The sequence below is a fragment of the Eulemur rufifrons genome, chromosome 4, assembly GCF_041146395.1.
Source record: "Eulemur rufifrons isolate Redbay chromosome 4, OSU_ERuf_1, whole genome shotgun sequence".
Taxonomy (NCBI): domain Eukaryota; kingdom Metazoa; phylum Chordata; class Mammalia; order Primates; family Lemuridae; genus Eulemur; species Eulemur rufifrons.
In genome coordinates this window covers 36,322,363-36,466,541 of record NC_090986.1, presented here as the reverse complement: position 1 = coordinate 36,466,541, position 144,179 = coordinate 36,322,363, and positions in this window count along the sequence as shown.

Sequence of the window (144,179 nt, the reverse complement as noted above, 5' to 3'; positions counted from 1 at the left end):
AGTGAAATACATAATAATGAACATTAAAATCAAAAGAATAACTTTAGCAATATGTTGGGCATAGTTGAAGAGCTCATTGGCAAATAGAAAAATAGGAAGACATTAATTCATGCTTTTTATGGCTGAGTAGTACTCCATGGTGTACATGTACCACATTTTGTTAATCCACTCCTAAATTGATGGGCACTTGGGTTAAGATCTTTGCAGCTGTGAATTGTGCTGCAGTAAACATTTGAGTGCAAGTGTCTTTTTGATAAAATGACTTCATTTCCTTTGAGTAGATACCCAGTGGTGGGTACGTCTACTTTTAGTTCTTTGAGAAATCTCCATACTGTTTTCCATAGAGGTTGTACTACTTTGCAGTCCCATCAACAGTGTATAAGCATTCCTTTCTCTCTGCATCCATGCCAGCCTTTTGCAGAAATTCATATGGAACTGGAAATCATTGTCCTAACTGAAGTATCTCAAGATGGAAAAACAAACCCCACATGTACTCTCTAATAAATTGGAGCTAACTGAGGGTCTCACATGTACACAGAGGGAAATAAAAGTCATTGGGAATCAAGCAGGATGGAGGGGGGGAGGAGGAGAGAGGCAAAAACCTACCTAATGGGTACAATGAACACTACTCAGTTGATGGGCACATTTATAGCTAGGATTCAAGCATCACAAAAGCTGTCAATGAAACAAAGCAAATTTTGCCCCCTTAAAATTTTGAAATAAAAAAATCAGATAAAAAAATTAAAAAATAAATTAACCAAAAAAGATAGAAAATTAAAACGACGATGAAAAAGAAAAGAAAAGAAAAATACAAACTGAAATAAGAAAGGAAAAGTGTTAAGAATGCAAAACAAGATATAAGATATACATGTAACATAATTGAAAGTTCTACTTTATTGAGGAGGAAAGAGAGAATGGAGATGAATCATTTTCTGAGAATGCTCCCTATTTGTGTTCCATAGTTAATATTATACCAATTTCTCTCCTCTGAGGGCTCAGGTTAGGAATTCTGTGGGTGCTGAATCAAAGCATTAGCCACTGCTTGAGGCCCCAACTGTAGCCTTTCCTTAGGATAAATCTGAAAAACATGATCATCCACCTAATGCTCCTCCCCTCCACAATCTGCCTGCTTTTGTTTACTCTCTCGTGTCAAGTAGTTTTATTTTTATATTTAGTTCAAAGTTTATATAAGAGTTTGCATTGTTATATAAGTCTGTGGTAGGAGCTTAACTGGGTATACTCAAATTGTAACTCAGGCGTACAAGTGAATTCAGTAACTATTCGAAAAATGTTCCCTTGGATGAACATTTTTGAGGATGTATTATGTCAGGCAATATGTGAACTGTTTGGGCTAAGAAAAAGATCCAACAAGACTCCAGTCATTGAAGTAGAGAAGGCTCAGGGAAGTCTTCTTGAGTTTTCTTGAGATGGATGCTGTAGCACCAGTAAAAATGAATTAATGTGGAAAAGAGAAGCACAATGCAGACACCTAATGTTAAATAGGACATGGGATAGTAACAGAGTGGTATTTACAGAAGGCCACAAGCAGTGTGGCAATACCAGGTTGAAAATTATGAAGTCATAAATGATAGAAGATAAAGTGAATCTTTGAAGCTCTCCTGTGCCATTGCAAGCAGGATGTACTTCTATTGTGGAGTATGGAGAGCCATATAAGGGATTTAACCAATACTATCATTACATTTGCAATTTGCCTTTCTCATGCTGTTTGAAACGTGAAAGATGGATGAATTTTAAATGGGTAAAACTAATCTTGGGAAGAATAATAGAATATTTCAATAATCTCAATAATAAATAATACAGGTTTGGATTAGTAGAAAAAGGACATTAACAGTTAATATAGAAAAATAGAATAAAAGGAGCCAAATAATACTTAGAACATAGAAAAAGAAAAACTGAGAGTGGTTTTAGAAGGTGTAAGTGGTTGTCCTGATAAAGAGTAGTTGAAGGAACATGAACAATTTTGTTAAATACAAAGTTGGGGACTTAGAGGACTGGATAAATAATTGGAACTTTGCCAATGATTATTGTGTTTAAGGATTTTGTAGGAATAGATGATTTCTTTCATTCAGGTGTTTTTGTGGGAGCAGATGAGCGAAAGTGAAAATACTTGCAACAGTAACTGTCTGTTGAGAAGTCATGAACGTAACATGGTAATCACAACAATGAAACATAAACACATGGGCAGCGTTTAGAGGGAGAAAGATAATCGAAAGCTTTCTTTGGGGGACCAAAAATACTGAGGGAGAGGAGGAAGAGAGTTGCTACCCCCTTTTTAATGTGTTCACCTTTAAATATTTGCAGAGATGTCTATAGACAAAATAGCATTGGTTTGTTGAAAGAGAACTTTTCTATTTATTGCATTGGATGTAGTAATAATTCATGAAAATAAGGTATATAGTAACTAAAATGATTAATCTATGTCATGTTAATAAAGAAATTTTTATCTTGAGTACTAGAATCAGAAAATATGCAAACCTAAAAATACCCCATGCAGTACTTGGCTAGATTATAACTTTTGCAAAAGGTCCAAAGGCCAAAAGGGATGTAGAAAAATATGCAATGCATGCATAAGGGAGAAAAATTAATGATCCAAATCTTGGAAGTATAAGATATGAATAAAGCCTAAAGAAATGATAATTAGGTAGCTTGAGAGAAGACTGCTGGCAGGTGACCTAATAACTTGTATTCTGTATAAGAAGGGTCATTATATTTTAAAAAATGAATCCTTATTGAAGAGAGAGCCAAAGAAACTGTATTTAATTACGGCAAGATAGATGTGGGTTTCACTGAATGAAACCATTTGAACATTCAGAATAATTACTAATAAAATGAGTCAGTGAAAGTCTTTTCTTTCTTTAAAGATTTAATATACTGATTTGGGATAGGTGATATGTAAGACTACCTTTAAAATAATATGAAATGTTGAGGAAAATTAAAACTATGTAGTTTTTAAAGTGATTATATAAACTTAATTTACTACTTAAGTTTTCATGGAATTAATGGTGTATTTCACAAACAACTCTAATCTCCAAGGCGTGACAATTATGATAATGAAACTATTTATTAGTAAGCTAATAACAGTTTATGAGTTAATTGAAATATATATACATCTCAATTGTAAAATATAATTCAACAATATTTTTAGGGTAAAATTAGAGATACCTTTTTAATCCAATAGGCTCTGGGAATTTTTGTCTTAGAAATAAAATCATAGGAATGTAAAAATATCTACTTAAGATATTTTTGCATATATAGGTTGTTTATTGTAGCGCTATTTACAGTGGCAAAAACTTGCAAAGTGAATACTTATCAATAGAACTTATGAAATTATTATATATAGCATTCAATAAACATTAACTCAGTTAAAAATGATAAATTCAAAATGTATCAGGAAAATGAGCAGAAGTTATTGTTGAGTGAAAAAATACAGAACAAATGCAAAAACATGTATGCACAATAGCTATGCGTTAGTAAAAATAACACTAGGTGTGCATATAAATATGTGCACATATATGTTTGCAAATAATTACATGAGAATGAAGAATACAATAGAGGTTGTTACATGTCAACATGAGTTGGCATAATGAATAATGAGGAAAAAAATGAGCAGTGAGAAGGCAGGCCAACAAAATAAAAACAAAAATAATATTATGATTACTCAATAAAGGGCTCATTACTACCATTACACATTATATAAATTTATGTATATTTTAAATACAAAATCTAAAGCAATTTTAATTATTTATAATTGAGGTAATATACTCTCCACCTCAAATTTATACATTGGTCATGGGATTATGAAAAGGAACATTCCTCAAGATTATTATGGGAATATGGACCCAGGAGCCAGGGGACACTGAGAAGAGAGAAAAAAGGAGAGTATCCTATCGTCATGGTGCACTGGTATTAATATTATGCAACAAATTTAGATGTGAAAAAATGCCCCCATCTTTATTAAAATTAAATAAATATGGCAAATATAATTAAATAAAACATGACTGAAAGTATTTGTTCTTTTGACAAATTTAATATTAGTCTTTAGTAGCTAGTTGATGGAGTTTTCCCACTCAGGGGTTAGACAAGAATCTAAGAAATTGAGACAATGCCTGAAAACTAAAGATGATCACTTTTAATTGTCAGTGCTGTGATGTCTCTGTGACCAAGCGTACATATTAAAACTGGGTGACGTTAGTCGTATGACACAATTAAAGTACCAGAATCGTCCCCCTAACTGCAGTTGATCGTCTCTATGTGCACTGTATCTTTGCCATTTTCCCCTTTTCCTTGACCTTATTGTATTGCTACTAGGAAGCCAGTTACAGAATTTAATCTCCTTGGGGCATTGATATACTTACTGGTCTGGGGAGTTTACCAAATAGCACTTCCCTACTTTAGCAAGGAGCTGGTTTAACCTGACAAAAACAACAAAGACCGTAAATGAAACTGATTTTGAGGGACTTCTGATTTCCAAGCCTTAAGAGAACCTTTCCCTGAAGCATGGAACACCCAAGGCTGGAATGGATGTAAATGGAAAATTCAAAAATAAAACTATTATATAAACAAATCATCTTGCTTAACATGTCCCCCCTAATAATCAATTTTTGGTTTGTACTTCGTCAAAATGTGACCCTCCATACTAGAAGAGTTTGAAAATATCTCTCAATTAACTTGGGTCCCAGAATACTTAAAAAAGCCACTCATGGAGCAAATAAAATTAATGATAGCTAACACTAATATTCTATGTCCAAACTTGGTAGCGTGATAGCTTTTCCTCACTGAATGATATTCCACTGTGGGGATTTATCAGCTAGTTGATATGTTCATCTATTCAAGAACATGTAGGTTGCTTCCAGTTTTTGGTGATTATGCATAAATCTGCTAAAGATTCTCTTGTAGGGATTTTATGGGCATAAGTTTTCAAATTATGTCAATAAATACCTGGAAGCATGCTTTCTGGATTGTATGGTAAGACTATAATTAGCACTGTAAGAAACTGCCAAACTGTCTTACAAAGTGAGGGATTTTGTGTTGTACCAGCAATTAATGCGTTTTTCTGTTACTCTGAATCTGCTCCAGCTATTGGCATTGTTAGGTTTTTTATTTTTTTTATTTATTTGCTTGTTTAATTTTAGTAATTCTAACAGCTGTGTGTGAGTATATCATTGTTGTTTTAATTTGCTATTCTCCAAAGAAAAATTATATTGAGTATCTTTTCATATGTGTATTTCTATCTGTATAACTTCTTTGGTAAAGTGTATTTTAGAATTTTTGCCAAATTTTTAAGTGCTTCTTTTAATATTGTTAAGTGTTATTCTTATATTTTGGATAATGGTAGTGTATCAGATTTATGTTTTGCAAATATTTTCTTCCTTGGACTCTCTTAATAGTACTTTTGCCGAGCAGAAGTTTTTAATTTAATGAAACCTAGCTTATAATTTTTTTCCTTTATGGATCATGCTTCTGGTGACTATTGTTAAACTGATAATCACCTGGATTTTCTCCAGTGTTTTTATATAGATGTTTTATAGTTTTATGTTTTAAAATAATCTATGATCCATTCTTAGTTAATTTTGTAAAAGATATAAAGCTTATTTCTAGATTTTATTTTCATACTCAACAATTATAGCACCATTTGTTGAAAAGACAAGTTAGATTGTCTAGATTGAATTACCTTTGCTCCTTTGTTAAAGATCAGTTGACTAGATCAGTATGAGTATATTTCTGGACTATTTTATTCCATTGATCTATATGTCTTTTTTCATCGATACCACACTCTCTTAATTATTGTACCTTTTTAGAAATTCTTGAAACTGGGTAGTGTGAGTCCTTCAACTTATTTCTCTTAATTCTTTTAGTTTATCTAGTGTCTTGTCTAAAATAAGTGCTATTGAGTCAAGAGTATTTTAATGGTATCCTCTCTGAATATTTGAGAATGGCTTTACGTCCAAATATAATGTGGCCATGAAGATATTCTGACTGTGGGCAAGTCCAGAAATATCCTATGTAATCTTTTGATAAAAAAATTATGTCTATTAGCTGATCCCATGTCTCATAGTGACAAATATAAACTATGTGGTGACAGTAAAAAAAAAAAAAAAAAACAGTTTTCATACCTTTAGCTAAAATTTGGATGATGCTGGAACACTCATTTTTCATTATCATCTCTCTTGGAGCCATTAACATAATATTAAAGACAATCTTTTATTTATTTAAATAACGCTAAAATCTTAGCAATTAATTTATAAAATGTAAATGTACAACATAATTTGCTGAATATTTTAAATAAAACTATTCATAATTCTAGTATTCAATATCATGTAATTGTCAAAGAAAAGAATTGGTATCACTTTTCACTCATGCTATAACTATATATGTGTGTGTTTGTGTGCATATATCCACCCACATATACATAATTTATACATTATTTAAATTTCCAAAATTTTTCTCAGTCATCATATTCAATGTTTATAAATGTCACACTGATTGAGTGTCTCTGGAACCACGAAGTGGAAGATGTTGAGAAGCAAGACAATTGATGGGTGATGCTACTGGAAAACAGTACTTTTTTATGCAAGAATTTTTTTTTTACCTTTTTTTTTAAATTCAGGATATTATGGGGATACAAACATTTTGGTTACATGAAATGCATTTGCCTCACCTGTGCCAGGGCCACAAGTATGTCCCTCCCCCATGCAGTGGAGAATAGAACAAGAGAGTTTAAGCGTTACACCTGTTCAATATCATTTGCTTACAAAGTTTGAGGAATAGCTAAATGGACACATGAGCTTGAAGAAGAGTTTAATTTTTTTATGTTATATATTTTTAAAAGGGTAATTTTTAAAACAGATAGTTAGAAAAAAATTAGATTTAAATCCAGTTTCTACAATTTCTATTAGGATCCTGAGCAATAACTTTATTTTATGAACCATGTTTTCATATTTTTTAAAAAGGGATTTTGATACAGTGAATATTCTTTTCATTTCTGCTTCTGGCAGAAAAACTAGAAGCACAATCAGTGATATATAATTCATTTTTCTAGGCTCTTTCAACTAAATCACACTGTTCTGAATTTAACATTGCTCTTCTTTGACAATGACTAATATGATGATTATTGATTGGTACGAGCTGATTCTCAGTTAACTCTTGAAAAAGTATGCATATCTGTTTCATAATGACAGATAATAGAACAACTTTGTGATATATAAACAATGAATCATTGGAAGAAAGTAGTCACTAGAAATTTAAATATTTATAGATAATAAAAATGAATCCAAAACTTTGTGTTAAGCAATAAAGAGCACATTTATTTCATAAATGTCAATTTTTTTAATAATTAATATATTTTTGGTAAGGAGTGTTATGATGATAAAAGATTGTAAAGTGAGCAATTTTTGAAAATATATCTGATGTCAGTTTGTTTACTGCATTAGTCAAGTGCAAATACTTATACTCAAAAAAAAAAAGAGAATTGGTATAATTACTGAGGGCTAAACAGTGGCATGTTAACTAATGAAAAATATGGTTTTAAGAAATACAGTAACTATTTCAAAACACACATAAAGATATACATTTTTATTTACCCAATATGATTTTGTATAAGTGACATATGGTCATTCTAACTTAATTGAAGAAAGTTTGAAAAATATATTCATTAAGGACATACTATGCAACAGGTATTGTAAAATGCACTTCATATTCTATCACAATCTTACAATAACATTAGGAAAATTCACATCTTATAAAAGAAGAAAATGAAACTCAGTAAGATATAATAATTAGCCAATGATTTAACATCTAAATGGACCACAAATTCATTTGCCTCTCTATTTTGCTGTTTCCAATAAAATTTAAATTCATTTGTCCTCGTATTAAATTTCATACAATAACATTTTTCAAACTAGAATGCTTTCTTTTGAAAAGTAAGCATTTATCATAATAGTAGAAACTATATACATGTAAGTATATCTTTTAGGTGAGCAAAATTCCAATTTTTATACAAGTCAGAATATACTTCATAACTTTTAAAGGTAGAAGAAAAAGATGTAAATGTATAGGGTTCACAAATGTGAAGTTTCATCATTGAAAGGAATGTCTTATATTTTTGTATATTTCATTTACATCCACATTCTGTCATAATTATCATTTTATGAAGATTTATATATCTATATAGAAACAGAGAGCACATATACATATAGCATATTTGTAGTGTATATATTTATATACACATACCTGAAACATTGACAAATATTATTAATGGAATATTTTCAGTGTTACTTAAAAATAATAGGTCTTTTCTCCTTTTTGAAATGGAGAAAAGATTGTACCTATTGAAAACCCTTATAAACTCTGAATTAAATATAAATAAAATTGATGTTCAAAGGCATAGAGAGCAAACAAACACAGGTAGGAACTGGAGGGGTTATGTCACTTAAAATGAGGACAGAAAACTATGTGAGCAACTCATTTAACTGATATATTAACTCAGGCCACACCCTAATTCATGTGGAATATAGGGCATAGAGTAAGAGAGAAAAAGTTTAGTCTTACTGCACTGAGAAATCAGAAGTTGGATTTAGAGCTGGCAAAGCAGCTGAGAATCAAAAGGGAGATTCCAGAAAGGAGGAAGCCACTCAGAGCCAAAGATTTATCAAACTCAACTCAAATTATTGACTTACTTTTAAACCATACATTTATAGAGTAGGTCTCCAATGAACACAGCAGAAATTAACACACTGAAGGCAAAAAGTGATAAGTAGAAATTTAGTCTACCCAATGTGGGAGAGACAGAGTTTGGAATTCAAGTCTTCCCAAGTTAGAGAACTTCAGTGAACACTTTGGACATATTTTTAAAACCCTAGAAAATCCAACATTAAGAGTTAGAAACTTACCACAAAAATTAAAGGTATACCCTAGATCTAAGAGTAAAATAAAAATAGATCTATATACTAAAGGACAAAGCCTAACAGTAAGACTTCACAGCATCAAGATGGCACACTAAAAATTTAATAACCTGCCTAAACGAGCAACAGTTTGTAATAGAAAATAATGAATCTAGAATGTTTAGCTATATACCATAAACATATGCAGCATTAGAGCTATATATGATTTTAATTAAGTCCTATTTGTTTATTTTTGTTGTTGCTATATTTGCCTTTAGGCTCTTAGTCATAAATTCTTTGCCAAGGCAAATGTCTAAGAGTTTTTCCTACATTTTCCTCTAGAATTTTCATGGTTTCATGATGTACATTTAAGTTTTTAATCTATCTTTAATTAATTTTTGTATATGGTGAGAGACAGGGATCCTGTTTCATTCTCTGCATGTGGCTCTCCAGTTTTCCCAGCACCACTTATTGAATACGGCTTCCTTTCTCCAGTGTATGTTGTTGTTGGCTTTGTCAAAGATCAGCTGGTTGTAGGTAGATGGTCTTTCTGGGTTCTTTATTCTGTTCCATTGGTCTATGTTTCCACTTTTATGCTGGCATCATGCTGTTTTTGGTTACTATAGCCTTGTAGAATAATTTGAAGTCTGGCAATGTGATTCCTCCAGATTTGTTCTTTTTACTTAAGATTGCTTTGGCTATTCAAGCTCTTTTTTGATGCTAAACAAAGTTTAGGATTATGTTTTCTAGATCTGTGAAATATGATGCTGGCATTTGGATGGGGATTACATTGAATCTATAAATCACTTTGGGCAGTATAGACATTTTAATGATGTTGATTCTATCAATCCATGAGCAGGGGATGTTTTTCCATTTATTTGTGTCATTTATGATTTATTTTATCAGTGTTTTGCAGTTCTTGTAGAGATCTTTAACCTCCTTTAGTAAGTGTATTCCTGTGTATTTTATTTTCTTTGTAGCTATTCTGAATGGTATTGAGTCCTTGATTTGACTTTCCACTTGACTGTTATCAGTATTTATATGGAAAAATGTTACTGACTTGTGTACACTGATTTTTTAACCTGAGACTTTGCTGTATTTATTTATCAATTCCAAGGGTCTTTTGCTGGAGTCTTTAGGGTTTTCTAAATACAAGATCATATTATCAGCAAATAGGGATAGTGTGACCTCTCCTTTCCTGATTTGGATGTCCTTGATTTTGTTCTCTTGTATCCTTCCTTAATAAGTCATTTATAAAATATTTATTGAACATTAAGTATGTTCCAAATTCTAGTCTGAAGATATAGCATACACCACAACGTATCAGATATCTGCTCTTATAAACTGTGGAAGTATTTTCATTAGATGTGTTTTGTAATGTGAATCCATTTACCAAAAGAAATCATGTTTATATTCATTTAACATAGATATTCTACTATGAAGGAATGCATAACTAGGTAGTGACTTGCTGTATATTTACTACAATCATCAAATTGCTTCTTAAGATTAAGCAACTAGAATGAAATTTGAATATTTGTTAATAAAAACAAAAGTATTTCCATCAGTAATTTTTCCTATTACAATTGAGTCAAAAGAAATTGAAATCAATCAGAAGGCATTTTCATTGGTCTCAGTTCTAATATCCTTTATACTTTTTAAACCACGTATATTTATGCTAGTAAATCAAAATAAAAATGTTGAGCAATTAATTACAAAATAATTCACAATGAAGTGAAGATAATTAAAAAAACTATTACTGTATTTTCAGTATATATTTATTACATAACATTAAACATCACATTTTCAGCATATCCTTGACAAATTAAAGTATTCCTGGAAAAAGTAGATACTGGGATTTAAAGATGATTGTATTTATGACTGCACAAACTGTTTATGTTAATATAATTTTGAACTATTTGAGTTTTCTCTTTAATATAATAATGTCAAAAAGAAGTGACATTCATTGAATGTAAAGGGATATAGATAATTACCTATAGAAGGTTGTATTAATTCATAAATCACAAATTTCTGGATTCTAACTCAGGATCACAAAAGTTCTGTTATGGGGTGAGGGGAGAGAGAGAGAGAGAATATATACAGAGAGAGAGAAGGAGGAGGAAGATGAGGAAGAGGGGAAGGAGGAAGAGGAGAAGGAAGAGACCAGGTATAAGACTAACTTCCTATTCTTGGGTTTTAGAGCTCTTTTCTTCCCCATATTCTTTATACAACACTTACTAGATACATTGATCATATGCTTGGCATTACTTCTAATATTGTAAATTGTCCTTGTCACAGTCCTAGGAGGAAACAAAGTAATACAAAATGACTTATTAATTTTATGAGAATTACATTGATTTTTTAAAAATGCTCATAGTATAGGAAATCCAGAGGGAACATTCAGTATGGCTGTGTTAGATAGAGTAGGAGACTAGGAGATAGGGCTGAGGCTGGATACAGAGGCTTGAAGACCATGTGCATATGTTAAAGTAAACAACCCTCAGGCAGAAGCTAACTGGAGGGGCTGATAACCTCAGGCAAGAACCAGCTTCAAATGGTTTGTCAACTATCTGTGTTACCTTACATGAACTTTGGCTAATTGTAATATAATTTACAATGCAGTTTTAAAATTTCTCTGCTCTTGAAATCACCATGACAGTTCTGAGACAACCATATAATGCATAAAAATGGGAGGGAAGCCAATTCTAGGAATGACTGCTCAAATTCTTAGTAAAAGCCAACCCCTTAGTCTTGAATATTCCTCCCCTCCATCTTTAAGACTTCAAAAGACCAAACACCACTTCCTCCCTATGTAGCTGCTCCATTCAAGCCTGCGCACTTTTTGTGAGTGTACTGTCACTTTCAATTAAAAAACAAAACAAAACAAAAACTGAGGCTTGCTTGGCTTACATGGTGTGTCCTGAAATTCTTTTCTCCCCATGATCAACAAGAACCTAGAAAAATCTCCACTCAGAGGCATCTAACAATTGAACTAAAAAGAGTTGGGGACCTATGAAAACAGAGTTGCAACCAGAGAGATTGATTAGAAGACACTGGAAACAAGGCTGCCTCATAGAAGCTGTGACCTTTAGTTGATAGGTGAAGCTCATGGTGTGCTCACAGAGAGTTAACTGGAGGAATAAATAACTGGCATCATTTTCCTCTCTTCCTCTGTATCTGTTGTTCACCAGTGGCTGAATCCCACCCATCTAGAAACCCAAAGGCCAAAAACCCATTGATACATTCAGCTGGAGTCAGGCTACCAGGGCACAGAGCAGGACAGTGAAGGATGAAGGATGCCTTTAAAGAGGTAAACCCACAATATTTATCCTACAGAAGACACTGGGGGAAAAAAAAAAAGACACGTAAAAAAAGAAAAGTTTTCTTTTGTAAACCTAGTGGAAGTAAGAGCTGTTTTTCACTGTTCACAGTTATAGCCACCAAACTTATAGCATAATGCCTAGTAAATTGGAGAAACACGATGCGTATTTTTAGATGAATATATGTATGAATAAGGGAGCAGTGGCAACTATTCTTAAATTATTTAAAACTGGAATATAGAGTACTCTTGTTCTACTTTGCTCTGGAGAATTAAAATTATGACTACAGAATTATACATAGAAGGAGGCTAAAAAAAAAAGAAATACATTTATAAAAAACTAGAAATTGTCTGCTAAATAATAAAATGCCCTATTAGTGCTGAGCTTTCTGCCAATGGACTCATTCAGGAGAGATATGATCTTTTAGAAAGAATAGAGTACAATGAATGCAGGCACTGAATTGGTGCTTGGACTGGCTGAACACTATTATCTCTAACACTTCTAAGATCCCTCAATTATGGGGCCCACAGGAGAAATTTATTTCAGTCTTGGTATCAGGAGAGCTGTGCTTTTCTTGAGGAAATGTTTGTTGTTAGCCCCTGAGGGAGATTCTAAATCTCTGTAAGGATCTTTGCTTTGACAGTTAGAAATCTTAGAATCAAATTTGTGGTCCATTTTAGAAAATGTGTAGAATATTTTATGACTGTTGGATTTGCATATTAACACTACCTCTGGATTTATCTTATTTTTCTTTTATGTACCATAAATTTAATCTAATTTTTAATCTTTCTGGTTATTTTTTAACTTATTTATATGTCTTTGGGGGAAAGCCAGGATATAAACAAAGTCTAGAATTCTGTTGTTTTAAAATTCTTAATATATTCAAACAGGAAAAAGTAGGTAGCCGACAATTTATTTAAACTCTCTTACAAAACATATACAAGAAGGACGTTTTTGCATTGTAAACTTTACCCTTTAGCAGATAGAGCGGCTTGTGCAGGAGGGGCTGATGGACAAGCATCCTATAAAATTAACCTCTTAAAAAGACGAATTTTAGCTAACTTCTCTCGTTAGGTTTGAAATCATTAAAATATCTCTGATATTTGAAATAGTCTCAGCAGGGATTTAAGGACATAAAAATGCCAATGAATTCCTATGAGTAATTAATTTGGGTGGAGGAAAGTTATGAAATGAATAATCAGATTCAATGCCAGGGTCAAATGTAGTGTCCGGGTTGTGTTCGTATCATGTGGATGCAGTGGGAAACCTATCCAGAATCAATACCTCTAGCACTAGAAACATTCACTGAAATTAAAAACTTAGGGTGAGTGTGAAAATTAAGAACAAAAGAAAGATATTTGGAGTTCAAATATAAAATGGTGTGGTTTGAGCACATCTAAGCAAGCATAAGATGAGTCTTCCCTTGATTTTCCCTCACCCACTCTAAGGCACAGAGGCAGACACCAGGATACATTCACCACGAGTAGGTGAAAAAAAGCCACTGTCACTTTTCAAAGGGAACAATGTTTGGCAGGAAACACTAAATTATTTCTCTGTTTGATATTTATAACTAGCACAGATTTTGCAAACACTGTCTTGAAAGTAATTATAATTCAAAAAAAAGTTTGTGTGTGTATATGTGTGCATTGCTGGTTAAAATAATAGGAAATGTTAAGAATATTTATACCGATTCTGGAGGGGAGGATGTCTTTCCCTAACCCATTGCAAAGTTAATGGCTGTAAGCCCTCTATAACAAAAGACAGATTAAGAGAAAAGCATATACATTTATTTAATGTAAATGTATTGTGACACAAGAGACATCAGAAGGAAAGGAAGATTCAAATAAACAGGAAACTGTATATTTTTATGCCTAGGTTTGATAAAAAGTAGACAGTCATGTGGAAGTATGATTGGACAGTGATGTATGATCTAGTGATAAACTGAGGGAACATAGCAAGGTCTGTCTGTTTAGATTCTATTCTGTGCACCTTTATCTTCAGAAATAAGGACGAATCTTTCTTTTGTATATAGGGAGTGCACCATTTGAAGGAGGATCCTATGATCTGTGTCAGGGAAGACGGTGAGAGAAAGTCAGAAAATGACCTTCCTAGATTTTATGACCTGGTTCAGGGGAGAAGGGGTGACGGGAAGTTGAGAGTGACCTTCCCTCTTCTACAGTTTTCTAAAATGCCAAGTTGCCATATTTGGGAGTAGTATGTCCTAAACTCCATCACTGATCGAGCTAAACTTTACATACATATTTTGTTTCTAATAAAACAATTTTCATGTGTATTGTCATTATTTGGTCCTCATAAAAATCAAGTGAAATAAAAACAAAATACTTTTATCTCACCAAAAAATCAAGCTTAGTGGGTTTATATGATCTAAGGATATTATATGGCATTAAATCAAATTAGAGTTGCAAATCAAATCCAGGAATTTATCTAACAGTTTTTGCACTAAAAAATAATTTGGACTTATTTTGTACAAATATAGACTGTTAATAGAGACATTTAATACTATATTGTAGAATAATGTAAACTAAGAGACATCATGCTCCTTTTATGGGAAAATATAAATTTATATAAATAAACATGTAAAAATAAAAATATTTCCCTGAAAAATCTATGGTAAAACAAAGAAGCTAAACAAATATCGATTTAATATCTATTTATGGCTTAAGCATTATTCGTTTGATGTCTGACATTTCTAAGAATTGTACTCGATTGAAAGTGTGAGCTATTCAAACTCTTTAACCTCAAACAGGATATTAAGCTTCCCAAACCACTATGGGAATAAATATGGAATTCTCTTTCAGTTTCATTTCCATTAAAGGAAAACCCTCATAATTCTTATTGCCATGAATTTGCTTTATCTCATTTGCATAAGATAGTTCATCTGCTTGTTAGGCTCTACCAAAGAAAAAGACTCTGATGAATGGACATTACTACTGTGAGTCTTCTTGTAAGTAGCCATAAATAAACCAAAATAGTATCATCAAATTTAGATATGAAATTCCAAATGTGCAAAATACTGTTAAGGTGAAATATTTTGATGAGATTGATTAAATATTTGAAATAGTAAGAAACATTATCTTTAAACATCCTAAAAAAAGTGAGTACTGAAAAGTAAACACTGAAAATTTTGGAAACATCTATGTTCTAATCACATGTAGTTGGGTAAATTATTGTTTTAAATCCAAAATATTTGTGAACAAACCCTTGAGAACTCTATTTTGGAAAATGCAAGTAGTTGTTTGCATTCTTATGTTATTTTACTAATTCACAGGTTGACTATCTTTGAAGATAATTTAGGATATTAATTTTAGGGGGTTTTAATTTGATATCTAGATAGTAAATTTATTTGAAACATTTGCCAGCACACACTCATTATTTATACAAAGAAAAAAGATTTCCAGGTATTCGGCTATCACAATATTTTAATGTATCTTCAAAAAGAGAGAATATCACTAAAACTTTGAAAGTCATACATTGTAAATGTATGGAGTTTAGCTGAATAGGGATAACTTGTTATAATGATATTAAATTGGTAATATATTAAACCTGGTTTTATTATATTCTAGCATAAATGAACCTCTAGCCTATCTCCTTTCTTTCAAATAAGAGAATAAAGTAAAAAATTATAAACAGAGAGAGATAATCCACTGAGACATATTACGGGGGTAGAACTTATTGAAATGGTCCCACATAGCTAAACATAATACAGGAAACACTATTTACTCAGAAATTCATTATCCTTGAATGTGGATATTTTCAGGAATACAAGATAGAACAACTTAGGAAGGAATGCAGAGGGAAGGTAGGAGGCGGATTGATTAGGCTGAGCATATACTCTCATTCTGATCTGCTATTGGCCAAGAAGCTTTAATGAGACAAATTTCATCTTCTAGCATGGAACATGAATGGCACACTTCTTTGTACAGATCACTTCAGATTGTATGTAATTGAAGTTTAAGATTTAGGGCCATTAGAGTTTTTCAGAATGAGATAATCAAAATAAATTTTTTAAAGTTTTAAAAAGATAACTCAAAAAAAAAAAAAAACTTTTAAAAGCTATCCTACAAAAATTGACTGTGTCCTTTAAAAATATCAGAAGTTTCCCCAATAACAAATGCTGGCGTGGATGTGGAGAGACTGGAACACTCTTTACACTGTTGGTGGAACTGCAAATGAGTGCAACCCCTGTGGAATGTAATTTGGAGATACCTGAAAGAGATAAAAATAGAAATACCATTTGACCCAGCAGTCCCACTACTAGGCATCTATCCAAAGGAAAAAAAGACATTCTATAATAAAGACATCTGCACTCGAATGTTTATAGCAGCACAATTTAAAATTGCAAAGATATGGAAACAACCCAAGTGCCCATCAATACATGAGTGGATTAATAAAATGTGGTATATGTAGACCATGGAGTTCTACTCAGCCACAAAAACAATGGTGATCTAGCACCTCTTGTATTATCCTGGATAGAGATTGAACCCACCTTTCCAAGTGAGGTATCACAAGGATGGAAAAACATGTACCGCATGTACTCGCCATCAAACTGGTGCTAATTGATCAACACTAATGTACTCACATGGTAGTAATACTCACTGGGTGCCGGTCAGATGGGGGAGTGGGGGGATGGGGGTAGAGTGGTCTGTTGGGTAAATCCACAGCTAATGGAGACAGGGCGCACTGTATGTGGGAAGGACATGCTTGTGGTCCTGGCTTGAGTGAGGCAAATGCATTTCATGTAACCAAAATGTTTGTACCTCCATAATATCCTAAATTAAAAAAAAAATAAAAATAAAAATAAAGAAGTTTCCTGTTTAAAAAAAAAAAAAATATCAGAAGTATTCTATTTAAAATTTTTTTCTTTTTTCCTTTAAATAATGAAACTTGATATTCAAACCAAATTGTATTTGAATATTTTGATTAGGTTTTAATTAATAATTCATCATTTATTAAAATGATATCTATCATAAGTTTTTATTTTTTTCACCAGCTCATAACTAACTCAGTTACAGATTAAGTCTCACCCAATGAGTCTCATCTTTCATCAAGGATCTTAGCAATTTTGGACCTGAGGAAATTTGTTCAAATTCTCCAGTAATGAAAGAAAGAACAAACTAGGTTCAGTCACCTAGTTTTCCATTGATAGAAAGAGAACTTTTATAAAAGGTTTTGATTACATGGCTTAAAACAGAAACAGTTTGCTGAAAAAAAAAAAAATTCTAAATATACAAATATTTTTTCTGAAAGAATCTATTTAAACCGTATTTACCTGTAAGCATGTTTCATTTTGCAAGGAAAGATTGATTATTATTCTGACATCTTTTCATCTCAGTTAAATGTTTAAAAATTGAGGACCATGCCTATCAATCAATGAATATTTTAGGTCACTGTTACAGCCTGAGGTTTTTATTCCCAGTTTCTTGAATGCAAGAATAGAGTTCAACAGTGCATTTAATTGGAATTTAGATAGCCTAACATTCTGTCTCCCATCAGAGTGGTTTGAATTCCTGACAAATGGTCTGATGTATTAAAATGGTCATCGATACAGGAAGTGCTAGTTTAAGTAAAAGCTACTGAAAGTGAAGAATTTCAAATTACTAAAAGATCCTCTTCACATTTGAGAAATCCATGCCTTTGAAATGTTTAAAACCACTAGCCCTACAAGAGGTACGGTGCACCAGTGAGAGAACAGTTTAGCAAGGTTATGTTAAGAACTACATAAATTTTTTATTGAAGTGAAAATCACATTCATGTGTTCATTACAGCCAAAAAGGGAAAACACGTAAAACATATAAAAACATGTCAAAAAAATTTTAAATAATCGCTAATATAAACACTAAAGAGTGATTTATTAAATTGCTGAGAACAGAGCCTGAATTCTTCAATTTGTTAATAGTAAAATTGTTAAAATTCTATGAAGAATTTGTAGTGAAAACAGAAACATTTCTTTTCATCATATGACACTCACCTAAATACACACTTTCAGGCTTACATGTTTGTGAACTAGCATAAGCAATGTTGGAAGGATGAATTCAGCATGAATAGCAAGATGGAAGCAGACAGTGGCATACTGATTAGGAAGACTCTATAAGAGTGGCCTTAGATATGAGAACAGTCTAAAATGGCAACTTTTCCTATATTAGCACTAGTCTGCAATCATCAACCAAAAATGTGTAGTTTCAATCAAACGACTATTTTATACTAGCACGGCATTTAGACAGAAATTCTAATTTGTTCCTAATTTTCTAAGGTGTTAAGCAGGTTTCCATTAAAAGATCTGTTCATGGACAATAGTATTTTCATGTAATAAGTTGGGATAGGTTAAGATTCTAGCTCTGAGCCATCCTCCACCATATTGTTTAAGTTTCCTTACACTGTTCCATTCTTAAAGAAAGGGCAGAAAACATAAGTAATAATGGAGGAGGACACCTGTATGATTCCATTCATGTAAAGTATCTAAAGTTATAAAAATTATAGAAACAGAAAGTAGAAAGATGATTACTCAGGGATGGGTGGAGGGGGAAGCATTAGTATGTAGTGGTTATGAGGTTTTGGTGTTGCAAGAAGAAAAATAATCTATAGATTTATCGCACAAAGTGTGAAATAATCACTATCGTACTGTATACTGAAAAATAGCTAAGGTGGCAAATTTAATATTATGTGTTTTTTATCAAGTAAAAACACGAACTAAGAGCCTGTGTCAAATGGTTCTGAGAGATCAAGCAAAACTCTAACACCAAAAATTGAGCACTGGTTTTACCAACATTGGCACATCAATAATTTTGTAAAGAGCTATAGTTTTGGTAGCACTGTGAAAAGCAGATTGGTGTTGTCTCAAGCAAGAGTGGGAAAAGAATTGTAGCTAATGAGATTACATAATTATCTTATTTGAACTGTTTTGTTCAAGGAAGAGCAAGTAAATATAGTTGTACCTGGATAGATATTTATAAATTATCTATGTCTCTCGTTAGTAAAAACTAAGTTCATGACGTTGCAGAGAGAAAAGTGTTGTTTAATTGGTGTCCTTTTATAGATAAACAAGTTAGCAGCTAGTGTACATATGGAAGGACTTGATTTCAGTGGGAGCATAAATAATTTCTATGTTAAGAGCTGGGAATATATGTGTAGATGTAGTGGTGTGTATCTTTGGATGGTTCCATACCGGCTGCTGTTTATTTCAACTTAAATTTCCCTCCTGCTTTCCTGGCAAATGAAAAAAAAAAAAAAAAATGAGGTAATGATGATGAGGAAACAATACCATCTAACTCAGAAAAACAAAATTATCCCGGGTATTCTCAGTGGAATTTCATTTACTAATCACTGATCACCATCTATCTAATACTGACAAATATTTTGCTTTATTTTTTTTTTTTAGCTGAGCATACTATTACCCTGGACAAAATTATGGCTTTGTTGCAAGGAGGAAAAGAAGAATGGAATTTTTGTAGGAAAATGGCAATGTCTTTTATACTCAATGAGTATCTCAATATAACCTTTCATAGAAATTTGCAAGCTGGAATTAAAACTCCATAGACAAGAAATTTGCCAACGGGGAAAAAAATAATAAAAAGAAGCCAACAAAAAGAAGTTTATAGTGTCTAAATATTAAAGCATTAGCAAGTAATAACAATTAAATGGAAAATGCTTCAGATATAACACATTTGTCAATAGAACAAAATGTAGTCCAGAAAAATTCATACTTATAATGTAAACAAGATGACCTTGACATTACCTTCAGTTTGACTAAACTTCAGAAAGACTTTTTTTCTCACCCTAAGCCCCTATCCCCCCTTTTCTTAGAACATTTATTTTAGAAAACTGGCAATTGAAATGCTTTCTCTGCTTCATTGAAATGTTAATTACATTTAACCTCTTGTCACATTTACAACTGAGGAATTCCTTTCTCAAGGACCTGGGAGGTATCCCTTTAAAATGTAATCTTTAAGAAAGATAGAGCCCAAATCTTCCAGTCTCTATGGGAGGGTAGGAGTCTAACTTCAATAAATGCCAATTAGCAACCATACTGACCTAAGTAAATTGGCCAATCCTCCCCCAATGTCCTTCAGTTATTTTCCACTAGGTCACCTCAGTGCTTAAGAACTCTCCTGCCTTGTATTCTCCCCACAGGAGTTGGATTCAATCACTCTCCCTACTGATATAAACTTGACCCCTATTGAAATAGTCTTGAATAAAGTCTCCCTTGCCTGTTTAACTTGTCCAGTGCAGTTTTTCTTTGAAAAATGAAATTGTATGTGATGGAAGTGATGGTACAAAGCTGTAGGGAAATGATTCTTTATTCATAAAATTGTATGAGAAGACTGGGTATCCAGTTGGGGAAAATATTTCTGCTCACACCATTTGCAAAAATAAAAACCAGTAAGTTAATAACATAAGTGTTAAAAAATCAGTAAAATTATTATAAAGATATAAGCTAATGCATTTATTTTATTCATGAAAATACTTTTTACATAGTTTGTTTGGGAGGCTACTATAAGTGCTAGAAACTGAAAAACAAGACAGATATTATCCCTGCTCTCATTAAAAATAAAAATTAATCTGACTAAAGAAAACTAAATCAAATATTCAATACTTTATACTTCAAAAGATGTTATACAAATAGGAAAAATGTAACTAAAAACTGGAAGGAAATATATCATACACACACACACACACACACACACACAGGAATATATTGTCTCTCTCTATAGAACAAAGCAAAAGAAAAAAATCCCCAAAGAAAGTTGGGCAAAACATGTGAATGGATGGTATGTAGAAATGCAACTTGGTTACAAAATGTATCGAGGGGAAGTTTATGCCTTTTAAACAAAAATGCAAACAAGCAAAAGCAAAGAAAATATATATCATTCAAATAATGACAAGTGGCATTACATTTAAAAGTTGGAAAAAAGCTTAAAAATGAATATATGACGTGAACAAAAGTTATTACAGCAATATTTCTCACATGTTCTCACTCATATGTGGGAGATAAATATTAAAAACAGTCCATCTGATGGAGAGAGACAGTAGAATGATGGTTACCAGAGGCTGGGAAGGTTAGCAGGCAGTGAGGGATAAAGTGGAGATAGTTAATGGGTGCAAAAATATAGTTAGATAGAATAAACAATATTTGATAGCATAACAAAATGACTATAATCAACAAGTTAGGGTATACTTTAAAATAACTAAGAGTGGATTGGAATGTTCCTAACACAAAGAAAAGATAAATGCTTGAGGTGATGGATGCCCAATTTCCCTGATTTGATTAATTCACATTATATTCTGTATCTAAACATTCTGTGCACCCTATAAACACATACAAATATTATGTACCCATAATAATTAAAATATATATATGAAAAATGAAAACCCCATGGTATTACAAAGACAATTCTTAGTTTATAACTCAAATAAATGAACTAAGCAAAGAATGCATGTGCAAGGAAACATTGCAGCTTTGTTTGTGGTAAGGAAAAGAGAAAAAAAAAAAAGAGCAGAAAAAACATAATTGGGTGACTGATAACAGAAACTGCAATATACCGCAATATATAGTAAAGAATGGAATGATATACTGTAATGTTGCAAAACAGCAAATAGGACAAATTGAACAGCAGACACAGATTTAGAGTAGAATTCCACATATGAACATACATATGCATAAAACACCACTATGTATTTTCATGGAGACCTATAAAAATTGAATAACGAGGTACAAAGATAGAAATATACTGAAATGAAATGCATAAAATTTTATTTGGGCCTGGGGAACTGTTCAAGGAGGACTTTGGCCTTATATTCGGTGTTTAAATTTGTACAATGAAATGTATTTTGGCATTATTTTAGGACTAAAATAACTGCCTGAAATAGAAAATAATTTCTAAATATCCTAGAAATAATAATCTTTCAAAATATGATATCATTTTCAAATTTATGGTCTCCAAGTAGAGTATTAGAAAATATCTGAGGGTTCCCAGAGCAAAGTATATTTTCATGTAAATTCATACTAACATAAAATGTTGAAGATGTTTGCTAAAATCCTTTGACCATAGGAATATTTATTTACCTTAAAGTTTCCATGTATTTGGTTTAGGGACTCTTTAACTCTGTAGCTTTGAAATTCCTGATTTTAATACCTGATTTTACCTAGATCATTCCATCAGTGTAGTAGAGTAATGTATTAACTATTTTCATGAGAAAACAGGATAAATGAAATCATCAGTTCTGCTTAATATTGTTATCATGTGCTTTAAATATATATAACTATGTAAAAAGTTTGGAAAAATGCCTGAGACATTGCAGTCATTCGATAATTGTTAGCTGTTATTATTATTCCCTAGAAAAAGGTAACATAGAAGAACAAAATGTTTCTGTACTAACTCAAAAGCAAATTCATTTTGATAAAATCATAAAGGTTATTTTTAGGTTTTATATAAAACAAAAACAGGCATGGTTTGAAAAAATTTATATATATATATAAAGTGTGTGTGTGTGTATATATATATATATATATATATACACGCACACATATACACTTTTACTTTTCTCTTGACGTATAATCTCAATATGCCCAAAAACAACATCTCTTCCTCTGACAATTCACCCCTTACAACCCCACATGGAGTAGATAAAATATGCTTCAATGATTGATACACACTAAAGATGAGGAATGTTACTTCATTAGTTAATTTTCTGGATTACTCTTTACTTTTTAAGCATTTAATTATAGAAAAAACAATTCTAAAAAAGGTGGTTCAAATCTATTGATTTATAATTAATTAATTATTGATAATTAATTATTTTAAAATTAAAGTCTTTGCTATTATTAATTAATACTTATTAGTAGTAGTATTAATTAATTTATAATTAAAATAGTATTATTTTTCAGTTAGACAACCCTAAGAATGCAAAATTCTTTCTTGTGGTGTTTCAAACAATAAAAACAACACTGTTGTGTTAATGTAGTCATAGTATGTCCACTTGAAAATTTCACAATATTATTCCAAAGAACCATGAAAACTTCCTCTATAAATTAAATTTAATCACGATATTTTGATATTCTTCATTGACCAAAATTTGCAATGATAAATAAATTTCTATTCAGCCATAGGCTGAAAATAATATAAAACAAATATTCTTACAGGCAATATACTATCTAAAGTAAAGGTAATTTCTAATTTACTAAACTATTTTTCTTACAAATGATAGTAATTACAAACATTAATTAAAGTTTATATGTAGAAAATTCAAAAAGGAGTTGATTGTTTAATATTAGCTTGATTTCTAATTGTCTTCTGTCACTGTCCAAAACTATAAAATAAGTTGCTAATGTACAATGTAGCAAGTTGTAGAGGATCTATGAATTTCAAAAGTATAATAATAGTTTTACAGAATATGAATTGAATATACTTTTTGCAGTTATAAGCTGATAGCTGTCTGAATGGCATTTGATACTGTCTTTCAAAATATGTTCACTTTACATATAATTTAGTCACATTGTTTAAATTTTGCACAGCAAATTGCATGACATGCATAATTCTTTCTTGTCATTGTTTATAAAATGTATAAAATACATCCAATTCATTTAAGCTCTCTACTAAATCTAGGCTCATTGTCTTAAATTTATTCCTTATTTGAGTTTTATATTCTAAGTGCCTCAGTAACAATTTAGCACTTATAAAATAGAAAGACTTTGCACTTTTAGGGAACTGACAAATCATTGTGGGAAATTATGTTCCATCTGTCACTTCAACAAATTTGAAGTGTTTCTCTTTTTCAATATTTTAATGCTATATAATTTAATTTAGAATGATTTCTTTAGATGACTCTTGAGTTCTCAGTAACTATGGAATCCATTCTAGAAGAAAAAAGTAAAAACACTTAAAATGATTTTCCTTTCATTAAATAGAGATGCCTTTCACCATCTTGAGAAATACGTTTTTAATCATTTAAATGGAAAATAAATCAACAGATGGGCAATTCAGTTTATTGGAAAGGACTTGGGATTTAGAAGCAGGAGACATGAGTTCAAATACTGAATCTTTGATTTAATAGTTCTATAACTTTGAGCAAATACTATATACTGAATTTCTTTTCTTCATTTGTAAAATAAAGTTTGAGTTAACTTTATTTTATAGTTATTCATCAATTATTTATCGAGCTCCAGCTATGTGCCACTAAGTTTCTGGGTGCTGCAGACATAGCATTGAAAAAAATAAAACGCTTGTTCTTAAAAATCTAAAGTCATTTGGTGGGATAGGGGTGAAAAAGGACAAAATGGTCAAAATTAAAGAGTAAGTGAACACAATGGGTTAGACTCTATCTTTGTCTCTTTAGATAATGATACTTCTTTTAAAAATAATAACAGAAAAATTATATGGAAAACATTGGATGAGTGAGTAGTCCAATTTTTCTGTTTATTAAGATAAATTATAAGAAAAATGCATGTGAATATATTTTTATAAATTCTAAAACAGTAGATAAATACTGGGTTTTATATTAAAGATACATAGTTACATTATACATTTCAGTTAAGGAAATATATTAATTAATAAAGGTCTAAGAACTTTTTCCCATAGCTTATTTAGTTTAATCACAGGTGGGATCTTATTAAAAGTAGTTCATTTCCCATTTTTACTGCCTTAAATTTGAGACTTGCAAAGTATTATTTCTTCAGCTAAGGACATATAAGATATAACACATTCAGGCAAATTTTGGGAATATAAAATAAAACATGGAAAGGTGGAAGATTGAAAAAGACAAAATACTAAATTAAGAAAAGCAAGGAACTCATAAGAAGCTATATACAAATGGATAATTAAATGGAAAAGAAAAAATGCCATATCTAAAATGAAACTAAGAGGCAGATGAACACAACATGTTACAGAGAGAAACAGGGTAGAGGGAAATGGGGTTGGAAAGCTTAGTAGGTCATTTTGTCTATGCATACATATGCCTCTAACACTTACTATGTTATGTATGTAAAGTTGGGTTTTTGAGCCACCAATGGCATTGCTAGTAAAGAAGTAGTAGTATCTTACTTACTAGGAAACTAGTTTCTTATTTCATTATATCTTCTTATTCTTACAGATTGTAACATTTGTATATATGACTAAGGCTCATTTAATTTTTGAAAATTGTGGGTAAGTTGAAAAATATTTGTGACTTTAATAGCTATAAACTTATTTCATATAAATTATATCTGATTTATACGAATTTTTTTCAAAAGAGATTAGAATATATAAATTATATGGTAAGTGAAACTTTTTCATTTGCACTTCACTGTGTTTTTATTTTTCTTTTTTCTGTGGCCCTCCCAAATGCTATTTCTGTATATTTTGTCTTCCTAGCTCTTGTTGAACAATTTTTAATAATCCAGGCTTGTTTATCTTTTTGCAACTAACTTATAATGGCATTTAAAAAAGGGAAAGAAAAGGAAATAATATAATTTTATTTCTACCTTAAAATGTTATGTCAAATCACTAAAATAGTGCCCTATTCCAAATAAGGATGCAGATTTTCTTTTTAAGCCAAGAAAATAGTTAATAGAAGCCTACAGCACATTTCCTGCTTTATTTTCTAGACTAGAATTAGGTTATTTGATCACTTCAAGCTGGAAACAAAATCAAGAAACTGAGCATCTGGCAGAAGAGATGGCATTTTCCATGACAGGTTCAGATAAGTTGTGATTTATCCCCTCAGGCAGAGCACTGGCACCATATTTCTTATGCATTAAAGAGTGAACAGACATTGTGGAGAACACAAACACACAGAGTGTCAGCTGCATGTTCTTTGAAGCTTATCAATTTATGACTTTATTAATTTTATCTATATGTACTGCAATTGTGGCTGGTCTCATAGTTTTCTCTGATTATCTTTTTTCCTCCTTTCTTTTCAATAACATAGCGTTTTGTTTTACTGGACATTTCCAAGATGCCTTTGTAAGCAGATATGATTTTATATATATAAATACATATTTTTATATATATAAAATATATTTATGTCTCTATCAATGACATATAAAGTGAAGGATTCTTTGATAATTCTCTAAAACTTCCCCTAAAAGTTAAGAGGAGTGCCCTTATTTATCAGCTTTTTTCCCTGCTTCCTGAAATGTGCCTATGAGACCACCTAGCAGCTATCTTGGCCTATAAGGTTACTGGGAATATTAGAATAGAAAGAAGGAAACTGGGTTCTAACACCATGGAGATACTACAACATACTAGGCTACCTATCTCCTGATTACTTTGACATAAAAATTTTTGTATGCTTTTTAATAGCATACTAATATTTTATGACTTTATATCTAAATACAATCCAATTGATATAAACATATGATTAGTCTTTTTGTTTTTCTTTTCTTTTCTTTTTCTTATGACTTTTGGATTGGTAAAGTTGCCATTAATTCTATTTTTCTCATTATTAATAAAAATATTTAAAGCTACTCTTCCATTGTTTTATCAATTGTCATCATATTTTTCAAAGACATATTTATTTTATATTGTGTGAGAACTATAATGATGCATCAAATGATGCTGTCAACAAAGTGGAAAGGCTACCCATAAAGTGGAAGAAGATATTTCCAAATCATATATCTGTTATGGGATTGATATTCAGAGTATATAAAGAACTCCTAAAACTCAACAATGACAAAACCAATTTCAGAATTGGCAAAGAAATACTGATACACACATATAGATACATATTCACACACCCACATATATATATATAGACACATATATATATATTCTATAGGTGTGTTAGCGAACAGAAAGATTTGTATGAAAAAATCATAAAAAATGCAGCATGAAATAGAGGGTTAGCATTTGGCTTGGGTGCTGCAAAGGCAATATATGTAACCAAAATGTTTGTATCCCCATAATATTCTGAAATTAAATTAAAAAAAGGCTTAGAAATATGAAAGAGAAAATAGAAAAAAATAATATTTATTTTTACACTGGCTTCCAAAAGTTGATAACAGACAGACTGAAAAAGAATTTCATGAGAACGTTTTACATTTGACCATTGCTCTGGGCTTTACTCATACTCCGAACACCTGGCCCGTTACTCACTCTAGCAGCTCCTTGGCTTCAGAAGGGCAGAGTTGAAAAGAAGATATATGCATTCATCAGGTCACTAGCGTCTTAGAATCCGAGGTAGAATTATTAAGGTTCTTTTGTTTTATCCTTATCTGCTGATTAACTGGTTCACTATGTCTTTAATTTTCATGAATATATTTTTGTTATATTTCATAAAACTTGAAAATTTTATAAAGCTTTATTAAGACTGCATATATTTTTTCATATCATATGATATCTTTATGGATTCCATTTGTTTTATATTTCTGTTATTTTCTATCATTTCTATTTTGTGTCTCTTTAATAATTTAGTCAATTAAATGTGAATATTAAGTTGAAATCTCTTTCACATTGCTCTGTTTTCATTATATTTGAGTACTAATTATTTATTTTATTTAAGATGATGATTCTTCCTTAATTTGCCATTGTGCTTTGTGATTGTTAATGTCTTTTTTGTTGTTGTTGTTCAACTTCATCATGTATGCTTGTGGATACAAAAGTGCCCCCATGCAAGAGTTTTGTAGAAGTTTTTGCCAAGAATCTATGGCTACACACTAATTGGGCCACATTTTATTTAAATTTTTATGTTATATTTCCTCATACCAAAGATGAAATGTAATGTCAGAAATCAAACATGTACTTTGCAATGGTTTGAGATTACTATTTTCTGAGCAAGAGTTTTTCATTTACCTTGACACTTGGAAGACAGCAAATCTCATGGCTGCAGTCCTGAGCCAGTGTTCTTTTATCTCCACCTTATTTACAAATGGGAATATGTCAGCAGCCAGGGGTGATGCACAGTGTATGTTAGCTGCAACTCTATAACACACATTAATAAATTCCATAAATCTTAGGTCAAGGAATATTTGAAATTCTAATATTTAACTTCAGTCACCTATATCTTGTGTCTAACAATCCTGTTGCCCAGAAAGCCCCAGATTTTCTTACTAATGTAACAAAGGCACAGAGTTCTTTCATACATTTTGACACAGAAATTTCCATTTCTTTGTTTTGTGCTTGACATATATGTTATTTCAGGATATTTTTTCACCAATTCTGTGTATTTGTAGTAGAAAAGGAACACTTCTACATAAGCTCAGTTTGCCATTATTTCCAGAAATCCCTGTAATACCTTCTACAATGCATGTAGGTGCACAATATTTTAGTAGAACAAAATAGAATACCCTTCATTCTGCCTGAGACATTAATGAAACACCTTATAAGTTATGTGCTAAATAATAAACAGATGTTTACCAAATGACTTTATGGGGTTAGCTCATACCAGGCAGAAGGGAGATAATGTGAAATAGCTTAATTAAAAAAAAGTCATTTACCATAATGCAAATAGTTAAACAAATTTTGAAAGATATGGATGGATCTGAGGGCATTTTATGAATATAAACTATCCTATGCCATTCAAGAGTGATTTCTTATTCTTCAAATGTGCTCTGTATTACTGTATCTCTAAACACTTTTATATTTGGAATGAATTATTTCCAGTAATTCCTGTTATATCCTATATATGCATCACAAACTCTACCTCCAGGATTAAACTTTTCATAATTGTTCATCCTCTCTTCTTAGTGTCCTTGCTCTTTCTGTTATGTTTTGTTTTATCTTGTTTAATATTTCTGGAGGAGTATTTTTTACTTTTTATTTTCTCCCACTAGAACAGCACTGCTATTGTTCACTCTATTTAATATTCAGAAAATCTAAGATAAAGAAAGATAAAGGGGATTATAAATCCCCTTCCTTTTACTAATAAGAAAAAATATGTACTTTTTCTTTACAAATATTTGCAGTAATTTAGTCACAGAACAAAATTTAGAACCAACTGTCCTTAACTTCTGCTTATATCTACTCTAGTACCTCTACTTGAGGGCAGAAGGCGTATCTGATTCGTATTTTTCTTGGACATGTTCCTAGCATGAGGAGTCCCAAACAGAGCCAGAGTTTATTAAAGGTTTGTTAAATTTAATTGACACAACTCTTTCCTAATCTACCTCAATGTCTAAAGAATTGCATTTTTCAGGCTGGCACATTTTCCTTTCTTAAAAAATCAGCAGCTATTGCCATTCCTCTCGGAAGACATGAATAATGACTTCAATTTTATGATTATAAATAGTAGAACACTAGTGACCAAGACACTAATACAGAGTAGAAATCTGAGGAAAGTCAGCATCTAAGAGATCTGTGTTTCTCCATCTTCTATGTTAACATTCTCTAAAAGAGAAAGGAAAAGTGCTTTGCTTCTTTCCGGTCACTAGCACCATAGCGGAACCAATAAATGCCTGGTGTACTATCGATCACTGTCTCTTATTTACAAAAATGCTGTAGGTTTTTTAGGTTAAAATCCTTCATAAGAACATTCAATGCAAATATATCTATTCTATTAATATCATTATTATTGTTACTACTATTAATGCCTTAATAGTAATATAGTGACTCATTGTTTGGTAAGACCAAAAATAAACAAATATGTAACAGCCTTAGAACTCTGGCCTTGAACAGTCTCTAAATCTTGCATCCAAATTAGCAGCTGATGCTTTCTTAACTGTGTAAAATAACATTCATTCAGGCAGTCTGTTTAAATAGTTTCATGGTGTGTCATTTAGCAAGGTGATTCAAAAAGAAAATCACACTATTATCTTCAATTATCCTTAGAAAGGATTAATGGATTGTTCTTGTACATGTCATAATATAACACCTAAAATTGTGCTGTTTATTATTAACACCACAAAGATGACCTTGCTTGGGCTAAATTGTGGAAAAATTCAATCAGCTATTATCAAAATTAATTTTAAAGACCCTTATGTGTTCAGGTCCTATATAACTGAAATTGAAATATGCATGATCTAATGTCAGTTGTTAGGGTTTAAACAAATGACAATATTGATTTCTCCATAAAACTTAAATTGGAAGAAAATAATACATGGAATAACTTAAGGAGTTATCCATAGGACATTAAAAATTAATGTACAATGAAGATCTCATTTTTATGAATTAAAGATTATCAATTATAATATTCCAGGTACTATTTTCATTCATAAAATCAAAACTTAAGATTTGTATAAATAAAAGGGAATTTACTGTCACAAAATAAATCATAAATTATTTATTAAGATGCACCCATTCATATGTTAGTTCTCTTCTCCCCCTTGCTTTTGAGAGAAGATACTAATTGTGAAGATAGGCAAAGATTCTTCAGGCATGTGATCTATACAACTTCATTCACATGGTCCATGCTTCTCAAATACTTATGAAATCAGCATACAGAATGGTATGGAATTAAGTAGATATTCATTAAGAAATATGTAATACTTCTATCATGAACTTATTTTTGAAAGGTTCATTTTATAACTAAAAAATTTAAATACTAAGGGGGCAGAATTTACAAGGCAATTTCAATCTTCTCTATTACAATATTTCATAATTTTGGTAAGATAACTTCCCCTAAAGTACTATCTGAACACTTTTATGTTTTCTGAACTTCGTAAACTAGTTACTTTGTTGGGTTACATCCAACAAAGCCAAGTTACAAAACAAATATTATCTATAAGGAAACAAGAACTCCATTATGATCATTAAAAATGTATTTTTAATTAATTTATATGTTTAGTCACAGGGTTAGTGCTTGAAATGAGAAAGAGAGTGTGAAACAGCAAGGCTTAAAAGAATGTAGTGATTTTAAAGAATTACTGAGAAGTCAGTGAAAGTACCAAAGATATATTAAAGACATTATGGCCTTGATATTTTATGTCAGATTTGATCATTCTTAGCTATAGAAAACAAATTTCATGGATTTCTCAATTTAACTTAACTTAGGTCCTTTAAAAAGAATCATAGAACTAGTGCTATATGTCTAGTAGATACAGAGATTAACTTAATCCAATCAGTATACTTTAGCCCCCCCCAAAGTACAAACTGTAGATTAATTTGGGATTCACAGGCTGGCCTCCATACCTTATTAGCTGTGTGATCTTGAGCAAATGGAAAAACTCTCTCTAGTCCTATTTCCTAATCTATTCAGTGGGTATGATAATAATATTTACTTCATAAGGTTATTATGATAATTCCAGGAGCTTATCCATGTAAGACACTTAAAACAATGCTTGGCTTATCTTGAACACTCAGTAAGTATTAACTGTTTTCATAAATGTTTTGTTCATACCTAAGAAGCTCTAAAGCCAGCAGTTAAGAGTGATGTTCTATTACTTCACCAAAATAATGTTCTTGAAATTGACAATATTTTTACATCTATATCTCTTATTCCTTCTCACTAACATCACTTTATTACCCTATTACATCACCTCTTGAATACCATTGGGTTTAACCATATGAAATTTCCAACATTTGAACATTTCTCATCCTCAGAAACAGTAGTTTAAAATGTTTCAATCTATGAATGGCCCTCATCCTTCACTCTTCTTTTTAACTTCCTGCTTCCCTGTTCAATCTACCTATTGTACTGCTGCCAAATTGATATTCTTAAAGTATAATTTTCGCCCTGCCTGACAAACAGCTCTTAAAGATGCCCAGATATCCACTAATATTTAAAAAAAAATTTGAATATTGAACAAGATTTTCTATGATTTATCACAAAGATAAATTTTCAAATCTATCTAAAACTATTATTGCCATTAAAATTTATGCTCCTCTTGCTGTGGGCAACACACTGTTAATGATACCGGAATGCCCCTTCACTTTTTCCTGTGACTAGTGGATTCTTGGGAGATTTTATTTGTCTCAAGGACCCAGTAGTAGGAATTATAGTGCATTAATCCAATTCAAAGGAGGTCACTTTGTTTTTTTAAAGAAGATTTGAGTGAACACTATTTTATTTCATGAAATACTTTTCAGTCAATTCTGTGTTTTCCTTCCTCCCATTGACCGCACTTTCTCTAAGAGTTAGAGATGAACATGCTAAAATTTTTTCCACCAAGATTTCTCAAAGTATTGTCATCAAGAATATACTTGGGACCATTTAGCCCCTCACTAATTCCCAATAATTATATCACCTCAATAGATAACACAGTTATTAAATTGACACAAATCCTAAACACGAAATGTCTAAATAGAGTACGTATTTGTCCTGTAACAAAAGGCATCTAAAATTTTACCCAGCAGACTAACACATACAGTAGGAAATGGATATTGGAAAACCATGACATTACCTAAATAAGTAAAAAGACAGAAGAATCATTTAAGGCAGCCAGATATCATCTCCTTATATTGCGTTCCTTCTATTCTTCAACACTGATTCTATTACTGTCAATATTTTAGTCTTGCTAATGCTCTCCGGTCTCTGAATATGCCAATATTTTTTTCCAATTTTAGGGCTTTTGCTTTTAACTGTCCTCTATATAAAATCTTCCTGTGACTTATATGAATTTTACACTTTTTTAGGGTCAATGAAGGGAGAGTTTCTTCTGAAATTTTCCCTAGGCAGTGGAACATAGCATGAGATGGGCATAATTTTTTTCCTGTTTTCCTGGTACAGTACTGGTTTCCATATGTGGCCCTTTTATATTAAAAAAATCCCTATTTTTGATGATAAATTAAATAATGACGATAAATAGAATAATATTGAAGTAGCAGCAATATTTGTTATTCATGGGAGTTTGTATACATTTTAACTTCCCATAATCTCATGATTCTTAAGAGAATAATGAAATGACATGATTTTTACATTATTGGTGAGCAATTTTTCACTTGCATCATAATAAATCTCTCCTTGAAATTATTACAGATTTTTGTTTTATAATTTCAACTCAAAAATCCCACACTATATATTATTACTGTATATTTGAAATTATTAAAAACATTTTTAAAAACTTTTAACTAATTTATGGAATACTATCCCTTCTATACCTTTTTCCAAATTTATTCTATTATAAATCTAATGTGGGATATGGGCAATAGAAAATATTGTTAAATAAAATAGTAAATGGAAACATTTGTTTCAGTGAGTTTTTTTTATTTTTACTTTGCATAATCACTAAGCAGTAATAAACATGGAGATTGTAGGGACACAAAAATATTAGAAATTCAACTCTAATTGTTTTGTTATATTAAAAATATCTAATAAATGAGACATACTGTTGTTTACCCAATGGCTCAATAACTTTGGGTGATAATCATTATATAAAGCATACAACTGAAGCCAAATAGCTATTCAATCTCTGTGCTGAAACCCTGGCTTTATGAAATGAATGCTAGGTCTTTTTACGTTCCCAGCATCCATTCCTCACTTTTCTGGAAATAGCATCATGAAAATGCTTTGGAAAATAAATACTTCTCTCATGAGACGTGATCTTGCTAGGACAACAATTAATTGCCCCCTTCTTCTGTTTGACCCATATTACATCAATCATATGATTTCTCATTGAATTTTGAATATTGAGCAGTGACACAAATGTAAGAAATGGATGGCTGTGCACGCTCTAAAGAAATTCTCCATTAGTGCTTGTTAGATTTTACTGATGGCCTGATTCTTGACACTTCTGATATAATGTTCTACCAGTTATACTTAAATTCTCTCAATTAATTCACTACTTTCTCATTTTCAGAGTGTAATTCTGTAGCTTGTCATTGAAGAATCCAAATTGATATATCACAAGACAGAGATGTGTACCATCTGCCAATACATATTGATAGGTGATTTAACACATTTCCCTTGTTCCCTAAGTAGTTTATTTATTTAGAAAATGATCCAGAGAGGCTATTTAATATGGTAGTTAAGAGTACAGCCTCAAGACAGACTGAGATAGGGAACTGTCAGCCCTGCTTGATAAGACCTAACCAAGGTATCTCATAAAATAGGAGGTTGTGGAGAAACTGGCCCAAACCAGCTAGAACAAAGATGGCCATAAAAATGACCTTGGGCTATCCTCACTGCTCATTATACCTTTCTTATAATGTATTCAGTTACTAAAAGAAACTACAACCAGTGCCATGACAGTTTACAAATGCCATGGCAACTCCTAGAAGTTCGCCTGTATGGTTTAGAAAGGGGAGGGGCCCTCAGTTCTGGGAGCTCCCAACCCCTTCCCCAGAAATCTTTTAAATGATCTTCCTTCCACTTAACATAAAATAGAATAGAAAGTATAAAATAAGGCCCCAGAAACTCACAAAGTGCTACTCTCTTGCTCTGAGAGATAGTCGCTATCCTATCTATGGGGTATCCTCCATTTTTTCTTTTCTTACTGTAATAAACTTTCTTTTCCCTAACTCTGTCAGCTCATTCTTGACTTCTTTTCTGTGTGAAGCCAAGAACCACTTGGCCTTCAGGCCAGATCCCAGTTTTGGAGTCCACCTTCCTCTATCAAGACTGTCTGATTTTGAATCACAGATTAACAGTGTACCAGCTATATGATTTTAGCCTCACTGCCACAATCTCATTTTCCTCAAATTTCAAATGAGGATAATAATATTATTTACTTTCTAAGGATGTTGTGAAGAATGTGTGTGTTCATAGATTTGAAGTTCTTCAAGAGGGACCTGAACAATTACATGTGGCTGAAAACTGATTTTTTTTTATTATATAGGATAGAAGAATCTAATGTATTGGTAAAGGTGGTTATGTGACCTATTTTGGTAAGGTCAGACATATAAATATATACTCCCTACATAAAATAAAATACATTTTAATCACTCAAAGAAACAAAGACAAGGATCTAGCTCTTGAATTTGTTCTTAACCTGCAACATTAATGTTCAATGACACTAGTTTTCCATTGTCAAATGTAAACAAACTTGTGAAAAAATCTAGAAAATATTAATAACAAGGATCATAATTTCCCCATTGTGTTCTTTAAAAAGAATGTGACAATTATGTGAGTAGAAGAGTGCATTCCTTTTGAAACACATATATTTTTTCTTCTTATAATTTTCAACAGTGCATCTGGGAAAAGAATATTTCATTTACTTCTTAAAATTTTATAATTCTTTTTTCATTTGGGACCAAGGTGCATAACACATTTGCATGATTCCTAATCATACTTTTTATAAGAAATAAAAATTCTTCACTTAATGAAAAAAAATGCCAAGATAATAACATTATAGAAGTTTAATGTTAACCAGTACACTTTAACCTGCTAAATTAGAATTCTTTGTTCTTCATGTGTTTGCATGGAAAGTAGATGAACTCTAGCTGAAAGAATTATGTGTTAAAACTTATTACAAGGATAATGTAAGTGGCAATTCAAAACCAAACTTTCTGTAATGTTGGTAGAGTAAAATAAAAGGTCTTTAACATCATTTATTCTGTTCTTTTTGTGTCAACATAATTTTATTTTGTAAGCTTGAGAAACTGACATTGTTGTTTATCTAGTCAAAATTACACTACATTTAGGACGCAAATCTATGATGTTTAACTTAGCTGTAGTAGTAGCAGTATTTATTCAAGAGCAGTTAGAGAGAAAGTTCTGTTTCTTGTTATGGAGAATTACCTTGTTTTGACCAAACTGCCTACTTCCTTCTGGAAATAACTATATATGTTGGACCACATATATATGTGTTTGGACTATATGTGTGTGTGTGTGTGTGTGTGTATAAAATATAAATAATTGTGTTTGTGTGTCTGTGTGTATAACAGTATAAATGTGTATGTATGTATATACATAAATGTTTGAAGCTATTGGAGAAACACAAGGCAAGGTCCAATATGAGAATGAAAACTACAAGGAGACAAGCACTAAATCTGGAGCTACTTTTTACCTTCAAGCAAATCCAAGTGGTGGACAAGAATCTGAGAATCTTATCACAACATTTTGCAGTTTCACTCTGCGAAAGAGACAAAAATTAGAGTGCTTGTTAAAATACGAAGAGTTCCATAGAGTACTTAAGGCTTTTTGGTGCAATCTGCAGGCTAAAACCTAGAAGTAAGGTAACAAAAGTTAAGTTTCAGGAAATCGTCATTTCAGCCACAATAAAAGAGCTGGTATCAGAAAAACAATTGCACACCAAATTATTATGAAGCATGGATAAAATATGTGAAACAACTCTTTGAGAGATTGAGAGGAAAACCATGACATTATGATTTAAGAGTCATAAAGATTCTCTCTGAAAATCCCAGAGAGAAGAGTGGAGCACTGCACCACGGTGACCCACATTATTCTACCCCACACTTTGCATAAGGCTTTTGCCAGTGTGTAGCTTAGTGAATAGAGACCAAACAGAAAGTGGTAACTGTGAATTGCAGTAATCTCACAGGGGGTTTTAGATAGTCGGAGTTCAGAGCTGCCAAAGAAATGAAGACTTGAAGGGGAAGAGAAAACTCCATAGCAGTATGATTGAAATTTTGAATGCAATTTCACTTTCAAGACTTTCCAGCTCCTATGTTAAGGATATGTAAGACAAGACTCCAGGAAAGCAAGCTAATAAAAACATCCTGAGCAAAGTTTCCAGCAGTTTTATCATTATGAGAAGGCAGAGTATGAAATTCAGGGATGAACAAGTTGCAGGATCCCTGGTAATACTAGAAACTTTCTTTGATGTAAGAACTTAAGAGAATCTCTACAAGAAAAGAGGTTTCCAGAGGTAGGAAAAACTCAATACCAATCAGTCTGAACAAGGCATAAAAACCCTGCTCAACTGAAATAAGATTTTCCAAAAGTCTATCATCTTACTAGAATCTGAGCATAAATAATATTTCATACACAATCTCCAATAGTCGATCAAAGATCCCTAGGAATGCCAAGAAACAGGACCAAAAAAAAAAAAAAAAAGAGATAATCAAAACAACAACAACAACAAAAAATGACAATAAACAGAAAGAACCAAGATGATCCAGATGCTGGTAATCAGAGGGTCTTTAAAATATCTGAATAACATATCCAAGAAAATATAGGGAAAGATGGCGAAGTTCCATGGAGGTTGTACTAGTTTGCAGTCCCACCAAGAGTACATAAGTGCTCCTTTCTCTCAGCATCCGTGCCAGCATCTGTTGTTTTGGTATTTTTTGATAAAAGCCATTCTCACTGGAGTTAGATCATATCTTATTGGTTTTGATTTGCATTTCCCTGATAATTAGAGATGTTGAGCATTTTTTCTTATGCTTATTGGCCATTAGTATATCTTCTTTTGAAAAGCTTCTGTTCATATTTTTTGCCCATTTTTTTAAATTTCAGGATATCATGGGGGTACAAACATTTTGGTTATACGTTATGACTTTGGCTCACCCAAGCCAGGATTAGAGGCGTGCCCCTCCCCCATACAATGCTCACCACATCCATTAGTTGTGAGTTTGCACACCCCCATCCCCTCAACCCCCAGTGAATATTACCATGTGAGCACCTTAGTGTTGATCAGTTAGTGCCAATTTGATGGTGAGTATATGTGGTACTTATTCTTCCATTCTTGTGGTACCTCACTTCAGAGGATGGGCTCAAACTCTATTCAGGATGATATAAGAGGTGCTTTTTAATGGGGTTGTTTGATGTTTTGTGCTGATTCACTTGCGTTCTTTGTAGATTCTGGTTATTAGCCCTTTATTGGATGTATAGCATACAAATATTTTCTTCCATTCTTTAGGCTGTCTATTCGCTCTATTGATTGTCTCCTTGGCTGTGCAGAAGCTTTTTAATTTAATCAGGTGCCATTTATTTATTTTTGTTGTTTTGTGATTGTCTTTGTGGTCTTCCTCATAAATTCTTTGCCTAGGCCAATAGCTATGAGTTTTTCTGACCTCTTCTAGAATTATTATAGTTTCATGCCTTAGGTTTAAGTCTGTTATCCACTGTGAGTTAATTTTTGTGAGTGGTGAGAGATGCAGATCCTATTTCAGTCTTCTACATGTGGCTATCCAATTTTCTCAGCACCATTTATTAAACAGTGATTGTTTTCCACAGTGTATGTTTTTAACCTGCTTTGTCAAAAATCAGAAGACAACATATAATGGCTTCATATTTGGGTTCTCTCTTCTGATCCATTGGTATAGGTCTCTGTTCTCATGCCAGTACCAAGCTGTTTTGGTTACTATAACCTTGTAGAATGGCTTGAAGTCTCATAAAGTGATGCCTCCCGATTTGTTCTTTTTACTAAAGGTTGCTTTGGCTATTGAGGGTCTTTTCTGGTTCCATACAAAGTGTAGAATATTTTTTCTAGATCTGCAAAAAACAACATTGGTACTTTAGTGAGGATTGCATTGAATCTGTAAATCACTTTGGGCAGTAAAGACATTTTAACAATGTACTTAACTTAGTACTTAAGGAAATCAGACATTTAGTAAGGACTAAATACCAAGTTTGACAGTTGATAACTCTGACATTTCACTTTGACATTTCTTGTTTTATTTTCATTGTGAAGGTACGTCCTCAATCTTGCAAATGCGCATTTTGGCTTGTGATTATCTTTAAAATTTTTTAGAGTAATTTTTGTAAAACCATGGATAAGTCAATAATTTGTGTTATTTTCAAATATGAATTCCCTTGTGGAATCAATGCAGCACAGACAGCTCAAAATTTCAACAAAGTGTTTGGAAAGAATGTGGCTAATGAATGCACAGTATGTCGATGGTTTGGGAAGTTTCATTCTGGTGATTTTAATCTTGAAAATGAGCCACCTGGGTGACCTGAGACCAAGGTGGATAATGATGAGCTCAAAGCTGTAGTGGAAGCAAATCCATCTGAACCTACGTGCAAATTATCAACAAGGTTTGACCTTACTATTCCAATAATATTGGACCATTTGAAATAAATGGGCAAGGTAAAGAAGCTGGATACATGGGTTCCAAAAGAGAACTCATCTTGAAGCTTGCCTTTCTTTGCTGTCACAGCATAAAGGTGAACTATTTCTACACTGCATTGTTACATGTGATGAAGAATTATTTTATTTATTTATTTATTTATTTATTCATTTATTTATTCAGCATATTATCGGGGTACAAATGCTTAGGTTACATTGCCTTTGCCTCACCCAAGTCAAAGCTTCAAGCATGTTCATCCCCGAGATGGTGCACACCACACCTATTAGGTGTGAATATACCCATCCTCTCCTGGCCCTTCCTACCTGCCTGACATTCCATGTCTCAAAGTGCTAAAAGTAGGACTACCATTTGATCCAGTAATCCCATTATTGGGTATCTATCCAAAGGAAAAAAAAAAAGACATTCTATAAAGAAGGCATCTGCAGTAGAATGTTTATAACAGAAAAATGGATTCTCTTTGATAATCACAAGCATTTGGCATAATGGTTTGTCAATGATGAAGTGCTGAAACACAGTCCCAAACCAAATATTCATCAAAAAAAGCTAATAGTGTCTCTTTTTTTGGTCCAGCACTGGTATTAGCCACTACAGCTTAATGAAACCTGGTCAATCAATTATAGCAGATGTCTTCTGCAACCAATTGGCAAAAATGATGAGGATGCTTGTGCTTAAGCAGACAAGCTTGGTCAATAGAGACAGAGACAGGTCAATCCTCTTGAAGACAATACTCAACCACATGCCACACAAACAACACTGCTTCAAACTACACAAGCTGGACTTGGAAACTCTGTCATTCACCATGTTCACCATACCTTGCACCAACTGACTACCACTTCTTCCAGGCTTTAGACCACTTCTTAGAAAGAAAAATATTCAATTCTCAACAAGCTGTAGAAAATGCCTCTTACAATTTCATCACCATAGCACTCCAGGCTTCTTTGCTACTGGCATAAACAAGCTACTCTTAAGATGGCAAAACCGTGCCGATAGTTTAGATGCACACTTTGATTAATTGTACTGCTTCTCATTTGAGATATAATAAACTACACTTTTGATTCAAAATCAGACATTTCATATTTAATGACCTAATAATAGATCATCGTTTCCCAGAGGCATCATAAATAGAATACAAACAAAATACTACTAAATTTATGTAACTGCAAAACTTGATAGCTAAGAAGCAGATATTTGATATTAGCCATCACAATGGAAATTCATAGTTCACTTATTTCCCAGACAAGAACTCATTCACAGTCCCAGAGTTCAATGTTTGTAGGATAAATTTCACCTTAAGGAAAGACTCTGCAACTCCACCTAAAGTCCTGCATTAGTTACTTTTGCAATTCCTTTCAAAGAGACTGCCAATGCTCTTCCAAGGGTGATATTATAACATATACTTGGAAAAGGAGATGTACTGACTTTTTAAGGACTCCAACTGTTAGATAAGAAATCTGAGCTAACACTGAATGCCTAGTGATGCAAAACGTCATTAAGACCCAAATAAGAGTGTGAACTTATGAATATCAGAAGATAAATGAAGCTTTCAGAGGGTGTGTAAAGGTATTTGTGTTAATTGTGCTGGTCAATTAATAAATAGTTGGACAGATATTGTTTCCAGCAGATAGAATGCTAGCATCTGTTCCTGATCTACAGAAAAAGGCTAGTGTAGTAGGAAGACCAGGTGAAAACCCTTAAGACTATTAACTGATTAATTACATCATGGTAGTAAATGAAAATCAGTGGTGCACTATGGAAAAAATTGCAGAGGTAAATGTTATCAACAAACATGTGAAGTTTGCAAAGTTTATTGTCCTCTCTCACCCTGTTAAATTTATTTGTCTGGCCTCTGTAAATCTAGCTGTGTTGTAGCAGATAACTGCATACTATTATGAGCTCAATCATGTTGCAGTCTCAAATTCAGCTTCTGTGAATGGTGTAGTACATTTACTGGAGCAATTCAACAAATCTCTGCACTTGATATATTGGTATTCATTTGGCCAATATTTTCATTTCTATACTCATCATTAAGGAAGATCAAAATGAATTGACTTTTATATGAGAGAGAGAACAGTATATTTTTATTCACTTAAATCAGGACTATCAGCTCTCCCGCTCTCTGTCCTCATACAGTTCACAGGAATCATGTTCATATTATCATTGTGCAGATCTGTACAATGGTGAACTAAAATTATCCCATCATGTTAATTGGATATCATGTTAATTAGCTAATATTAACTGGCAATGACGAAGTTGTCATTAGGCAAGACACCTTAATGGAAATACCTTAGTGGTTCACCTTAGTGAACCAGAAATTGGGAAATAAACCCATGGAAATTTAGGAGGTCTGTAATTTGGTGAAGTTTTAGGAACCAGTCATCATCAGCATATCATGATGTTCCAGAAGCAATATTATACACATTGCTGAACCTTGCGTATCATACCACGAAGAAAGATGCACAGCAATTGTTAAGCTTCTTTGCCTTTAAGATGCATAACATATTTATCTTGTATATACTAATATGATCTATTATTGAGTTATTTAGATGTTTAAAATTTGATGGAGGCCCAAAGCATAAAATGTCTCTATATCAGGTCCAGGCTACAGTATAAGCCACTTTGCTCTTTGAGCCTTCTGATCCAATGGATTTGATTCAACTAAAAGTTTTTGGTAGACAAAGTATCCTGTGATATTTTCAGCAATCTCCAGCAGGAGATTTGAAGTTCAGAAATTGTATTTGTTATCTATTGTTACATAAAAATTACCTCACATCTTTGTAGTTTGAACAAACACTTATTATGTCATAGCTTTTGTGGGTCAGAATTCTAGCTATAGATTTGCTGGGTACCTATACTTGCAGATCTCTCACAGGGCTCCAAGGCTGGGGTCTCATCTGAAAGCTCAACTCAAAGAAGGTTCATTCCCATTGCTGTTGCCAGCATTCAGTTCCTTCTGGGCTTTTGGAATGAAGACCTCAGTTCCTAATTAGTTGTTAGACAGGGGCCTACCTTGGCCTGTGGGTCACTTGATAGGGCAGCTGTCAGCATGGAAGATAACTTCCCTCTTCAACACATGAGAGCATACAAGTGAAAGAGAGCACACAAGATGGAGGTCAACCTCTCATTGTCACCTAGTTTCAAATATTATCTCCCATGACTCACTACACTGTATTTACTAGAAATGAGTGACAAGATCTAACCCATATTCAAGTGGGTTAGGATTAGTCAATGGGATTCCCAGGGAACATAAATCATTCATGGACATCTTAGAAGCTTCCTGCTACATATGTCTTAGCATTTTGAAGCAAAGTCATCATGACCTCTGCAGTAGAGAAATAATCTCTGCGAAAAAAATAAATACTGTGTTCCAACAGGGCCTTAATACAGTTTGATAAAGCAATAATGGAAGATTAAGTGATCATGCATCCTGTGCTGCCTATTAGGTAGTATATTTTATCTGATTTACTGAGTCACAAGGCAAAGTAAGGACATTAATGACCAAAATGAGGAAGACCCAAAAGATGATGTCTCTGCCATTAGGACCATCTGAACATTAGAATTACCTATTAGCACAGCATCCTGCACAACATTATCTATGACCAAACATCTCATTTCACAGAAAGGAGGTGTAATAATGAGATTATAGATATCTGATTTTCTTGTACCTTTCAATGTAGCCAATAACACAGAAATAGCAATCCTGATATAAATTTGATCACACTTTTGAAGACTCTGCTAAGAAACTCTTCACTGGGGTGGCATTACCTTGCAAGATGCAGCATGCATCTGAAATCAAACATTATAAAAGTCATTGTGTTACTTAGGGCTCATATACACAGGTCCTGGAATTAAGTTGTGGAATTGGTAATGTCTATTCTCAGTATAGCATTTGATGTTTTTTTATTTCTAAGTCTTATGATCCTAGGCTATGCTGTTAGAAATATTCATTTCTGAGGGTGGTAAGTCACCAGAAGAGCTACTAGAAATTTGAAGAGTGCTAATTTTTATGAAAGTTAGTATTTGGTGTCATAATCTAGGATTTGGGACATAGATAGACATATAGTTGCCATCCAATATTTATTCTGCTCTTTTTTCTTACTCACAGAAATATCATATTATTGTCATTTGGGGCAGGGGATGTATTCGAGTTAAAAAGACTAAATTTCCTAGATTCCTGGAGATAGGTATGGCCATGTTTCTCAGAATAGCCAGTGAGAAATAAGCACAAGTCCACTGGGTATTTCTAGATGGTTTGACTTTGGTGACAGAATATTCACTTCCTTGTTTCTTGCCTATTAATTCTTCTGATACAAAACACAAATAAGAACTTAGAGATATATCAGATGTCTCTAGGCCTTGAGGCAACTGAAGATAAAGACCTACACGGAGGATAGGAGAGAAAGGGAGACAGAGGAAGGAGGAAAGGAAGGAAAGAGCAAAAGAAAGAAAGAAGGGAGGGAGAAAAGCAGAAAAGGCAGGAAGGAAGGCAGGAAGGAAGGAAGGAAGGGAGGGAGAGAGAGGCAGATAAGATAGTAATGGCATCATGGTACAGACTCCAAAACTTTCAATGGACTTCTCATTGTATGATGAAAATAAGCCTTCCTTGACTAGGCCACTGCAGTTTCATTTGTGTGTGTAATTCCTAAATAATTCAGAGCACAATTGCTCTACTACGTAATCATCATGCTAGAAGTTAGTCATGAATATGGTGATGAAAGCTAACTACTGTTTCAAAGATGCACTAGGAAATATACAAGAGTTTTAGACAGATGTCATGGTGGCTTTTCTTATGTTGCAAAATACAATGTAGTTACTTGGGATATATTGTTGAGTTCAGAACTATAATTTTGGAGAAAATGCATTGCCACAAACTAAATGTTCCAATTAAATGATTAGATTTATATGATTATATTATAAATGAGTGTTGGATATCTTTGACAATAGTTCACATGTGGTATTTTAAAAATTCTGTGTAGAAATATTTCTGTAGGAATTCAAAGTTGTTTCTAAAATGGGGAAAACAGTAACAAATAATTTAAAAAAGTTTAATACTCTTTTACAAAATAGCTGAGATTATATTATCTGAGGCAGTTGATCCAGGGTTTACAGTAAAGTAGTCTTTGGAAACTTTGTTACATGTTTATTACTTTGAAAAACTTAAGATATTCATGAAAAAAGATGTCTAGGCACTTAAAAACAAACCTTGAACATCATTGCTTACTACTATTATTGAAACAATGTGTACATATGCATGTATATATCTGTGTGTGTGTACTATTGGAAGAAAGAAATATTGGGTCTAAGTGTGAATTTATCAAATACTGCAAGTAAGTCCCCAAAGGCCAAGCTTATTGGAAAAGATTTGAAGCATTTAGCTTGTATAAATTTAAAATAAATAAGCCAATATTTAAAATTAACACATTTTGGATTGAAACATGAAGGTTTCCACGTTTTCTTAAATAATTTGAAGATCTGGTATACATTTCTACATGGCAACAATCAGCTATATATGATTAGTGACTTCTTTCACACATAACATGATATCTACAATTACTCACAATTCTCAGTACTTATACTTTATGTATGCATTTATTTGCAAATGCTTTTTCACACTGCAATTAAGGACTTCAATATATATAAGTGCTGGTTGCTCTGCACTGCAGGTTACCTAATTCTTTTATATTTGTAGACTCATATTCATCAGGACATCTGTTTTAGTTCAGTGTTTTGTTCCCTGGAGAGGACAGACCACAGCGTGATAGATGTCCGCATTAATCAGAATACATCTTTGTCAAAGAGGAAAATATTCTCTCTGTTTGTATATTTGTTTATGTGTGTGTGGTTTTAGACTGGAGGAAATGTTACAGTAATCATCCACTAGAGTTTCGCAGAATGTGCAAATGGAATAGAAAATGCTTGAACACGGATATCAAAGGACAAATCTGTAATTCAGAATTGGTGAAGAATCTTGGATAGGTTTCAGAATGATTTTTTTTATATTCTGATTATGTTTATTTTAATTATAGCTGAGTAGAAAAATAGTTGATATGATAGTTGCTCTCAGGGAATTATTCTACCTGTTATTGCTCATACTTGGTTAGAGTAGAATAAGAGCAGGAAAACCACCATGGAGAGGGAAAGACAGAGAAAGAAAGAATAATCAGCTGGTATAAATGACATATTTTGCTTAGAGTCATAGATATATAAAAATAATTGTAAAAGCTTTAGGTATGAAACACTGTATAAAATCTCTGTGTACACGATGAAGAATGCAGATTGTGGTGGCACTATTAATTAGAGTCAGTTTAGTACGCCAGTGGTGCTATTAGCTCAACTAGACGATCTGATAAACTGTCCCTTACACGTAGTTCTCAGGAGTTTAAAAGTTTCTGAAATGTACAAAAGGTCAGGCAGATAAAGTTATACATCATATTATGCTCTCATTTTTTTCAACAAATTTATTGAGGCATAACTTGAAGATTATAAAATTTCTTTTTTAAACAATATATTTATATAAGTTTTAGTAAATATGTACTTGGGTAATCATCATCAAAATCCAGGCTTAGAAAAATTCTGTCATCCCACAAAATTTCCATATATCTGTCTATATGCCTATTTGCAGTCAATACGCTGCTCATTTCTTGCTCCAGGGAATTGCTGAACTTCTTTCTATCTCTTTAGTTTTGTCTTTTCTAGAATTTTAAAACTAAATGCCTTCATACATATATTTTGAGATATCATCCATCTTTAGTCATTCATTTCCTTTTATTGTTAAATAATATTTCATTGTATGGATATACATTTTAAAAAACCTATTCACCATTTGATGGACATTTTCATTGTTTCAACTTTTGGGATATCATGAATAATGCAATAATACAAGTGCACTCATATATAAATGTTTGTGTGGACCAATGTTTTTATTCTTTTTGTGTAGGTACTTAGTACTCCGATTTCTGGGATTTATATTTAGCTTTTTCCAAAAATGCCAAACATTTTTCCTACAGTGGCTGTGTCATTTTACATTTTTACCATGATGAAGGAGGGTAATAGATTTTTCCATGTCCTCCCTAACACTTGATATTATCAGACTTGTTTTCAACATAGACATTCTGGTAGGTATGTAGTGTTACTTCATTTGCATTTTTATAAAATCAAGGATGTTGAACATATTTTAGTCTGCCTATTTACCATATGTATGTCATTTTTTGGTGAAGCATCTACTCCAAATTTTGATCATTTTTTAAAAATCAGTTCTTTATACTATTATTGAATTTTAGATTTTTCATACATTTGTATTAAAAGTAATTTATTGGATGTTTGATTTGCAAATATTACTTCCATGTCTGTGGGTAGTCTTTTAATATTTATAGTGTTGTCATTCAAAGGGAAAAAACTTTTGATGTTGATTCAATTTATCATTTTTTTAATTGAACTTGCTTTTTTTTAATATCAAAGAAATCTTTGCATAACCCAAGAGCACATAGATTTCCACTTTTTATTTTTAGAAATTTTATCATTTTAAATCTTACATGTAGATCTATTATCCATTTCAACATGACTTTTGTGTATAGTGTGATATTTTATACTTTTTTTCTTCATCAAGATTTTCTCTCAACAATGCCAATTGAAAATCTTTCTAAGTGAACTTTTACAGTTCTATATTACAAATGTTTTGTAAATTTTCACAATATTCTACAGGATGGGTGTAACACAAATTTATTTAATTATTCTATTTGAGGCATGATCCTTAGATTTTGCTCTTACTGATAATACTGGAGAAGAATTCCCTATTCTAATTTGGTAAGATAGATTTCTAAAAGTGGATATGCTGCCAATATTTTTTTCAAAAAAACAGTGTACTATTTCACTCCTAGCACACTTCTATGAGATAATCCATCTAAGTCATCAATAGGTGTTATTGACCTCTTTAATTTTTATCAGGTGAATAAATAAAAGAGTTTATCGTATTTGGCAACCCTTGTTTTTCCATGATTACTGGTGAGTGGGAGGATTTTATCATGTTAAAATATATTAGGGAAAAAAGTTAAGTGAAAAATATGTTAAAATTTAAAATATATACTTCATTTTTATCTCATGCATAATTTATTTTTCCTATAATTTTGAGAAGAAGATATGACTGACAACATAAGTAAGTTAAATATATTTTTTCTTTTCCTCAAAATTTTTATCAAACTCAAAATTTGACTTACTGGGTTTATTAATTCATGAATTTCTAGATCATCAACCATAATATACCAAAAAGTTAACTCAGCATATTTTTATTGTTTTTATTTCAAAAATTGGAGAGTCTTGTTACTAGGTCATTCAATTTGGTGGAATATTTTAAAATATTTTTCCACACCATACCCTAATATAAGAAGAAAGTAATGAAAACCTGCAGTTTTGTTTAAAAAAATAATAGCTATCAAGGAATCCAGAAATTTTTCAAAATTTAAACAGGTAAAAACTGAACTGCAAATATATACTACTTTGTAGATTTTTTTCTTAAGAAAATGGAAATGTTATTATTAATAGTAACTTAATTATATTTTGTTATTCAGTATCATTTTCTTTTGCTGAGTTGCAGATATATATATTTTTGAATCTTTTCAAATATTTTCTTCTTTGTCAATTTTTTTATTAGTTAAAAATGATTATACCTTTTAAATTTTCAAATTTTGTGTTTGCATTAATCTATTCACTTGATATGTTTATAGTAATAAGAAATCATTAGTAAAGCTTATTAATTATTCTTTATAAAATGAATCATATCCACTAACTGTAACAGAAACTGTTTCTTTTTGATAAATTATAATACAACAAGATATTAATAGGACAAGGTGAGTGAGATATTGCTTTGCTTTGACTGGTTACCTAATTTCTGCTGGTGAGCAATTGACCTTTTCTAGTGATATTTCTTAGTATTAAGAAGAGTAAGTAAAAGTTGTTGCTATATTCTTTTTCATCCTTGTGGTGTGTTAAATGTAAGATAACAAATAGCACAGGGATTATAAACTGAAACAAAACAGAAATCTGTGGATTACAATTTAGTCTGTTTGATCATATAGCTTCAGGCCCAGATTGACAAATGGTTAGTAACTGCACTTAATCAAAACAATTCTAGTTTTGCCTGTTTGGTGAATCTTTCAGTTCTCCCAATTAGTTCATACCAAACAAAGGCAGGGTGAATCATTGCTCATTTGGTATTGAAATATCAAAGAGATTTCCATGCATTTACTTAAAATAGTTTCCATTAATGTTAATAGATAAGAGTGTTATGTAAAGAAGAGAATCATCTGAGCCAATGATATAATTCTATGTGCACATAAGGATGAGATAAAATTAAATGCACACATGCATCAATTTATATATTATTTTTATAAACAATTATTGAGTGAAAATGAAAATTGGAAGATGTTTTGATAATTAATATCACATTCTGACCTTATATTACACCATGTTTTCTATTAATAAGATCAAAGTTCTTTGTAATTTAATACAAAACCTTTGCATGACCCAAGTTTTGCAATTAAGTTTGTAGGAAATATAGAGAACAAATGAAAATGAATATTTCTTGACAATGATACTTACAATTTATATCAAATAACTTACCAAAAGCCAAAGTCCTGAAAAAATACACAACTGTCAAAAATAGTATGATCCACAGAATGAATTTATTAACGTCTTAATGAACTAAAATTGTAAAAAATTCATTTCCAAAATTGTTACTATCCTAATTTGACAGTTTTTATTAAAATAAGAAATGCTTGAGATTTATCATAATATTTTTAGCCAAGTGAGAGTTTGAAATTAGTAATACATGAGTTATGATGTCAAGTGATATCTTACTCAAAATATACACAATTTAACCAATGGATCACTTTATTAGTGAGTCTCTAATTGTAAAATTTAATATAGTATGTAATTTATTTGAAATTACATTCTAAATCTTAGCAATTTGTTTTGCTATAGATTAAATGTTATGCAAATGTATTTGGTTTCTAGGTTTTTATTTAACAAGGGCATCTTTGTGAATGATTTATTTACTCCTTCCCCATAAAATAAATAGCTTTGGAAATATTAACCATTATGAAAGCTGATAAATTATGTACTTAAGACAAAATACATCATTTGTAATCAATTAAAATCAATGAATGATTTACTTTATTCTACATTAGAATGACTCCAAAAGAATGTTAATAAAATGCAATGAAATAAGAAATCTACTAAATTCTAAAAATAACTTTACCTTCATAATCAGCATTCAGGTTTATTAAGTTTATTTCTGGACTCACAGTAAATAATAAACAGCTTAGAAGTGGTTTAAAACTTAATAGTAGTGCTTTACTCCCTTCTCTTCAAACATGGATAAAATAAAAGGAACTTACTTTCTTAGAGAATTGGCAATAAACAATTTTTTTTTTGTAGGTGATTGCATGTGTTAATCAATGTAACTTCTTTCACAATAATGCAGGGATTAATTTAAAATTTTATTCTCCAGGTCATGCTTTCATTTTCTTTTAATCTCCCTCTGAACTCCACTCTATTTTTATGCCACAAATCATATTATGGCTGAGATATCTGTTTGTAGTGCTACTCAAGAAGCCCCAGACTTTAAGCTCATCCTTTAGTTCCCAGATTCTAATCCTTTTCTGATTCCATTTCTCACCACCCTCAGCCATTGAAACTGTTCCACAGTGCCCTCTTCAACATAATCTTCAGTAAAATCACCAGAGTCCATAACCTCTTTATCGAATGTTTCCTTCATTCTCTTGTGCTGACTGGATCATGATCTGCTTTGGAAAACATTGCATTCTATGCAACCCTGTCATATGTGATTAGTTTTTCTCCCATACTATTTGTACATCTGTTACGATTGTGTGGACATTTCTCTCTCCTTATAATGTTCTTATAAATGTCTATAATGTATATAATCGGTTGTTCTATTTTACCTTAGACCTTGACATTATAATAACAGGGACATCTCAATATTCTGAATTTCAAACATCCCATTCTCCAACCCTCACTATTTTCTAGCTCACTCATTATATGACACTGATTCTTATAATTTTTGAAATATGGAGATCCTGGAGTCAGTGCATCAATTGTCCCCACAATTCCTCTGCAGTATTGAACTGCAGTGACCCTCTGTGGGACATTTTTAGAGATGCTATATTCCTATTTAGCCTCCTTGCCTTCTGGGTACCACATTCCCACACTTTTGCCAGTTTTCTTTAAGAAGACTTTCAAATAAATCATGTAAACATACTGGATGTGTTAATATAGGGCACAGTTTGGGGGGAACCTAATCTACAGTAATCACATATATTTTTTCCCAGCAGAAAAATGAACTCATACTGTTCCATGCATTCAAATTGGTACTACTATATCATTCCTCCTGAGACATGCTTGGTTGTGAAAAAAGGTATAAGAAAGCTAAACATCATTTCCTGTTTTCAATTACTCTCCTCCCATTTCTTTTTCAATTTATTCCAAACAAAATTTAAAATCATCATGGCATTGCATTTTAACAGGAGTGGGAAGGGAAAAAGTAACCAACTTGAAATAAGCCCAGAAGCATCTGTTCTTTTTTAACAATTACGTGCTTTCAAGAGAAATTATTTTATCAAATAAGAGGTTATTTAGATATCTATATAACTGTATATATATATAGATATATTTTTAATGGACTTGGGATTTACTATAGCCTAACAGACATAGGAGCAAACAATATATCCAACTCCAGTCCCCTGTATCTTTCAATGTGGAGGAGAGGAAAGGAAATGACGAACTTCAGCCTCCTCTATCTGAGAAGGATATGTGAAGGTCACAGACCAGGGTTAAAATCTTGCTAAAACACTGACAACCAACCATAGTATCATAGAAAATTTTCTCTATCCACATATTGCCAACAAATCCATCAGGCTTCTATCTAATAATAGCAGATTACAACTAAAATAGTTGTAAGTCTTCTAAGAAGTTTTTAGGAAACTCTAAAGACAACGAGGGGTATTATAACAAGGAGTTAGATGAAATTTTAGTCTCTGACATCTTCAGCTCCAACAAATATAAACACAGCTTAACTCCTAGCCAGGTAGACATAAAACCTAACATGAATACCTCTTTACCTTCATTTCATTTGCCAAAACATCATGTCCAGCTTTCAACAAAAATTTGTAAGGCATTGTTAAAAACAAAAAGAATGACAACAACAAAAACAGAGACAAAACGAGCCTCAGATACGGGGAAATTTTAGAATTGTAAGACTAGGAATTTAAAACAAGTATGAGTAATATGCTAAAAATCTAAAGAGAAATATTGAAAACATGTAACAATATATGAATGATACAAGGAAATCAATGGAAATTTTAAGAAAAAATCAAAAGAAAATGCTAGAAATAAAAAACACTGTACCAGAAAAGAAGAATGTTTTTAATGGGATCATCAGTGATATCTGAGGAAATAATCAGTAAGATTGAAGACATATCAATACAAACTTTCAAAACAGAAATGTAAAGAGAAAAATAATATAAATATGTGGAAAATAATATCCAATAACTGTGCAGATTCTACAAGAGAAGAAAGGAAAAAAGGACAAGAAGAAATACGTTAAGTGATAATGGCTAAGAGTTCCTCAAAACAAATGATGGACACTACACCAAAGATCTAAGAAGCCAGAGAACACAAAACAAGAAAAATATCAAAAAACCCTATACCCAGGCATACCACATCAATTCAAATTGTAGAAAATCAAAAACCAAGAAAAGCCACATGAAAAAAAAAAATCTTGCCTATAGAAGAACAAAATGAGTATTATCTTTTAAAAAGAAGAAAATATAAAGTCTTTCTCAGACAAACCAAAATTAAGGGAATTTTTAACAGTCATTTTAAAAAGTCATAAATGTTCTTCAGAGAGAAGGAAGTATGTATAGTTCAAAAACTCATATCTACATAAAGAAATGAGAGTAAAATGCATAAAGGTAAAATATAATATTTTATTTTTATTCTTAATTTATCTAACACATAATCACTTATTCAAAACAATGTTAGTAATACTGTGTTCAGTAATTATAGCATATAGATAAATGAAATGATTGACAGTGTTATAAGGATGGGAGTGAGGAATTGGGATACTCTGCTAAAAGGTGCCTGGTTACCTGTGAAACAGTATGCTGCTATTTGAAGGTGGACTTAGATTAGTTGCAACTGTATTGTGCAAACTCAAAGAAAAACACTAAAAAATTTTGAAAAAGAAAAATAATATAAGACAGGAGAGAAAATAGAATCATATCATATGCTCAAATAAAGTATGAAAAGCAGAAAATGGTAGAAAAATTTAAAACCAAGAAAACTGTGAGTAGAATATACAAATCTGGTGGATATTAAAGCAACTACATCAATAATCACTTTACATGATCTAACTACATCAATTAAAGACATATGTTTTAAAAACATATTAAATACATGTTATCTCTAAAAGTCTCATTTTAAATATTAATATAAAGACACAGAGAGATTAAAATTAAAGAAATTAAGAAAGGTATACCGTGATAACAGTAATAAAAAAAAAAAAAAGCTGGAGTAGTTATATTAATTTCAGCCAAAGAACAAGAACAAGAACAAGAATGAAGAAAATTGTCAAGGATCAAAAATGGACATTACACAATGATAACGGGTCAATTCTCTAAACAGACATAATAATCGTTCATAGATATACACCTAATAATAGAATATCAACATATATGAGACAAAAACTGATACAACTGCAAGGAGAAATTGACAAATTCACTATTATTGTTGAACACTTAGACATATCTCTCTCAATGATACATGCTTGTAGCCCTGGCTTGGGTTGGGCAAACAGCATTACATATAACCAAAATGTTTGTAGCCCCATAATATCCTGAATAAATAAAAAAGTAAAAAAAATTTAAAAAGGTAAAAAAAATAATTGACAAATTTAATAGGCATAAAATTAGTACATACAGTCATATACCACATAACAACATTATAACAAACTGCATATAGAACAGTGATACCATAATATTATAATGGAACAAAAAACTTTCTATTGGCTAGTGGTAGCCATCATAAAGTTATAGCACAAAAAATTACTAACATGTTTGTGGTGATACTGATGTAAACAAACCTACTGCACTGCCAGTCATGTAAAAGTATAGCACATACAATTATTTACAGTTGTGTATCTAGGTATTACCCAAACAAGTTGAAAATTTATATTCACACAAAATTCTTCACACAAATGTATACAACAGCTTTGTTCATTAATTGCCAAAAGTTGGAAGCAACAAAGATGTCCAGTAAATAAGTGGTTAAATTGCAGTATTATTCGGTGATAAAAAAGAGATGAGCTACCAAGCCACAAAAAGACCTGGAGGAACCTGAAATTCATGTTGTTAAGTGAAAGAAACTAGGATGAAAGGCTACGTATTGTATGATTCTCTTTTAGAAAAGACAAAACTATAGAAGACATTAAAATGCTCAGGGTTTGCCACAGGCTTAGAGTAAGAGAGGGATGAAGGGTTGAATAGGTGAAGCACAGAGGATTGTTAGGTCAATGCAACTATTCTGTAAGATATTGTAAGGACAGTGATACGGTTTGGATGCTTGTCCCCTCCAAATCTCTTGTTGAAAATTGATCCTCAGTGGTGGAGGTATGGCCTGGTGGAAGGTGTTTGGGGTCATAGGGACATGTCCCTCATGAACCCTCCTTGTGATAATGAATGAGTTCTCCCTTTATTAGTTCAGACAAGACAGCTGTTATTTAAAGAAGATTTGTTTAAAGGAGACTGGCACCACCTCCTCCCTCTCTTGCTCCCTCTCTCGCCATGTGACACTCCTGCATCCCGCTCACCTTCTACCTTGATTGGAAGCTCCTGAAGCCCTCACCAGAAGCAGATGCTGATGCAATGCTTCTTGTACAGCCTACAGAACCCTGAGTCTAATAAATCTCTTTTCTTTATAAATTACCCAGTCCGAGTTATTTTTTTATAGCAGCCCTAAATGGACTAGCATAGGGAAATACATGACAGGATGCACTTATCAAACTGTACAGCACAAAGGGCAGTCCCTAATATAAACTATGTACTTAAGTTAATAATAATGCATCAATATTGGTTGATAAAATGTAATAAATGTACCATACTAATGCAAAATGTTGATAAAAAGAAAAACTGTGTCCAGGAAGAAAAGGTGTCTATATGAACTTTCTCTAGTTTCTGCTAATTTTTTTTTTAACATAAAATTGCTCCTAAAAAAATAAAGTCTATTAACTTAAAAAATAGCAGAGAAAATATCCAAATGCCTGCCTTACACCTCTAAACCAATAAAGATCTCAAACTTAATACATCACAACTGAATTTTTGATCCTTCCCCATAAAACTCTTTCTTCTGCAATCTACCTGTTTGTTTAAATAGTAACTCCATTCTTCCTTGTGCACAGGATCAAAATCTTTGAGTCTTTTTTGGCTGTGCCTTTTTCATACTCCCATTCAATTGGTTAGAAAATCCATTTGGTTCAACCTTAGTAATGTATTGAGAACCTGACAAATTCTCTCCATCTTCAAGCTACCACTATGACTCCATTCTCTATTGCTTTCTACCTGATATATTATATAACCACCTTCTTATGGACCTTTCTAATAACATCATTGGTCCTTACTCAAACCCCAAGATATTTTCCAGAGTTTGCCTGCTCTGCTTCCCCCCTTATTCACAGTAAAGGCTACAAGGACCTATATAATTTTGTTCTAGTTACCTCTCTGGACTCACTTTTTCACACTTTCTTTCCCTCAATGCATTTTAGTCACATAATTCTGGTTGTTCCCTGAATATTTTAGGGCTTTTGCACTAGTTCTTTCTTTCATCTGGATTTTCTTTTCCTACACAGTCCTATGAAATGCATCTTTAACAACATGAGGCTTTTACTTAAAGTTAAAAGTAGTATCTCCCTTCTTACAACACTCTCTATTTCACTTTATTTTCATTGTAACATGTTTTACATTCTACATACTATGGAAATATATATATATATATATATATACACACACTATACACACACACACACACACACACACACATATATATTCTCTTTCTGTTTATCAGCAGTTTCCCATGCCTCCTCACTGCTTTGTCTTGATAGTAAGCTTCAGGAAAAGAAGATTTGATTGTGTTTGTTTTTCTTTTACTATTTTATTTCAAATGCTTTCATAGGGATTGTCAGTACTTCATAAATATCTGTTGACTCTGATGCACGAAAGTTTGACCTCTTAAGTAGCAATGAAAATTGATAGAGGATTATTTCTTCAAACACAGACACAGACACACACATATGCACGCGCGCGCGCGCACACACACACACACACACACGTATGCCCACAAACTAATAAGCCAAACACGAGTCTCCTGCTAATACCCCAATGCCTGGAATGTACATCAGAATCCCTCTGAATGAGGTTAATCTACATCAGTAAAAGTATATGTATTCAAAGAACATAATCTGTGTCTACTCCTCTTAGGTATTTTTAGATGCCATTTTAATACCATTTTCCATATTTATTTTCTGGTATTTTAAATGTAGTATATATGAAAACACTCCATAGTATTACCCAAATGTACATTTATAGTATTGAGAAGTGAAGACAATTTTGGAAAAGTAACATGCATTAATCCATTCAATACTGGATGATAGAATGGTAATGTGGTTGGCTTGTTTGTACCTGATATTACAAAATACTACTAATTCTGCTTTTATTTCCATAGGCAATGTGATAAAGAGCTGTCTTTACCATGATATGGACTTTTAAAATAGGTAAATTTCCATAGTAACAGAGCTCAAAGAAATTCAGCTATGAATTTTTTTAAAGCAAAACTGAGTTAGGTTTCTAAGATGGGGTTTCTCTCTGTATCATTGTATATCATTAGTGAGGAGAAAATAAATGCCCTGGTTTGTACAATCAATACTAACATTTATTTATATAATTCTTAAGCAGCTCAGCTAATTTGCAAGAGGTTAACATGTTCACAACAATAGCAAGGGACACACAAAATAAATGTCTGTTAGTTAATCAAAGCTTAATATAATCACTATATTTTTAAATAGATGCATATATATAAATGTTTAAAGATTAAACAAAAAATCAAGTACCTGATTTTATTCCGGTCAATAATAATTACAAAGTTAGTGTTTAAGTCATGAGATATATGTAGACTTTAAATATGCATTTTTAAAAAAAACTGTGGGGCCATGCAATCTAAATTTAATTCATTTCAAGATAAATTGTCATAAATAGGCATATATTTGATGAAGTTAACAGTTCTCTATATGCTAAGGAAAAATATTTTCTTCATATCAAGAACTAAAAATTTCTTTGTGAAGAATACATTTACCTTCAAAATCTTTTAAGCTCTGTGTGCATTGTGAAGCAAACAGGAAGTTTCTTTAAGTGGTATAACTGTATTTAACTCCAAAAAAGATTTAAGGGATATCCAGTAACATGTGACTGCTGTGATTTATTGAATGGTAGATCTCTCAGTGACATTATTTAATCTTTGATTGATTCCTGTAATGGAGGAACTTTGGACCTCTATCAACACACATTGAAATCAACATTTAAGTAAATTAAAACTTCAATTTCTCATCATATAAAGATAACAATGAGTTTTAAGGACAATGCTCTCTGACTGGAAGTCAAAAATGATGACAGAGAAGCATTATAGTGCTCGGAAGTTGGTGGCACAGGAGAGTAAAGTAGAAAATAATGAAATAAAAATAAAGAAACAAAGAATAAAAACATTGGTAGAATAATTGTTCTTAAACTGGAAGTTTTAATTTAGTCTTTAATTATATTTAAACATTTAGTTTCACTGATAACTAATCATTATTTAGATGGCTTATAAACCAGGTTATTTGAGCCAGATCCTCATTTTCTATATTTGGAAACTAGGACTAAGAAAGAAATTACTGAAGGTCACATAAATCATTATTGACAACCATAAGCCAAGTATGGTTTACTTACTGTTTGTGTAGCTAGATTATAAGATACAACTTTTCTATGAATTTTATATACTCCAATTTTGTGTGAAGATGTCCAATGTAACGGAAAGATAATAGGTTTTGGAGCATCATGCCCTAAGGATCAAATTGGGAAAATTACATTTATTACGGGAGTAAGTGATCTTAAACTCATTGTTTTAATTCTATTTTTTTTTTTTTTTGAGACAGAGTCTTGCTTTGTTGCCCAGGCTAGAGTGAGTGCCATGGCATCAGCCTAGCTCAAAGCAACCTCAAACTCCTCAGCTTAAGTAATCCTACTGCCTCAGCCTTCCAAGTAGCTGGGACTACAGGCATGCGCCACTATGCCTAACTAATTTTTTCTATATAGATTTTTAGTTGGCCATATAATTTCTTTCTATTTTTAGTAGAGACGAGGTCTCGCTCTTGCTCATTCTGGTCTGGAACTCCTGACCTCGAGCGATCCACCCGCCTTGGCCTCCCAGAGTGCTAGGATTACAGGCGTGAGCCACCATGCCCGACCCATTGTTTTAATTCTTTACCATGTTTTTCCTTCATTTGTAAAGAGGATATGTTCTACTATGGATAGAGATGTTATAAGCATTAATTGTCATAAAGTGGGTAATGCCTAACATTATTAGTCCCCTATTATCCCTATTAATCCCCTATTATCCCCAGTTTCAGTTTCTGGGATTTCAGTAACCTGTGTTCGACAATAGTCCAAAAACATTAATTGAAACATTCCAGAAATAAACAAACATAAGTTTTACATCGTGTGCCATTCTGAGTAGTGCAATGAAATTTCGCACAGTTCCACTACACACTGGGACATGAATCGTCTCTTTGTCCAGCATATCCATGCTGTCTACTCCCCCCATCTGTTAGTCACATGGTAGCCGTCTTGGTTATCAGATCAACTGTCAAGGTATCACAGTGCTTGTGTTCAAGTAATCCTTATTTTACTTAATAGTGGCCCCAAAGCACAGGAGTAGTGATACTGGCATATTGTTATAAATGTCCTATTTTACAATAAGTTATCACTGTTCATTGCTTACTGTGCCTAATTGATAAATCAAACTTTATCATAGGTATGTAAGTATAGGAAAAAATATAGTGTATATAGGGATTTGGTTCTATCTGTGGTTTCAGGCATCCCCTAGGTGTCTGGGAACATATTTCCCATGGATGAGGGGGTAATACTCTGTTAGGGATTTAAGACTGTGTTAATCAGCCTATAACCCAGGCATTCATGAATTTACACTTCTTCAAAGTCCACATTCCTTATGCCCTAAATTATTGCAAGGCATCAACTATCAATGTTCAAATTAATATAGTGTAGCTTTGTAATACTAAGTACTTGCAAAGCATAATTTAATCAATGTTAGAATTGTGAATAACTATCAGATAAACAATGTTTGGACTATATGGAAAATCAAAAATTTGTATTAACTGCTAATTGGAATTTGACATGAGTTATATAGTAGCTAAATGGAAATATTCTTGAGTGAAACACAGAACTGTGATTTTAATGAAAAATTAAAAAAGAAAATAGGTGTGAAGAGGCAAAATGAATTTTTATTGAAAGCTCAATCAGGAAGTTGTTCATGTTTCCAAAACAATTTTTGAAAATTCCCCTCAATGACAGAGTACCCAGAGAATGCTGGTCATGTAGATGATAAAAGCGGAGATTAAATCACACATTATCAGTAAAACCATAAGGAAAATGAAATTGCAAAAGCCAAAGCCACTGGCAGGTAATATTTTGTAACATGTATAGAATAAAATCTGACTGCTTAAAAACAATTTGTCAAAATCTCTTCTTAAGGACTGTTGCAGAAGGAAGATTAAGATAGGCTTTATATAGAGGCTAAGAGAAAGTTTCTGAATAAAGAGAGTGAATAACACAATGGTAGGCAGTTGAGACTTGTGAAAAATGCTAGAGGTCCAGTAGAACTCAGAATAATGCTCCATAGCAGAAGACAAACCAGACTATTTACTTGAAATCTGCTTAAGGGTTCATGCCACACTTTTCTATAATGTAATTCTGGTGTAGAATTCTGACACCAGAATTCTATCTTTTTAGAGAATTTTTCTCTCATGTCCTAAATAAGTTTTTTGGTTATTTAGTGTTTGTTGGTTTTCAACTTTCTCATCAATCCTATTCATCTTATTTGCCATCCATTTTCTGAATTTCATGTCTGATATTTCAACAATTTCCTTTAGGTTGGGGTCCATTTTTGGTGAAGTATTATGATCATTTGGGGGTGCCAAAACAGTATTTTTACACATTACCAGAGTACTTATGCTAGTTCCTTCACTTCTGAAACCTATTCTCTCAGCTGGAGACAGACAAGTTTACGTTGCTTATGTTTTCCTTTGATGGAAACTCTCATACTTAGTGCAAAGAATGAGAATCCTCTGGATGGGGCACTTGTGTTCTACTCCAGAGACTGACCAAGCAGGAGAGAGGTGGATGCATTAAGAGCCTGGAATGCACCTGTTCTCTTGCATCCCCTATAGTTATCACAGGCAAAGCTGCTGCTGGGGCTCTCTGTGCAGAGTGGTGCGTTGGTTCCCAGGCTGCTAGTGGAAGCTTGGGTGAAGGTCTTGGCATGTCCCTCTCCACAGAGTGGCGTGGGAGCTTGTTCTGCCTGGGTCTCCTCACAATGGTGGCAATGTTGGTTGATTGATGCTATTTAGATGACAGTCTGGGGTGCCAGGACTGTGGGTTTTTGCTGTGCTGAAGTCCAGGTGAAGTGGTGCATATGGTGGCGGGTATCTTAGGAGAGCAGGCCAATGTTGGAGGACAGATCCATGGAGGTATGCAGTGTGCAGGGGAGGTTGGAAGGGTGGGGCCACAGCAGCCAGGCTGTGCTAAAGGTGTTGAGTATGTTAGGCCACTAAGGTGCATGGCATATGGGGCCACAACAACTCATGTTGGCACAGGTCACAGTAATGTTCTGTGGACGAGTCACAGGGGCTGGGGCCTTTTCTCTGCCCAGGACTGGTGGCAGCAGCCAGTGCTACTCAGATGGTGGTGTCAGTGATATTATCTAGATGGTGGTGGCACATGCTGGGGGCCAAGATTACCTGATCTGTTTGGATCCCCTGGTGGCACAGAGGGTGCATGACACCCAAAAATGGGGTGGACAATAGCACTTGTCTTTCCTGCTCCCTCCCTGGCCCAGCAGGGGCAATGGGGAGGTGGCTACAATAGAGCCCAATAGAGTCTACCCTTGCACAGACCAGGCACTCTGGGGCTGAGAGCTCAGATTGGCATCAGTTGCAGCAACCTGGGATTGGAGACCAACGGGACCCTGCTGTGCCAGCTCTCCCAAGCAATGCTGCTCCACTGTATCCAAGAAGCTCCCTGATCAGCCCACTGGCCTGGCTGTGGTTGTGGGGCTTCCTCACAGCTCAGGTTTCAGCATCCATAGGGGGAGCATTGAGCCCCAGGGTTCTGTCTTCTGACCCTTCCTGACATGCGGGCACCTTCCCTAGGTATCTTCTGTTGCTGCCAAGTGGTTCACTCAGCTTCCCGCTCCCTCACTTTGAGTGTCTACAGTTACTTCTCTTATGCTTCACGATGCTTTCTTCAAGACAATCCATCCATAGGTTAAGATCTACTTACAACTTTAGATCCTCTCCTTGGGAGTGGTATGTGCAGGCTGCTTCTAGTCTGCCATCTTGGCCCTCCTCCTTTAAAGACATGTTTTAAACTGAGGTGTCTACTTATGAGAATTAGAAATTGGTAAATTTTATAAAATGACGTTTCTTTGAAAGGTTCAAAAGAAAATAATAACTATAAAAATTTAAGCAGAATGGAGGTATTGTAAAGATGAAGAATTTATTGATTTCCTATTAATGCTGTAATAAATTGTCATAAACTTGGTGGATTTAAATAATAAAATTTATTTTCTAGAGGCCAAAAGCCCGAAATAAGTGTCACTGGGCAAACTCGGGGTATTGGAATTTTTGCACTCTTTCTGGAGGCTTTAGGGAGAATTCATTCCTTACTTCTTCTACCTTCTAGCTGCTAGTATACATTGGCTTATGGTCACATCACTCAATCTTTGCCTCTGTATTGACATATCTTTCTCTTCTCTGTGTGTGTCAGATTTCCCTCTGCCTTCTGCATATAAAGATATATTTAATTGCATTTTGGGCACAACCTGATGTAACAGGTTAATTCTCTCATCTCAAAATCTTTAATATGGCCTAGACATTTCCATGGAAGGTGACATTTATAGGTCTAGGGAATAGGATGAGACATCTTATACAAGGAATATTTTCAAGCTTTCACAAACAGAAAATATTATTTTAAATTATTTTTACTGTAGCTCTAAAAGACAATAAAATCACTTTTATCACATAAATATTTTCTTATTCAAGTGATAAATTCTATTTATTTTCAGTTGAAATTATTTTGTAATACCTTTCAGTAATTTTTATTAATATACTATATTTGGGTGAAAAACCAATCAGGGCATATCATTAACATAAATATACACAAGACTTTTAATCTGAAAGATCTAGCCTTATATATAAAGAGAAAATCATTGATGTAACACAAATTTAGCCTGAGTGTAGTGCAGTGTTGCCTTTAAAAGTAAAAAAATTGCAAATGATCTACATGTTTCCTAATAGATCAATAGTTAAAAAATTATTGTCTATATAGTGGAATACCATGCACTCCTCCAAAAGGAGGTGAAAATGAACATTCAATACTATTAAGAGTGCTTGTGTTAAAGTTTAAAAAGCATACTATGAAATACTATATACTGTATCATTTTAAAAGTAAGTATGAATATTAAAAATATAAAATATTCATTGACAGTAACTGTGTTTGATTAAAAAGCCATGGGATTACTAGTCTTCCTATTTGTTTTTGATTTTCTTATATATATTGCATTAATGTTTTGCAATGAGCTTCAGGCATTTACGTAAAGAGAAGAGATGAAATAGAATTTTACTTTTAATGAGATTTTATCTTCAAAATTTCCAGCTACAAAACAGAAAATGTTTATTTACAGGAGACCTATAAATGAAATAAAATTTTCATATGCCTGGATTCATAAATAGATATACTTTATCATTATCTTCCACAACAAATAAGTATTGTTTCATTACTTACATAACAAAGATATATTGAAAAAGATTTCAATGTCAAGGGCTTTTTCTTTATTATAAGGATATATATATATAATACTTGAATTACACTATTTTTAATAAAAAATTAAACTGGTAGGCATATATAACCATTTTTTAAAGGTGTACATTTCATTTGGTGAAATATAAGATTATGATTGGTCTGTAGTTTTGTTTTTTTCTTGCATACTTTCCTGGTTTAGGTATCTGGGTGATGTTGGCTTCATAAAATGTGTTGGGGAGGATTCCTTCCTTTTCGATGTTGTGCAATAATTTCTGCAGGATAGACACCAGTTCTTTATTGGTCTGGTAAAATTTGGAAGTTAAATCATCTGGTCCCAGACTTTTCTTTTTAGGAAGCTTTTTGTTGCTGCTTCAATTCTGGTACTAGCTTGGTCTGTTCAGGAATTCTATTTTTTACTGATTGAGGCTAGGCAGACTGTGTGTTTCTAAAATTTGTCCATTTCCTGCACATTTTCAAGTTTATGTGCATAGAGGTTCTTATAGTATTCATAGATGATATTTTATATTTCTATGATATCAGTTGTGATTTCTCATTTTCATTCCTAATTGAGGTTATTAGAGTCCTTTGTTTTCTGTTTCTGGTTAATCTAGCAAGAGGCATGTCAATTTTGTTTATTTTTTCAAAGAATGATGTTTTTGTTTCATTAATCTTCCATATAGTTTTTTTTATTATCAATTTCATTTAGTTCTGCTCTGATCTTTTTTATTTCTTTTCTTCTGCTGAGTTTGGAGATGATTTACTCATCCTTTTCCAGTTCTTTGAGAAAATTCATTAGGCTGTTGATTTGTGATCTTTCTGTCTTTTGAATGGAGGCATTTATGGATGTAAATTTTCCTCTGAGGACAGCTTTAGCTGTGGCTCACAGATTTTGATAACTTGTGTTTCCGTTATCATTAGTTCAAAGAATCTTTTGATTTCCATCTGAATTTCCTCCTTAATGCAATAATTGTTCAGTAGAAGGTTGTTTAATTTCTGTGACTTTGTGTAGACCAATATCCCTTATGAATATCCATGCAAAAATTCTCAAAAAAATCTTGGCAAACCAAATTTAGGTTTTTATCAAAAAAAAAAAATCCATCATGACCAAGTGGACTTCATCCCAGAGATGCAGGGATGGCTCAACATATGCAAATCTAAAAATGTAATTCAACAGATAAATAGAAGCAAAAACAAAGACCATGTGATCCTCTCTATAGATGCAGAAAAAGCATTTGACAAAATTTAGCAACCTTTTATGATAAGAATGCTTAACAAAATAGGCATAGATGGGACTTACCTAAAAATGATAAATGCCATATATGACAAAACAAAGACACCATAATACTGAACATGGAAAAATTGAAAGCATTCCCACTTAGAACTGGAACCAGACAAGATTGCCTTCTATCACTGCTTCTATTCAACATAGTGCTGGAAGTCCTAGCCAGAGCAATCAGACAAGAGAAGGAAATCAAGGGCATCCAAATGAGGGTAGAGGACCTCAAACTATCACTCTTTGATGATGATATGATCTTAAATCTAGAAAACCCCAAAGATTCTGCCATGAGACTACTGGAATTCATAAACAAATTTAGCAAAGTCTCAGGTTACAAAATCAATGTACTCAAATCAGTAGTATTCCTATATCCCAAAAACAGTCAAAATGAAAACCAAATCAAATATTCAATAGCCTTCACAATAGCAACAAAGAAAATAAAATACCTAGGAATATATTTAACTAAGGAGGCAAAAGATCTTTACAGGGAAAACTACAAAACACTGACAAAGGAACTAGCGGGACATAAATAGGTGGAAAACCATACCATGTTCATGGGTCAGCAGAATCAATATTGTTAAAATGTTTATACTATACAATGTGATCTACAGATTCAGTGCAATCCCTATTAAAATACCAAGATCATTTTTTCCCAGATGTAGAAAAAATAATTCTATGCTTCATATGAAACCAGAAAAGACCTTGCATAGCAAAAGCATTATTAAGCAAAACAAACAAACCCAAACAAACAAAAACAAATTAGGAGGCATTAATTTACCAGACTTCAGGACATACTACAAGGTTATAGTAACTAAAACAGCCTGATACTGGCACAAGAACAGGGACAAAGACCAATGGAACAGAACCGAGAAGCCAGATATAAAACCATCCTCATGTAGCCATCTAATCTTTGACAAAGCAGACAAAAACATACACTGGGGAAAGAATCCTTATTGAATAAATGGTGCTGGGAAAATTGGATAGCCCCATGTAGAAGACTGAAACAGGATCCACACTTTTCACCTCTCACAAAAATCAACTCATTACAGATTTAAACCTAAGTCAGGAAACTATAAGAATTCTAGAAGAAAATGTTGGTAAAACTCTTACAGACATTGGACTAGGCAAAGGATTTATGAATAAGTCATCAAAGACAATCACAGCAACAACAAAAATCAATAAATGAGACCTGATCAAATTAGAAACCTTCTGCACAGCCAAGGAAACTATCACGAGAGTAAACAGGCAACCTACAGAATGGGAGAAAATATTCGCGTGCTGCACATCTGATAAAGGGCTGATAAATAGAATCTTTTATAATTGAGGAAAATCAGCAAGAAAAAATCCAGCAACCCCATTAAAAAGTGGGCAAAGGACATGAACAGAAACCTTTCAAAAGAAGGCAGACTAATGGCCAAGAAACATATGAAATAATGCTCAACATCTCTAATTATCAGGGAAATGCAAATCAAAACCACAATGAGATATCACTTATCTCCAGTGAGAATGGCCTTTATCAAAAAATCCCAAAACACTAAATTTTGGCACGGATGCAGAAAGATAGAACACTCATACTAGTACAACCTCTGTGGAAAGTAATATGGAGATACTTCAAAGAGCTACAAATAAAACTGCCATTTGATCCAGCAATCCCATTACTCAGTATCTACCCAAAAGACATTCTATAAAAAAGACATCTGCACTCGAATATTTATAGCAGCACAATTCACAATTGCAAAGATGTGGAAACAACACAAGTGTCCATCAATACATGAATGGATTATTAAAATGTGGTATATGTATACCAAGGAGTTCTACTCAGCCACAAAAAGCAATGGTGATCTAGGACCTGTTGCATTATCCTGGATAGAGCTGAAGCCCATTCTCCTAAGTGAAGTATCACAAGAATGGAAAAACAAGCACCACATGTACTCACCATCAAATTGGTATCAACTGATCAACACTCAAGTGCACATATAGTAGTAACATTCATCAGGTGTCGGGCAGGGGGAGGGAGGAGGAGGGGATGGGTATATTCACACCTAATAGGTGAGGTACGCACCATCTGGGGGATGGACATACTTGAAGCTCTGATTCAGGTGGGGCAAAGGCAATATATGCAACCTAAACATTTGTATCCCCATAAAATGCTGATATAAAATTTTTTTTAAAAGATTATGATTCATATATTTTACACAAAGTTAGATGGTGCTGGTGAGATTATTTTTTAATTAGTTATAAATTGAAGATGGAAAAAAATGACACCATGAAGTTTTAATTTATTCACTCTTGCACAAATGTGGGAGATAGCTGTTTGTGTTTACATTTCCATTGGGGCAAAGGGGCTCAGTTATGTTCATATTGCATATAAGGTATTTTAGGAAAGAGGGCAGTAAGAACGTTTATAATGTCTGTTCATTGGTATGCAAGCATTTTGTTTATTATGTGTAAATGCAATCACAAGCTAGTTTTTTAATGCCACAGAGATAAAGATTGTAAAAATAAAGGTTATCTGCAAATATTTAATTTATCTAAGAAAATATCAGTGATTCAATATTTTTTTTCAGTTTCTGATTGCCGTTGCTTCCCCAGGTTTAACACTCTAACATTAAGTATAAATATATGAGATTATTTTATTACTGTAAAATCAAACTTTTAATCCTCAGAAAAATATTTAGCTAGAGTATATTAAATGCCAATAAATTGATTGTATTATTGTCAATGATATCAATCAAATTTATCTTCATATATTTAATTTTATTATATTAAATTGTTGACTTTTTCTCCCTTTCTGTATTTTTGGTTTGACTTAAATTTTCCCATTATATAAACTACTAAAATTATTACAGTTAAAAATATTAATGTTAAATAGGTAAAACATTTTTCTCAATTATTTTAAGATTCCTTCCCTGCTAACCTTAAAATAAGTCATAGCCCCTCTACACACACACAAACACATGCACATACACATACAAAATGATTATAATCTGATGCTCAGGCTCAAATACTGATTGTGGCTGGAAAAGATAATGAAATAAAAGAGTTCAATATTTTTAAAAGTTAATCAAGAGCTCATATTACCTTTAAGCATCAAACGGTTTTGAAATTAGGTTTTAAATTTCTTATTTGGACTATTTATAACAGTTTAGACTGCTTCGAAATGAAATTAATATGAAATTGGTAGTTTCACTATGGAAATCCTATGTATTTTCAGAAAAATTCTCATACAATTGTTTGTGTTGTTTTATGGTAATACACTAAACAAGGAACAGATGCTTCAGGATAAAAATGGGGCTATCATTTCAGTTTTCCATTTATAAGACAATGCCAACAATCTACAAAATTAATTCTGTATACTTAACTCATCATCAAAATGTAATTAATCAAATGAAATTATCAGTCATATTAGCTAGAGAATGTAGAAGAATAGTCAGAAATTAAGAAGTTTTTAAGTAATATTTATGCACAAAAATGAACACTCCACTTCACTTTGATTACTGGAAGTTGTCTTTTCTTTACCCACTTGTAATCATGATATAATTGTATTCAATTTTCTGTTGTATTTAACGTATGCTTCAAGATTTTGATAGTCTAGGAAGATATGCAACCTTTCTTCCTGGATTTCAAAGACCTGAACATAAACACAACCCATTTATTTGAGCACAATTGGCGCCATTGCATCTCTATTGACATGCTTCCTCTCTAACAGAAAGAATGCCCCAAAATACAAACTGAATACATATATCATGAATTATTGGATTCATAGTTTTATTTGTATCCCTACCAAGCATACATGAGAAAGTTTTTATTACTAAATATAATAAAATATGTTGTTGAAATTATTAGCATTTTATGCATGCATGTATTATACACATATATGTACATTTAATATATATAATAAATTATTTGTTAGATATATGAATGACATACAATTACTGCGGTTTAAAATAAAAGTCTGTGATTCAGTAGTTTAAAGTAATTTTATTAGATCGTGATTTGATTGCAATATTTCCAAATATAGAGATACTAAGAAAGAAACTTGGATATCAAACTGAAAATCCCCTTGATTCCTTCCTGAACGTATCAATGAAATGTTTTGTTTCTCTCTGTTTTCCTATCTTATTTCCCTTCCCATCCCACCTTCTCTTTTTCCTCTTCCTGCTCCTACTACTTTTCTTCCCTTTCTTCCTTCAATCTCCTGATCTCTCATCTCTTTTTTCTTCTACTTTGTCTTTTCTAAATCATTTATACATCAAATTTCTCAACTTTAGCATTTTAGACATTCTGGATTGCATAATTCTTTGTTGTGGGGGCTATCCTGTGAGTTGTAAAATATTTAGCAGCATTTCAGGCTTCTACTCACTAGAAGGCAGGAACAACTATTCTGCCACGACAATCAAAAATATCTTCAGATATTGCCCATGGTAGAGATGCTCAGTTGGCTTCAGCGTTGTTGAAATATTGCTGGAATATTTTTGACTTCTCTACAAGGCCAAATGCTAGATTCCATATGCTATAAATTGTTTCCTGTACAGTCATCTTACTTTATAATTGTTAAAGCCTATTGAAAGCTATAGGGAAGATACAAGAAAAATTGTTTAAGAAACACAGCAATTGAAAATTCTATTTAATCCACTCATATCTACTGAATATCGGTTTAGGTTTTGTGCAACTGCCTCCTAAACAATTGTAGTTTCATGTATGACTAGTACCAAACTCCTTAATATGTCAAAATTAGAAATAACCTCTTCTCTTTCATCTTTCCTTTTCTTCTTATGTCACCTAAGTAATTGACACTTGGTATTTCTAAACACCTTTTATATTTATTTTACTCACTTCTTAGATTGATTCTCTCTTTTGGTTTGAAAAACATATTGGTGAATAAGCATTTCAATTTTTTGTAGGGACTTTCATAATATTCCTTGGTCTCCAGTAACATCATTACTGGCTTGATTATTGCCCCTTCAGATTTTGGGAACACACACAGAAGCAAATGTGATATTGTCAACAGAAAATAGTCAGAAGACAAGTACAAAGAGAGGCATGCTAAAGACATATATTGTACCAGGAAGAAGATAGAGGTTTTCTGGGGAGTAGAATTGAGGTAGTGGAAAACGGTAACATGAAAGGTCATTCATACCTCAAGTAAGGGACATTATGTGATAATCTGTAACACGATTAAACAGGATAACTTTACCAAGGGCAGTATGATAATATTTTCAGTCATAATTACATGGAATATAGATTTGGTTCCCTTATCAAATTGATTTTTCTATCACTGCTTTTTAAAAAAAGCTGAATTCCTTTTATTTTCTAAGATAATACGTGAGTCATTCGTAAGATTGTAATAGCTACAAAGGTTTCTAATTCCTTCTAATCCTTAATTCTGATTAAAAATTTGATAGACAAAATTCTGATTAAATATTCACCTAAAATTAAATACACTCTAACGAAAGAAAATCTGGACAACAAACTCACACTGTTTTCAAATGACATGGCAACATAGCAGGAAGGAATTAGTGAGGGATAGAACAAAACTCTGCTAATGCCAATGAATTGAGAGTGTCACAAAGAGTCCATTAAGGAGGGGAAAAATATACCTTTTGGTGATGCTTTTCCATAGCAGAGAAAAGCACATAAAAAGCAGAAGCTCAAGCAGTACAACTGAAAAAGGGAGAAAAAAAAAAAAGATCTATTGAAAGATACGTAAGAGGACTACCTTTAAATGGTAGTCCTCTAGGTTGAAGAAATAACTCTCTTCAAAGTGAATTTATTGTTTAAAGCAGGACAGGAACATAGAAAATGTGTGATTTGTATCTTCAAAAAGATTAAAAAGAACAGTGTCTTCTGAAAAAGTAGAGTTAGCCTTCAGAAGAAAAAATGAATTCACAATAAAAATTATTGGATGATGTTTAAAAGCAACATTGCCAAATTAAAAGTTGAGACATATACCCATTACAAAAAAATATCAAATCAAACAGGAACATAAACTGAAAGGAAGCACATATACAAGGGCAGACAAATATACACTGGCACCATATAGCACATATGCATAAACTACACATGAGCAAATGAACATACACACATTTATATATAAACTCACATACACAAACATGTACATACATATGCAAACAGACCAGATACACAGTTACACATTACATACTCCATTGTATACATATGTACATACGAACACATTTCCCATATGAGATGTATGAATACATACATCTATATAGTACACAAACCACACAAATATATAGATGTACACAATACATACATATAAAAACAGACTTATATATAGCCAAAGACACACAACCACATGTGATATACATAAATACACACACAAAGTGAGGTGACAGAATATTTATAAAAGACTTTAAGGAACAAAGACCATGGCATTAAAAGAAAAGTGTAGATACAGAGATAGAAATGAGATATGAATAGGAATCAATGAGTACCAGAAAAATATCAAATTTCCAGGATAAATTTAATAACCTCTTCTAATTATCTCTAAGAAAATATATTAAAATTGAAAATGGAAACACAAATACAAAATTAGTATTTTTATTAAAAAATATTCCCTCTGAGTAACCTAAATTTTTCTCATTAATATTTAGGAGAAAGAGAAAATCAAGTGCACATGTATGGATTACTGATTTTAAAAATTTAAAGACCTCCCCTTATTAATAGTTAAGTTAACCCTTTCATATGTTGGTTTAATAGTATCATCCTCTTTAAACAATTTGATGCTGGAGTTCATTTTCATTTGAGACCTAAAAACATTTTCTTGAAGATCATTTCTAGAACTTAACACCTCCAGATAGTGTCCCAGGCTGTACTTCAAATGATTTCCTAAATACTCACCCTCGACCAAAGCCTTGTTAAGGTTTCTTCTTTCCAAAACTACAAATTGTAATGATAAAATATAGACCCCTTTCTGATAATACTTCTGATAATACTGAAAAAAAGCCAAATTCCTTAGCCCAATTATTATACCTAATATTCATTCAAATACTTGGATTCTATTATTCTGAACAATTTGTTTTACTAAACTTAATGTCTAATCATTAGCTTGTAAGAAAGTGGGTTTTTGCTTAATGTATTTGAAACATTATGAAGTAAAATTTATGCCATACTATGCACAATTGCCAAAGTTTTCCTATATCAATGCTTCGCGCAATCACGGCGGGGGGGGGGGGGTGCGGTGTAGTAGGATGGGATTAGAGGGTTGTGTGAGGAAACATACCTATGAATGCGCATCAAAAGGAAACAGCCCTACTGAGACATATTTCTTTCCAACACACACAGGCATGCAAGTGCATCCCTCGAAACAGTGTGTGTGCATAATATTCTGTATCTGATGATTCTGTAACTATTTTTCCTCATTGTTGTTTCTGCCAGCTCTCTGTTATGAATCTTCTTTTCCCTACACACATTGGGACATTTTATTGGGTTATTGTGTGTGATCAAACTTTAACTGTGGCAATTCTCCGTAGAAAGAAGTTCTCTAGAGAAGACTTTTGTTTCCTTTACTAGGTACCTGGCTTACTAACAAATAAGGGGAACATTTTAAAACAACTCCTTGCCTCCGGGATTGTTGGATTTGAGGTTATTTTATATTTGAGCCTCAGACTCACATGTGGTTTGTGGTTGTAAATTTTCTAAGTTTTGTTTTGTTTTGTTTTCTCCTATTTTTCACCTACTTGTTTAAGATGTGATTTCTTGTGGTTTTTCTCTGTGGATTATGTTTTATTCTAATAACAGTTTATGTTTTAACTAAGATTTAGGTTTTGGATTTTGCAGCTTTAGCTTCCTATCTCCTTTCATTATCTCCACATAGGAAAGGCCCTGCACCTTGATAATACAAAAAGAAAAATGTCTGCTCAAATTTTCAGAGATTCTCAGTTATCAAGAGGACAGGTGGCAGTTTCTGAGATGCTTAATCTTTCTGGATTTCAATTTCTGTGTAGGGGGGTATCCATACTTCTCCTATTTCCTGTTAAATGTTATAAAGTGGCATTGTCTTACATATTTACTATTTTCCCACACAACAGATATTCAAAAACTATATTCCTTACTTTTGTGTTTCTAGTTAGGAAGGGATATAGTTCTGCTTCTTAGTCAAAATGTTTGTGAGATGACTCATGAAACATAAAATACAAAAATGTATTGTTTTCTCTCTTGAGGTTACCTCTTTGAATAATATATTCCGTCTCTTTAATGTATTTCTATTTTTACCAAACAATGCCCCTTGCTGTCTTCCCTGTCTTCATTGTCACTTCCCCTTATTTAAAGGATCCAATACCTTATATGTTTTGACTGTCCAATTGTTGAGAGAGCTTATAATTGTAAAAAGGTCTCCCGTCTCATGTAGATATCCAAGCTTTAATTTTACAAATAAATTCTGACTTTAAAAACCATTTGATGTCATCATAATTTTATCACAATTATATCTGAGAATACATAAATAATTTCAGGGTAAATATAACCATATGAGAAAGGTATAGATATTTTCTTAAGCACAAAATAGTCAAAACATCACCCAGACATATAGTATTGAGAAGTTCTGTGGTCAAAATGAATACCCTGCTTTCTCTAATGAAATTCTGATTTTTTTCTCACACTAATTCATAATATGCCATATCTGTATGATCATTAATGTTGTTAATGTTGTCCTTCACCAAAATAGAAATGCCTCCTTTTTTAATTTCAAATACTTTATTCAAGATTTAAATGCTTTAGTTCAATTCAATACATCTGGTTCTGTGAAGGTCGACACATCATATTTTAATATCTGTATTGTCGTATCATTTTACCTCTTATCATATATACATGAGTTTATATTTCAATACTTTGTATAGGAATGTGAATTATATTATCTTTAACACAGGAAAGAAGTGATTAAATGCAGTCATACTGAGCATTTCTAATCTATTTTCATTTCAAGACACTTTAGACAAATTATAAACTAATTTTGGCATATATTGAAGCCAATATTGAGGGAAAAGAATATTTTGCATGTAATTTTTATATTTAGAAGCATGAAGAAATGGCCGATGTTTTCAAACCAGTATTAAACACCTGTAAGTATGTTTTCAATGACACTGAAAATCGTTAAAAATGGGGAGAATACATTGAGGAAACCAAAATAGTGAGGAATTTTATTCAAAAATGATGGTAGGAACACATGGGTCTTCTGTATAAAAAAGCTATAGATTATCTTTATATCATCTGCTAAGAGTAGATAATTTTGACATTAGATCAGATAGGTGCATTTATATTAAATAAAATAATAAAATAAATAAGCAAATTTTCGTGACTCAGCTTAGGAAATAAATTATCACAAATACATTTATGATTTTTCTCATATATACTGCATCATTCCTCCCTAAATGTAGCTGCAATCTGATTTTTGTGTTACTCATGAACTTAATTTTCTTTTATAATCGGTAATATAGAATAAATAAGTTACTACCTGAATCTTCTTTTCTAACTGTATGCTACTTCTACACTTATCATGTCCCTCCTCCACATGTGAGATTGTTAGTCATCCTTTATTTTCATTATAGATATATGACATATACATGTAGCCCTGTGGTTTTGATCTTGGTGAAATGGAATTACATTTGTTGTAGTTTTCTATGACTTACTTATCTTGTGCTCAGTATTGTTTTGACTCATTCTTCTTGATGAGCACAGCTTTTGTACATACATTATCGCTGCTGTGCATTGTATAATATTTATAGTATGAATACATCTAGTCTTAGACATTTGGATTGTAATTTCTTATTGCATGCTATGAGCATTCTAATAAATGTTTCTTGGTCAAAGTGTGTAAAGATTTACATATTATAAATGCCAAGTGAAATTGCTGAATCATGAATTTTCAACTTGGGTAGCCTCAAAGGGATTATAATCATTTAAATTTAAATTGGCAGCAAATAAAAGTAACTGTTACCCTACTTTCTTCACAACAGTTGGAAACATCAAACTTCTTAAAAGTAAACAGTCCTATGGATATGAAGTAGTAATAACTGGGTATATCATTTGCACCTACCTGATTATTAAGGTGGTTGGTATATTTTTCATAGTTTTTAGCCACTTCCATAGACATTACTTCCTGTTCAAATCTTTTGCCTATTTTTCTACTAGTTTTTGACTTTTTAGTATATTGTTCTTCTTTATATTCTGGCAACAATTCTTTTATGGCATGTTTTGAAAATATCTAATTCCAATATTTGAAATTCTCTATTCTTTTAGTTTATGGAATTTTTAAGGAAAAATATTAATAGAAAAAAGACATAAATATCAATGTACAAAAAATGTTTATCAATTAAAGATATTTTCAATAAAAAGTTTATATTTTAGGATACCTTTACTTAAAAATCCTACCTTGAGATTTTTTATAGATTGCCCTATATTTTTTTCCAAAGAAGTTATTTATTTCTTTTTGCAATTATGTCAAGTTTTTATTTTTCTACTTAAACCTGTTAATGGCTTCATACTTTTCTTGGAATAGCTGTGACCAGTTCCACTACAACATAATGGCTTGGGGCTTTTTTTGATCTTCAGCGAGCCCTTCTTACTTTTATATGTAAACAAAGGTCACTTCCACTCCTGAACAAGCAGTTAATCTTACATATTTACTTCCATATTATCTATTCTGTATCACCTATTTAAGTTATGTTTCTGCTGCCAATATATTTCTTAATTTTTATTAAATAAATGGCCTCCTGTGGATAAATCTACTGGACAACACTCAGTCTTTATATGACTTGAAACATTTGCAACAAATACAATATTAACTATTCCACTAACGTTAAAAAAACTTTCTCTCATTGAGCTATGATTTTTCTGCTCCTGTTTTCCCTCCTATATTTTAGTAAATATATTTTCAGTACCCTAATTTTATCTTACTATTCTTTTCACTATTGAAATATTAGAAGTTCTTAATGTTCCATGCAACCCTTAATGCTATTGTTTTATTATTTTTAATATTGTTTTTATTTCATCCACACTTTCCTTTCTTTGTCAGTAGTATGTGCCAGAAGCACATATATAAGGGACATTTTAAGCTTTATTAACATGTATATTCTGAGACTCCATTCTGGAAATTCTTATTTAATTGATCTTGAGTGTGGCTCAAGTATTTTTATTCTCTTTAGGTTATACAGATGTATACTACATTGAGAATTCACAGCATAGCCAATATTATTCACTCATAGTTTAAATACTGTCTTTGTCTATTTATTCTAAACCTAAATCTTTAATCCACCCTGTTTTACTGAGCTCCAGCAGCAAACTGAAAGTCTCAGGAAAAGCTCCAATAAACAGTACCAAATAGAAAGAAAGAAACAAACACGAAACCAAGACACATCAATATCCTTCACACACACACACACACACACACACACTTAATCTTTGTGTATATTCTATCTCTTACTGGTTGCACTTAGGGCTAACTAGTTAACCATTTTTCATTATAAGGCAAAAAACCATGTCTAGAGAGTTTCATTGTCTTAGGCAGTACCCCTAGACAGTAAGTGGAAGAGTTCAAACTCAATTTCAAAGTGTGCAAACTTCAAGACTAGGTTTTTCTTCTCTAGACAAAAATATTTATGAAGTGATTGAAGTAACATTTGTATTAAATAATTTTTTTCAATTTTTGATAAATTTTTGTACGTTTAGTAATTATGGACACATAGTTTTACATATTTGTGAGGTACATGTGATATTTTGATAGAGGCATATATGTGTAATAATGAAATCAGAGTAATTGGGGTATCCATCAACCTCAAGTATTTTTCATTTCTTTGTGTTAGGAACACTCCAATTTTACTCCTTCAGTTATTTTAAAATAAACAACAAATTGTTGACTATAGTCACCCTATTGTGCTACTGATTACTAGATCTTATTCTAACTGTGTCTTTTACCTATTAACCATCCCCACTTTATCACCTCTTCCCTATTACCCTTTCCAGCCTCTGGTAACCGTCATTCTACACTCTATCTCCATGAGTTCAATTTTTTTAGCTCCCACCTTTAAATGAGAACACGTGATACCTGTCTTTCTGTGCCTGTCTTATTTCACTTAATGTCCTTCCGTTCCATTCATGTTGTTGCAAATGACAGAATGCCATTATTTTTTATGGCTGAATAATACTCTATTGTGTACATGTACCACATTTTTTTTAATCCATTTGTCCATTGATGAACACTTAGGTAGATTCTATGTTTTGGGAATTGTGAATAGTGCTACAATAAACATGGGATAGTAGATATCTCCTAAATATACTGTTTCTTTTCTTTGTGGTTGAAGGCTCCATTTGTTCTAATGGTTAAAAGAAGCCTCCAACAGATACGGTTCACTGACTACACAGTATAAAGGTAAATTTAAAACTTCACCTCGTGTTCAAATATTCTATTGAACCATTTAAATTTTTTGCCTGTTGAACTCATTGAAAGGCAAACATCAGTATTTAACTCCAATTGGAAAGTTGGGGAGAGAGAGAGACAGACAGACAGACAGAGGAAATCAACTGTCAGTAATATTTAAGTGCTAATTTACTAGTCTTAATCTAAATCTCCTTCCCAATCAATGACAACTATCTTGATTCTCATTAAATTGTTTGGAAGGATATTATAAAAAATAGTTGATATTTTTAAATTATTCTGTTGCTGAAAGGAGAGAAGAAATATGAGGTGAGCACATAACATACATGGTGGCATGACTGTGATACACGGAAGCATAATGTTATTTCTTTTTCCTACCTTGAAGGGAAGGCAGGAGGGGGAGATATGAAGTGCATAAATAAAAATAAATTTAAAACATGGAACACTATGGGGGATTGAACTAATGAGACTGTAATTACTGACCATAACATTTTAATTAAGGTTCTAATTTGAAAATATGTTTGATGATTCACAGCAGTCTTTAATTTTTATCTCATTATAATTTCTATTAATTAATCTAAAATAATATTTAAGATTCTTTTAGCAATTGAGCAAATAATTTGAAGTAAAAACAATACCACCAATCTAATCATAGGTTAAAATGAAATTGATATAAAAATTACTAATGTAAATATCTATTAAAATTGAAATATATCTTATTACTATACACAAAATATAGAATACCACTTTAAATAGAAAAATTTTCTACTTAAATTAAAAGTAACAGTGTCACAGTATTTTTGCTTTTTAAATTTTTGTTTAAGTACATGTCTTTTCTCTTAATCCCTCTCATTTATTTTTACAGAATATCTTTATGTTACAATTATCCATTTTGATAATCTGGAGAGCTCAGATTGGGAAAAAGTATAAAATTATTATTTTTCTTTACACATTTACCACATTCAAATCATTTTCTAGTTCACTCTTCATTCGTTGGTATATCCATGGAGCATATGCAAATTTAATGAAATAAGCCAATAAATAATAATAAAGCTAAACGTTCACTATTCATTAAAAGATGACTATACATAAGATGCTTTTTTCTGGTATATTAGAGATACAGAACAGGAACTCAGTGGGCATAGTGGGGACAGGGAAGTTAAAACATGGGCAGAGGATGGAGAAAGATGTTAATTCAAACCACCTGGCTCTTAATAAGGAAGAATTTCTCTCATCTACAAAAACAACAAGAAGCAATAAGGTCTTCACCATTTATTTATTTATTTTTTTTCTATTCGAGGAAGACCAGATACATCAATTCTTGGCTATATAGACAGGGCCTAGTTTGCCTGTTAAATATAATTCTAGTTTGCTCACGTGCTTTAAACAAAGATGACTGAAATACCAATCACTTGTGCAACAAATTAAAAGAAACAGTGCTTTAAGTCAAAAGTCACTTTTTATTTGCTTAAAAGCATTACCTTTGCTTTCTTCTCAATACCTATTAATTGTTTATTAGTTATATAACATTGTGTATAACTCAGAATCATGTCAGGACCCATTCAAAAGCAAGAAAAAACAGAAAAATCAACTGAAATTATATTTTACAATATTTCGTTTCTAATTTTTTTTTTATTTCTTCAAATCTGGAGAGGCATAGATTAAAACTGACAGCTCAATGCATATTAAAGTAGAATATTAACTGAAATCTGAAGAATATATAATAGATTTTGACTTCTTTATGACTTCAAATCTCTTTTTGAATAAAGAGTTTAGAAAGCTGAAAGAAATTGACTACAGGAAAAAAGTATTAAACATTAACCTCTACAGTGATAGAATTGACTGAAAAGGAATATGTGTGTGTGGGGTGGGTGTGTGTATTTATTGGAATATATTACAATATTTTGGATACACACAATTTTCCATCTTCTTTTCTTCTTGAGGGGTAGGACATAGTAGAAATTTGAAAATTGTCCAGTAAAAACCCACAAAGATATGAACCATTTCTCGTATATTCATATGGCCCTCTCTGCAAATAGGCTAATGGGTAGATTAATGTTTTCTATATTGTTGAAAACTGTGGAGCATACGAATAACAGCATTTAGAATGAGTATAAGCAGTAAAATCTTTACTGATAAATTCCATGTATTTGCATAACATGACAATTAGGTCTTATAGGGAGGTAGTTGATACAAACACTTCTTTTTGTCACTTTCTGGGGCATACTTTCTAGGAAGATCAGCTTACATTGAAATATATTACAAATATCACACAAAAATTCCCAGCAATTGGAACTTCATAGGGTTTAACCAGCCAATACTCACACCCATTCTTCCACACAAAACAGTGGCATCAAGAGTTAGGTCTGAGGCCGTTTGTGAATCCAGATCAAGTTTAAATAAGAGCTAAGACTTAGAGTTTAACTACCGGGCTCTTAGATTAATGCAGTCAGTGCATTCACCAGGAATCCAGCTTGCAGAAAGCATGAATGTGCAGTTTATAGAAGTAGAAGTCGGGAGGTAAAGAGGTGACATACAATTATCAAGTATATTGCACTTTAAGAAAATGCAAATGCCTGAGCAATTCATACCCAAGGAAGGTTTCAGTAGTTAAAGGTGGAATAAGGCGTAGAAGTAATTTAAAAAAATCAGTTTTAAATATGTGTTAAGGGGCCAACCAAGCTCTAATAACTGCTTTTCTGAAATATTCTCTGATTCCCAGATCACACGAATCTCTCCCTTTACCTTACTTCTACATTTCCAGGGTGCATTTTAAGCTCCCTTTTGAAAAATTTCTTCATCAATCCATTGAACGAATACATATTGAGAAATAATCATGCATTAAACACTATTCTAAGTGCTAGAGTGACAACAATGAAAAAAGATAAATTGCATGCCTTGTAGGAGCTTATTTCTAGTGGGGGCTGTTAAAAAATAATATGAATTTGGATATAAAAATGGAGCAGGTCTTTGTAATAACTCCACCCTTTTGGAACACAGATGGACTTATGTATCTCCTGAAGGGGTGTGTGTGTGTGTGTGTGTGTGTGTATGGTGTGTGTGTGGTGTGTGAGAGAAAAAATCATTCCAGTGACTTTGCAAGCTTAGCGAGATTTGGTTGCATCTTTGAAGCTACTGATTTGTTTAATACAACTCTCCAACTCCATCTTGAGGAAATTCTCTCTGGCTTAACAAATAGAGCTAATTGGAGGAGTATACATTTAGAACAAGAGAAAATCCAAAAAAGAATGCCCCTTACAGAATTAAGTAGCTGTCCTCATCTGTGGCTACCACTTCCAAATACTCTTCCAGTGGCAGGATTGGTGTTTCTGAATTTAAAAACAAACGAACAAACAAAAACTAGAAAGAAATGTCTTATTGTTTGCAGGTCCTTAAAGAAAATGTCTTAAAACATAACAGAATATAGTTGATGCCCCCAAAAAGACAACTGGGCTCCTCAGGAAATTTGAGTTAGAACTCAGTGAGAACAGTAGTACCATACCAGTAGGGGCTGAGGCTCTCTATGAATCTGGAATTCAGGTTCAGTGCAGGAATCAAAGGCTCTCACTTCTACCTGTGATGCTCTGTACGGGATTCAAGGGTAACCCCTAGCTCCACTCATCTATTTTAAGTGCTACCTCTTTCATGTTTATTATGACATTGTGCAACATCAATGTTTGTTCTTTTACATTTCACTCTATTTTATAATGATATAAAGCATAGAATATGCCATTTTCCCAGTGCTTGAATATAGTAAGCACTTAATTATAATGAATTGACTTTCCATGATAGAAATTTGATATCTAGCATTAAGTTACTATTTGGCCATATTGTATGTGTACATATATATGCATATATAAACATACACATGTGTATACATATAATATATACATATATAATATTAACAAAGTGACTTTGACACAGTATATTTGGGATTTTGATTCAACAGTACGTTGGGGGATATTAAAGATAAAGTTGAAAAAAGTAGCCTCTGACATTTTTCAAAGTTTATGTTTAGAGATGGCAAAAATATTATTGGCATGTATTCTTAGAACAGGGCAAAGTTATCTGGTTTCTATGAAGCACTCATATCACTGAAATATACTTACACAACTAGTTTTTCCTGGGTTTTTATGAGAATTTTTAAATTTTCTTGGTTATAATTTACATTTAATCATTAAGTAAATATTATACCACTTGAATGCATACTGCCTTTGCCTTGCTATTTTTAAAGTACTTCCATAATTTTTATATTTCCTTTAAAAAGCAGTAATTGAATGAAACAGGTATTATTGTTATCTGGCAGATGAAGAATTTAAGGCACAAAATTAAATGATTTTTGAAGTTTAAAAAGTGGTTAATGTAGGAATTTGCACTCTAATTTTTTATTTACAATAGATGTTCAATTAAAAATAAAGAATGCAAACTCAGTGGTATAACTGACTTAAAATGTATCATAGATAGTTTAGAATATCCTATAGTAAGTATTTGAGTTCTATATGGTCAAGGAAGATAAGACAATTCGTGATTTAGAGTTATATTTTATTTTTCCTTGTTCATACATGAAGAAACAAAACAGAACAATATTTTGCAGAAGATATTGCACAAGAACTTTGCTAAGATGGCTTACAATAAAATACAAGTCATCCCTATGGGCATGTCAACTTGCTGTATTTCTGTAACTTTTACTTTTTTTTTCCTTTGACACCATTTCTCCCTTTTATGTTTTCTTTTTTCCTTTTTTCCTTTATAGCACATTTCTTGAAAGATTCCTCTATACTGCTTTCATTCTTCTCATTTTTTTTCCTTCTATATACTCATTTTAATCAGGCATTTGGTCCTACTGAAAATGCTCTTGTCAAGGTCACCACCAACAGCCATTTTGGTAAGTTCAGTCATCCATTCTCAGAAATCTCATTGTCAGCAACCTTTCATACAGTTGATTTTCACATCTTTCTGGTTCTTTGCTGCCAGAACATTATAGTTTGTGTTCTTCCTACTTCAATGGCAGCTCCTTCTTATTTTTCTTGATTGTTGTTTTGTTTTCTGCTCCTCTCCCTGACTTGTGTGCAGAGTGCCTTAAATCTTGATCCTTTCATACTCTTTCCATATCTGACCTAGAGCCTCTGAAGGTCTTAGCCAGTGTCAGTGCCTTGTGTTCTGTTTGTATGACTGAAGACTCCTAAATTCATATAACCTATTCTGATATTTCTTGTAAACTGTAGATGTTGCCTATATATATTAAGCTTGTTATGTCTCTAATTGTATGTAGGCAAAACAAATGATCTTCGTTCCCAAACCTGTGGTCCTCATGTGTTTCCATTTTAGTCAATGGTGACTGTATCCTGTATCCTGTATATATATACACACAAACACCAGCTGCTCTTGACTCCTTTCTCTATGAACTCCCATGTTCTTTTTTAGAAAATTTTCTTACATTCTTCAAAAGTTATTCTGATTTCAAGCACTTCTTGCTACTTCCATTGCTTTTTCCCTCATCCTCCCTAATATCATTTCTGGCCTGGATCATAATTGATCTCTCTGCTTCTAACCTTTCCCCATCACATATTTTATTGTTAACATAACAGCCAGAATAATTCTAAAACATCCACCAGGTGTTTCCTTGCTCACCCTGCAAAGGCTATGCATCTCACCCAGCATCAAAGGCCTTAACCAAGGCCAACTAGCCCTGTGGCATTTTACCTTCTTCCTTTACCTCCCTGATGGAACAACCTGTTGCTCTCTGGACTGCATACTCTACTTCAGTACACTGGGCTCACCTCTGTTCCTCACACTTTCTGTGCATGCCTTTGTGAGGCTTTCCCCTGTTTCTTAAACTTTCTGTCACTCAAAATCATCATGGCTTCCTGATCTCTTTCAAATTATGGGTCATTTTTCAAAGAGGCCTACAGTGGGCACTATATTTAAATTCCACATCCCCTTTTCCCATATCCACCCTTACCATAAGCTATTTTTCCCATGAAACCTATCTTCCTCTGATATATATAATACTTACATATGATATTTACTGATTTGTGTATGTCTACACAGAAAAAAATAAGTTTCATAATGGAGGGCCTCTGCCCACTTTGTTCAAATATTTATCCCCAATGCTTAAAATAGTACCTGGCACATAGTAAGTGTGCAATAAGAATTTGTTGAATAAAATAAAACAATAATTAAATATCATTTTCCTGTAGGACTTATATTGTTATAACTAGTTTCATAATTATGCTACACATTTGTTGAGCTTAGTAATTTGATGAGAAGAGTGAGTGTTAGGGTTTCTCCTATTAGCACCTATGCCTTCTTTATACTGAAAGTACACAAAATAATACTTTATTATTAAATATTACCATTTTAATAATAAAATTATTTAAATATTTAAGCATATTAAATATTAACACATTGACAAACGTAGCTTCAGAGAAAGTAAGATATGCCCATCTACATATATCTTCTAGCTTGCCTTCACAATTTCAATTATAGGGAGGTTTAAACAAAATATACTTACCATTACCAAATTGAATGATCAAGGAAATGTATGGCAACTATTATTGACATTTCTATTTTTAATATGAATTAGAATTTAGAAGAATATTGATAATATAAAGTAAAAGTAATCATGAAGGTAACATATTTTCTTTTTTTTTTTATTTCGGGATATTATCCTTTATCAAAAAAATCCCCAAATAACAAATGCTGGCGAGGATGTGGAGAGATAGGAACACTCTTATACTGCTGGTGGGACTGCAAATTAGTGCAACCTCTGTGGAAAAGAATTTGGAGATACTTCAAAGGTTTAAAAATAGAAATATCATTCCATCCAGCAATAGCACTATTAGGCATCTACCCAAAGAAACAAAAGACATTCTATAATAAAGACATCTCTACTCTAATGTTTATGACAGCACAATTCACTATTGCAAGGATATGGAAACAACCCAAGTGCCCATCAATACACGAGTAGATTCATAAAATATGGTGTATGTATACAATGGAATACTACTCAATTACAAAAAACGATGGTGATCTAGCACCTCTTATATTTTCCTAGCTTGAGCCCATCCTCCGAAGTGAATCACAAGAATGGAAGAATAGGCACCACATGTATTTGCCATCAAATTGGCACTAACTGATCAACACTAGTTTTAATATATTAATGATAACTGTGCTACCTGAAGAAGTAATGAATTATAAATCCTTATTGCATAAAAATATAATTATGGCTCATGGAATTTTTGACATTGATGAGATAATGCTGAGAGCCAGTGGGCAAAGTTGAACACGATTCCAGGTTCTCTGACTTCAGTACTAAAATACTGTTCTTTCTACCAATCCATTTGTTCATAACACATTTTTTTTCTTGTAAATTTGTCAAGAAAGCCAATCACCAGATATTGATTTGCTGATTCAGGCGGTTTCACTAAGAGACTAATTCAGTGGCATAGAGTGGAAAGAAATTAGCTATTATAATCAACATATTGCACAGCCATCCCTTTCTCCAATTCATCCACAATGTACATTCTGGTGAGGGAAGGCAATAATAAACAATAACAACAAAGATTTTGTGGTCATGAGAGCCATAGAGAAAAATGGAGTGAAGAAGAGAGAAGGACAGAAGTTAAACGGGGCAAAGGGTTTCAAAATTTTGAAGAGAATGGAAGTATTTTCTGAACAAAAGGTGATTTATTGAAGACGATTGAAAACAATAAATAAAACTGTGATCCATCAACCTTCCTAAGAAAATCTTTACTAGGAAATATAACTAATAGGTATGGTAGACAAAATGATCCTCTCCACAGCCTAAGATGCCATAATTTGTAAATATGTTGCCTTACATACCAAGGGACAATTATGATTGCAGATGGAATTAAGGTTGCCAATAAGCTAACCTGGAGATGACCTGGATTGCCCAGGCTCAATGAGCTCAAAGGGCCCTTTTAAATGAAAGAGGGAGGCAAATGGGTTAGAGAGAAGGTGATTGATAATGGAAACAGAGATCAGAGCAATGGGATTGCTGGCTTTGAAAAACAAGGGGAACACAATCCAAGAAATGAGGGCAGCACCCTAGAAAAGGGTGGAAAAAAGGAATCTTTACATCCAGAAAAGAATGTAGACCTTACAACCTTGATTTTAGCCTCGTGAGACTCATTTTGAACTTATGATACCTGAAATGATAAGATAAGAATTTGTTGTTTTAAGTCCCTAAAGGTCTCATAACTTGTTACAACAGCAAGAGAATACTAATACAATATCTTTTGTTTTTGATCATGTCATTTTTTTTCTACTAGAAAATATTAAAAATATTTAAAAATATAAATGGAAACCATTTTTTATTTCAGAATGTTACAGTGGTACACACGTTTTGGTTACATCATTTGCTTTTGTAGAGCTTTAGTCAAAGGTATAATTGTGCCCTTCACCCAGTTAGTGTGAATTTACCCATTTCCTCCTCCTCCCTCCCACCTATTTGATTTCGAGTTTGACTGCCCTATGTGCACATAAGTGTTGTTCAATTAGTTCCAATTTAGTGTTGAGTACATGTTGTTTGTTTTTCCATTCTTGTGATATTTCACTAAACAGAATGGTCTCAAATTCATTCATAGAGAAAATTCGTACCAACAATTCATTCCATTGTATGATTTTTCATACATCTATTTAACATTGCTAGCAGAATATATTTTTATCTTTCAAAACTTAAGATAATTTTATATATATAGTTTTTTAAAATAATGATATAAGGTAGAAAATTCTAATATCATTAATATACCTTAACTTATTATTTTAATTACTTCATACTATTCCATTATGTTCTCATGCCATAACTTCTGCTAAACTTTTTATTTTATCTATTTTTTTCTTATAAATAATGCTATAACTAAATTGAGAGTTTCTTCTCATATTACTAATGCATCATAATACCCTAGGCCATGTTATTCTCAAGATATTAGTTATTTCTATTCATGTCATTTGCCCACTTTTTGATAGGGTTGCTTGATTTTTTCTTGCTGATTTTCCTAAGTTCTAAATAGATTCTTGTTATCAGTCCTTTATCTGATGTGTAGTATGCAAAAATTTTTTCCCATTCTGTAGGTGGTCTGTTTATTCTCGTGACTGTTTCTTTGGCTGTGCAGAAGCTTTTTAATTTAATCATGTCCCATTCATTTATTTTTATTGCTGCTGTGATTGCCTCGGGGGTCTTCTTCATAAATTCTTTGCCGAAAGAAGATATAAGAATGGCTAACAAACATATGAAAAAATGTTCAACATCCCTAATCATCAGAGAAATGCAAATCAAAACCACAATGAGATATCACTTAACCCCAATGAGAATGGCCTTTATCAAAAAAACCCAAAACAACACATGTTGGCGTGGGTGTGGAGAGACAGGAACACTAATACACTGCTGGTGGGACTGCAAACTAGTGCAACCCCTGTGGAAAGCATTATGGAGGTATCTTAAACAGATTCAAGTAGACCTGCCATTTGACCCAGCAATCCCATTACTGGGCATATACCCAAAGAAAAAAAGGTCATTCTGTAACAAAGACACATGTACCCGAATGTTTATAGCAGCACAATTCACAATCTCAAAGATGTGGAAACAACCCAAATGCCCATCAATACATGATTGGATTAGTAAGCTGTGGTATATGTATACCATGGAATATTACTCAGCTGTAAGGAATAATGAAGATACGACATCTCTATGGTTCTCCTCGAGAGAGTTGGAACCCATTATATTAAGTGAAGTATCCCAAGAATGGAAAAACAAGCATCACATGTACTCACCAGAAAATTGGTTTCCCTGAACATCACCTAAATACACATCTGGGAACGACACCAATCGGATATCAGACTGAGGTGGGGGGTGGGGGAGGGGATGGGGGTATGCCTACACAATGAGTACATTGCACACTGTTTGGGGAATGGTAATGCTTGAAGGTGCTGACTCGGGAAGGGGGGATGGGGAAGGGAGGGATATATACCTACATGATGGGTGCAACGCGCACTACCTGGGAAACAGACATGCCTGGAGCTCTGACTTGGGGGGAAAGGCGGTACATGGGCAACGTATGTAACCTGCAATTCTGTATCCCCCATAACAATAAGATGAAATAAAAAAAAAAAAGATATTAGTTATTTCAACATTCGGAACAAAATGACCTAACTGAACTGGTCAACTGGGAAAAATTCTATTTTTTATGATAAAAATAGGATATCTAGATTACTCACCATTTGCTTCCATTTCCTCACATCAGTTCATGAGAAAAATAAATGTTAGTCCCTCTCTTGACATTTAAAGAAAATCGTACATCCTACTGAGAACTTTGCCTTTTCAATCAGCATTTCCCCACAGATTTCTTTCCTTCCCCAGATTAGTCAGCAGTGGTCTTCTGATGAGAAATTGCAGATATCAGTTTTCTTTTATTTGAACCCACCAGGAAAAGAATACATTTGTGTTGCTTTCTTTGGCACAGGTAGCTCACTGTGGGTGACCATAAAGCCTCATTATTATTATTTGATATAATCATTTGGCAAGCTGGAAAGAGCAAAATGGTCTTGCAAGAAAAGTGAATATCAATAAAAGGTATAAAAGGTGAAAAAAGTTAATTCAACAAACAAGGGCACTGTTTTATGTTTGAAAATAAGGATCAGCATATTGAAAAATTAAATATAAATATTATATCTCTGGGCATAATGAATAATTTTGACACATGAAAAGAAGCATATTAACTCTAAAATTGATTTTCTCCATCTACCATTCAACATAAAGGTTAATAACCATTTCAGTCTGTTCAATTCTGACTATATTTTGGTTATAGTAAAATGTAATTTTTAAAGCAAGTTATCTTTAACACATGCTGGGGTTGACAGGTATGTGATGTACACTTATTTTGAAAGAGTAGAATGCGAGAGAGAGAAATACAAGTATTTGTATTTTTAACTTATTTTTATTTTATTATTTTCTTGTTTTCCTTTTGTAATAATTTTTACCAAGCAGCTTTCTGACATACCTTTTTGATTTTCTGAGTTTATCTAATCAACAAAGAATGTGTTCCTCAGGTGTACACAAATATTAAAATACTCATGGGCATTTATAAATGAGAAATAAACCCCTTCCACAGGGTTTGATAATCCCACTGTTAGTAAAACTCTGCTATAAATATGCTGGAATGAAGGAAGACAGGCAATGAGCTTTAAACTTCTTAATCCACTAATCTGCAAAGCAACCCATAATTTCACATTTGGAGAAACTGAGACAGAGAATGTTAAGGACCTTGCAAAAATAAATGAAAGAACTAAAATTTGAGCACAAGCTGCTTGGCCTGGAGTTTCTTTACTTAAACAACATAGTACAGCTGCCTGAAATACCATCCTGCTAGCTATCTGCATAGTTATTTCTCAACTTTCTTTATGTCTATGCTCTAATATCGTCTCATCAGAGGAGTCACCTTCCTAACTCTGTATAAAATTATCATCTCTATCCACTAACCCATTTACCTTTATCTTTCTTCATGGCACCAATCATGGTTTGACATGCATATTTATTTGTTCATTGTCCATCTCTTTTTCCACTAGAAAGCAATGAAGTAGAGGATTTTTCTTTACTAGTCACTTCTAAGTCCTAGCGCCAAGAACAGTACCTGACAAATAACAGGCACTAAAAAAATACATGCCATACGAAAAAGAAGAGAAGATGTATTTTGAAGCTATGTTACAGTCTGCATACAGTTTAACCATACTCTGCTTCTCTATTCTTCTCTCACTACTGCAAATTGAAATTTATATATTAATTTGTGTTTATATTTTCACTTGTGTTTACCTTTTGCTCAAGTGGGTTACAGGATTTTTGAGTATAGGATATAACTTACTTTTAACAACCCATACCATGCATTATGGGCAAACAAATCATTTAAATGTGTTTAATTATCTTTAATGAACTAGGAATTCCAGTAACAATGAATTCTAGACATACATTGTAATATGTATCTAAATTTTGGTTAATAACATTAGCTTAACATCTCTACTATCAATTTCCTTTTTGTAAAATGGGGCAAAGGACATTAATGTCTATACATGCTTGCATAGGAGTCGTGATAGCTTATATTTTGATGCAGTGACAACATATGTTTTGAAATTCAAAAATAATTGGGGGGAGAGTAAGCTTTAGAAATGTCACATGAAAAATCTCCAGCAAGGTTTGCAGTAGTGTGTCATATGAAACACATTCCTATTTCTACATTGAAATCCATGAATAGTTACTCAAAGTAAAAATTTAAAAGAAAACAAATAGCCTTAGTATAGTTCACAACTTGTCATATTTTGGCTGCTACATGAGTTATAATAAAACTTTCATTTTTGACTGCTTCTATAAATGAGTTAAAGAAAAATGTGAAGTAAAATGACCAAAATGCATAAAATGCCAGTTTATGGAAGAAATTATACATAAAAAGATAATCAACCTCCCTGATATTTAGTTATTGCACACTAAGATTGCACATACTGATTTTCATTGATATTACTAAATTAAAATAATTCATAGTATCCAGTATAAAGAATGATGTAAGGATATAACCAATTTTATAAGTTTTTATAAATACGGACAGTTCCTAACTTACAATAGTTCAAGTTAAGATATTTTGACTTTACAATGATGACAAAGCAATATGAATTCAGTAGAAACTATACTTTGATTACCTAACAATTATTCTGTCTTTTTCACTTTCAGCAGTATTCAATAAGTTACATGAAGTATTCAATGCTTTGTTATGAAACGGGTTTTGTGTTAGATGATTTTGCCCAATGTAAGGTAATGCGACTGTTTTAAGCATGTTTAATTTATGCTAAACTCATGTTCTGTATGTTAGGTGTATTAAATTCATTTTGACTTATGATATTTTCAACTCATAATGAGTTTATTGGGACAGAACCCCATCGTGAGTAAAGGAGCATCCGTACTGTAAACTGATAAAAAATATTTTTGGTGGTAGAAGGGAGCTTTCCAATTGGATGTTTTCACAATAAGCCTAAGTTTACTGGATTTGCGTGCATGTGAAAAAAATTGTAATGTGACATATTTTGATGACTGAAAAAACAGAATCCTAAGCTTTTGGGTTTAATTATCCTTTAAAAATGTTATAAATGAACTAAGTGTCCTATGCCATAATAAAAACATTCTTTAGAAACCCCTCAGCAGCTGGGAAACGTACAATTATTTTCAAATATTGAGCTGCTGAATGGTACAACCTGCTGGTATATATGGCAACATTAATGCACAAAGATATTAATAGATAGTCCTAACTTATATGCAAGCTGAAAGTCCTAAGCAATCGCTAATAGCCTCTGTTTATTTCATTGTCCACTAGATTATTCCAAGAACAGGCATTGTTTATTATCTCATTTAGTTAAACCTTTTAAACCTCTACTGCTCAAACTAATTTAAATTGTTACACATATCCTTGATAATTACATATAATACAAAGAGTTTGTGAAGTATTCACATTGTTTCAGATGTTGTTAGTTGATCCAGAAGCAAACAAACTACCTAGAATTACTCAACAATGACAACATAAACTAGATTTATCATAATATAATGTAAAATGAATATGAAAAAGAAGTAGATTTTCAAGATATCTTAAAATGCTAACTTCAATGGAGTGATAGGTTCAGTGACAGTTTTTGAATACCTTTTAGCAATTATAAGCAAAAAAAAAAAAAAACTTCAATGCTTTCATCTTAAAAAAAGAAAGATGATCTTTAGCTTTTGATAAGTTTTGCCCCCACCCCCAAAGGCAAAGTTGGTAAAATGTAACTGTCAGAAAATTGATCCAAAGTAGACATTCAATCATGGGTTTTGAAGAATTAAGCATGTGCCATGATGCCTGACCAGACCTGAGAAATAAAATAACAAATTTCAAAGAAAAAATAATTAAATTGTCTTGCCCTAATTTCAAATAGTGAAGAACTTTTAAAAAATATCTTGACATTGATAAATTATCTCAGTGTTAAAAAAAAAATGAGGCAATACAAATGGATTGAAATGCCTCCTGTGCATTTCTCTCATTACATTAAAGTATATTTAAAGTATACATGAGTGTATATCCAAACAAAGCCAAAAAAGAATGTTATATGCACCTTTTAAAATAACGTCATATAGACTCCAGAATAACTGATAAATATAAGTATATAATGAGCACAAAAAATGTCAATTAAACATAAATAAGTTATTTAACATGTTTTACATAAGACCATGAAATTAAAATATATCAGAGAAAATAGAGGCATACCCAACTATTTTTCTGCCTCTGTCAAAATAATAATTTTTGATTGACCAGTATATTTGACAGGTCAAATAAATCAAAAACCAAATTAACAAAAAATAAGTAAGTAATGATATAATTGGAGAGAGAGAGGGCAAGAGAGAAATATGGATAGAAAAAAAAAGTGAAAACTTTGGAAAGATACTATTTTAATTATAAAGACAGTTGTATTGGGCAGTACATCAAGGTCTGGTAAATGTTTCTGAAAGAGAGATTCAAGGAATTTACCTTGCTATATAAAATTGTAGTTAATGTTGTGATTCTGAAAATCACTTGGAATGCTAACCTGTCTATGTCAATTGTTCACTATGTAACCTGGAGTCAGTTAATTAAACACTACTTTAATAAAATATGTGATCCTGAATTGATCTTTGAATAGTTTTTCAAATTATTCATTAAAATTGTCAGGATTTAATTTAAAGAGTTCTATCTGCTGTTAGGAAGTTAAAAAATTGGTTACTACTTAATGAAATTAAGAACTGTTTTTATGATCTTTAAGCTATATTGTATATGTTTAAAACTCTTAAAGCAAAAAGAGTCAAACCAGGTAAGATCACTGAAACTGTCACCTTGCTTTCACAGCAGTTCTATTGCATTTCTGTTTGTCAGGCAGAAAACACACAGAATGATAAAACTTGCATGAAAGGAAAAAACAATAAATTTATTATTTATTTACTAATTTACATGTCTATTAATTTTGCTCTTTTTCAAAATATATTTTCTCTTAAACATTAATGAGCAAATTTAATATGCTTAACTTGCTACAGGTTATTCTTCTATTTCAATTTTCTTAATTGTAAAGATAATGAGCAGACAATTATTCATTTTTTTTGTCAGTGACTTAAGTAATCAAGACATAAGCTTTATGTAAACTAACAAATAGCATTTGTTTACTTCCTAACAGAGCTATAAATTAAACATTAATTAATAGATTTTTTTTTAATTTTTTTATTTCAGCATATTACAGGGTTACAAATGTTTAGGTTACATATATATTGCCCTTGCCCAACCTGAGTCAGAGCTTCAAGCCTATCCATCCCCCAGACTGTGCACACCAGTATATACTCATCCTCTCCTCCCCCTCCCATCTGCCCGAAACCAGATGAATGTTATTATTATATATGCACTTAAGTGTTGATCAGTTAATACCAATTTGATGGTGAGTACATGTGGTGCTTGTTTTTTCATGCTTGGGATACTTCACTCAGTAGAATGGACTCCAGCTCTATCCAGAATAATACAGAAGGTATTTATCAAGGGTTTGGCTTATTCTTTGTTTCTCTTTATTTGTACTCCAATTATGTTAATAGCAATGGAAAAGAATGTATACCATAATAAGAACCAAGATGAAGAGATCTAAAAAATATAAATAAAATGATATAAAGTAGCCAAATGCTTCCTGGAAAAATCTTTCTGATTATTAATTAACAAATTTATTCTGTATAAGAAGTCACAATTTACATTACAAAGGAAACTACACTTAGAATAAAATCCTAAAATGTATTTTAAAAGGGTCTAGAATATCTAGCTAAATCAGGGGAAGAAAATTGCCTGAAAAAGAAACCTAATCTTAGCAAGCTTTTATCTTTTAGAATGACTAAAAATAGGAATTGTGTAGGTGTCTAGGGAGCTTACCCATCATTCTGACATTTGTTCTTTTTTTAGACTTTCACATTGAACCTAAATGTTGATGATTATTTGTGTAAGATTCTCTCTTTAGACTTCTTCTGAGACTGTAATTTTCTACTTGACTTTCAAAATCATCATTGTTCTATGAAGAACATGGTAATTTTATTAGACTCTGGCAGAGTGACCTACTTAGAACTTAAGGTTATAGATACAGGTAAAATCAGCTTTTGTACTATTTACTATGCTCATGCATATAAATAAAATGATGTGAGAATTTTTTGTGGCAAATTAAATTTTGAAGATATAAATTTTATATTTAAAATAAAAATAATTTGCTACTTATTAATATTTAAACTGTTGACAATAAAATTACAGTTAATCAGTACATAATTTATGACTGCACATTCTGTTATAAATCTTGGAAACAAATGAGAATGAGCCAGGTAAGTCATGGTATCTTTGTTCTTGGTAATTTTGCTTTGCTGGCAACTTTTTGACTGTTTGCTTTTTAACTCTTGTCTCAGGAATGTTTGAAGATTTCTGCTTTATAGTCCAAGCTAAAATACCTCAGTGAGCATTATTTCTTGTTTCATACTAATATGGTTAAGAAACCCTCTTGTACTGCAGACAATAGAGCACCCAAAACTTTGTTTACCACATACAAAGCAGTAAGCAAAAGCATATTAGAAAATAATTATTGAATATAGATTAAAGCTGAGAGCATAGTTTCCATCCATGGCAAAGAGTATATTCAAGAATCAAATAGAATTATAACAGTAAAGTATGCCAATATAAAGGTGGTACTTATAGTAATTTACCATTTTTTACTGCCAAAAATAAGCTTGCAGTAGAAAGTTGAAAATAATTTATCATCAACAAGTAGAGGATTCCAGAGACATTAAAAATAAATAAATAAACACATAAAGATTTCCATGAGGAGACTACCAAGTGAATCTAAGATATTTGTGCAAGCATTTTAATCCCCTACTGCTCACAGTTTTAATTTTTATTGATATATCATCACATGTTTCCATCAGTATATATCTGAAAATATACTGTAAGTAGAAACCACACTTTAGAATTAGAGGTATATAAAAGTTTAAAGCTACAAATAAAATTCTTTTAAAATAATATATTTTGGTTTGATTTAAATGTTATTTATAAATAGTTTTTAACATAAAAATTCTGAGAATGTTTATATTATTAACATATATTTTGAAATGCGAAGCCAGAAAATAAAATTAAAGTATATCCATTTTGAAGGAAAATCCAATTGGTAAAACAATTTTGTTGCATTTCTGTGGTTGTGCCAAGTTTCAGGTTAGTGGTGTTTGCTGTACTTGCATCTTAAGTAATTCTTAAAGCGAAATGTCTCAGGCAGCAGTAGCAGCAGCAGGAAAGTGCAGACAGTCCAGATTTCCCTGAATGCAGACTTGTTCTTCTCAATGATAAGAATTACCCCAGGAATCTGAATCTCTTTAGCACAAAGAGGCAACACAGAACAAAATAAATATAAAATTCAGTTATTTTGTAGTATACATGAAGGAGACTCACACAATGTGAAGGAAAAATAGCTTTGAAAGATTTATTATTAAAAATGACAAATTTCATTTAGTCATTTTACTTCTGACCTGTTTTGAGAAAGCTTATTTTATGTGAAATAACAGAAAAGTTAAGAAGACTAAAAAATCACATTAAATTTAGGCCAGAATACCCAGTTAAACATAGCAGTTAGCTGTATGTGCTGTTGCCCTCGTCTCTTCAAACTAAGAGTAACAGCAAAACATCACAAGTTCCCCACAAATATGTACAACTATTATGTACCCATAACAATTAAAAATAAATTTCTAAAAGTGTTAACAAAGATTGGAAAATATACTATAATCCAAAAGCAAATTACCTGGAGAGAAAAATGAGAAATAAATGATATCTTAGAATTCTGAAAAATAGAAAGTGGAAAATAGAATGATAATATACTTACCAGAGAAGAGCACTCAAAGTCCTTTAGTAACAACATATGACATGGATAAGAACAGAAACATTTGCCTGCCATAGGATGAGATCTTTAGAAGCACACTGAGTAGGGATTGTGATAATATGTATTTATTAGGATCAACATCTGAAAAGAGAAAAGGGAAAAGCATGATTAGGCAAAAAAAAACTTGAACCATGATGCCCTGGCTGAAGGAAGTCTTTGCCAATCACATGAAATCTCTGAAACATACATGGCCTGGCAGAGTTTCACATAATATTAATAGGTCTGAATGATCAGATCTTTACTGTATACCCTTGTTGTATGTCTTAATGCATTGCTTTGAGAAGCGTGTGTACTTGTGTGAGAAGGCTCTTGTTTGAAGATAATGCTCCTTTGGCTTCTCACATTTCTTCAAGTATCATAAACAGAGGGACTGATGGTACTGATGTTTTCAAGGTTTATTGCTTTGGAGGTTAGAGATTGTACATTGCACTGGAGGTTAGAAATAGTGGCTCCAAGGCAGAGGTCATATTTGCTTAATATCTAGTTTGTCTTTTTCTAGGGCAAAAATTTTGGCTTCCAATCCTTTGTAAAAGATAGGGGTTACTGAAGTTTAGAGCTTCTCAACTATCATGCAGCATCCATCCAGGCTGACCTCCACATCACCCCTACAGGAATTGGGGAGCAAGAGGAACCGGTGTGAGGTGAAGAGCACGCTACCTGCCCTGCTCTGAGTGATGATGTCTTTTGCCTCTAGCACAGGAGTCTTATCTTCTTCCACCATCCATGAAACTTGGATGGTCTAATGTTAGCTTGAACATAGGGCACAATCTTGAACCCATCATCGTTGTTGACAGTTTGTGGTGATGAGGGTGGGATGCTGACAGAGACGTGGTTTCTGGGAGAAAAAAGCACAAGGGCTCCCCACAGGCCATCTAAGGCATGTAAGAAGATTCACTGGCATGGGATGTTGAACGCTGGGTGACGGGGAATAGGGCTCCCACAGAAGAGGAACTATCTGTTAATGAATGTTTAGAAGCTCAGTGGCAGAAGGGATGATTGAAGCAATTTGTCCAAATGTAGTTTGGTTTTTGTTCATGATGCCTTTGGGTGGGAAGAAGGCATATTACCCTGAGGCAGCAAGGAAGGTGTCACAGAGGCAGCAAGACCACCCGGAAGGCAATATGGCTGCCCCTGCTGAGGGAGGAAGTGCTCAAAGTTGGTGTAGAACTTTAGGTACATCCGGTTAAAAATCAGTTTGGGGGAACTACCGTCAGCTGTCACACTGCTCGAAAATGAAAGTAATTGTGCTTTGCTTACTATTGCAGGGCGTGTCTCCCTCCATGCCCTGTGATCTCTCCCTCTACCCTGACCTCGGGGGCTTTAAGGAAAAACATAGTTAGGGGTGAGGAAGAGTTCTCCCAGTCCCGGTGAAGACCGAAGACCCTTGCATTTGACTGAGTATGCTGGGGAACTCGGTACGGGAGGTACCAGACTTTTATGGTCCTTTTAGATACAGACATTAAAGTTACCATCCAGCCGCATCTTGTGGGCAGAAGTGGCCACAGATTCAAATGATGGGTTGTGGCCGTGGTTCACAATGAGTGACAGAAAATAGCATGGCTTTGTAGGTGGGACTCTGTGGGCCAACTCAATATACTAATTTTGTTGTTTCTACCTGTCAATATCTATTAATAGTAGGAATTGATGTGTTGTAAGTTTGAACATCCCTATCCCCAAAGTGCCAGAGAGAAATATCCCAGTGGAGGAAGAGCTGCAGGTAGAGACATGCTAGTGTGACAAACATCCCTGCCATTTTTTGCCAGTGTGCAAGTCATGTTTTAGCATGAATGCCTATACCCATAGTCCAAAGTTTTCACCATATAGTGTTCTGTATTTGACAAGTCAGACTCCTCACTGCCAACTGTCATGACTGACTAGTCTTAGGACAACTCCTTCAGCAGCGGTGGTTGATAATTCCCAATAAAATTGTAAGGTCTGCTTCTGCTCTAAAAGTAGAGATTTTTTTTAGACTACTCTGGCAGAATCTCAACTCTTACAGTTTATAGAAATCAAGGGAAAACTGCTATCTCTTTGACCCTTAATGAAAAAGAAAGTATATGACATTATTAGATTCATTGGTTATCCTCTGATAACAGCACACATCTCTGTGACTGATGATTTTGTTGATTGAAGCTCCTAAGAAAGAGAAGCAGCCTAGAGGTTCCCTTTGGGATTTTGTACTCCTTGCCTCCCTGACATGGTTCTCAGGTTTACTTTTTCTTTTTCCTTCTTCTTCGTGTTTTTTTTTTTTAACTTTAATTATTTTGGATACATAATAGTGGTACATCTTTATAGGGTACGTGTGATGTTTTGATACAGGCATATAATGTGCAATGGTAAAATAAAGGTAATTGTGGTATTCATCACCTCAGGCACTTATCGTCTCTTTGTGTTAGGAACATTTCAATTTCACTCTTTTAGTTATTTAAAAGTATATCCTAGCTTATTGTTAATTATAGTCACTTTGTTGTGCTATCGAATATTGTTCATTCTATCTAACTAACTATATATATTTTTCACCCATTAACCCTCCTCACTTTATCTCTCTCTCCCCACTACCCATCCTGACCTCTGGTAACCATCATGCTACTCTCTGTCTCAAAGAAATCAATTATTTTTAATATTTAGCTCCTACATATGAGTGAGAACCTACAAGATTTGTCTCTCTGTGCTTGCATTATGTCACTTAACATAATGTTCTCTGGTTCCATCCATGTTGTTGCAAATGGCAAGATTTCATTCTTTTTTGTGGCCATACAATATTCATTGTCTATATGTACCACAATTTCTTTTCCCATTTATCTGTTGATTTGGTTTATTCCAAATATTAGGTATTGTTAATACTGTTGCAGTAAATATGGGAATGCTGATATCTTTTTGATAAGCTGAACTCCTTTGGGTAGATAACCAGCAGTGGGTATGCTGCGTCATATGATAGTTCTATTTTTAGTTTTTTGAGGAGCCTCCATACTGTTCTTCATAGAGGTTACACTAATTTACATTCCCACCAACAGTGTACAAGTGTTCCTCTTTCTTCACATCCTGGCCAGCATTCATAATGCCTGTCTTTTTGATAAAAGCCATTTTAACTGCAGTGAGATGATATCTCATTATAGTTTTGATTTGTATTTCCCTGGTGACTAATTGTGTTGAACATTTTTTCATGTACCTGTTGCCCATTTATAGGGTTTTTTTTTTTTTGAGAAATGTTTATTCATATCCTTTACCAATTTTTTAATCAGATTATTTGATTTTTTTCCTATTGAATTGTTGGAACTTCTTATATATTCAAGTTTTTTATCCCTTGTCAGATGGATTGTTTGCAAATATTTTCTCCCATTCTGTGGGTTGTTTCTTCCCTTTGTTGATTGTTTCCTTTACTGAGCAGAAGCTTTTTAGCTTTATGTGATCCCATTTGTCCAATTTTGCTTTGGTTGCTTGTGCTTCAGGGATATTACTCAAGAAGTTCTTGCCCAGACCAATATCCAGAAGCATTTCCATAATATTTTCTCTTTGTAGTTTCATAGTTTATGGTCTTAGATTTAAGTCTTTGATCCATTTTGATTTGATTTTTGTATATGGTAAGAGAAGGGTTTAGTTTCATTGTCAGGTTTACTGTTGTTTTTGTTTTGTTTTGTTTTTGAAGTATCTATTAGTTTTCTCTAGGCTCTTGTCTCTTCTGAAGACGGAATGGAGGCATTAAGTCTTTCAGGTTTTATATTTACATTTTGGGGTTTGTCAACTCAGACTCTATGACTAACAAGCAAGTTGGCCTAAAAAAAATTTGCTTGTAAAATGCAAGTGGTAGACTTAAGAACACAGCAAGTAGGGCACTAGCTTTAAGTGAAAAGTGGCAGTTATTGCTTTACGAGAAACTTCATCTCCCACTCTGCCCCAGATACAGAACTGTTGGCTTGATGGGGCACTCAAGTCATAAAGATTCCCTGAAATTCCTGGGCCTGATTCACAGATGTTTCAGCTAAATACAAACCCGATGGTGTACAATGCACTATTGCACCTATTCAACCTCAGCACCAGTTCTGCAGAACTATTATAAAAATGGAAACGGTCAATTCAGTCACTGGACAGTCTCAAGGCTGTTAAGGCTCTAGCCAATACTCCTCTTTATGAAACTTGTTATATTTCTAAGAACTTTTAAGCTGTTACCAACAGCATATTTGTTTGTTCTGTAACTTAGAAAATTATAGAGACTATCATAATAAAATCAGCGTTTTTAAGGTCCAAAAACTTAAAGGTCACAATCACAGTTGCTGCTCAAGCTATCCAGGTCACACCTGTACATACTCAAACTAAGGACCCACTGTCTGATGAAAATGAAATCAAGCTGCTGATTGAGCCTGTACCAAGTAGACTGCCACTATTTGCTGCCTGGATTCATCATCATGAAACAGTCACTATCAAAGCCTGCATAGAAAGTACAGGACTGTATGTTTATGATGCAAAGGCTGCCACTGCGTATCAGACTTGTTCACCTGCCAGAAGTGGGTCTATTTTACTTGTGATGATGGGTACCACATTATACAAGGAATTGTCTCCACCTGCTACTGATGGATTGATTGTTTCAGTTTTGTGAGACCCTTTTTGGGATATTTGTGATGCCTTACCATTGCTGACGTTTTTTCAGATTACGTTCAGCTGACTTCCTCCGCACCATTATGTCCTTGAAACTAACTTGTGCCATTTTTCTGTTTTCTAGAATACTTGCAGCAGGCAAATGCTCTTCCTGTTATCATAAAAGCCACTCAAACTTCTACCCTCCCTTCTCTCCAGGCATGTAGTATGGCTGAGTTTTAGAAAATAGACATACACATTTTCTCATTCTACTATCTTCACCTCCTAATCTGCACAATTTAATAAGACAGTTGGAAGATTGAATGCAATCATCCTCAGGAAAGAAAAGATCATCTTTTTTTGCTTTCTCTTGTTTAAGATCAGGACAAAAGTGGTGGCAGTATATATCAGAACTATTTTGAAAATTCATTATTTATTCTGACTAATTCTTGCTATGACATGCTCTTTCCCTAACAGCAGCTCAAGGCCAGAACCTCATTCAATGGGATACAGAGATTTCAAGCTTAAGTGAAAATACAAACAAAAACAAAACAAAAACAACAAATCCACACAGCACGTCAAAAAAAGGAAACTCACTCAAATTAAACAAACAAACAAAAAAAAAACTATCTGCAAGACCTATATGCTGAATAATATAAAATATTGATTATACTGAATAATATAAAATATTAGATCAAGGAAGATCTAAATAAATGGAGACATATGCTATGTACAATTATTATAAAACTCAGTATTGGTAAGATGTTAACATCCCCAATTTGATCTGTGGATTCATTGCGACCACACTCAAAATCCCAGAAAGCTTTTTGGTAGATATTGACAAGCTAATACTAAAATTTATATGGAAAGAGGAAGAAACTAGAAAATATTTTACAATAGAACAAAATGGGAAAACTCTCAGTACGTAAGTTCTAGACTCATTATAATGCTACAGTAATAAGACATTGTGGGAATGGCAAAAGCATAGATGCATTAGTCAATAGAATAGATTATGAACTTCAGAAAAGACCTATGAAAATATACACAACTGATATTTGACTAAGTTACAAAAGCAAATCAATGGAAAAAAATGATTGCCTTTTCATCATCTTCATGCTGCTTATAACATTTGATGTCCATGTGAAATTTTAAAGAATGAACCTCGCAACATACCTCACATCATATACAAAAGTTAATTTCAATGGGTCCTAAAGCTAAATGTAAATGATGTAGACATAAGGTATTCAGAACAAAATTTAGGCAAGCATTTGAGTAACACTGGCTTTGTCAAAGAGTTTTTAGATGTGACATCTTAACATGAGCCGTAGAAGAAATTAATTGACACATCAAACTGTATCAATATTGACAAATATTGTTCTATAAAATAAACTGGTAAAGAATATAAAAATATAAAGACAAAGTATGCATTAAGAGAAACATATTCACAAATCACATCTGATAAAGAATGTGCACACAGATTATATAAAAATTTCCTAAAGCAAAACATTCATTAAATAATCTTAAAAATTTAGCAATGGACTAAAGTCTACACAAAAATTTTATCAAATTTTATATATGTAGCACATTAAATATATAAAAAAGTGCATCATTAGTTATTAGAAAAATGCAAATAAAAACCAAATTACACACCACTATGTACTTACTTACATCAGATCTGTGGGTTCTGATTTTTAGTTAGAAGAATTATTAAAAACACATAGATTCAGAAATATATATGTGTGTCTCTCAATGTCCATAGCTAAAAACATTTGTGCAACATGATAGTTTAGATTACAGCCCATTGACGAGTTCATACTAATATAAATAAATATTTGAATAAATAAACAGGGAGAAAAGACAACTCCTTACAGAAAAATTCCAGTTAATAAAAGTAGAATGAATGAGGAAAATATGAATACCCATTAGAACAACACAGTAATAATTTCTGCAGGCAAGAAAACAGATGAATGCTAAAATTAGGAAATTTTATAAATAGTGTAATTTCACAGCTCCAATGTATCCCCTCTAAAATATTTGTTGAATGTGAAAAGAAGAAATAGTGACTTTACTTTGAAGCACTTGGCAGATACCATTTTAAATAGAATATCAAGATCAATGTCACTGGTGTTGTGTTAATATCAGTGTCATAGGCCCCTGCTACAATGTACTAAGAAGGGCACATTAACTTTTAGGTATTTTCCTCTGAGAAGTTCCATGGACTATATCAAAATAGACATTAAGAAAAATCCAAACTTGGGGACAAGTACAAGGAACTTGATCAAGACTCTTCAAAAGTTTTAAGATCATGAAAGACAAGTTTAAATAATTGGCACTCATTAGAGGAGGTAAAAAATCACGACTAGAAAATTCAATATGCAGCCCTAAAAAGGACTCAGGTTTAAGCACTGGTGAAATAGAAAAAAAAGATCTGTAGTTTCTTAGTTTTAGTTGTATCATTATTATGTAAAATGTTAAGATTGTCAATACTGGAAAATATAAAGGTAAACAACTTATCTATTTCTATGTGAAACATCAATGCTAAAGATTATTTTATTTAGATCTTAATATAAAGTATAATCATTTTTTCCAAATGAATAATTAGAAATCTGCAATTTTCAATATTACCATATGCATGTACATTTTTGGAAATACTACTAATTGGGATTTTTTTTTCCGATTCCAGATCTTTGTTTCTATTGAACTTGCATAATTGATTTTCAGTGAGAGAACAAAAAAAATATGTCTTTTCTTTGTTCGTTTTTTCCAACTTCTGCTCTCTTTTTCTGAATATTACATTATTTTGCTTTGCAAAGTCTGCAGAGATACTGTCCAATATTTGTTTCAATTTCTTCAAAAGGCTGCATGCAATTTCCCTTATGCAGGTTCTTCATAATAATTAACTGCTTTTTTGTAACCTTACACATATATCCTATAAAGTGCTGGATACTTTGTCGTTAGTTAAATTGAGACTTGATATATTTCTTTGCTTTGTCTAGGGCTCTGCCTAACTGAAACATTCTTCTTTCTGGTGTTCTCTCTTGTGTCTGTGTCCTGCCCATTTCCATAAATTATGTATTATTTTAGTGTTTTTTTCCTCAGTAAAACTTCTGTATCCTTAAGTGGGTGACAGAATGTCTATTTTAGACCCCCATGAAAATCACTGTATAATACCATTAAATACACTGTTGGAAGCAGTGGCTCAGAGTGCTTACAAGGCACTTACGTGTTTTATGCATTGTCCACAGCTGTCTTAATTTAAGAATTGAATGTGTGCTGGCTGCTTAACATATAAACATGGATTGAGCACTCAAGTGTTTTATAGACATGAAGTATCAATCTTTATTTCCAAGGATACAGTATATAGTGGGGCTGCTGTTTTGGTAATTGAGTAAGAGCAGTCTAGCCATAGTCTCTGAATAAGCTATTGTGTAACATTCATATCCACATATATGCTGTATATGTGCTTTCAGACTAACTGATGATCCTTGTTACCTCCTCACTACAAAGATTCTATGGGACTATTAATCCTTTCATAATATGCAGACCTGGTATTAACAAGGCATTTTCATGAGCTCTCTACATATGGGGAATTTATTGAATGATTAATTATGACTAGGTTACTTGGAATAAGAATGACAAGTGAAAAGTATCCTTTAAAAACTGTTGTGTTTTCTGCTTTTAGAAAAAGGGAGTACGAAGCATGTTGTCTGGAAGATCAAAACTTAACTAAGGCTGTGGTAAGAAATAGTCTTTCTCTGAAAAAGAAATCTCTACTTCTTCTTTGGCCCAAATGTAATGTCACAGTGCAAAATCTTTGATTTGGTATTTTCTATATACTGTATTTTGTTTCTCAATTGTAGCTCATTTTATGTATTTTAAGATAGCCTAAATGGTCTGAAGAAACACATTGTGTTCTTGTGTCTGCCTTTTTTATTTAGCTGCTTCAAGAATTCTATAAATTCATCCACCACACGTGCATAAAAGAATGTCTGGCTTACATTAGGTATTCGATAGATGTGATTTTTATCTGTCTACATCTCCTCGGGTATCACCATCATCACCATCATCACCATCATCACCATCAAAAGGTTTAAGATAGAAGGAATTATTTTTATGACATAAATTCCCTGAATTAGTTCCATCAAGATGATCATTTGTAATAGTATTAATATTACTCTTTTCCTGACAATCCTTTTGTTTCTTATATGTTCTTTTCATTTTCAGTTTTCACAGAGAGAAAGGGAGAGAGAGAGGAAGAGAGGGAGAGAGAGAGAACACTGCATAACCTTGGTATAAAATATCAATTATTAAATAAACATGTTTCAATTCCCAATTGCAGATACTGAAATGAGAATAATCAGACACAGATTAGTAGAGGTAGCAAATGTATGAGTTTAAACATATTAGGTTTGAGATGTCTATTTGACACCCAATATGCAGTTCTTAGGCTAAGTTTGAACTCAGAACACATACTGGAGCCATAATAAAGCCTATAAACGAGATCACCTAGGAAGCTGACATAGATAACAAAAGAGGCACATGTAATTGAACACTGGCTTCTTGCAGCATTTAACAGCCATGGAAAGGAAGAATACTCAACAAAGAGAAATAAGATGCCACAACCATGAAGTTAGCATGGAGATCTGAAGTGTGTGTTACACAAAGTCAAATGAAGAATGCTTTCTCGAGATGGAGAGAAAAATAGATGGAGCTCAGAAATTTGAAAAGCAGAAGTTGTTAATGACCTTAACAAACATGATTCGTTTGTGTTTCAAGGTCAAAAGATTGATTACAATAGATTCAAGGGACAACGAGAAAAGAGAATGCAAAAATTAATAGTATTGACAATTCTCAAGATTTTCAGTGTTGGGAGTAGATAGAATTGTAAATACTCTTTAGTGTATTTGTAAGTCCACTTAATAAAATACTGTCTATAAACATATCTGTTGATATATATTCAATGATTTAATTGTCAACTTCTAGGAAAATTGAATACATTCTTATTTAACATTTTCATTGACAGCAATCATTATAGTTAGGGCAATTATATAGAAATTATTATAAGCATGCTCTCAAACAAATAATCTTCTCATTTACAACCACTGTGGCTATCTAGTGATTATCTAGGACCACTAATTTTGCAAACATATAGGGAATGTTTATTTTCATCAATTTATTGCTCACAAATAAAACACAGAAAAAATGGAGATTTTATGAACACAAAAAATGAAATATTCTGTTCCTTTAAAAAATTTATCCACCTCTATTGAAGTATAATTAACAAGTAAAAATGGTATATATTTAAGGTATATAACTTGATGTTTTGATATACACATACTTTATAAAATAATTATAACAATCAAACTAACATATCCATCATCTCACATATTTAACATATAGAACATTTAATGTCCACCCTTTTAGTAAATGTCAAGTACAAAATATAGTGTTGTTATAACAGTCACATTGCTATAAATTATAGATTTCCAAGACATAAATTTTGCATGACTAAAAATTTTATAGCCCTTAACCAAAATTTCCCCCTTTCCCCTTCCCCCAGGTCCTAGCAACCACCATTCTACTTGCTACTTCCATGAGTTCAACTTATTTGGATTCCACATACAGGGGAGATCATGTAGTATTTGTCTTTATGTGCTTGGTTTTATTGTGGTAAGAACATTTAACATGAGATCTAAAGTCCCAAAACAATAAATGTTGGTGTGGATGCAGAGAGATAGGAACAATCATGCACTGCTGGTGGGACTGCAAACTAGTACAACCTCTGTGCAAAGCAATATGGAGATAACTCAAAGAAGGAGACAAGTAGATCTACCATTTGATCCAGCAATCCCAATACTGGGCATCTACCCAAAGGAAAAAAAGACATTCTATAAAAGAGACATGTGCATTCGAATGTTTATAGCAACACAATTCATAATTGCAAAGATGTGGAAACAATCCAAGTGCCCATCAATACATGAGTGGATTAATAAAATGTGGTATATGTATACTATGGAGTACTATTCAGCTATAAGAAACAATGGTGATATAGCACCTCTTGTATTTTCCTGGATAGAGCTGGAACCCATTCTACTAAGGGAAATATCCCAAGAATAGAAAAATAAGCACCACATGTACTCACCATCAAATTGGTATTAACTGATCAACACTTAAGTGCATATATAGTAATAACATTCTTCGAGTGTCGGGCAGATGGGAGGGGGATGAGGGTATGAGTAGATACACATGTAATGGGTGTGGTGCACACCATCTGGGGGATAGACACGCTTGAAACTCTGACTTGGGTGGGGCAAGGGCAATATGCATAATGTAAATATTTGTATACCCGTAATATGCTGAAATAAAAAAAAATTTTTATTCATACAAAAGGGTGTTGTCTTGAGTTCCACAAAGGGATGATATTTATGTACAAGTTGAATTTTGAGAATGTATACTGAGAAACAAAAGGGATGAACGGTACTGGTCATTTGCATTTCTGTTCTTAGATCCATTCTCTATCACTCCTTTCTATATAAAATAGAATAACATGTCCCATCCTGCTTCACCCTCTGATATCCTAATTGTTTAAACTAGTAGAACACACTGATGATATTTGGAGAAAAAAAAATGTGAGTAGCAAGAATTTTTCCTTTTCCTCCAGATCTCTCCAGATGTCTCTGTGGTACCTGTTTCTGCCCAGCAACCTGTACTGTGGCTACAAATCCTACCAGGTGGATCTGGTTTCAGGACTCTGATCCAGAAATACTTCTATCATTATTCTTTTAGTGTTTCAATAACAACAAAGGAGTTGTTGAAAAAATAATTATTTAGTCTTACTCTCACAAACAGAAGTGGTAGAAGGAAAAAATCTTGGGTAATGAATGAAGGCTAATTAAATGGATTAATTAATATATTTTTGAGAACATGTTCATATCTTGAAAGGCATACAAGAATGATGTATTAAAAGATAAAAATTGTATCTTGAATTATACAATTAACATATATGAAAAATGGGAAATTTTCACTATCTAAATGTTCTTAATGTGTCTATAAAAATAAGGACATTTTATTCAGTAATCATTCAGAAACTGTGACTGACATGCAAAGAAATAGAGAATGGAATAAAAGAAAAATTTTCACAGAGCAGAATGAAATTGTTCTCTTCCAAAGAGCCAGATCCAAGCAACTGTTAAGAAGCACTTTCTTAAAGATGCCGAGTCTATAGTAACAGTAACAGGGAACCATACTTTGACTTTTAGGACAGCTACTTCAAGTGATTTCAAACAGTTTGATCATATTTAAAAGAATAACCTAAAGTATCAGCATAAAAGAGTTACAAGTGTTAGACTGTGAAGTTAGAGGGAGCACAGTCCATACAATCCACTTTGGCTTCTGACATCAATTGTAAGTTTAAGTAGTTCACCAAATCAACCACAATTTTGATAATTCACTGGACGTAGTCACAGAACTCACCAAAAGCTTTTATACCCACAATTACAGTTTATTGCAAAAAAAGGAAACAGATTAAATTCCCATAAAGAAAGAAGCAAATAGGGCAGAGTCCAGGAAATTATCCTACATGGGAGTTCCATGTTCTTTCCTGATGGAGTCATGGGCATGTTACTTTCCTAGCACAAAGGCACAACAATAAACATAAAATATCGCTGACCTGTAGCTCTCACACAAGCCTGACTGTTCAGCATTCTCCTTGGGGCTACTTTACATAATAACAATTGACTTTCATGTGGCTGATCTCAGTTTCCAGTTCTTCAGGAGGTTGAGCTGCATGGCCCCAAACCCTCACCCTCAATTATATTTTTACTAGCTGGTGTGGTCCAAGGTGTCCACCCAAAATCACATTGACAGAATATCTAGTGTGGCTCAAGGTCCCCAGGCAAACAAATATATTCTTAGTAGGCATGGCATTCTAACGTCTTAGAGATACTTCACAAAGCTGCAGGCAAAATACTGATCTCTCTTTGGATAAGGTTGAATTCTTAAGTACACAAAAATCAGGAAATTAAAATAATCAGTAGGTGAGTTTCAAAGTTATATAATGCACAACTGTGTGTATTGATGGTAAATGTGTAACAGAATTTAATTGGAAAGTATGGCAAAGAAGAATCACAATAAATGAAAGGCAAGGAGGATTGTAATCAATTACAATCAGGAGTAATGTACATGATTGTGTTATGGGAGAATTCCTTCAGGTAACAGAAGCAGATTAAGAATATATAGGGACTGACATATATCCAATTTTAAGAATTCTCTTTAAGAAAGAATAATAAATGTAACTTGACATGAAAGTGATTATTGATCTAGAATAAAATAAAAAGTCACAAGTATTTAAAAGGTAATGATAATACAAACACCATAAATACTGAAAAGTAACAAAATATTTTATATTAACTGATTACCTGATATTACAATATAATACATTTTTATGCTTTTTTTGGCAGGTTACTCTGGTCATTCATGGAAATTATAATGATATTATAACACATTTTTTCCAAAAAGTGAAAAGATCATTTGGCTTTTGCTCTTGCATGTTAATCAAAATTTTATTTTTGTATTATTAGTTTGCAAAAGATCCATGTACATCACAATTTGTTGTTGCTGATATCATACAAAGTTTTCCAATTGCCACCAAGTTTGGAATAGCCTCTATCAAATGACTTTCACATATATGTGTTAAAATGTTCAAAGTATTTCAAATTGTCTGCTAGAATAACTTTAAATAGTCTTTGAGTTGAGCATAGTAATTAACAAGTTTGTCCTTAATGTCTGTAATTTTGAATTTTATGCTGTCTTTATATTTGTTTTTCATATTAAATCAGGAGAAATTAAAATAATTTGCCAAAAGATACATGATTCATTCTTCTTTATTCATTATATTAGCAAAGATCCAAGGGTTTTGTTATACTTTCATCCAACATTCACTACGTCCTCTTAAAAATTTCATCTTAATGAATTATTATTTTTGGTGTAATCTGCCCATAATTTTGTTTGTAACCACTGGACTTCATCAGGACATAAATAATAGGGATTTTCACTTTCCTTTTTTATTATATAAAAAAAGGAATTTTAATACATTTTAATTTGGAAATATTGAATAAGTGGATAATTTATATATTAATATATTATATATAATATAGCATATATAGAAGTCATATATGCTATTATCAAGTATATTTCTGACATCAAAGAACTTTTGTTAAAACAGAACTCATTAAGAAATAAATCCTGTATTTTACAGGTGATTTTTAAGTTTTTCAAGTGATTATTTGAAGAATTTACTGTGGACTACATATTCTGGCTCTATATGTTTCAAATATTCTTTTATTTCACTATACAATACTACTAAGACCCATAGGTTATGTTTACATAAATACATGTCCTTTACTTTTGTGTTACAACAATGTCTGATTTTGCAGAGTAAATGGTAAAATTATACTTGAAAGCAATTCTTACATCGGTACAGCTAGAAATAATGTATCTATACAAGTTAGAGACTACAGAGGACATGAATATTTATACAACTGAAATATCTTTCACTGACTGTATGTTTCAGATATGTAATTTTTTTCAATTTTAAAGATGGGAAGTAGTTTTGTTTTGTTTTTTTTTTAACCATGGGTTACCTGGTCACTTTTGCCATAGTTTGCTCCTCTAGTCACAGAGCTCATTACTTGTCACTTGAATCTTCATCATGTTTATTGTAGAAGCATTAGAGAAAGTGACTTAAAAATAAAGTTTTTTGTATTTTCCATTTTTGACCTGATATCAAATAATATAGTTTAATTTCGGGTACTTGTTTTATTTGTCTAAAATTCAAAAGAAAATTATACTTTTTCATATGATTATAATTTTTGCAATTAAAAATAAATAACAAAAATCAAGAGAAATAGAGAAACAATGGAGACAGGAGGAAAGTTTTTCAAAGTCATTTATACAAAAAAACAAAAGACATTCTATAAAAAAGATATCTGCACCCGAACGTTTATAGCAGCACAATTCACAATCGCAAAGATGTGGAAACAACCCAAGTGTCCATCAATACATGAGTGGATTAATAAAATGTGGTATATATATACCATGGAGTACTACTCAGCTACAAGAAATAATGGGGATATAGCATCTCTTATGTTCTCCTGGAAAGAGTTGGAACCCATTCTACTAAGTGAAGTATCCCAAGAATGGAAAAACTAAGCACTACATGTTCTCACCAGCAAATTGGTTTCACTGATCATCACCTAAGAGCACATTCAGGAATAACATTAATCCGGTGTCAGGAAGATGTGTGTGGGGGGAGGGGATGGGTGTACATATACATAATGAGTATAATGTGCACTGTCTAGGGGATGGATATGTTTGAAGCTCTGACTCCGGGGGGTAGGGGGATAAGGGCAATATACATAACCTAAACTTTTGTACCCCCACAATATGCTGAAATAATAATAAAAAAAAGAAAAAAATAGTCATTTATTATATTACAAAGATTTGTTTACAAGCAGTAATGTGCTGGTAAATATTTAATAGCTTTCTTTAGAGGTGGAAAAAAATCCTGCTTTGTGGTATTTGCTATTGTAATGTTATAAATATCCCTCCCAAAGCCAATTTCAGGTAGCCAACATGAAATCAACTAGCTTGCAGAATTCCCACATGTTTATTAATGAGCTCTCACACAAACGGATATGAGACAGCTCTAACTTACTCTTGGGACTTACATGGTTCTACACACCTGGCTGGCTCAGATAGGCAGAACTATCCCTTCACCCCAGCCTATTCTCTACCCTCAACACTATAACACTTTAGGTTTTGGAATAGTATGTGATATGGCAACACTAACTTTGAAACAAAATAAAAACAAATACTGAAGATTTTCCACTGAATCTCTCAGGGAAAAAAAAAAAAAAAGCAAACAAAAAACCATGCCCAAATAAGGTATAAGCCAGGAGGTGATTTCAATAAGCACAAACTGTATCTCTACCTCCATCTACCCAAAGGAATGTGTTTAAAGTTACTATGCATGGAAGTAAAGGGAGATCATCATTGTGTACATACACGTGTATGAGAGAGAGAGAGAAATTGTGAGAGAAAATGGAGGGACTGTAGAGAAACTTACGTAAACTACTTTTCTATTTCATTTTTTCCCTATTTTATATGATTCTATAGTCTCAGTACCTGTATTTCATTTATGAAGTACAAAAAAAAAACATTAATGTCTAAACATGATACCATGATGATACTTCAAATATTATTGTCCAAATTCTCCAAGAGTGATCAGGTGTATTGGTGCTTCTCTCCTGCCTAGGCCGGGATTAACAAATTCTACCTATTTTCTATAATGTGGATGAGAGAATCTTATCAGGTTGTACATATTCAACCCTCCTCAATATGACAGGGGATGGACGATGGTAGAAAAATTGGCCATTCTTTTGCTGACAAAGATATGGGTCACTCAAGGCATCTCTTCAGTTCCTTATTATTCCCCAGTGTCATAAGCCTCATGTGTCTCTGTTGTGTTTTCCAATTTTTAACCAGCCTGTTATTTTCTGGATGGTAATATGTATAAGTCCATTGTGTATGATGTTTCATAGCCCATTGTTTTATCATTTGCAGTTAAATGGTTGCTTGATTAGATTATATATAAGCACAAAGTCCATATAAAAATAATATTTTCTCTTATAGACCTCTAATAGGGTTAAAGTTTTTGCTTTAGTAAGCCAATATACAAATCCAAATTCAAATCAGCCTTGTATAATGGCCCCAAATCCTCTACTCCACAGCCTGTAGCTGCTTTTAGTCTCTCATGATATTAATAAAGAGAGCAATTGTTAGCTACTTGATTCTCTGATGGAAATTGTGAAATACATGTTATTTTTCTAACCATGAATGCATTTCTTTTTTTGATTATTTATCTATTTCAGGATATTATGGTAGTACAAATATTTTGGGTATGTTATGACTTTGCCACACTCAAACCATGATTTGATGGGTGCCTTTTCCCTTGTATAATGCATCCATTAGTTGTGAGTTTACCCACCCCCAAGCCCCCACTCCCTGAAGAATACTACTACCGTGTGAGCACCATAGTGATGATCAGTTAGTGTCAATTTGATGGCAAGTACATGTGGAGCCTATTCTTCCATTCTTGTGATACCTCACTTCAAAGGATGGGCTCAAGTTCTATTCAGGAAAATATAAGAGGTATAAAATAAAATATAAGAGGTGCTAAAATATAAGAGGTACTAGATCATTTCTTATAATTGAGTAATATTCTATTGTATACATATACCAAATTTTATTAATCCACTCATGAATTGACTGGCACTTAGGTTGTTTCCACATCCTTGCAATAGTGAATTGTACTGCCATAAATACTAGGGCGCAGATGTCTTTATTACATGAACAGAAACTTTTCAAAAGAAGATAGAATAATGGCCAGCAAACATATAAAAAAAAATGCTCAACATCTCTAATCATTAGAGAAATGCAAATCAAAACCATAATGAGATATCACCTAACCCCAGTGAGATTGGCCTTTATCAAAAAATCCCCCAAAAACAAATGCTGGCGAGGATGTGGAGAGATAGGAACACTTACACTGCTGGTGGGACTGCAAATTAGTGCAATCTCTGTGGAAAAGCATTTGGAGGTACCTCAAAGAGCTAAAAATAGAAATACCATTTGATCCAGCAATAGCACTATTAGACAACTACCCAAAAGAACATGTATGCATTTCTTGAATGCCTGCATAGTCACTTATTTTGCATATCTGGGGAACAACTTCCGGAAAAGTGAATGGAGGCATTCATTTGTCCTTTCCTTTCCCCTTCTAAGTTTAGAAGGATTTTTTTTTAAGTGACCATTGACATGACCTGTTTGATGTTCTCTCCAATTTTACTTGAACATATCACTTCACATTTTTATCTTTCAGTGAGCTAAGTCTCATTTTCTAGGCCATATTGCTAATTTAACGATTACTGCCAATAATCAGTAAAAATTTGTACTATTATATTATTGTTATTATCTAATTCCTCTCATGTCTCAAGAAACACTAACTTTAATTATGCCCATTGTATGTATGTATCTTTTGCCTCTTTATTCAAAGAGCAAACATCAACTAGTTGCAATACAATTGCTTTTTAGGCTGAGTATTATTTATCTTTATCTACCATCTGCAAACCATTCTGACTGTTTGGCATCTTCCAATAACTGGTCATGGGGAAGGAGCCCCTTTTGCTATAAGATTGGGTAACTTATCACAGAGATCTAACATAGAGCCAGCCAATAGCCAGGATGGCCACCAACTCATGTAGTCCCTGATGTTCCAGTAGTCACCAACATCACAAATTCTAGAATACACAATTTCTATTTAATAAGGGAAACCTGTACATTTCCATCCCTGTAGGAGTAGAATTTGTCAAAACCCAAGACATAAGGGTTGTTTCAGCTCTTAACATAATGTTATATTCTTCTGTAATAGAAGTTTCAATGAAAACTGGATAACAAGTCAACAGATTCCTCTCAAATTGTGTGTTTCTTGAAGCTGAGTCAAAATCCCAGCTGTGGACCATTGGTGGCAGTCACAGGCTTTTCCCAGAGAGTTTCTATAATTAGTTCTACCTAATTAATTAGTTGAAATTTCCTGATTGCCACTCCCTCTGTGTATTTTGTGTTTTAAATTAACCACTTGAATTGGTTAGGCATAATAAAGGTTTCCATTTTGCAAGCCATAATAAGCAAGATGAAGAGCAGATTTGTACAATATCTCTTTTCCAAATAGTGTGTATTGAAGAAGACTGCCCTATTCAGGTATCCATGAATTTCAATAATACGTGTTGACAGGGGTGAACAAGAATTATACATAATTTTCCTTCATTATTTCCTTTTTGAGATATATTTTCAACTTTTAGTTGTTTATACTGTACTACCCATCCCATAATTTAATGTATTTACATTGTTTTTTAGTTATTCATTAGATTTAGCAGTAATATTTCTTTAGTTTATTCTGCTTGTAATTCTTTGAGCTTCCTGATTTGCATTTCTGAACAATTCTGTTATATATTTACCTTATTGTATTTTTTAATACTATCTCCCCCCAATTCTCTATCTCTAATCTCTAGACCTTTCTTTCCCTTTTTAGTAGTTTCTGTTTTATTTTTTCTTTACATTTTTCAACATTACACTTAATTTTTTCAGTTTTATTATCTGGTTTAATAATTACCTTTCCATTTGTGGTGAATCTCCAGTTTAATTCATTTATTAGCTGTCTCTTTCTCATATTTTTTCATTTCTAGAAATATATTTGATGCTTTGAAAATTCTGCCTTGTCTTTTTTAAGTGTGTTTTATTATCATGTTTCCAATGTTCTCTTTTTAAAAACATATTGCACATTTGTGTTTTATATATAGTATCAAAAATTCTTTCATTATCTTTAGCCTTTAGTGCTCTTTGACAATCTGATTCCTTAAGTGTTATTCTGATTATTACACATGATGACTTTTAAATTATATTTTTTAAATTTATTCTTTCATTACGCAATGTGTCACTTGGTACTGACTGAGAGAAATCTGGGAATATATTGTGTATCAAAAGTTATTCATATTTATTGTTGCAAATTGCATGCAATATAAAAATTGAGTTCATTGAAACTACAACTTTAGCTTGGAAATTTTAGGTCACCCAGGTAACGTGAATGTATAACTAGAAATGTGCAAGGAAAATTTTATTTTCTCTTTTCCTTCCTTTCACTTAGAAACAAAGTAACCGTGGCCTTTGGTGGAGTATTTTGTTTTTCTAAATTATCTATGGAATATGTTAATCTTTAGAATTGTTAGATTGTGTGTCACTTGAGTAATAGGCTTCCATTATTGTCCCTTATACCACCTCTCAGATTGACTGTGTGGTACCTTAAGTACAGTTTCAAGGGCAGTGGGAATCTGCATACAGCCTAGGTTTGACGACCTCTCATATCTCTGAACTGGTGATTCATTTTTCTTCTGTTTTCCAAGAAGTTCCCATATATTCCTGCTATCCAGTCAGGAAATTTTTAAATAGGTAATTGTCAAACATTTTGGATGTTTACTCCTGGAAGAATTTTTTTTTAAATATGCATTTCTCATTTATACCATGCTAAAAATTATGCATAACTTAGTACCATACCTGAAAAAGGTAATCTTATGAAATACTGTATAGAAAGTGTCTTATTTAAAATATATACAATTACATTATGGGACATTTTACAATAATTTACTTGTTTAAGTTGCAAACATAGTCAGATAGTAGAAAAACGAGAACAAGAAACTGTAAAAATTACATTTATTCAACAATTTCACATATTAATATCTTACTTTACAGCATCTGATTTCCTGAATCTTACAAATAAAAGTCAAAATGAAACACAAAACCTATAGCTTTTTTCTAGGTACCTTTCTATGATAAAAAAAAAAAAAACAACACCAATTATAACTTCTTTACACCAATAATATTGTTTCTTGTACATACATTTATCATAGCAGTCATCATACTCCAGATGTATAAAAATTCTCTTTCTTTTTATAAAGTCGTAAGTACTAAGCATGGTACTTGCTAGGCACGTGATAGATAAGTGTTTTGCAGTTTTCTGGTTATAAGTCTTAGAAAAAAAATCACATTATGAGAAAAATCTTGTATAAGAAAAGTATAATCCCATAAACCTATCACAGTTATACATCTTAATGATTTTTATTACATTTTCTTAGTCATACACAAAAATATTGAACAATAGTTGGATTCATATATCAAATGCATTATAAAGTATTTTAATTGCAGTACTTCTTTAATTGTTTACAATGTTTATTAAGCTAATAAATCCCTGATATATGAAAAGTTGCCCTAACATTTATAGATATTGCTAATAAATTAATACTCCAAATGCTAATCATCTACAATCAAGCTATATTGAATGGGTGTTTTTATAGTCATTTTAAATTTATTAAGATCCTTATTATAAATGAGGAAATACAAAGTCAATTTTGTTTTAGGGGCTGCTTCATAGCAATATGTTATTTTTATGGTGGCTAACGTACATACTCTTTACTGAACAAATTGAAGAAAGAAAACTGCAGATAAAATTGTCACTTAGATAAAGTGTTTGCAATGGGTTTTTGTGTGTAGTAGAAAACTGTTTTATATATGCGTGTCATAATGCTGTGTTTGCAGTTCCGTAAATATATTGCTTAAGCCAAATGACTGTGTCAGCAGTTGATTACAGATCAATATGTTCACAGTACTGCTGAGTGCGGAATTAAGAAGGGAAAAGTTCTGTTTCAGAGACAAATAATATTGATGACTCAAGAAAACTGTTTTATTTAGGATATATACTTGTGATGTGTAAAATAGTATATTATGTAGCAAGCATATAGTACCTGTATTTTTAAATCACTGGTCATTCAATTAACCGTTCATTTATAAACTTTTGATTAAACTGTTATATAAAATGTATTTAAATATAGTTTTATTTTAATACCCTTAAATTAGATATATCCACCAAGATTGAGGTTAAGATGCAATTTCTTAACACCATTACTTAAGATATTCTGATTTCTTTTAATTTTTATATTTTCAATGCTAATATGCATGATATTGCAATTCAGCAAATTTACCAACTGCTATAAAATGTTTTTTGTAATATGCCATAGCCTTGGGGTTAAGTACCATGACTTTCTTAATTTTTCATGAAATGTAAACATATTTTGCAACTTTATTGATTGTGTTAAATTATTTTAGAAGCCTGTTTAAATAAGTCCTGTAAATATTTTAATTTAAATGGCATACTATATGAATAATTAAAAATTATCATAAATAATTTACTTCTACGAACATAGTTTTCTTATTTTCCATAATGACTTTAAAGAGAAATCTCTCTCATAACAAGAGTCTTTAATTATTGACATTTTCTACAATTTCATATGACTTTTTGATTATTTATGATACCCTAATGAAATTTATAAGTTATTCACTAAATCATTTGATTCTTAAAGCAGGTAAGAGGCTTTGAAGTCATTATCATAATTTTTATGGGTAGGAAAACTTGTTCTGAGGTGATAAATGGCTTTCTTTTATAAGGCACTGATGTTAATAGCAATGAAAGCAAGATTTGACAGAGGTCTTCTGGCCCCAAATATTACATATGCTGTTTTCACTGAATTTAATTGAACAAAAGTACTTGAATTTGCATTTTTGCCATAGGATGCTGCTAGACTTAGCCTATATGTTATGAATTATAAGTAAAGTAACGTCATGGGCAACTTAAAACCTGCAATTCATCTCTCACATTGCAGATGGCATTCAAAGACATAACTTTTGAGATGTCTAGTAAGGTCACCTAAACATTTGTATCCCTGTAATATTCTGAAATTTTAAAAAATAATAAATTAAAAAAATAAAATAAAAAAATAAAAGTAAAATGATCAAACGGGTTTCCAAATAAATTAACCCTGTTGCAAAAAAAAAAAGGATCTGTCTCTTATATGGTGTTAAAGAATGGGTAGAGCTTGGCAGGGTGGGAAGTGTTGCTCCTTTATTTCTGTCTGCTTCATGCATGGGAACTTTCTACTAGTTTTATGATATATTTGAAACATTGAGCTTTTTTTCCTCAAACTTGGAAAGCCTGAAACCTAGAATGTTCTTTACCTAGTAAAATCATAACACCATTCCTCTCTTACAGCCTTGTCATCTTACTTGGATGCTGCCAAATAAAGCAAGTAGCCCTATCTGCTCTGAGACCTAGAGAAGTCTGTTTTCTTTTTTTCCAATCTATAGAAATATCTTTTAAATTAAATTTAAATTTAAATTAAATGAAATTTTATTCCAGATTTTTAAAAGCCAATTTACCATTTCTGCATAAATACTTACATCTTCTATCTCTGATGGAATCTACAAATGTTAATCAGGATGTCATAGAGCCATTTTCAATTTGTTGACCTCCCACATACCTTCCCTGCAGCAATGAAGAACAAAGATGGACAGTGATGAAAGTGATGATGAAAAATAGATTAGGGAAATGGTTCAACAAAAGGAAAGAAAATAAACGTACTATCTCAAAGTGATTTCCAGTCATGATTTAAATGATAGGATTAATGTGTTTTAAAACATATATTAAACAATGTAATAATATTAAATGTACTTTCCAATATTTAATCATTGCAAAATATATTGGATGTATAGTCTTGCTTTGTAAGTCTATTATGTATTTCAGATTTTAAGTTATACACTTTAAATACCATGTTATTCACATTATTAATGAATATGTTAGGTCACAATGTGTTATTCTTGTAATTTAATCATAAATAAATGTAATTTCCCTAAAAATTCTCATTTTCATCTCATGTATATTAAAAATTCATTCACAAATGAAATATAAGTGTCCAAAGATATTAAAATTAATGGTTGTATCCTTCATGGGGGTTTCTAAATAATATGATTACAATAATTTTGTGGATACACAAAACCAATTCCAGTCAGATGTTGGGGCTCAAGGTATAATGTAAATAAAATACATGTGGCTACTTACAGATAAAATAACATATATTCAGTATTCAACACATTTTAATCAATTCATGAGTAATATATCTTCATTCCGAAACCCCTAAAGATGAAAAAACAATGAAAATATTAATATATTGAGCAATAATTTATTGCTCAAATATAGTTTTTAAATTATAATTCATTTTAATGATTAAAGATGGGAATTCTTGGGACTTATCTATTTTGTTGCTGAGGCTGGCGTTAGATATGAATGTTTTACCAGCAACAGAGTATTCACTCATGCTTTTGGGAATTTATGAAAATGCTAACAGAAAAGGAAGATCTTACTTTGTTATGAGAAACAAAGGCACACTAAGAGAACAGGTATGGTTGTGTAAGGGAGTTATGTCTACCTGGAAAATCTTAGAAAACAAAAACAAAAAACTTCTTCATATTGAATGGCTCAAATGCCCAACAAAGTGAATTTTTTAAAATGTATACATAGCTAAACTGTGAGCACACACTTAGAGAACAACATATCATTGTGAAATTTTATATTATCAAAAATGAAAAATAATGCTCAAGAAAGAAAAAGATGTAACTTAAAATTAAGACACATGATATAAGCCTTGGGCTTTTCGTAATTAATGCAGAATTCTAGACAGCAATGAAGCAATACCATAAAGTTTGGACACAGAATTTCATTTTAATTTAGAATCTGTATTCAACCAGCTATCACATGTGAAATCTAAATTAAGGCATTTCTGGAAAATACTTGTGTTCCTTTAGGAATGCTCTTTGAAGAGATGCTTAATTAAAATGTGGGATGTAAGTGTGACAAGTTAATACATGAAACACAAGAATTAGAAGATCAAACCAGGTAAAGTAATAAAGAGTAGTCCTGACATAACAGTAGTGTTCTGGAAAAAAAAAATAAATAAATGGATCTAAGATGAGAAGCATAGTAATAGACTCCCAGAAACACTATATTAGAATATTTTTAAAAAGCTGTGTTTTTGCAATATTGTGAGAAAAATCAAAGAAGATTTTATACTCACTGAATATAAAAATACAGAAAGTTATGAGTTCACTTTAAAATAATTTTTTAATCGGAATATAATACTTGGGGGAAAAACACACCACTGTGCACAGATGGTTTTCCTCAGTGTTAAATGAAAAATCAGATAATGTTCACTAATTACAAAAATAACCATCACTTACAAGGTATATGTTACATCATCATGGGCTCTATACAAATACTTTGCCTACAGAATTAAGCAATTGTTTTTCTGTTCATTGAGCATTGCAGTTTCATTAAGGTATACAAATCAGAAAGGAAGATCACACCAAGCAATCTCACAATTTATTCATACTCATCAAGAACTAGAAGCATACTTGAATAGGTGACTAGATTAGCAAACTGAAGTAAAGCCATACAATTAAATACTATTCAGCAATAAATATAAATCAGTTTTAAAGCTATAAAAGACATGCATGAATTTTAAATTCTTATTGTTAAGTACAAGAAACCAGTCTGTAAATGCTACACATGTAGGATTCCAATTATAGAATATTCTGGAAAATGTAAAAGTATATCAAAGGTAAAAATGTCAGTGGTTACTATAGATTTGGGGCATGTTATGGGCTGAATTGTACCCCCCACAATTCCTACATTGAAGACCTAAACCACTGGAACCTCAGAAAGTGACTATATTTGGAGATAGGGCCCTTCAAAGAGGTAATTAGGTTGTTAAGTAATTAAAGTTACTAAATAATTAAGAGGTAGGCCCTAATCCTATCAGATGGTTGCCCTTGTAAGAGATTAGGATTTACAAAAGAGATCCCAGGGTTGCATGTGCTCTGAGGGACCACCATGTGGAGAGGGCAGCAAGCGAGTGGCCAACTGCAAACCAAGGAGAGAGGCCAACTGCAAGCCAAGGAGAGGAAGGCAGTCCCAGATCCCAAGCAGCACCTAGATTCCAAACTTTTCTCCTCTAGAACTGCAAGTTAATAAATTTCTGTTGTTTAAGCCACTCAGTCTGTGGTATTCTGTTATGGCAACTAGTAAACTAACGCAGGGAATGTGGGAGAATATTAAATAGTTGAAGCAAAGGAGATAATATAGAGTGGAGAAACAATTCTGTATGATATTGTAATGGTAGATACAGGTAATATTATGTCTTTGTCAAAACTCATAGATTTTATAGCATAGAAGTGAAGTTAATGTATACAAATTTGACAAATATTATTTAGGTGATCAGGGAATCTGTGATGAAATAGACTATATTACAAAATAAACTAACTATAGTAAAAATATATTAATGGGTGGGGGAAAAAGTTACTGACTTTGGAAATTATTGGTGTATGTTAGACTAAAGGCAAAAATACTATCAATAAAGAATGTGTTTGAATTGATAAATATTCCACTATTTTAGGTATTTTAAAGTATACCATAACTTATTGTTGACTAAAGTGACTTTGTTGTGCTATAAAATATGGTTAATTCTATCTAACTAGATTTTTGCACCCATTTTGAATTCAGTTTGCTAACATTTTATTGAGGATATTTGCATCTATGTTCATCAGTGATATTGGCCTATATTTTTCTTTCTCTGTGGTGTCTCTGTCTAGCTTTATTCTCAGGGGATGCTGGCCTTATAAAATGAGTTTAGAAGAATTTTTTACTTCTATATTTTGGAAGAGTTTAAGAAAGATTGGAATTAATTCTTTGAATGTTTGGTAAAATTGAGCCAGTAAGCCACCTTTTCCCTGGACTTTTCTTTTTTGTGAGAGTTTTAATTACTGCTTTAATCTCTTTGTTATTTGTCTGGTCATGCTTTCTATTTTTTTTTTTTTTTTTTTTTTGGCCATGGAATAATGGAATGCTACTCAAATACAAAAAACAATGGTGAACTAGCACCTCTTCTATTTCTTTTTAATTCAAACTTATTAAGTTGTATGTTTCTAGGAATTTATCTATTTCCTCTAGGTTATCCAATTTGTAGATATATAATTATAATCCTGAGGATCATTTTCATTTCTGTAGTATCCATTGTAATGCCTCCACTCCTATTTAATTTTGTTTATGTGAGGCTACTCTCTTTTTTCTGTCTACCTAAAGATTTGTCAATTTTGTTCATTAAAAAAAACACTTAGATTTTTTTCTATAATTTTGCCATTCTCCACTTGATTTATTTTGCTCTGATTTTTACTGTTTTTTTTTTCCTGTTAAATTTTGGTTAAGTTTGTTACTCTCTTTCTATTTCATTAAGGTGTAACATTAGGTTGTTTACTTAAATCCATTTTTCTTTTTTTTTTAGTGTAGTCATTTAATGCTGTAAAATTCCCCCTTAAAATTGCTTTTGTTGTATTCAGTTGATTTTGGTACATCATGTTTCCATTTCATTTGCCTCAAGATTTTTTATATTTCCCTTTTCATTTCTTCTTTAACCCAGGGGTTATTCAGAAGTGTTTTAATTTCCACATGTATGTCAATTTTCCAGTTTTCCTCCTTTTATTGATTTCATGCTTCAAATCTTTGTGATTGGAAAAAATACTTAAAGTCTATCTTTAAATTTTTGACTTAAAGTCTATTTTGTCTGATATAATTATAGCCACCCCCACTCCCTTTTGATTTCTGTTTGCATGAAATATCTTTTCCCACCCTTTAACTTTTAGTCTATGCATACCCTTGAAGATAAAGTGAGTCTCTCGTATGTGCCCTATAGCTGGATTTTGTTATTTGGGTTCATTCAGACACATTATACCTTTTGATCAAAGCTCAAATCTATTTAATTTCAAGGTAATTATTGATAGGTAAGGACTTACTAGTGCCATTTTGTTTATTTTTTCTCTTTGTTTTGTTTCTTTCTTCCTATCTTTCTGTATCTCTTTATAATGTGATGATTTCCTGTAGTAGTATGCATGGATTCCTTTCTCTTTTGGTTATCTACCATCCATAGGGTTCTATAAAAAATCTTATAGTTTTACAAGTCTATTTTAACCTAATTAAATTAACTTTGACAGCATAGAAACATCATCACTTTTACAATTCTTTCTCTATTTTATGGTTTTAAAGTCATAATGTACATCTCTTTATATTGAGTATCCATTAAAAATTATTATAGCTATAGTCACTTTTTTTGCATTTATATTTTAACCTTTATACTAGAGATATGTCAGTTATACAATTACAGTATTAGAGTATTCTGAATACATATGTATATTTACATATTATATACTACGTCTTTCATTTCACTTGACAAACTCTCTTTAGCATTTCTCATAAGGAAGGTTTCCTAATGATAAAATCCTTCTGCTTTTGTTTATCTGAGAAAATATTTATTTCGCCCTCATTCCTTTGTTGGGTAAAGTACTCTTGGTTATTCATTCTTTCTGTCAGCACTTTTAATACATCATCCCACTCTCTCCTGTCCTGTAAGTTTCCTGCTGAGAACTCCTCTAATAGCCTGTCTTAGTCTGTTCAGAAAGCTAAAACAAAATACCTTAGACTAGTTATTTTATAAACAGCAATAATTTATAACTCACAGTTCTGGATACTTGGAAGTCCAAGATCAAGCTACCAGCAGATTTGCTGTCTGATGAGAGCCAGCTCTCTGCTTCCAAGATAGTGCCTTCTGGCTGTGTCCTCACATGGTAGAATGGGCAAATGGAATCCTTCAAGCTCCTTTCATAAGCTAAATGAAACAACTGTTGTCTGTTTCATCAGCAACTTCTTGGTCTTTGGTGGCAAGAGATGTGGGAGGTCCATGGTATTATAGTTTCAAGGGCTGCTGGAGACCCCAGTGTCACCTTTGAGTTCATTAGCCAGGGGCCATTACAGGCAGTGATAGAGGCCAGAGCCTGCATTCTGAGCATGTTCAGCTATGGGGTTTCACTACAGTCAAGTACCTTGTGTCAGAGACTAACTCAGCTGCAGAGGTCAGTCACAGTCTTGTGTGCTGCAGTGCAGGGCTAGGCCTGTGGTAGTAGGCCCAGGCCTGTTTGTGGGCATGAACATGGTCAATGCACTGACTCCCGGGGCCAGTTGCCTACAGAAGCAGCAACTGGTGAGATTCTGAGGGGACAATGTGGTTTTTTTAAGAACCTAGAGACTATGAAGATGAATAGCACAGGGCCCTTGGTGGCAAAAGATGTTGGATTCCACAGAAACTGTGCTGAATGTTAGTTTCCTCTGGGGCAAAACTCCTGGGGTCCACAGTGCTAAACACTGCAATGGCCTTGGCAATGAAAGCTGCAGGGGCTGCACAGCAAACATGAGGGCTGTTGAACTCCTCAGCAGGTAAGTTTGGCCAGTGTGCAAACAGGCCACTAAACACTGTTATGCCTCCTGCCACATGGTTTATACTGATAGCTCCCACTCCACTTCTTTGTTCCCATCTGTTATGAGATATCTCAGCCATGCCAGTCTCCCCAACAATCTCAGTGGAGTTAAACTGAAGCTGGTCATTTGGGCAATGCCCCGCAAAAGGTGGAAAAGCTGGTTTTCATCCTAATTTCCTTTTCCCTGTAAGGGAAACTCATAAGCCAGGGAGTTTCCTCTCTCTCTTAGTAGTGATGACCTGGGGGATGGGGTGATGCAGGCAAAATTAGAGTGTTCTTCCTACCCATTTTGAGTGGTTATTCTCAGGTTTATTTTCCTTTTCATTGCTGTAACTTCTTACATGCACTGCTGAGCTCTCCAGAGTGACTGTAGTGTGTGGACAGCTGCTAATTATTGTTATTTAGGGGGAGAAGGAAGGCTAGGATCTCCTACTCTACCATCTTCCTGGTGTCATTCTACATTTTTATTTTAGAACTATCTATGTAACATGCACTTTAATATATGTATTCTTTAGTATATATTTATAAACTAATTTTAATAATTATCTTACTGATTATAATGTACTTATATGTGTTAAAATAATTCTGCACTGACATCTTTTAAAAAACATTTTTTTTACTGAAAAGATTCAGTAGTTTCTTCTCTAAAAGTTCTGTTGAATGGTCACTTTCTTCCATTTTCTAAAACCTTCATTAACAATTATATAGTCAAGTGGATAAATTAAAAAGTCATGGGTAGACAGCTGAGTGCCAGTTAGTGTCAGTTGGAGAAATGTGTTAAAGAAAGAGAATTTCTGTTTGTTTTGAGGCTGAATTGTCCAGTCACATTAAGCATAGGCACATAACGTTGAGTCTTCCTGAATCTGAGAGTGATTTCTATCACAATAGAAACAAATGAAAAGGACAACATAGTGGGTTATTCAATACATTTTTTAAAAATCCTCTTAAAATATAGCCAAGGAAAAATAGAAAACAAAAGAACTTCCATAAATACTCCAACAAAACAGAATGCTTGACCTGTCAACATAATGAGGATCCTTAAATGGAGAGTCTTCTTTTTTTTTTTTTTTTTTGAGGCAGAGTTCTCTCTGTCACCTGGGCTAGAGTGCCGTGGCATCAGCCTAGCTCACAGCAATCTCAAACTCCTGGGCTCAAGCGATTTTCCTGCCTTAGCCTACTGAGTAGCTGATATTATAGGCATGTGCCACCTCACCTGGCTAATTTTTCTTTTTTTTTTTTTTTGTAGAGACAGGGTCTTGCTCTTGCTCAGGCTGGTCTTGAACTTCTGACCTCCCCAAGTACTAAGATGATAGGCGTGAGCCACCATGCCCAGCCTGGAGAGATTTTATTAATAGTACCATATGGAATTGGTAATTCTACTATGTTCCTTTGACTCAAACCTCTTGTTTTATGAATGAGAAAATTAAAGCTGATAATGAATTAAGTCCACTTATTCAGAATTTTAAGGTGTCAAATTACAGCAATAAAAAGATGGGTAATAGTGGCAGAAGTTCAAGCTATGATCTAATGAAGAAGTGGACAATTCTCTACAAAAAGCAATGCTGCTTTGGACAAAATCAATAGAAAACAACCATTTCAGAATTCTAGAAATAGGACAAAGTCATACATCAAAGAAGTGTTTACCTTTATAAAAACCACTGGATTGTGGTTACAGACAATAGGAATCAGTAGCATTCTGACATCGATCTTTTTTTACTTTTGGTAGGTTAGTTGACTTGTACATTTTTCAAGTATGAGGTAGGCTTTAAAAATCAGCAGCCTATCTTCTGATTTAAGGGGGCACATTAGATTCAGAAAAGAAGGTAATGCTCATTTCCAGCAACATTTTTGGTAGAAGGGATAATCTGAAGGTGGGGGAATATAAAAGGACCAATGGCTTAGTCATTGCTGTCTGTTGTTGCTATTGTGATTAGAGCAAGCATATTTTTGTTTGAGTATGAACAGAGGATACTAGAGAGGGCCCAAGACATTCACAAACTCCTGAATGACACTGAAGCTATGCATAAGCATATAGAAGACTCATAAAGGAAAAGTAATAACTAAAAAGCAGCCTGAATTTTTTAAACGTGCTATTTTGTCAGCACATAGATTTGTTTTCAAAAATTCAAGCCATACTACCTTGATATGTTCGAGTATAACCTGTGTTCGAATGTTGGCTGACCCTAAGATGTTCACAATGCATATATACATTCATATGTGTATATATGAAAATTAGTCACATCATAGGTGGCCATATGACACATGGAAGACAGTGTTCATAGGTTTCACCCAGTGAACTAACTACAACAACAGAAACAACTAAAGCAACAACATTCATGGGAAAAAATAAAAATCCAGATTTGTTAAAATATATTTTCTAATGCCCAATTTTCAATCAAAAATTGTTACATATGCTATAAATATGCAAAGTGTTTCCCACATTTAAAGAAAAACAGTAAATAGAAGTTGATTGTAAGCAAACCCATCTATTGGTTTTACTTGGCAAAACATTTTAAAGAAGGTATTATAAATATGTTCAAATAACTAAAGGGAAACATTTTAGATAATTGAAAGCAGGACAAAAATGAATCAACAAATGTTGATACTGATTAAGAAAATAGACATTATAAGGAAAACTAAAATGCTGAAGTTGAAAAGTTGAATAATTGGGAAGAAAAGTTTAGTATAGTAACTCAATAATAGATTTGATATAGCAGAGGAAAAAATTCAGTGAATTTGAAGACAGATTCTTGAGAAAAATTCTCCCTGGACTTTTCTTGTTTTTGACATTTTGTGAGACCTTTCTTTGGACCATAAATTCAGGGATGTATAAATAGGTGATAGATTGGGCATATATGTTTGCTAACCAGGATAATAAAATCTCACTCAAGGGCAAGTTTTGGGCAGTTATGCTAGCAGCCATATTATAAAATTAGCTATTTCCTCTGTTATGACATAAACCCAGTCTGTGTAGCATCAGCTTCAGCCCACCTCCTCGTCAGCCTGTAATACTTGGGCAGGAGGTGGAACAGACAAAGGGAAATCAATGGAAATGTGAAGCTCATGTGGTCTACTGTGCTCTGAGTAAAATACACTTTCTCTGACTCAGGAGTCTCATGTCATTCATGAGTGTATGAAATTGTGTAATGTAAGTTGTTTGCTGATAAATACGGTAAAGTATCAGAACTCTTACAGTTCTTTACAATTTTGGAAACGAGAATAAGATGTTCACAAGCCATGGCTTTCTCAGAGAGCAAAGGCCAGGTTAGAGAATATGAGAAGACTGCCCAAGTTCTGATACCAAATGCCCTTGATGAAGTAAGTGGTGGGTGAAGTGTGGGGAATGTGGGATTCCCCCACGGTCAAATCCTTCACTGATGCTTAAGGACGGGAGGTTAGATTTAAACAAGTCACCTAAATGGTGCTTTGATTTATTTTTGCTTTGCTTTGAAGAATAGGACAATTAGATTCCCTAAAGATGATATAAAGCTTAGAGGGATCGGGTACAAAGTTTTATGCCTCAGTTGGATAGTGGCATCCAAGTCACCATCCTTCCCACATCCATGATTAGAGGGAATTCTAGATTCAACTAACAAGATTTTGGGGTGATTTCACAATGAGGGAAGAAAGCTAATATGACTATGTGGGAGAGGCCTTTGGGGATAATTAAATATACTATTTTCATTGTTTCTACTTCTGGCTGTCTAGTAGGAATTGATGTTATATTCACATCCCTGTACCATAGGTGCCAGAAGGGATTAACCAATCAGAGAAGCACTACATATAGGCAAGAACTAGTGGGAGAAATTTCACTGCAACTTACCACTAGCATGTAAATTAGAATTTAGCATGCCTACTTCTGACGCCTGAAGATTTTATTATATTAAGTTTTGTGGACTGGAAAATCAGAAGTTTTTGTTTCCATGGTCCTAACAGAGAGTTATTTCTTGTAACACAGGAGGATAATAAATCTCTAAATTCAGAAACTTGCCTATGAAGTAAATATTCTTGGGACTACATGGACAGATTTGCTATGCTAAATCCCTTTGGTAGTTTTTTTTTTTTTTTTTTTTTTTAAGTGTTTTATCTTTGCTTCCACCAAAAATGAGGCCCTGAACCTTATTAAAGTCTTTGGATATTGGAAACAAAATAAGAGACTGTGACTTATGTTTTGTCAAATGTAGCATCAGTCAAATGGAGGCAGCCTCCCCCAGGAACCAGGCTCCAGCTAGCAACGTTCCCTGTGGCTTTGGCCTTGTTCCCTCCCTAATATGGCTACCAGGTATACCTTTCTAAAAAGCACACTATTCACTTGCTACTGCAGTATTATCATATTCTTGACTTATGAAGGCCTTGTGACTCTGGCCCTACTATTTCTATTTCAGGGTGAATCAACTTGGATTTGATAAACAAAAACCAACTGGAAAAGGCCAAATAAACCTTGTTTATTAAATGTAAATAGTACATTCCAGATTACAGTTGACCTGGCTCTAGTAGCAACTCAGTTTTGCATGAAAAGGTGGCAGCTATGTTTCTGGTAACATTGCCACTGGCTGTATGAGCCTACAATTCACTGAGATTCCCTTAAATGCTTGGGGCTTATTCAGTGAGGGTCCAGATAAACAGAAACCCAGTGTCCACAGGGATGCTGTGGCTACTCAACATCAGTGTCTGCTATACAGAACCAACATGGATGTGGTGTTCTACTCATTGGGCAAAACTCAGACTCCTGGGTTGTTGCAACAGCTTCAGTGTTTGGTCTGCCATTTGTAAACTACAACTGGCAAGTTAAAGAGATTCTTCTTTGGGACTGAAAACCGTTGAAACAAGTTTGGCTCCTGATTAAACAGTCTTGTCACTCTTATAGTTGCCTACAATGTAGGCCCATTCTTTGATGGACTGACTGCATCAAGCTGCTGACCAAGCCTGGCTTTATGCTCTTGATGAAAGTTCTCACTGGATGTTAAACTTGTAATTCTTACCAAAAGTTTACCCATTCTTCTTGTGGAGGCGGGAAGCTTCATTGCAAAAGTAGTTGTCCATTTTCATTACTAACAGGTTGACGACTGTTGATCTCCTGTTTGGGCTGTTGGTTGTCTCCCATCACTATTGATAGTTTATTAGCCTATTGATCACCTGACTGCAGACACACCAGTATAGTTCTTGAAGCTAATATATGGTATAGTTTTGGCTTTCCAGATCATTTTCAGTTTGACAATTGTTGCTTTTTATTGCAAAAGCTACTAAAAATGTAAAATAGTTTCACTCTTTCTCCATCATTTCCTCCAGGTATACACAATTTTGCAAGACATTTTTGTCATTTAGAGAGATTGATGTCAGCATGGGGCAGCTTCCCTTGGCTGCTTTCTGGATAACAATGAGGAAAAAAAAGGAGTGGGAGGACATAGAAACCTATGATAAAAATTCAGGATGCCTTCCTGACCATTCCTAGGATGATTCATTTTTTTGTATCCCTACAGCAACCCCACGTCTGCCCACTAACCTGTAAATGACAGCCTGGACAAAAGCAGGCCCAAAGAATTGAAACTTAATTCTGGTTAAGTCTGGCTATATTTTATAAAAATATTCTCCATGTCAAACTTGACCTTTCTATAAGGATAGTGCGTACATAACTAGAATATGGAAAAAGTGAAATTATAGCTACTGGAAGGGGATTCTCAAATTTTGTGCATATAGAAGAAAGGCCACAACTTGGCACTTGGGGAAGGAATACCCCAATTAGACAAAAAAAATTGGATTTCATGTATTCAACTAAATGCTGCATGTAAAAGACAGACTTTATACCTATAGACACAAACAGATTGAAAGTAAAAGGCTGAAAAAATGAAAACTAAACCAGTATCCATAAGAGAATATGAATATCATTCAAAATAATATCAGACAAAATGTTACTATAATGAATTAAGTTTCATTTTGATAAAGAAACGAACATATTAAGTTCACTGTAGGTGCTTACATACCCAAAAATAGAGCCTCAAAATACACAAAGTAAAACAAATGGAAATAGACAATTCAACAACTATAAATATTTTAATACCCTACTCTAAATAATTATAGAAAATATTGACAGAATATCACCAAGAATATTGAAGACTTGAAAAACACTGTTAATGAACTCAACTGACATTTACAGATCAATCCAATGACTACAGGATACATATGCTTTTCATATGCATGAGGATCTTTCTCTAGGATAGACCATATGGTAGGGTATAAAATAATCCTAAATAAATTTAGAATAATTGCAGTTATGCACATTTTATTCTCCGTCCACAATGGAATTATTTTAGGAATAAAAAAAAATAAATTGGATATATCTCTAAATTAAACAATGCATATGAATAATCCATGGGTCACAGAAGTCATCACAAGGTGAGCTTAAAATACTTTAACCAAATACAAGTTTCAAAAAACAAATCAATGTGTATGGGTTGCAACTGAAGCAGGGGATATATAAAAATTATAGCTATAAACAACTTTTTTAGAAAACAAGTATCTTAAATCAATAATTAAAGCTTCTACCTTAAGTGCTAGAACAAAAGGCACATTAAGCACAAAGAAAGGATAAAGAGAAAATAATGAAGTTGGAGCAGAAACAATGTAATGGAAAATAGAAACACAAGAGAAAAAAATCTATATAAACCAAAGTTTTTGTTCTTTGAAAAGATCAACAAGATAGACAAATCCATAGTTAGACTAACCAAAAAGATGAGTAAAATAGTAAAAATATTCTGAAGAGCAGTGAATTAGTGTAAAAGAAATCCAGAACTTAAAATGAACTCAAGCAAATCAGCAAGAAAAAAACAAACAATCCTATTAAAAAGTGGCCTCAGAGGTCATTTTCCCTGCCACTAAGGGGGAGCCTAGAAAATCATCTACAACTCATTCTATGAAGCTCATATCACCTTGATACCACAGCCAAGAAAGGACATAACAAAAAAGTAAACTACAGACCAATACCTTATGAATATAGATGCAAAAATCATCAATAAAATACTAGCAAACAAAATTCAACAGCAAATAAAAAAAATAATCCACCAGGACCAAGTGGGCTTCATCCCAGGGATGCCAGGATGTTTCAATATATATAAATCAATAAATGTGATTCACCACAATCAAAAAAGCAAACATAAAGACCATACAATCATCTCACTAGATGCAGAAAAAAGCATTCAACAAAACCCAGCACTGTTTCATGATAAAAGCCCTCAGCAAACTAGGCATAGAAGAAATATATCTAAGAATTATAAAAGTCATATATGACAAGCCCACAGCCAATAAACATCACACTGAATGGGGAAAAATTGAAAGCATTCCCCCTAAGAACTGGAACAAGATAAGGATGCCCACTGTCACCACTTAGATTCAACATTGTGCTGGAAGTGCTAGTCAGAGCAATCCAGCAAGAGAAGAATATAAAGATATCCAGATAAAGGGTATAAGAATATAAAGAAGAAGTCAAACTATCACATTTTGCTGACAATGTGATCTTGTATCCATAAAACCCCAAAGATTCCACCAAGAGTCTCCTGGAATTGATAAATAAATTCGGCAAAGTCTCAGGATACAAAATCAATGTACATAAATCAGTGTTTTATTTAAATTATGAATATATGTTGACAGATAAATAATAAAGATGGAGAAAATTGGAGATCAGTAGACAGAACAATAGAACATCTATTCTATGATCTCATTGTGGGACCAGTGCTTTATTTGTATTCCACATACAGCAGTGTAGGACATTTATAGAATAGACCAATTTCTATCTGTCAGGAGAAAATAGAGATGTATTTTTAACAGACTTTATAAAATGATAATTCCATTGCAAAACCAAACAAATACACATAAAAACAACCTGTAATACTTGGCACTAAAGAGTGACATCTGCGATAATCACTGCAACTGGCTCATAGTACAGTACTTGACAGGGCTATCTGGCAACAATCTGTTTAACAATTTGACCAATGAAAATAAATTGGGTACAAATAGCTCACAACCAGTGTAGGAACGAACTGGACTTTGAAGTTGGCAGCAAGACATGATGGTACAGAGTGACTGTGCTCTTGAATTGGAAACATGAAAAAGGAGCTGAGGAAGTCATGGAAAAATCTGAAGCGTTTTGTATTTTAGTCACTCAGACACTTGCTTCATTTTTAACAGTTCCAAGTCTTTTATAGTCGTAGAATTATATCAGCCTTTTTATCCATTTTGAAAAAAGGTCAAAAATGTATTTTCAGACACTACTCTAAAATCTGAATACCTTATATCACCACAACATTTAGAATGGCAAGAATCTACTAACTGTCTCTTAGCTAAGGGTGCTCAGGTTAAAACACTATTCTCTATCCAGGCAGTTTCCAAACTTCCCAGGCCCTCTATTAGCCTTCTGCAAATGTGCATTTGCATCACTGTCACTGGAATTCCACTGCCCCTTTGTACGCTAGGAAAGCTGATAGTGCTTCTTTAACATTTCCCAAAGCATTCTCTCTCCATTATTCTCCAACCGGGTAGCCTATGTACTCAATTTCATTAAAACTCTTTTCCTATTCTTTAAATGTACATTTCTGTATGTATTTTGGAAATAGTTGAGGGCAAGGTTGTGTCTTATTCATTATTGTTTACTTAATATTTAAAACACTTCATGTATTAAATAAAAGGTTATCAATTAGTTTGAGGTGACTAGTGCAAAGAATGAATCATATTTACTCATCATATATTCTTTATATTACATAGCTCTTAAAAATTACATATTGTTATGAATGACTTTATAAACTGGCTTTCTTTCTGTATGTGTCTGTTCTAAGGATTCTAGTGATTTTGAATTTGGCTCTGTTGGCTGTTCTTAAAGGGTACTTCTTAGCATCATCAATGTCCCTCACTGAAATGCTGCCCCAGTATTATGATCAAAGTTTGTTTACTTCTTAAATATTAACTAAGCCTAAAAGGAGTTAAATAACCTTGAGAACATTCTCTAAAAACCTTAGAAAACAATGTACAGCAATATTCTGCAGCTCTACCCTTTTATGTTAACCCTGTAACCCCTCTTTAGGCAATAAACTCAGAGCCCTCCCTAATGATTAAATAGAATACTCAACACTGTCACTCATTGAGTCATTCCCTGAAGACCATCGTTTCTTTGATCCCGAATTGATGAATATACAAGGATCTACTGACAAACTACTTGAACTACAAACTCAAGAAAGAAAATGAAATGATCCCTACGTCACAATACCTATTTCTAAAAGTTCTTTTAGCCTTGTATTTAAAAGACTCACCCCTTCTTCCAAATTCTCTTTAATATGGCTTCCTCGCTACAAAGTATCACACTTTAAAATTTAGTTCCATCAAAAATATTTTTCAATTTCACATCTCCATTAGCTATGTGACTAAGCATGTTACTTATCCCCACTGTGCAATGGTTTTCTTAAATTTAGAACGAATGGTTTTGACATAAATGATATATATTATCCTTTTTTACTTTAAAATTTTATTCCTGAAGTTGAAAATATTTTAAAATACCCCTGAGTGACATTTAGCAGTAACTTGTCAAAATGAAATTGGATTATTGCAACCTGCTTAAAACAAATTTACATCAGAAACTCAAAACCATCAATGCACATCTAAGTGTATTATTCTGAGCCTGCATAAAATTGTATCCGGTTTTACTTAATATGATTTTTTGTAGAGGAATGAAATTTCATTCACCAAGATTTGATATGAACAGATCAAAACGTTGAAATATCTACAATAACTGGAAAAGTAAACATGAACAGGAATATAGTTTTAAATTTTGTATTGTTATTACTCCATCCTAGTCCACCCACCAAATAATTTTCCAATATTTTTTCCAATAGTTTCTGATTATGTAGAGCATGACATTGCATGAGTTAAAATAACTGTAGGAGTTTCAGAATTATTTAATTTGGCATTTATATGGCCAAAAAAAAGCTGAGTAAAATGCTGTCTTTTAATAGATAAATATGACAAATATTGATTCCTAATTCATCTGCATTTATTTTAAATGTTAAATGTGTTTTATTATCAGGGATGAAATAACTTTTACAAATATAAGATTTTAGTTTTGGCAGTTATATCACATAGCTTAAAACTCCAAATGCATGTCCTGGAAAACAGGTTAATGTGGACATAATATGCTTATATATGAAAGAAAAAAAATCTCTATCCATAGTTCAGCAAGACTTCTACACAGCAGAAAAGAAAGAAAGAAACAAAATGTGAAATGTATGTGCTATTATAAGTAAGCCACACCTCTGTAAATAAAATAAACTATGAAATAGTATTAATACTATAATAAGAAACCAAATGATAACATTTAGTGGCTGCTATGGTCTGAATATTCTCTAAAATTTATCAGTTGAAACTTATGGTAGCACTCTCCATTGTGGTAGCACTAAGGGGTGGGGCCTTTGGGGAAGCATAATAATTTAGTGATGAGGGTTCTACCTTCATGAATGGATTAGTGCCTTATAAAAGGGCTGGAGGGAACTAGCTCAGGGGCTTTTTGTTCTGCCACTGTTCTGTTATGTGAACACACAATGTTTGTCTCCTTTGTCCCTGTTCATTCCTATTGCTATGTGAAGACCCCTAGATGGCAGCCTACACCAGACACTGACTCTGCTGCTGCCTTGATTTTGGACTTCCCAGCCTCCCAAACTGTGAGAAATAAATGTCTGTTATTTATAAATCCCCCAGTCTCAGGTAGCAGCAGAAATGAATGTGACAGGAATTGGTACCACAGGAGTGGGCTGTTGCTATAATACCTAAAAATGTGGAAGTGCCTTTGGAACTGGGTGATGAATAGAGACTGGAGTAGTTTGGAAGTGAATGCTAGAAAAAAGCCTAGATTGCCATGAGCAAAGCATCAGGGACAAGGCTGGTGAGGGCTCAGATGAAGAGAAGAGCTGTAGGAAAAGCCTTAGTTGTCTTATAGATTTCCTAAGTGATCATAATCAGATTGCTGGTAGAAATATGGGTAACAAAGGCCATTTGATGAGGTCTTAGAAATGAATATCTCAGTAGGAACAAGATAAAAGTCCTTCATTGCTAAAAGGTGACAACTAACTTGGGTAAATTGTGTTTATGTGCTAATGATTTGTGGAAAGCAGAATTTCAAAGCAATATATCAGAATATTTGGCAGAAGGAATTTCTAAGCAAAGTTTTCTAGGCACTGCATGACTTCTCTTAACAGCTAACAGTAAAATATGAGAAGAAATAAATGAATTAAAGATAAATTTATAGTTAAACAAGAAGCAGAACTTAAACATTTGGAAAATTCACACCCTGGCTGTGAAAAGAACTAAAAGGCTAGTTTGGGAGACAATATCAAGGGTGTGAACAAGAAAACTTTTGTTAAAGATATTAGAATGGATAGAAGGAAGCCAGATGTTATTCATCAAAACAATGAAAGAATAAAAGTGAAGGCATTTTGGAGATCTTTGAGGCTGCCACACCCGTCACAGGCCCAGAGTGACAAGGTCTTGAGGGCAAAAAATTATCAAGAAAGGTGTCCAGGGTGCTTGTTGGACCTCAGGGCTTGCTGCTCAGGGCCACATCAAGTCTTTGCTCCCCTCATTCCAGTGCAGTGCTTTTTGGCCACCCCAGCTGTGGCTCAAGCGGGCCCAAGTGTAGTTCAGGCTGTTTATCTGGAGGGCACATGCAGTAAGCCTTGGTGGCATCATGTGGTGCTAACACCACATGCATTCAGAGTGCACAAGCTGCAGAGGCATAGTTACCTCTACTGAGATTTCAAAGTATGTTTTGGAGAGCTTCAGGGCTGAGACAGAGAACAGCCACAGGAGTGGGTCTATTGCAAAGTTTCCACTAGAACAATCACCAGTGAAGCTGTGGGCTCAGAGCCACTTCAGAGAGCCCCCACTAGGACAATGTCTAGTGGAACTATGGGAGTGGGTTTACTCCTGAGACCTCAGAACTGTAGAGTCACCATCATGCAGAGTCAGCCTAGGAAAACCACAAGCATGCAACTTCAATGTGGGAGAGCTAAATCAGAGACTGCACCTACCCAGCAAAGCCATGGGGGTGAAGTTGCCCAGTGCCTTGGAGGCCCAGCCCCCACACCAGTGTGTTTGGAAGGCAGGACATGGAGTCAAAGAAGATCATTCTCATGCCTTAAGACTTAATGTTGTTCACCTGGTTGGGTTTTGGACAAACTTGGGATCTGTATTCTTGCCTATTTGTTTATTGTAGAATGGAAAGATATATTCTATGCCTATCCCACCATTGTACTTTGGAAGCATATAACTCGTTTGATCTTACAGGTTCACAGAGGTAGAGCAATTTGCCTCAGGCTGAATTATATATTGAGTCTCATTCATATCTAATTCATATGAGACCCTCGACTTTAAACTTTTGAGTTGATGCTGAAAAAATTAAGACTTTGGGGGCTGCTGGGGTACAATGAATGTATTTTGCACTTGAGAAAAACATGACTTTGGGGACCAGAACCAGAATGCTTTAAAAGTCTGAATGTCTTTCATGAGTTGAAACTTAATCTCCGTTGTGGTGGTATTAAGAGTTAGGGCCATTAGGGAAGCGGTTAAATCATGAGGTCTCCACCATCATGAATGAATTAGTGCTTTATAAAGGGGCTGAAGGGAATTAACTTAGGAGCTTTGTGCTCTTCCATTTTTCTCCCATACTAGAATTTAGTGTTCATTCCCTTTTACCCTTTCTGTCCCTTCCAGTATGTGAGGACACCTAGATAGTGTTATCAATGAAGAATAAGCCTTCTCCAGAGGCTGAACTTCTGCATCTTGATCTTGGACTTCCCAGTATTCAAAACTGTGAGAAATAAATTTCTTTCATTTATAAATTCCCTAGTCTCAGATATTTTGTTGTAGCAGTTCAAAGATAGTAGGCTTATCTATAAATTCAATAATCATTTATTGACTAGTTACTCTGTCAAGGCATTGCATATTGAAAAAATATCCTTTGCACATTATATTAAGCTTCTACTCAGTAAGAATCAATATACTAATAGATGTCACATCATGCACAAATATAATGGATGTAGAACACTCTAATGAAGATCTAATAGCTGGCAATAATAATATTTATTGCATGCATGCATCAAGTTCTTACTATTCAAGATTTTTATGTATTCATTGAGGATAATTAGAATGAAGACAACTTGAAAATTCATTTAAGCAGCATAACACAGAAATAAAGAGTAAAAGGAACTTGAAAATAGAAAAATTTTTACTTGTACATAAGCTGCTAAGAGATTTTGTAAAATGAGAAAATAAATGTGATGACATTAGAATTCTCCAAGTGATAGTCATCAGGTTCTTAACAAAAGTTGTTTTGGAAGCATGTAGTGGTTAGATGTCTTATTTTTATGGATGGATGAACAAATGGGAGCTTAGGAAGTAGAGCTAGCAGGTATAAAAATAAAGCAAAATTAATTTGAATAATACTTATGAATCATATCATGTATAAATTAAAAATCAGTAGATCCTTTAGATTGTCATAGTATTTGGCAGCAATTCCATAAAATATTTTCTAAATAAATATTATGTTTAGGGAATGTCCTTCATAAACAATTTTTTTTAGTTTGACACTTTTAAGTGATGATCAATGTAATTCATAACCTCATACTTGTGAAAAAGTTGAATAATGACCCAATCAGAGCTATTAAAAGCATATTAATTTGGAAATAAATATTGGTTTTGATTATTTCCATCTGATTCTCTAATTTTATTTCTTTCAACCAAATTTGTCAGACTTTTGCATTGATTTCTATTATGAAAATTAGCATCTTTTTGTAGATTTGGGCATTACACTAAGGTCCAAAATTATTCAGCAACTTTAAATTTGATTATTGCATATTCGATAACAAAAATTTTTAAAAATGCAATCATGGCTGAGCTTGGTGGCTCATGCCAGTAATCCCAGTACTCAATTGAAGCCAGGTGTTCATGACTGACCTAAGCAACTTAGTGAGGCTGCTTCTCTGCAAAGAAAAGGAAAAGAAAAATTTGAAAAATTAGCCTGGGATGATGATGCACACCTGTAGTCCTAGCTACTCCGAAGGCTGAAGCAGGAGGATCACTTGAGCCCAGGAGGTGGATATTACAATGAACTATGATTGTGCCACTGCATTCCAGCCTAGGCAACTACAGAGAAAGACCGTGTCTCAAGGAAAAAAAATGCAATCATGTACTTACATATTTACAGCCTTAAATTCTTTATTTACTAGTTTCAAATTTTAAAATAATTATGCATAATTCCCTTTAATTTATAAATAAAAATTATAAATAAATAAAAAAATAAAAGACACAAACATCCCAGCTACATGGTTGAAAGCAGATGTGCTATCTGTTAACATTTTTCATGCTTCATACACTTTCCATTCTTTTTGGCAAAATATAATAATTTTATTTCTCACTAAATGTTTACACACAAAATTCATTAAATTAGTTCTATTATGTATTTTAAATATACTATGCTAAATTGAATTGATTTTGCATTCACAGAATTATTGCAAATATCAATGTATATGTAATTATTCTACAAGTGTAACATACTCAAAATAGGAAAAGATGTGCTAGAGAAATCTATTACTACATTTTAATATGAATCGCTCATGGAATGTCAGCTTCTCAATATGAATTTTTAAAAAACAAATATTTAATTTAAAAATATTTAAATTTAGCATATCCGTAGAAATAGCAGCACAAATATAATATAATTGCTATTGATGTTTCTTAAATAATATGCATAGACTATTATAGAATTTTATTTCTCTGAATTTTTTTAACATTTTAAAACTACCTCCATTGTAGAAGGCACCATTTTAATTTATTAATGAAAAAAATGATAAAATCTATTGCTGCATTGCTGTCCTGAAAGAGTAAAAACAATTTAGAAAATGTAACTTTAAAACAGAAACTACATAAAAACAAGTTACATGAGTTAAAAAAAAAAAAAAAGCCATGTATCTAACCACTTTTGTTAAAGTTGAGGAGCAAGTCTGTAACAATTTGTGATACAGGACTACATATAATACCACTTCTGCCAAAGAATTGTTTAATTAAACTCACTCCAACAAATATTGCCCATTTATTTTAAGGTTCAATATTTTCTTAGCACTGGAGATTTTATAAAATTATGAATAAGTACCTTAGCTTTAAAATTTAGTAAAAATAATATACTTGAATTTATTTTACATTCACATTTACATTATTATTATTATTTATTTCAGAATATTATGGAGATACAAACACTTTGGTTATGTGTACTGCTTTTGCATTGACCAAGTCAGAGCTATAAACATGTCTGTCCATCCCCCAGAAAGTGCACACCATACCCATTACGGGTGAATTTACCCATCCCCTGCCCCTTTATTTACATTATTATTTACAGCATTATTTGATGTAAATGTGAATGAAAAATAAATTCAATTTACCATACTATGTTTAAAATACATGAAATAAACCATTTACTGAATTTTGTGTTTGAACATTTAGTGAGAAATAGAATTATGATATTTTGCCAAGAAGAGTTGAAAGTGTATAACATGTTTTATTTCTGTTATGTCTTTGATAGGCTTGGGGAGATTACATGTGTAGATTCATTTATTTGTCATGACAATTTTATGTGGTAAATACTGTTATAGATATTCAAAACTATGACGAAAATGAGGTGTACATTAAGAGTACCTCTTAAAGTCACAGAATTAATACAATATCCTTTGAGTAGTTTGAAGCCTGGTTTAGCACACACTAAAAACTGAACTCTGAAAAACTGACCCTATTAATTACTCCCACACAGTCCTTGTTTCAGCTTCTTTCCCTGAAGGTTGTTCTCCTCTACGTGTGAGACAGATTTCAGTTTGATAATTTTTTTATTATATATTACATACTACTAAGAGACATGTCATGGTTGTCTGAATTTACATTTAAAGAGTTTAGCTCTGTTTAATATTTTTTACTCCATTCTGTTTTCCAGGGAGTACACTTGGTAATGGGAATATAAGCAGGCATAGTCTCTCCCTCCTAGGATTTGACTGTCTGGTGGCAAAGACAGACATTCAAAATACAATTTTAATAAAGCATGATAAAATAAGCAAAGAAGGTATTTGACTGAAATTTGTGGAAGGGAAAAATTTGTTTGTTTTTTCCTACCCAAAGTTTGCTAATCTATTGAGATGTGGGCTTGTTATTTCACCATAACCTACACTAACCTGATAAAATAAATGTAATATTTTAAAGTTTAATTCAGATATCAGCAAACATTTTTTGTAAAGGGCCAGATGGTAAACATTTTAGACTTTGTGGGCCAAATATGTTTTCTAGCACAAGTTCTTTTTCATTATAAATAGAAATTTTTTAAAGAATAGTTTTAAACTTACAGAAAAATTCAGCATATAGTACAGAGTTTCCATATACCAACTGCACAATTTTCCCTATTATTAACATCTTACATTAATCTAATTGCAATATTTGTTACAATTAATGAACCAATATTGATACATTATTATTAACTAAAATCTATAGGGTATTCCTATTTCCTTAGTCTTTCTCCAATGTCTTTTTTATATTCCACCAACCCATCCAGGATACCATATCATATTTTTACAGGTTATGCCTTATTAGATTCTTCTTGGCTGTGATAGTTTTTCAGATTTCTTTTGTTTTTCTTACTTGATAGTACTGAGGTATTTTCAAATATGCCCATCTAGCGAAATTTGCCTAATTTTTTTCTCATGATTAGTCTGGGATTATGAGTTCTGTGATGAAAGATCACAAAGGTAAAGTACTATTTACATCACATTAAAATACATTATCAATATAACTTATGATTGTTGATTTTGACCGTGATCACCTGGCTAAGGTAGTATTTGTCAGGTTTCTCCCTTATGAAGTTACCCTTTTTACACTTTTCATACTATACTTTTTAGAGGAAGTCACTATACACAGCTCAAAGATAAGGAGTGCACAAGTATGCTCCTTCTCTCTTATATGTTTTAATAGTATATACAAATAAAAAAACATTCTTAGTTCATGGTCATTATGTAAACAAGCTGGATTTGACCTGTAGGCCATAGTTTGCTTACTCCTAATCATTTGTTATTTTTTTTTCTTTTTATGTTGTGACACATATTGAATGTAAAAATATATACCAAAATTTATTTCTATGAGCCTTTATTATTAAGTCAGTTGCATTTAATTTAAGAATATATTTAACCTGTGATTTTAAGGGTATTTTTTACATTGACAGTTTAACATATGATAAATATATGGCAGATACACAGTATAAAGCAAAAGTTAGGAATTTATGTATTTTTCAGGTTGTTAGGTAAATTTCTTAACAATATCTACTGATTGATGCATCATTTTTGTGGCAGATAGAGGGTTTGGAATCTATTCTTTGTACAAAAATGTTTCCTATCTCTTTCTTGATTCTTCCCACATCATCTGCATTTCGTAATGATTAGTTCAGTACAAGTATAGATGGGTTGTTTAAAATAAAATGCAAAAATCTGAAAATAAACTTTATTTTGTTGGGAAAAGATACACCAATTTATTTTTCATAAATTGTTTAAAATACTAAAAAAATATTTTTGCTAAAATTTAGATAAATTGCCTCAAGTAAAAAATAAATATAAGACATATTTGAAAACCCAAAAGATTATAAGCACTAAGTAGTCTTAGTTCTAAAAAAAAATGATAAAATTTATACATTTTTATCTAAATCACCTTTTTGTAAAAATCTATTCACAGGCTTGGCACCAGCTAATTTTATGATTATATATAAAAGCTAATATTTTAATACATAATAGCTATTATTGTAACCTTAGTCAGATAATTTGCTCTTCTTGAGGCCTTTAAGAGTATATTGTTGACATGAGCATAAAGATACCCTTATCGAAGTAAAAGTCATTGGAAATCAAGCAGGGGGGAGGCGGAGGAGGGGAGGGCCAAAAACCCACCTAATGGGGACATGAACACTATTCCGATGATGGGCACATTTATAGCCCTAACTCAAGCCATGTAACAAAAACATTTGTGCCTCCTTAGTATATTGGGGGAAAAAATACCCTTATTAATTCTGTGAATCTGTGAAATGCTAGTGTTCTTTTATCACTCATTTACTCATCAGAATGTTTTGCTATGTGAGATTTTTTTTATTTTCCTGAGCCACCATCACACTATTTAAGTAAATTAATGGTGGTATATTCGTTTCTCATTTTCCTTTACAGAAATGTTTCTATTTGGATAGATTTATTCTTCCCAATGAACTTTAGAAAAACTTAGTCATGTTTTCTTTAAAAAAGTCCTTTTCTATTTGGTTGGAAATATTAAATTCATAATTTTTCTAAAACCCTTATGTAAATAATACAATATTATCATGATGATAAAATATTGAAAGAAAAGTACAAAGTGTGAGAGGGATGAAATTTCATCTAGTGGATGATATTTAAACTGATATATGAAGGATGAATAACTTGTATAATTATTGATTTTTGTTCCTTTACTTTGTAACTGGGCACTTCAGTGAATCTAATTCCTAGATATAATAGCTTTTCAATTGATTTTTCTAAGGTTTAAAGGTAGACTATTGTGTCAATTGCTGATAATGGAAATTTTTATCACTTCCAATATGAATTAGCTAGACTTTCAGGAGATAATTAGTCATATTAATAATTGTGGGCATCAATTTCTTACTCTTGCCCCTAACCAGACTAAGTCAGGTCATCTCTCTGTTGGTGAGCTGCATCTTACTTCACTACATTTAGTATTATACAAATAGAATATATTGACTCCATGTCATCTCTAAATCCATTAGTTTCAATGTAGCTCCTAGTGCAAGAAATATTAGACTAAGAATTTGGATTGAGGATTCTATAAGTGGGGGTAATATCTGTGTGTTAATTTTGTGAAGGAAAGCTATTAATTTTCTCTCTTTAATATTTCTATAAGTTAAGCATGTTATTTAAATTGTATTAAATACATCTTAAAACCAGGTTCTTTTCTTGTGAAATACTCTGCATAAAAAGTCTAACAACTAAATGTATGTTAGGTGATCATGTTTAATTTGCCTTCTCTTCTCTATCCACAAGACTCATCCTTAAATATCCTCAAGAGCTGTCTTTTATATTTTTAACTTTATAAATACAATTTATAAAATGGGCTTGGAGGTATTATATAAAACTTATAATTTAGAATATTTAATATTTCCTTTTTAGAAAATACATAGATCAATTAAGAAAGCATCATGTGCAGAGCATTTGTGCTATTGGGGATAATGTGAGATTGAGGACCATTTATGATCTATTATATATTAATAATTTGAAAATCTAGTAATAGTTTTGGAACTGGACTTTAGAGTATCACATGGTTTTTAACAAATTTTATACATAATATTCCTTAACAATTTTCGATCACATTTGACTGGTCAACATTCCTTTTGTTATCAATCTCTCCAATAAGTATCCACATTGACTTCATTTTAGATATTTGGGAAATATATGAACATAATGTGCTTGAATTATTTAGTGGATGTCAAAATGCAATACACATAATTCTCCCATTAGTCTTCTAGTTCAAACTTTATACAACATTAAGAATTACAATTAGGTGCCTCTACTTTTGAAACTAAAGTACACAGAATTACTTAAAGTACTGTCAGATAAAAGTGACTACACTGAATCTGCAATCCAGTCTATTTTGATTTGCTATATCAGCAGTGAACTGCAAACCGATAAGTATGTCAATCGAAAGTTGTGAGGAGGTCAATTTAAATTGATTTAAAAATACTTGACTCTAAAAAAAAAAAAACTATGGTAACTCACAGAGCTATATATCTTACTATTAACACATTAAATAACAACAGTATAGCACTTGAATCACTGAAGAAGGAAATGATGCACTTATTTCTCTATCTTGAAGTACAATATTTGTGAAATATTTTGTAAAAATAAAATCTTCATTAGCTACAATATATCTAATTTAACACACTATTCATCTTCTTTAAAATTTTATATCATAGCAATATATACATCAGTTTTAATTTACTCATGAGTTAATTTAAAAATACTAATGAAAAATATGCGTAGTAAATTTATTTTGCATTTACTCATAAATATTATGGACATCATGCTTTGGCTCACAGAAATTATTCTTGGCCAATGGAGTATGAGAGCCAGATTTATCCAGTGGATGCTTCTGGAACACTTTCTCTATAGTTCTTGAGGATTCCACCACAAAATTGAGTCCTGATAACCAAGAGCAGTAACCATATTTCAATAGCTCACCCTTGTATTGTCCAACTCTACTGGACTGTATCACTCTTCTTAGTCCTCATCTTCTGATACATGTGATTGCTTCCCCAAATAAATTATCTGAACCCAAGTCTTGTTTTGGAAGAAACCTTAGCTAAGATACATAGAGAAAAGCCTGAACAAAACAAAAATCTTAATGAACTTTGTTATATTAATAGTTAAGGATATACAATGGGGGTACTATTCAGAAAATATACGCCTGGCCTTTTCTTCTTAGAGACTACTATAATATTATTTAGGATTAAAGAAGGGTTAGGGTCAAGAGTATATATCACTGTAGCAAATATATTTTATTTGCATATACATGGAGCAAGAATGGAAAGCTATTTGTTTTGATGAAAAAAAGAAGAAAGAAAGGAAAGAATAAGGAAGGAGAAAACAAAGGAATAAAAGAAGGAAGGAAAGGAGTAAGGAAGGAAGGGGAAAGAAAAGATAAAGAGGATGAGTGTATGTAAGGGAGAGAAAAACACAAAGAGAGGCCGGGCGCGGTGGCTCACGCCTGTAATCCTAGCACTCTGGGAGGCCGAGGCGGGTGGATCGCTCGAGGTCAGGAGTTCGAGACCAGCCTGAGCAAGAGCGAGACCCCGTCTCTACTAAAAATAGAAAGACATTATATGGACAACTAAAAATCTATATAGAAAAAATTAGCCGGGCATAGTGGCGCATGCCTGTAGTCCCAGCTACTCAGGAGGCTGAGGCAGTAGGATCGCTTAAGCCGAGGAGTCTGAGGTTGCTGTGAGCTAAGCTGACGCCACGGCACTCACTCTAGCCTGGGCAACAAAGTGAGACTCTGTCTCAACAAAAAAAAAAAAAAAAAAAATAGAGAAAAGCAACAAAGATAATTTAATTTTACATTAAGACCTGTAGAGACTTTATGATCAATAAGTATGTCAATATATTGTCAGAAATAATAAAGCTGAAAAAGGTGTACCATTGTAAATAGCTGTATTATGGTAGCTTCATTCTTTGAAAGCATTTTAGTAATATTTTATAATAATCATAAAAATTTGTGATACTCTTCAACTGTTATAAGGAAGTAGTGCGAATCATGCAGACTGTTTCTAGTATAGTGATATACAGCATAGAATTTTATATATATATTTATATTGTTGAACAATTGGATGCCACTCCATTGTCCACCAATATGATAATATTCATGTAAACTGTGTTATGTCTATTTTATGGAATATTGTATACCTCTCACCCTGATAAGCATAAATGTTTTATTGACATGTAAATATGAAAAATATAAATTTATTAAAGGTAAAATTTAAAACATAGACTTCAGAGAATACATAGGGGCATTTTTGTATTCGTGATTGGGTTATAGAATTTTTCAAGTGGCTTATCTTTCAATATTTTCTGAATATTCAAGGGTTGTATTTGATGTTAATATATAATACAGCATTTCCAATAAAATACACTCATTAGCTGGTGTTGATGATGTTTAAGGCTAACAGATATCAATCATTATTTTTCAGATGTAAAATCATCCTGATATTAGTTCCCATCCTGAAACAATTCACAATTTCAATTAATTCGCA